At 41.0% G+C, this 144179-nt stretch overlaps 4 protein-coding genes across 7 annotated transcripts in view; all 4 read left to right on the forward strand.

Annotated features, from left to right (window-relative positions):
• The first annotated feature begins 11233 nt into the window (after positions 1-11233).
• On the forward strand, positions 11234-76315 carry LOC117455114 (tenascin-like). 2 transcript variants are annotated; one of them, XM_034094484.1, is made up of 20 exons: positions 11234-11265; positions 15645-15976; positions 16930-16987; positions 17129-17347; positions 23342-24523; positions 27441-27556; positions 45594-45747; positions 47053-47322; positions 48344-51439; positions 53827-53949; positions 55318-55461; positions 56246-56365; positions 60782-60931; positions 61055-61197; positions 67134-67266; positions 67992-68143; positions 71070-71166; positions 72210-72365; positions 73032-73195; positions 74132-76315. In XM_034094484.1, the coding sequence occupies exons 2-20, from the start codon at positions 15833-15835 to the stop codon at positions 74228-74230; spliced, it is 6720 nt and encodes a 2239-aa protein (XP_033950375.1). In that variant the 5' UTR covers positions 11234-11265; positions 15645-15832; the 3' UTR covers positions 74231-76315. The 2 variants fall into 2 exon arrangements, with proteins under 2 accessions (XP_033950375.1, XP_033950376.1); XM_034094485.1 differs by lacking the exon at positions 48344-51439.
• A 6803-nt stretch (positions 76316-83118) lies between these two features.
• Positions 83119-89509, forward strand: LOC117455451 (LIM/homeobox protein Awh-like). The gene is made up of 6 exons (XM_034094971.1): positions 83119-83241; positions 84305-84483; positions 85432-85540; positions 85759-85897; positions 88200-88414; positions 89120-89509. The coding sequence occupies exons 1-6, from the start codon at positions 83119-83121 to the stop codon at positions 89507-89509; spliced, it is 1155 nt and encodes a 384-aa protein (XP_033950862.1).
• A 37207-nt stretch (positions 89510-126716) lies between these two features.
• qrfp (pyroglutamylated RFamide peptide) lies at positions 126717-127262 on the forward strand. Its single transcript, XM_034094972.1, has one exon. The coding sequence runs from the start codon at positions 126717-126719 to the stop codon at positions 127260-127262; it is 546 nt and encodes a 181-aa protein (XP_033950863.1).
• An 11914-nt stretch (positions 127263-139176) lies between these two features.
• LOC117454944 (H-2 class I histocompatibility antigen, Q10 alpha chain-like) overlaps positions 139177-144179 on the forward strand; it is a 10996-nt gene continuing 5993 nt past the window's right edge. For 2 of the 3 annotated variants that reach the window (XM_071204781.1, XM_034094242.2), the window contains exons 1-4: positions 139177-139375; positions 141719-141991; positions 142711-142995; positions 143506-143790. In XM_071204781.1, the coding sequence (XP_071060882.1) occupies positions 139321-139375; positions 141719-141991; positions 142711-142995; positions 143506-143790 (898 nt within the window). In that variant the 5' untranslated portion in view covers positions 139177-139320. The remainder of the gene's footprint in view (positions 139376-141718; positions 141992-142710; positions 142996-143505; positions 143791-144179) is intronic. The other variant, XM_034094241.2, reaches the window with a different exon arrangement.

Here is a 144179-nt window from a genome sequence, read left to right on the forward strand (position 1 = left end):
GGCACAATTCAAACGGGATCAAAAGATAACTTTTCTCTCTCCATTGACTTCAATGTATAATTTTACGCTTCCGGGGTCCCATGGAGACTCCCGGAAAGGGAGGGACTTCGCCTCTCTATAGCTGGCCCTCTGTGAAAGTAGAGAGGGACCAACAAGCTCTCCCGTCTTCACATAACTCGCAGAGACGGCATTTAACCCTTCACATTCCAACAGAAACTGAACAGGCAGATTCGAAGGATTTATTTCTTTGGAAATATTATTTTAAATACAATTAAATCAAGTTATTTTGGTAAAACTAATAAAAAATGTAACAACAAAAACATATAAAAAAAACATTTAAAAAATGTTTAATGTTTTCAAATATAATTTTTTAGAATATCTTAGGCCCTCTGAGGGCCTAGAGGGCCCTGACGGCTCGCCACTGCTCAAAGTAAACATTTTAGTAAATGTGTTTTTGGTTAGATGACTGAAATAAAGTCTGTCATAAAGACATTTTAACATTTTGTTCTATGATATTAAATATGTCAGCAAATTCCCCACTTACAAATGTCCGAAGCTGTAATGTGTCTTAAAAACAGTAGTTTCTAATAAAAGACTAAATGAGACTACAAAATGTCATCACGCCAAATATTAGCCACCTTTAGCTTAGCAGTTGTGATGCATAGCGATGGTGTAGTTTGTTAAGATTTTTATTTATTTTGTAACCTCTTTTCCTTTCTCTTTCTTGATCCTCCTTAGCAACGGTCTTTACAGTCCTTGACAGCGGTCTGTACTACTGGATTAACAACATGTCACATGTTCTGAATTGACCAATCAGAACTTTATTTAGCCTCCGTATTGTTTATGGTTGAATGTGGGCTGCAAAACTTTGTGTTATTCTTAAGTGGGCCCTTAGTTGAAAAAGGTTGGGAACCGCTGGCATAGAAGTATCATGGCTGTTAGCTTCTGGCTGATAGCATTGTGCGAATGATCTTAGCTACAGAAAAGTTTGAGTCACTAAATGTTTTGAGGATTTATAAATATATATTTTAACTAAATACTGATTTATTTACACTTTGTGGTACTTTCTTCTCTTTCCATTTAGTTTCAGTCAATTACAAACACAATGGAGGGTGGCCTGTGCAGTTTCTGTGAGAGTAAAGGAGCTTGACACATGCTAGAGCCTTCCATGTGCATACTGCATTCAGAATGACAAATCATGTGATAGTCAATTTGTATGACCCGTAGGACAAAGAAAGGAGCTGTTTATTATGTGTGTGTGTGAAGGGCACACGGACTTGATTGCTACATTTGTCTGACTGCTCTCACTCACACAGCATTTATTAAAAGCAGAGAGGTCTGGGGCCTCATTTATGAACGGTGCGTCTCTCAAAAGATGGCGTACGCCAGTTTCTAAGCAATGTTTGCGATTTATAAAAAACAAACTTGACTGGAAAACGTGCGGTCCTCCACGCAAACTCTGACCTATGCGTACGCACAAAGCACAAAAACGGGAGAGACGAGAAACTGCGACACCGCGTTGGCAGAAGGAAGAATGGAGAGAAATATGTGGAAATAATACCATAAACAAAATGTTACCTCTCATTTGTCATATATGAAGAATTCATTTTCAAACATTGATTAAAGCCAATCTTAAAATGATTAAACAAACGCCTGCTTGAGACTCCTCAGTGCACACAACAACATAACTAGGGGAAATAAATAAATACGGATATGTTATTAAAAACTACCTCGATATGTTGTGTATGTTTATGACATGTTTTCTCATAAATGATGCGGTAAGCAGGAGGACAGAATTACGTCGTTTTGCTTTTCTATAGGTTGTAGATACGAGCATGGTTTTATATCCTATCATGTTTAATCGTGTTTTATGCCGTTTGCTAAGTCGCTCGTAAAACACAGGAGGTAAGGAAACTAAGAACACCATATGTGGTAGATTTGGCAGCTGATATAACTCAACACATTAGTTTTATTTCATTTAACTGGTGGATATAGAGTTGCTGCGGGGGGGTTGAGAAGCACAGGCAGAGATTTTCCGATTCATAAAACACTGCGTACCTACGCCGGCACGCAGTGTTTTATGAATCGGTAAAATGTCTGTGCGTATTTATTTGCTTTGTCCTACGTAAGCATCCTTCCCACGTGAATCCTACGCCAGGCTTTATAAATGAGGCCCCTGGGCTTTTGGCTCAAAATGAAACGAGTCTAACTGATTTTTTCCTTCCTCTTCGTCTTCATCTTGTTGCTCCCTGACAAAGGCAGGATGGGGATCGGGTCTGGGGTTTGAACAAGCTGCAGAAAAAGAAAAGCACATAATAATTTATTGATGAAGACGAGAAAGGAAAAAATATTATTATTATTTTCCCAAAAATACTTAACCCACAGGTTAAACATCTGTGTGTTGGACAGGAAGCAAAATACAGTCTAGGGAATGTCATGATTAAATATGAAATATGAGAGATAGATAATTGGCTTTGAGTTTGAAATGTTTCACATGCGATACAAATGTCATGTCATTGTTTCTCTGCTTTGAACCTGTTTGTAAGACATTGACTTGCCAATTATGTTAGGGTGGTGACGTAACCTCAAATATTTTAAAATGCAGAATAAACTCTACAATATGTCTAGATTTCCAGAAGTAAAAGTCCTGTTTTTGAACGACAATGTGTGGTATACTCCTAGCTTGGATTAGATTAAACTGTTTCGTCATAACACAGAGTACTGGAACGAAAGAAAAATGCAGTTTATCATCCATCTAACCAGAAGTGCAAACATCAGTAAAATCAACAGATAATACACAGAGTAATATAGAAAATAGCACAATGTAAAATAAGCTGTAAGGAATAGATGTTTAATGCTACGATTCTACAGTTGTAATTATTAAGTAAAATGATAACTAGGCTAACACAAACAAGGTTGCATGACTTTGAAGTCACCGCCACGTAACTAAAAGCATACGTTTGGGCAAGTAAAGCCACTTGTTGACTTTTTGAAGACACATACAAGCTTTAAAATGAGCAAGTGGGGTATTTAAATGTTGGGTCAAAAATAATGCATACAATAGCACAGATGCCTTCACCACGAATGGCTACACAAAGATCTCATATCCCAAGCTTATCAACGAGCTGATGTTGCAGCTGAAATGTTCTCCAGGTCACAAAGTCACCTCACATGATGATGATGTGATCCAGTTTTCAAGCACAGTAGATATTCTCTTCCCAGAGTATATGATGGGACCAACGTGATGTTTAGTACATGGTTTTAATAATACTTTTGCTTTTCAATGTTTGCCATTTCAAACCATGAGCTGGATCAAATAATATGTGCCTTGATTTACAAATTATGTTCTCATTTGTTTTATCAGTAGCTTTGAAGCTGTTGTGCTTTTCTTTGCCACAGTCCACTTTGGAGTGTATGAGATATTTCAGGATTGCACTTTTAAGTCACTTGAAATGTTCTCACTTGCTTGGTTTCAGAACATAACAAAGGCCATCATCTGTTCATTGGGACCATCAATGCCTCTATTGCTCATGTAAACCTGCTACTGCTGCCCCCCTGTAACCTCAGAGGCACCCTGAGTCATGTTGTTCTGGAGCCGGGCCTGCACACGGCCACATACTAAACACACTACAGAGCCCATTCCGTGTCCTGTCAGTGTTCACTTCCTGTCTGCCTTCTTCTGGTGATTTATCTGACGTCCAGCGCTCCGTCTTTTAACCTCTTTTCCTTTCTCTTTCTTGTAGAGATAAGTAATATGTAATATATTACATTTTGGAAGTAACTTGCCCAACACTGTGCAGGATACAGTATATTTACGTAGCTGATCTAAGACAAGGGTTTATTTAAAAAAGGAGTTGGTACTGTAAACTCATATTTTTAGGCTGTGGAAATGGAAAGGTAAAGCGTAGTTATGACAACTCAATTTGCTTTCTTCAACCTCTTTATCAGGGGGTTTTAGAGGAGAACATAGTCAAGGTTTTTGACTGTGAATAGTAGTGAATAGATCTTCAGCCACAACTTGATTATCTTTGCATTATTATCTGTGCTTACAACATACACAGATCAGGTAGATGTCATTTATTGTAACGATAGATATAAACAATTATTATTTCACAGACTCACCTTGGCTCTGTTCAAAACACATATGGTGCAATTAGCCTCCGCTCCGTGTTGCATGTGGTCCTGGTTTCTGAGGCATTTCAGTCACCTCAGGGTTCCCAGAGGTCATACAAGTCCTGTTGATGGAGCTCAGTGGGGGGGGGGGCTGAAGGCTTTGGAGCCTGGTGGGTAAAGTGAGCAAGATAGGGCTCTGTTCTGAAGGGAGAAAACATGAAGGCAAGGCAAGTTTATTTATATAGCACCTTTCAACACAAGGCAATTCAAAGTGCTTTACAAAAATGAAAGACATTAAAGGGGACCTATCATGCAAAATGCACGTTTTGATGTCTTTTATACATAAATATGTCCCCGATGGATCCCTTTTTTGGACGGACACTATAATTTACAGCGGCAAAAAGAAAAGTCTTGAGCCTGGATTTAAAAGTAGTAAGAGTTGCATCGGACCTGCAGGATTCTGGGAGTTTGTAACAAAGTGAGGCCTTGGAAGATCATGATGCTCAACCGGTGTTCCGTACAGGCGTCCAACAGTAATCCACACAGAGCTCATAACATGATTCCAACGGCAAAGAATGAACTATTTCAAATGGTAAATAATCCATTTTTGTGATGAATGTTTACTTTTTTGACCCTTTATTTGACTGCTTAAACATCATCTTTGTAGAATTACGTGCAAACAGCATCTGTGTTTACGTCCTGCTGCTGCAGCCAAGAGTGGCGTCAAGTGGTAATAGCCTGGCATAATTAAAAAAGCTTTAGGGTACATATTTAATAACTTAATAACACCATAATCTTATGAAGACATCTCTTTAGAAAATCCTCAAACGCCTCAATAGTAAAGGGAATCTACTTCACATCTTCAGATTATGTCCATTGTGTTTTTCTGTTTGCTAAAATAAAGTTGTGTGTTGTCTTTAACTTCCTATGCTTATGTTAATAGCTTTATTTGTATTTTATCTTCCCTCATTTCTTGTGTTTTTCTAAATATTTGTATTGATTTTTCTTTAACTTTTTGTTTTGTTTTCATTCTAAAATGGAGTTACCGTCACAAAACTCCAGGTGTTTCAGGTGTAAAAGCAGCAACCACAATAAGATTGAAACACAGCTTAGCACAGAAACAGATATATGTATTTTGGTAGCGGACTGACCCAGCAAGAGATCTCGTAATTTATGTGAATATAAATCTTTCTCCTCTGGCTGACCCCTCCTGTCCTGCCTATCCCATGTGTTCTCTTTGAAGGAGCAATATATTCTTCACTCCTAAACTATGCTTTCAATCAACACACAACTTGACTTCCCTTTGACATCCATCCATCCATCTTCTCCCGCTTATCCGTGGTCGGGTCGCGGGGGTAGCAGCTCCAGCAGAGAGCCCCAAACTTCCTTTTCCCTGGCGACATCAACCAGCTCTGACTGGGGGGTCCCAAGGCGCTCCCAGGCCAGCGAAGAGATATAATCCCTCCACCTGGTCCTAGGTCTACCCCTTGGTCTCTTCCCAGCTGGACGTGCCTGGAACACCTCCCTAGGGAGGCGTCCAGGTGGCATCCTAACTAGGTGCCCGAACCACCTCAACTGGCTCCTTTCGACGCGAAGGAGGAGCGGCTCAACTCCGAGTCCCTCCCTGATGACTGAACCTCTCACCTTATCTCTAAGGGAGACACCAGCCACCCGGCGGAGGAAACCCATCTCGGCCGCTTGTATCCGCGATCTCGTTCTTTCGGTCATGACCCATCCTTCATGACCATAGGTGAGGGTAGGAACGAACATGGCCCGGTATGATCCCCCGTCATACTCCAGCTCTGCCTCTAACATAGAGGGCGGAGTTGTCGGGTTCAGGAGTTCCTCAAAGTGTTCCTTCCAACGCCCTAACACTCCATCAGTTGAGGTCAACAACGTCCCATCCTTACTGTACACAGCTTGGATGGTTCCCTGCTTCCCCCTCCTGAGGTGTCGGACAGTTTTCCAGAACAACTTTGGTGCCGCCCGAAAGTCCTTCTCCATGTCTTCTCTGAACTTCTCCCACACCCGCTGCTTTGCCTCGGCCACGGATGAGGCTGCTGCCCTTCGGGCCTGTCGGTACCTTGCAACTGCCTCGGGAGTCCCCCGGGATAACAAATCCCTGAAGGCCTCCTTCTTCAGTCGGACGGCTTCCCTGACCACCGGTGTCCACCAGGAGGTTCGAGGGTTACCGCCCCTTGAGGCACCTAGGACCTTGAGACCACAGCTCCCCGCCGCGGCTTCGGCAATAGAGGCTTTGAACACCGACCACTCTGGTTCAATGTCCCCAACCTCCAGAGGAATGCCCGAAAAGCTCCGCCGGAGGTGTGAGTTGAAGGCCTCCTGAACTTGGGCCTCCTCCAGACGTTCCCAGTTCACCCGAACTACACGTTTGGGCTTACCAGGTCTATCCAGAGGCTTCCCCCGCCACTCGACCCAACTCACCACCAGATGGTGATCAGTTGACAACTCCGCCCCTCTCTTTACCCGAGTGTCCAAAACATACAGCCTCAGGTCCGATGATACGATAACGAAATCGATCATGGACCTTCTGCCTAGGGTGCTCTGGTACCACGTACACTTATGAGCATCCTTATGTTCGAACATGGTGTTTGTTATGGCCAATCCATGACTAGCACAGAAGTCCAGTAACAAACCACCACTCCGGTTCAGATCAGGGGGGCCGTTCCTCCCAATCACGCCCCTCCAAGTGTCTCCATCATTGCCCACATGTGCGTTGAAGTCTCCCAGCAAGACTAAGGAGTCCCCTTCAGAAGCCCCATACAGGACTCTTTCCAGGGTCTCCAAGAAGGCCGTATACTCTGAACTGCTGTTGGGTGCATAAGCACACACAACAGTCAGAGTTTTCCCCCCCATAACCCGCAGGCGTAGGCAGGCGACCCTCTCGTCCACTGGGGTAAACTCCAACACCGAAGCACCCAACCGGGGACTTGTGAGTATCCCCACACCCGCCCCGCGCCTCACACCTTGAGCAACTCCGGAGAAGAATAGAGTCCAACCCCTATCCAGAAGTAAGGTTCCAGAGCCGACGCTGTGCGTAGAGGTGAGCCCAACCAGATCCAACTGGTACCGTTCCACCTCCCGCACAAGCTCCGGCTCCTTCCCCCCCAGAGAGGTGACGTTCCACGTCCCCAAAGCCAGCTTCTGTCGCCCGGGTCTGGTCCGTCGAGACCCTCCGCTTTCACTGCCACCCTTCTGGCAGCGCACCAGACCCCATCGCTGTTTCCCGTAGGTGGTGGGCCCGCGGGACGGAGAAGCGGAGGTGTTGCCCACGTTGCCTTTTCGGGCTGGCCTCCGTGGCAAACCCGGCCACCAGACGCTCGCCGACGAGTGCTCCTTCTGGGCCTGGTTCCAGAAGGGGACCCCGGGCTTCCTCCGGGCTGGGTATCCTCACTTCTTGTGTCGTCTTTCATGAGGTCTTTTGAACCCCTTGCCTGAGACCAATTTGCCATGGGAGACCCTACCAGGAACACAAGGTTCCAGACAACAGCCCCCAGGTTCATCAGGGCACACAAACCTCTCTACCACGGTAAGGTGCTGGTTCTTCAGAGAGGCTCCCTTTGACAAAACATATAAAAATACTTTAACTGCTGAAGAGAAGTAAGAGTAATGTACAGTCATCCATCAACACAAATTATATATATGTCAATATTTGTTATGTTTTACTGTATCTTAAATCTGTAAACCTACCAAGTAATGACAATCAGATTCATGGCCAAGTAGTTATTTACTCCTTTACGCAAAATGGTCACAATATAAACAGTAAAAGATCAAAAGGTCAAAAGTAATTAACTAGACATTTTTTAACTAAAACCACAAACTCTATTCAACATATTCATTTGAAATGAAAAAGAGCTCAAGTGTTCAAAACAAAGAGAATGCAATGTGAAGAATCTCGAGCCAAAGCACCATTTGGCATTTCCTTTCTCTGGCAGTGTCGGAAGCCGTCCACTGCACAATTGTGAACATGTATCTGTAGACCTGGAAACGACTACATCAACAAGGTGCTGTGAGATCACTGTTTGTGTCTTTCTTCATTACAGAGACTGAAATGATAGAATGCATGTTTGGTGTTTGAGCACACGTAACATCGTCCTCCAACTTCACTCTCTGGTGCCAGAGGAACCCCCCCCCCCCACACACACACACACACACACCAGTGAACATACAGGGAGCGGACCACCACACACACAGACATAAATACAAAACTTTGTGCAATACACACTCGTGCAAAATAAACTCATGTGCAATTTATGTATTATTCTTTCTTTTAATTTATTTCCAATTTCCAACATTACCAGATGCTTTTTAAAAAAATAAAAAAAAATAAAAAAATACTGCCACTTAGTTTGTTACCATGGTGTACTTATCTTATTTGATTTGACTTATTGTGTATTTATTATAAATAACATGTGCCTACTTTTTTTTATATAATATGTAAGTTACTATTTTTACTTCAATCTGCACTGTACTTTGCTGGTATGATGCCGTACGAACAAGGGCCTGGCTCTCTGAAATCCGTGCAATTCAATCTTGCTTTCTGAGTTTAATAGCAACATGAGCACAGCTAAAAAGTAGTCCACCATTGTTGTTATTATAAGAGAAATTCTTTCTGTCGTGACGTAAACGGTGACGTCCTGACTTGGCTCCTACAAGGCCTGGTCAGTGGGAAAGCAAACTGGTTCTTAAGTGGTTCCTAAGTTGAACCAACTGCAAACCAAACAACTCAGGACGCAAAATTGGCAGTGACTATGGATTAAATATCTATGTTGAACCTGGGCATGATGGGCATTGTGTACATCAAGCAGTTCATGCCAAAATATGAATGATATTTTATATTTGAAATGTATAAAAGAAAATCTTGGTGAGCCAGTACCTTGGGCCTGATGTAACTGATGACTTATTCTCAGACAGACAGATGCAGCAGACTGCACTGCTACACTGGCTACCCGTGGAACTGAAGAACGAATTCAAGGTCTCCGTCCTCACCCACCAGTGTGTCCATGGAACTGCCCCTCCCTACCTCAAGGAACTCCTCACCCCCCATACCTCCTTGCGGACCACCCGTTCCAGCAACTCCAACTACCTCAAACCCCCCAGGACTAAGCTCCGTACTATGGGAGACCGGGCCTTCTGCTCGGCTGCCCCCAGTCTGTGGAACGCTCTCCCCGACCAAATGAGACACCACAGACCGTGGAGGCTTTTAAAAAAGGCCTCAAAACCCATCTCTTCAAAAGAGCCTTTGCCTAGACCTTTTTATCACCCTTTTATTTTTTTTTATTGCTTTTTTATTAATTCTACCGTGTTGTCTAATGTTTACTTATACTGTTCATGCTCACTACTTGTAGCACTTCGGGATTTGAAATCAAATATGAAGTGCTTTATAAATGGAACCCATTATTATTATTATTATTACTACTACTGTTCTGAGGGATGGGGTAATGCAGTGGGGTGTCAGCCATGACAGAACATGGTTTATGTGGCTCATGGGTCAGGTAGGAGGGCCCCTTACCAGATATTTGGGCCCCAGGGAGGTCAAGGCGAGCCCTGTGCACAACGCACCTTCAGCATCTGTTTGAGATGCACCAGGGAGCGGAAGTTCATAAATAGTGAGAAACACAGAAGCTCATGTTGTCTGTGAGAGGATGGTGGAGGGGTCGCATCTTCAGAGTGTTACCCCCCCCCCCCCACAGGGCGGTGATCTTTGTGACAGGTGGGACGGGACAGAGGCGTCTGAACCCCACTTCTCCTCCTGCTGGTGTTTCTGACTCCTCCTGAGGTTGTGTGTATGAAGAAGGTCCATGGCTTGTGAGTGTTCATGTGCCCCGTACTGCTGACAGCAGTGTTCTGCTTGATGCGATCACATGACTACATGTCACCATAGCTGCTTTACAGCTGATATACTGCAAATGGTTTTTAGGATGTGAAATCGATTTTTATATTTTCGTCTTTTTAACAACTTCACTTTTCCTTTAAGGTCTTTATGTACCATGATACACCAAATCACTTCAGGAAAGTAATACAATTACTTTTGTCAATTAAAACAATGTCATAGAAATCAAATCCATGTAGAACAGAGTTACAGTCAAAGGGTTTGTAAATGGCCCAATAAAGGAACACATCTGATGTTGCAGCTTTATGCTAAAATTGTTTAAATGTATTATGTATTATCTTAACTCAATATCCAATCAAATCAAATCAAGTTTTATTTATATAGCACATTTATAAACGATTTTTGTTTGAGCCACAGTGCTGTACATAAAATAAAAATAGCCTACAGTATATCCAATCACTAAAGTATAACAAATATATTTAAATATTTTTTTAATATCTTTAACATAAATAAACGTGTTAAATTATCTGTAAATCACTTATGTTAGGGAAACCTTGTATCTTTGCAAACTTTATTTTTCGTTAATTCGAATAATAATAAGGGCTACACATTTATTAAACATCCCCTTCTGAACAAGCAATATTTCAGCCGTGTGTGTGTGTGTGTGTGCGTGTGTGTGTGTGTGTGTGTGTGTGTGTGTGTGTGTGTGTGTGTGTGTGTGTGTGTGCGCGTGTGTGTGCGTGTGTGTGTGCGCACGTGTGTGTGTATGTGTGTGTGTGTGTGTGTGTGTGTGTGCGTGCGTGCGTGCGTGCGTGCGTGCGTGCGCGTGCGTGTGTGTGCGTGCGTGCGTGCGTGTGTGTGTGTGTGTGTGTGTGATGCCAGGTCCTGAGCTGCTCCACTGACAGGGAATGGAGAGCAGGTTTCTCCCAGCATCACGATGTGTCCGATGAAACAACAACAGGAACACAGTCTATCGCCATGGAGAGTCCAGCAGGGGAGACGCACGCTACAAAACACATCAGAGATCGCCGGGCCCCAACGTTCCCTTAAGAGCATTCAAAGATTCAGATGTTTTCCATCGCAAATCTTCCGCCCAACAGGGACTTGTAAAGCACATAGAATTACATCAGAGAGAAAGAGAGGAGGAGGAGGAGAGGGAGGAGAGAGAGGAAAATTCTTCAAGTATGAGAAAGCTTTACAGCTCTCCTCCCCCCCGCTCTCTCCTCTGTCCATCCCCCGCCCCTCCTCTGCTGCTGGTCAGTCCGTCACACTCAGAGGAAGTCTGCAGACCACAGCAGGTAAGATGCTGCTCCACTCTCAGGGTGAAAGATACGCTTATTTGATTCATAATCAATCAGGACATTTTGCAATAGGTTGATTTATATTATAGATATTGTATTATATGCAGAATTACAAGGCAATAGGCATTATTAAAACTCACTCTCAGGTGGTCTTATGTGATACTTTGGAAACAAAACTGTATGACTCACTTTAGAGAATCAGTCATCACAAAAATAATGATAATATGCAGCCACATTCTGAATATTCTTATTCTAATCTATTCTACTCTGTTTCCTTTTATTTTATTTGTATTTGTTTTATTGTTTTATGTCCGATATAACCATGTTGCATTGTTGGAGGAGCTTGGGACTTAAGATGTGCGTTGCCATGTCGACACTGGAGCTACTGTGCATATGACAATAAAGACTTTCAATCTTGAATAATCAGAAAACATTTGGTTTTCATTCTTTCGGCACACCAGCTGTTGAACAATAGAAACTTCTGTGGCACTCAAAAAGTGCATTTTCTTATGCAAGGAAATACATTTTCTGAGTATCTCTTATTTCCAGTCTGCAATCAGGATGATATTATGTCACCCTGGTTCATGTTAATTACAAAACAGAGATAAGACAGATGTTCGTCCGGAGCATTTGAAAGATTGCCTTAAACAAGTGAATCCATGTTGGAAACAAGTGGAATCGCCATGTTTGCATAGTGGTTGATCCAGATGTGAAGTGCACTTCACTAACATCAAGGCATTATGGGGGATCCACTCCATCTTAAAGCTCCTGCATGCATGCAGGCAATAGTTGAAATGTGCTGCAGTGTCATCGAGGTGGCAGATGAAAATGGAAGCACATTAATGTGAAAATTACAAACCTTGAGAGTGAAGTGGTTTTGTTTTGTTGTGCACACGTGACATCATCCTGTCTGACTGTTCAGACTTTAGGGAGTTCACTTGACTGAGATTTGGGAAAGAAGGCTTGTACCGTAATGGCTGTCCATCATTACATCACCACCAACAACAAATCAAAACACGCCATTGACCTGCAAAAAGTCCACAAACTATTGTTCACATCTGTTACATGTCGTTAGCCTTTACTGAGTTAAACATGTACAGGGGGGCAGTGTTCCACATGATGGGTTGTTTAGGAGTTCTGCTGTCCATGTTTTAAAAGCTGTCTGCAAAAGGGGTGTTGTGTATCCAGAGGAAGCTGCAAGGAGACTGATACATGTCCCCAAGTGATGTCACCGGAGTCAGTGTTGCTTGAGTTGACCCATTGGAGAAGGAACAAAAGAGGGGGGGGGGGTTTGAAAGCAATGATGTCACACCCCTCTGCCGCAGGTTGGAGGCTCCAGGCTTCATTAGCACCAAACTAGCTAAACACACCTGGCTCTCACACCCAGCTGTCTGTGATTAAGTTGAATTATGGGTAATGTAGGCGCCAGTTTTTAAGGAAGGTGGAAGAATTTGTGGAATAAAACAGACTAAATCTCTGGTTCTGCTGCATAGAAAAATCTGAGTACTAATTTGACCAAGTTATCAAAAGCAGAACGTCTTTCCTGATTTGGAGGTACAGGATGAGTTTAACAAGTTGCAGTTTTCTATAGTATTTGATCAGAGGGGACGTTTTAATTTTCCAAAGTTTTAATTTCCAAAGATTGGTCTGTTTTTGGTTTACGTATATGTTGAACAGAAATAAAGTTCTGAAATGAGAATAGAGGTACAGTAGCAGGTTATAAATTAATTGTATTGTTAAGCTGCTATCACATGTATTCACCTTCATCCACCTCGCATCCGAACGCCTCCAGGTATCTCGTGTACACGTCATTAAACACAGCCACGTTTGGATATCAAGTTATGGAGCAGTGTTCTTTTTGGCTTCAGAGGCTCGGTGTGTGAACAGGAGGAATCAAATCAGCAGCAGTGCGAGAAGGTAAAGGTGAAGAGCAAGTGTGCAGTCTTTATGGTGCGTTCAGGGACTTTCTATTGCCCTGTCTTTCCGAGGAGGTGCAACCGGAGCAGCTGCAGCAGCTGTCAGCGGCAGGTATTTACAAGCTAACTGTTCCCATTGAGGCTGACGGCGGGGTGCAGACTGACTGCAGATGCTGAACTCTCTGAGTCAAGTCAATTTAGCACCAGGGAGAACATGTGGGTTCCCATATGAAATGCATCAGGTTGAGACTTCTGATTCCATTTGCCTCCTGCATGTTGTAATGAGACATGCCATTCTAACGAGGGGAAAAGAGCACCGCGTGTTTTTAGGTCTTACATAATGCCTGGAGGGGATCACATAGCTTTGACAAGTGGACCACCAGGGGAACATATACATGTATGTTCTGTAGCAAACCTATGATTCGGTGTCTCTGCTGGAGAAGAGAGTGTAGTATGTTCAGGTCATAATCCTTTGGCTTTTGTTGTTATTTTATATTTATCTAAATCTTGATATTTAAATGTTTTAATTGCCTTTTTTTTGCTATCCTTTTTTTAGAATTGTCCGATTGTCTCTCACAAACATCTCAAAATATACTGAATGTATTATTGGCACAGAATAGTGCAGACATCAGTAGTTCCCAGAATCATGGGACATTTCCTCACCATCTTAGAGTTCATATTTCCCTCTATGTTTTGTATGGAATGTCATTAGAGACGGTCGATTGTCAAAACTTGACTACATCTTTGACTTTTATTATAGCCATCAGTCCAACATTTCAATGTGTCCAAATACCCACCACACTAAGGACACTCAACCACAGCCTTTCAGTGTGTGGTGCAATCATGCTAAAACATTAAACATGTTAGTTAAAGAGCAACTGGCAGGTAAGAGACCCCAGTGAATAAATGTGTAGGGAAATGATGTATACAGTATACACTAGATTTAAAAAAAACAAAACATAAATATACACTTCAGTGACATCTGGCGTCGTTTTTGTAAGACATTTTTACTTCTGCATAAAAAGGTATGAATACATATGGTTCACAATGCTAGTTTTGACACAGAAGAGGTTGAAAATGTATAGTCGAATGCATATGACGGACCACAAATCATATAATGATGAGCCTGCTAGGCGTCCAAGAGACCAGGAGCAGCCAAGGATTAGAATGAACGGCCATCGGAGAGAAATGGAGCTGTGGTGTGAGGAGAACCATGGGAGAACAGGGCTGTCTTGGTGAGTGACCGGCGTTAGCTACAGTTAATGTTAGCTAACGTCAGTCACATCACAACATTGTAAAGTTAGCAATCATATATCAGGCTATAACTAAAGTAGTATTGATAATATAGTAACCAACTACTGCCGTGAATTGGGCAGAGAAGGAGTCCGAGAAAGTTGCTCCCCTAACAGTTTTTAGTAGCAGAGCTCAAACGGCTACTTTCCCCTCTGAAATCCTGCCCTTATGTCTCGTAAAACATATGAATTCCTGCATTTACTTTTTTAATTGTAATTTTCAGGCAAGTTTAAGCATAAATGTAATAAAACAAAAAAGCCTGCAAATTGCTCTTTAAGTGTTTAACTCGTACCAACTCTGTATTTAATTGCCTTACAAATGTTGGTCGACTCTCTTTCTACTTATTTTATGTCCATATTTGATTGGGATGATAGTGCAAAGGTTGATCAACGCAGTCATCCCATAAGAAAGGAAAAAGGTTGATAAATGTAGGGGAAACCCATCTTTATCTTTCCCTCCATTGGGGATCTCCCACTGCCTCAAGTGGTCATTTGAGGGACTGCAGTTGTTGGCAATCCCCTGTTTGCTTAATTTGTTTGCACCTGTTAGCTGCTTTGGTTTTTCTGAAATATTCTTATGTTTTACAATGGAATAACTTTTCAAAAAGTTAAAAAAATAATAAACAGATGTTTGTATTAACATTGCATTGAACAGTATTAGTGTGGGTAAGGATTAGGGTTAAGGTTAGAGTAACATGAGCAGTACACCTGGTGTAATAAATTAAGCCTTTTTATATAAAATAGCTCCATTATTTCTTAGTGACCTCAAAGTTTTGACAATAAAAGATTAACAAATGTTGACTATAAGGGAATTAAGATGTATTAATGAATTTATTTTAACTATTTGAGATTCAGAAATCACAGTCAACAAGTAAACTAAAAACAGTGAGACATTAGCATCCATTTCGTGGAAATACTTAATCCATTAAATAAATTAACATATAACAGTTTGACTAATAGTCTGCTGCGTGATCCATCAGCAACTGGCTGCATTCTAACAGATTACTCATTCAGAACAAGTTACTTTTTCCGTTGTGGTTTTACTGGCCGACACGCGACAGTGACAGTGAAGCCTGTGAACAGCTAATGGCCCCATTTGTGCTAATGGTGACCAAAAGGGATTGGAAATGTACGGTGGATTAAATGTGTGTTTCTGTCTTTGTTCCAGAGGGAGAGAGTCCCTGCCGTACAGAGGGAAAGTGTCCGCTGAATGTCCTCAGCTCTCTGGATCTGACTGAAGTGACAGCAGCTGACAGAGATCTCTTTCACCTCCACTCCAAGAGCTACAAACTGCTTCAGAACAGTCCGGAACCTTTCCTCTAATTCACCCTTAGGGAGGGTTTCCTGACCCCAGCCATGTTTTCCTTCATCCCCTCCCTCCTCCTCCTCCTCCTCCTCCTCTCCCCGGCTGCTGCCGCCCTCCTGACCCCATCGCCCCCCCGTGAGCTAGAGGTCAGAGGTCAATGGATTCCGAGGGACAACAAGCAGGACTCCTTCAAGGTCAGTTGATTGACAAGTTTTTGGATTGATTGACACATTCAAGAGATAATATCCATCTTTATGTTGTGACCGTTTATATCCACATTAGTCCAGGCTTTACAGAACCTGCTTCTCATGCATTTAGAGAAGTGTCCTGAACTTCAATTATATCATCATCCAAAGACATATTCAGATCTTTGACATCAAAATATATATTATGTTGAAATGTGCTTTCACTTTTTGTGTTCATACATGTATTTTTATTTCATTTAATTTGATCGGTTTGGGAATTTATCTTCTTCTGTTTATTTAAATGTATAATCTAACATATTATCTTTTCTCTTTTTATTGCTTGTGATTTGATTTCTTAATTGGAACTAAAAATGAATTCCCTTGACATAAATTATTCTGATTCTCAATCAGGTTTCAGGACTCTATGTCGTGCTTTAACACTTCGGATCACATACAACATATTTATTAGTGATGGTAAACACTTTGAAACTCTGACATGTAGCCCCACGGGCCCTTTGGCCTCCTGGGCATGTCCCTGATTTTTGGTATATAATCCATGGAAAAATATACCTGAGTTTACAGAACGAGGATGGTTGGTTGTGTCACAACTTTATCCAGTTCCTATAATTCTCTGGTCATCCTCATGCATACTCTAACTAACGACATTGACCTCACTTCATAATTAAATACATTGCCAAATATTGGTCCGTTTGTAGTCAATGGGAAATGGACTGCATTTATATAGCATTTTTCCAGTCTTTCACCCAGTCACACACATACACAGAGGGCTGCCAATCCTGCCATTTAAGGTGTACTCAGGGAGACTAACATTCTTGCCCAAGGAAACATTGAAAAGTTGACTGCTGGAGCTGGGCCTTTGATATTTCATTTAGCCCCATAAGTAGGATGTTGCAAACCTAACACAAAGAAACAGCTGATCGTTCATGTAATCTTTGTTACAGGTGGTGATCTCCGAGGGCTGCGTCACTCAGGGAGATTCATCTGATGCCAGCGAGGGAGGTAAAACCCTGCAGAGCAGTACTGTTTATCTAATGAAAAATATCCTCAACCAATGTCGCTTTCTTCCGACTTCATCATTGCTAATCTCAAAGTTCAGTTTCAACCTTCTCCCAGTTTTAATCCAACCTGTTCCTCTCTCAGGTAAAGAAATAGACCTGACTGCTGGTTCCTCTCTGGTTCTGACCCATAAGATCAAACTGGTTCCGTCAGGTTTTGGGTCGGGATCAGGGTCTTGTGGTTGTGAGGCGGACTTTGCTGCCCTGCGAGAGCGTCTGGAGAGGCTGGAGAGGGAGGTGTCGTCCCTCAGGGAGAAGTGTGGAGGACCTGAGGGGGGCTGCTGCACCTCCAAAGAGAGCAAAGGTATTTGTTTATGGCCTGACGTTACCTTTTTGATTCTGGCGATTGCATTTACGCTTCAAAATCATAAATCAGTGTTAATATGTGGATATTATCCTGCTGAACAAAACGTTTAAGCATGAACTTGTGTTTTTCCCGAAATCCAATCCAAGTACTGATACATGGAAGATCAGTATTTATTTTTACTTCTTGGTTGGCCAACAAAAAATACGTTGTATCATATGTATATATGTATATTCATGACTTAATAAGCAACACAAATGGCTATAATCAGTTTAAAAACAAAAGGCCTCATTCACCATTAGCTCCCTAAGTTTGTTCTTAATTATATTTGATGAAAAAGCACCAACGAAAACTCCGTCAGATGCTTTACGGTTCCTAACCTGCAGGGTTGTTTCAACCAGTGTTCCTATAATGTATCTGTTCTTCGACGCACGAAATTCTTTAATTTTATTCCGCCCGTTATTTTGCCGGTCTTCTCCTCCCGCATTGAACATCGCAGAAACTCCGTTCAAACATCAAAACGTTCAGCTCGGTCGGGAATCGAGTGCTATTACTTTTATCATTCATAACTTTCATAATGCCAGAGATACATCCCATAATACATCACATTTTTAACCATTGAAGTCAATGGAGAAAATCTTCAGACTTGAACAATCTTCATGCGACTTCAACTGCTAACTGTTCATTCATACCTTCACTCAGAAACCTCATTCCAACTTTAAAATGTTACACATCTTTCTGATATCATTCGTGTAACATAATTTTTAAATCTGATTCTTACTTTTAGAGATATTAAACATTGTTCAGACCTTGGTAAAGAGGCTTTCTTCAGATTTTAACATTAACTAGAGAGCGTGATGTCACAGCTAGAGTGTAGGAAATCTTTTTTTTTTTAAACTGCCATAATTCCCAAACCCTACATTCCTGACATATCCTTTTTCATGACACACGTAGGAAAACCTCTCGTAGCTTGAAAAATGACAAATAATTAAGCAAAAAATAATTAAACAAAATGCCTCTTGAGGGCATGAAGTGACAAACACTTTCAACATGTCTCCATTAAAGCCCATTGTAATTTCAGGCTTTCACCCGAAAGTACACAAAAAGTACACTTCAGATACTCAAGTTCCTTGACATGCTTCACGCTTTGAAATTTCACCGATATCTGTTACGGTTCTTCAACAAAACGTTCACACGTAACAGGTTTATCTCTCATTCAGAACAATGGAAACCTTTGATCTCTGGACACCTCGTTAGCTCAAATATAAACACCTGTGTCATGGAACACGATGATTTCATAACTCCAACTGACACGCTCAGAGCAGCAGAATTCAGATACTGGTTAATGGTCCTGCCCTCAACAGCTCTACGCAAATTATGGGGTGTCATCATATGCCGTTTCCATGGAAACGCACCCCTCGGATGCGTTTCCATGGAAGATCAAGAGGGTGATCAAGAGAAGAGAGAGACGGTGGTCAAGAGGAAAGAGAGAGGGCGATCAAGAGAAGAGAGAGAGGGCGATCAAGAGAAGTGAAAGAGGGTGATCAAGAGGAGAGAGAGAGAGGGTGATCAAGAGAAGAGAGAGAGGGTGATCGAAGAGTGAGAGGGTGATCAAGAGAAGAGAGAGGGCGATCAAGAGAAGAAAGAGAGGGTGATAGAAGAGTGAGAGGGTGATCAAGAGAAGAGAGAGGGTGATAAAGAGAAGAGAGAGAGGGCGATCAAGAGAAGAGAGAAAGGGTGATCAAGAGTGAGAGGGTGATCAAGAGAAGAGAGAGAGGGCGATCAAGAGAAGAGAGAGAGGGCGATCAAGAGAAGAGAGAGAGGGCGAGCAAGAGAAGAGAGAGAGGGCGATCAAGAGAGAGGGCGATAGAAGATTGAGAGGGTGATCAAGAGAAGAGAGAGAGTAATGTAACGCTAGGGAAGGCTAAGCCTTCCCAAATATTTTTGTCACTGCATCCTGGTAAAATAAAAATGTAATGTATAATGTTTGTGTCTTTGACATTAGCGCTGCTATGCAGCCACCTGTGCCCTGTTCTACGAAGCCAGTTCAACAGACCCTGAATATGTTTGAGTTATCTTAACTAACCCTAACAAACGAGATCTCGCTAAGCGGTCCTACGACGCTGGTTATCAACTCGGTAAATCAAGCCAGGGTTCTCTCTCCAGCTGAGAGCACGTTCACGTGAAAGGGGCGGGGTTAGCAACATTTGACCAATCACAAACAGGGACAAGTGTACTGTATTTCCTTTATCCTGTAATATGTAAAACAAATTATTTAGCCTTCCCAAACCTGAGCCTCACGCGCCGCCTATGCTCCTAATGTAATGTATAACTCTTCACATGTGTGCTAACAGTCCAGCCGTGAAGACATCTACGGGACAGTTTTGAGATGTCTTCAAATGTCGTTGCCATGGCAACCAGTGTTGTGCTAGTTACTGAAAACCAGTAACTAGTTACCATTATTAGTTACTTCATTTCAAAAGTAACTCAGTTACTTTACTGATTACTTACACCAAAAAGTAATGCGTTACTGTGAAAAGTAACTTTTTAGTTACTTAAAAAAAGGGCTCCCATTATATTAATGCCCTTAGAGCCTTCATTTCAGTGCTGTTATTGCATTGGAGAATAATACAATCTATTGATAAACTTGACATGCATTATATGCAATCTGGATAGCATCGATATTAGCTGGCTTTCCATTTTTGTATATTCTTTCTCCAGGTAGTCCCATATGCCGTGTGCCGCCCGGACATGCTATCATGCTAACTAGCTCCCTGAAAGCGGGTGACTCCACTGTAGCAATAGCCTGCATGTGTTCTACAACATACCGTGCAATGGCTTTATCGACTTTCCCCTGGCTAGCAGTCCCTTGGTTAAAATCCAGCCGCTGTTGCTTAGGTGCAGGTGGAGGTGGAGTGGCGTCGGCTGAGTCTCTGTGGTCTTAGCTACTAGCTTCGTCCCAGCATGTTGTTTTTGCAGATGTGTTAAGAGATTTGAATGACTGGTTTGGGCAGTAGATAGGCTCTTTGACCCGCCAGGACACAACTTACATTTAACTAAAACTTTCTTTTCTTTGTGCTCGACAAAAGTGAAATAGTGAGAATATCTCCAGGTGGAGAAACTAGACTTGAGCTCCGCCGCCGCCATGATAGTCTTGTTAGTAAACAACACAAACACGCCCACAGCCCGTCTCCGCATGTGACACAGGAAGTATCTAAGTACATTTACTCAAGTACTGTACTTAAGTACAGTTATCATCTCTGTTCACCTGGCTGTTGACTATATAAAAAAACTAACGCAGTAACGGAGTAACGCACCATGTAGTAACGGTAACTGAGTTACTGAATTTAAAAAGTAATGCGTTAGAGTACTAGTTACTGTAAAAATTACGGCGTTACAGTAACGCCGTTATTTTGTAACGCGTTAGTCCCAACACTGATGGCAACACAATGCTCACCAAACGGCCCAAAAACTTCACAGGTTTGGTAACGATGCAGCCATCAACGCATCTAAGCGTATTATGGGGTGTCATCAAATGCCGTTGGCATGGCGACAGATCATTCGCCATCAAGTTAGTTCAAAAGTTTGCAGTTCAAATATTCTGCTGCTTTTCCAAGCCTTTTTACTTTCTTTTCTTCTCTTATCACACATTCAAGCCCCCTGTGTTCATGTATCATTTCAATCTAAATTCTTCACTTTCTTCTTACACATTACATTTCAGCAGAGCAATTCAGCATCAGCTTTACAGCATAAATCATTCCCACTAGCAATTTCTTCAGGAATTGCTTTCTCTAGTAATTCATATCATTGTCTTTGTTAATTAGAAGTGCATTCCAAGAAGAGTTGGTCAGTTTAGACTTCATAAAGATATTCTGCTACATTTGATTTATTTTGTGCAAGTTACAAGTTTGGCCTTAAGGTGGCGCTAAAATAAAAGTGAAATGTTACAAAACCATATCAAGTAGCAGGTAATGTGATGAAATGCACTACGGAGTTGTATACAGGAAGGTTATTAATGAAATGAACAAAAAGTTCAATGATTCTGGACTGCCCCTTTCAAATGTATTGTATCATTATACTTTAAAGTGTTTCCTCAGAATAACAACTGTCAAACCATAAATCAGCAGATGTAGGGTATGACTCATACTGAACATATAAAAGTCTGACTCAGAGTTCACAGTCTATATATTTCCCAGCTTTCATCTCTCCCTGCTCCAAGTCCTTGTCACATTCAGTCACAAGTTGCCCTGCACGTGTCTTTGTTTCGGATGAGTTCATATTACTTCACTGTTTCTGCCTGTAGCTGCTCCTCCTGTTCCACTGACTCGTTATGCAACACATACTCACACACAACCCTTCTGCAGCCGACGGTTGACAATTTATCATGCATTAAAATAGTTTTAAAGATTTTAACTTTTCTGAGCATGTAGTTACACATTCATACCGTTTGTTCCATCTTTTTCTTTATTTTAGGGTGAGCACAAACCTTACCAGAATAGGTTAACACGTAAAAAACAGCTTCCGTCATGACGTGACGTGTGACCCAATGATTCCTGTTCATACCAGAATAATTCATTAATAATGAGTTGAACTCAACTCAACCCTACTTGTACGAAATAAATTGAAACCATCATTGAATCCAACAACAAAATATTCAATGATCAACTAAAAGATCTAATAAATATCCCTTCTCAAATGTTGACAAAGTTTAACCATTTGTGTATCCGCCCTGTAATGCTCTCAAAAGGTAAGAGGTTCTGCCTTGGCCCGCTCTTCCAACAGGTTTCATGAAAATCAATAAACACAAACATACTGTAACTTCCTTGTAGGTAAATATGAAAAACAGCTACAGTGGGATCAATATCATCAAATGTCAAAATAACTCATTTCTAACATTTGTGGGGTGGAAATATAAAGTACCTTTACCTCTATATTTAGTGACAGCAAGAACAGCACTTGAGTCTTTGTACTGATTAGATCCGTCACAGTTGAACCATCTTTGACCATTTTATATTCCGTTCGTCACCAAGTTCCTTGGTGAAGTGGAGCTGACCTCAAGACTGAGCCCATTAGAAACTGGCACAGCTCAAAGCATGAGCTAATTGTGTGTGTGCCGGTGTTTGTGTGTGTCGGTGTGTGTGTGTGTGTCCTCTGCTCTCTGCCCAGTGTGATCTCAGTCTCCATCTCCTCCCAGTCCAGCGCAGCTCCCCTCCTCTAATTAGTCAAAGCCAGGCCACGTTACGCTCTAATGACGGAGGATTAGGCCTTCACCTCCCACCATCGAATACTGAGAAGGAAGAGGACTCTGTTCTGTATAATTCAAGACATGTTTGACAGTGTGTTGCAGATGTAATAGATATGTTATTTAATGCAAAAAACACACCAAAAAAAGACTTGCACAATGGAAGGAGTCTCAACATATATGAGAAGTGGACACACATGCACAGTATAGGTCTCCTGATTAGACAATACTCTTGGCCACAAATGACAACATTTCACACACAAAAAAACTAACATATTTGGCGTTTACTCTTCCGTCTACATCTGACTGAACAATACACAGCCACATCTTTTTGCTGCTGAAACAAAAGACGAGTGCCTATGGCGGTAAAATGTTAAACTGTGGCTTTAGTGTTATAAGACATCATGTTTTTTTACATTATAATAGGACTTACTTACTTTTTGCACCTCTGCCTGGGAAAGACTTATCTCATTATAACTTAAAACAGTTTTTGTCATAACAAGAAAACCTTCTGAAAATCAATACACTTTTAACGTTATACCAAGATTCTGATGCATTTTTGTTTTTCTTATGTAGCAGCAGTACACTTTCATAAAAGTATGTGGGTAGTATATACAGAGTAAAGCAGGACAATGTCAAAAGAGTTTTGCCAAAACTAAGAAGGCTAGCATTTAAAAATCCTTTTAGTAGTTGGAGGCATCTGTATGTGATTTCCGTTGTTTATTTAATTTGTATGTCCCTCTCTGCTTCAGGTGCAGGCTGCTCCATTAAAACGGAGACGGACAAGTGTCCCAATGAGTGCAGTGATCAGGGTCGCTGTGTGGACGGGAAGTGTGTCTGCTTCCCTAGCTTCAGCGGACCGGACTGCAGCGAGTCCGACTGTCCCGGAAACTGCAACGACAAAGGCCGGTGCATCAACGGACAGTGTGTGTGCGACCCTGGCTTCACCGGCCCCGACTGCTCTGACAACGCCTGTCCGGGCAACTGCAACAACCAGGGCCAGTGTGTGAACGGCAAGTGTGTGTGCAGTGAAGGCTTCTCCGGTCCCAGCTGCTCGGACCAATCCTGTCCCGGAAACTGCAACAACAAGGGCCGCTGCGTCAACGGACAGTGTCTGTGCAACCCTGGGTCTACCGGCCCGGACTGCTCCCAGAGGGCTTGTCCGGACAACTGCAGTGACCGAGGTCGGTGTGTGAACGGTAAATGTGTGTGTGACAGCGGGTTCACCGGTGCGGACTGCTCTGAGAACTCATGCCCAGGAAACTGCAACAACAAGGGGCGCTGCATGAACGGACAGTGTGTGTGTAACCCCGGGTTCACCGGACCAGATTGTTCCAAAAGATCATGTCCTGATAACTGCAACAACCGCGGGAGGTGTGTGAACGGTCAATGTGAGTGCGAAAGCGGATTCACCGGTCCCAGCTGCTCGGACGAGTCCTGTCCTGGAAACTGCAACAATAGGGGGCGCTGTGTCAACGGAGAGTGCGTCTGCGATGAAGGATTTGGCGGCCCGGACTGCCTCGAAATAACTTGCCCGAACGACTGCACCGATCGCGGCAAGTGCGTGGACGGAAAGTGTGAGTGCGAAAGCGGTTTCACCGGAGAAGACTGCTCGCAGGTGTCCTGCCCAGGAAACTGCAACAGTAGGGGGCGCTGCGTTAACGGACAGTGCGTCTGCGATGACGGTTTCACCGGATCGGACTGCTCTGAAAAAGCTTGTCCCAATAACTGCAGCAACCGCGGGAAGTGCGTCAACGGGAAGTGTGTCTGCGAGGTGGGCTTCGCCGGGCAGGACTGCGGCGCCAAAGGTTGCCCTGGTAACTGCAACAGCAAGGGGCGTTGCGTCAAAGGGACGTGTGTCTGCCGCCGAGGGTTCAAAGGGCCGGACTGCAGCCAGTGTGAAGACGGCATGACTGGACCCAACTGTGATACCGGTGAGTCACAGCCAATGCATTTTAGAATCACTAATTGAGACTAAAGAACTGTGTCATTTACACCCCTTTTCCACTGGAGTGAGTTCCGTTGTACTTCTGGGCTGGTGCTAGTTTGCTTCGCAGCTGGCTTTCGCAGTTGGTTGGCAGGTTGAACCAACTGCGAAACCAGTTTGCAGTGCATTACATCATTTACTTTTGAACAATGGCAGACTGCGTAGGAGCTGTGCTCATGTTTTTCTTAAACTTAAGAAACCAGATTAAATTGATGAAAGAGTCCAACTTAAACCTCTTATCCGGATCCGAGTGCGTGGCTCTGGGTTCCAGCCATACTTGCCAACCTTGAGATCGGGAGCATTTCCAAAACCAGGGGGGGGGGGGGTGCTAGTGGATTGCCAGAGCTGTATTAGATTAACACTAACATGCTTACTGTAGTTGTAAGTGCACTGCCTTGCTGCCTGTAGCACCATCCTTGATGGAGCGTATGTGGGCTGGAAAGGAGTGAGCAGAGGGTCGAGTTGCCGTCGACTCTTGTTCTGTTTTCTGTGACTATCTTCCTCACCCTCTCAGACTTTCAGTTGCGCGCGCTACTAAAGAGATGCGCTACCATGGAAACCAAACAATGGTGTAGCTGTATTAAAGTCCGAGTGGAAACACTGATTTGTCAGAAATCGGGAGAAATGCGGGAGAAGTATGACCCGGGGAGGAAACCGGGAGAGGGCAATGAAATCGGGAGTGTTGGCAAGTATGGTTCCAGCCCAGCAGATTTCTGCTTCCAAATGGGAGAACAACATGTGAGGCAGAGAGCTGGTGCCACCTCAGTAGAAACACAGAACAACTGTTTCTGACCCACCCTGGCACCGCTTCGATGGACAAGGGGTATTAGAGGGAGTCTCCATTTACACCTGGAATTAATGTGTTGTTTGTATAACCATTTTTTCCCCGCATTTGGATCAAATATTAATATGCATTTTACTGTTCAAGCCCTCTTTTTACACCTTAAATATTGTAAATGCATCTAGTATCAAGACTGTATTTACATGTAGCTATGATTTGAACTGCTTACTTTAACACCTGTCTACACACACACACACACACACACACGCGCACACACGCACACACACACACACACACGCATGCAAGTGGCAAGGAAATGAATCCATATTGGGCCTGTCTGTCATGAGCAACATTCTGGCAATAGAATGCTTTAAATCATTTGTTTTATAATCAGGGGAATATGGCGCTATTTTGATAGATGTTCTCTGGAAACAATTAGTCTTCAATCCAAAGTTAATGATTAAATCTAAAGGCAGAAGAGACATGTGGTTATTCCTGAGAGGATGATGTAGTGCGGCAGTTCCCAACCCTGTTGTTTGACCCTAACCCCAGACGTCATGCATCCGTATTAAATAGGCCATGATGCTTCCTGTAGTGTGTTCTGTCGGTGTGATACATGTGACTTACATATAACCTGTACTTTGCTGAGTATTCCCACTCTAAACTTCTACACTTCTACACTTCTACTGCATAGGAGATGTTTATATTGTACTTGTTAGTACACTACATTTGTCTGGCAGCTTTACTTACAGTTCAAATTACACTTTGAAATCTCTCAATGTGTTTTGTTTATTAGAATTTAGAATCTTTAAAGGATAAAGTGTTCCTTTGTTTGTTAAAATGATCCTACTTCTCAAGCTAAATGAACATTTCAACAAGCCTCTGGAATCAGTTCACAAACGACATTGCAAAGCTCCAAACAAATGATTGTATTGAATATGATGCATTGCTCTAAATATACCCAACAATACATAAAGGAGTTAAAATAAGCATCTACAGCAGTACAATGCAACATCAACTTTGATGCAGCAGTAATGCAAATCCAAATACATCTTATTTTGTCATCTTATATAATATTAAAACACTGGCAGTGACATGTTGCTGATGAAACTTGCATTTACAGTTTTTCTACTGATACTTTTAAAGTAAACGATCTCAGTCCTTCTTCCACTGCTGCTTAAAAGTATAGATAGGTAGGAAGTGATGCAACAGTACTTTTACTACACGATAAATACTTTAACTTGCGTTCATTTTGCTGATAATATTGGGATACTTTACTTAGATTTTGATGCAGTACTTTTACTTGTAGTCTTTCCACAATGTGCTTGCACTGAAGTAAATAATATGATTGCCCCCCACACACACTCAGCCCCTCCCATTGCTGTGCACTTTTTTTTACTGTCGAGCATCCACAGGTAGTTTGAACACAGGATATGACCTCAGCAAGACCAAATGCTAAACACATACTTGTTCAGGTGCGGCAATGAAATGCCCCGACAGGATTCAGCATCTCCAAATCTTCATAAAAGTAGTTGAAGTAAAAAAACTTGTGTTTAGAAACTTTGCAGCAATGTAATGCAAAGAAGATGCAATGAAACGCATGTGTGAATGTGGTCGGCGGCCTCGTGCCTCTGTATATGAAGCGCATGTTGGGTCTGGGTAACTGGTTACAGGAAACATGACGTCAGGCTCTCGCTGAGCGGTGCATCTTTCAGCACCAACTTTATGAGAAACTGGTGCAGTAAAGCAAACCTGTGAATGATTACTGTGTGAAGTCATGCATCAGCTGCACATGTTCCCGTCTGGGCCTTGTGTTCTGAAGCATGACAATCCATAGAGCATAACATTCTATCAATCTATAATAATACATCATCATTAATGTATTTGCCTTTTCCCCATCCAATGACAGAGCTGGGATGTATCAGCTATAGCCAATGAAAGACAAGGGGTTACTGTGAGACTGACAGGGTAACTGCATTGAAAGTATTGAACCAAACTGGTCACAAGTACTTGATTGAACACAGATATGAAGTGGAGTATTTGCCTGCTGTACTAACATTATATTTGTATTTATGTTCTGCAGCCATGTCGGGGGTCTCTCAGCTGAGCACCAGGGACATCTCAGAGACAGATGTCACTCTGTTCTGGAACCCCCCCCGCGTCCAGTATGACACCTACCACCTGACCTTCAGCAGCCAGGTACACACACGTGATCCAATCGCACTCTGCCTCAGTCACTGCGCCTATTTATTTGCATTATGACTTTGTTTGCCGTCATTCCATCACATGTCACTTGTTGGACGCTTTTATCCAAAGCGACTCACGTACTCAATACTGTGGGCAATCCCCCCAGGAGCACTGTGGGGTGTCTCAGGGACACAACGACATGCTGGCTGCAGTGGGGTTTGAACCTGTGACCCCCTGACCCCAACGCACTAGTCCACTGCGCCACATCCTCCCCATACACATTCCTTCTAAAACGGTTCTCTGTACTCTAATATACTACACTACAATACCATATCATAATATACTGTAAACTAACGATACTATACTACAATGCTACACTACACTCAACAACTGCAAGACTAAACTGCACTACTACTACCAATACAATACTTTACTATACTATTTTATACTCTACGAGACTATACTATAAAACATTATACTATACTATATGTTACTACCCTATACAACGCTCTACTATACAATACTTTACTACACTCAACTATACTATACTCTACTGTACTGTGATGATATACTATACTATACTAAACTACACTTAACTTTACAATACTAAATGATACTCTACTATATGATACTACAGTACACTACACTATAATTCACTCTACTCTACTATACTGTACCATACATACCATACTATACTTCACTAGACTACACTACACTCATTTCTATTCTACTCTACTCTACTATAGCCTACTAAACTATACTTAACATTACTAAACCATACTATATTAAAGTACACTGTACAGTATCCTGAAGTTTGACCCATACATTTTAGAACAGGGGTCTACAACACGTCGATCGCGAGCTGCCGGTAGCTCGCGGGCAGCTTTTCAGTAGCTCGTCGCTCGATTATCGATTATAGCGTAGTAATGTTGCTTCTTGATTTTTCGTAATGTCAGGTTTTTGGTGGATTCAATCAAGTCTTGGATTGCAGAGGATGAATGTCCTCTTCCTATTTTCAGTTGATAAATACGCGTGTAAAGTTCGTGAAGGCAGGAGGAAAGCTTCCGCGATCACCGTCTCCTCTCCGTTCCTCCAAGCCCCGCCCCCTCCTCTAATGGCTGACAGTGACTCGATAGAAACTTTAATATTCACTTAACCACTGATTGAGATGATGAAGCTAACTTAATCTCATACATTCATGGGATTTATGTAACAGTAAGACAGAGAATGTAAGTGTGCACCCACATGCACTATTTTTGTTTTTATAATACTTTTGTAAATACTCCTGTTGTCTGCTGTGTTCAGACTTAAGTCATGTGTGTGATGCCTCATTCAAGACATTCAGTGTCCTTTTTTTAACAGAAGACCGTTGCTAGAAGCTGCAGCTGGACTGCAGAAGCATTTGTTTTTTGTTTTTGAGGATGGAAAAATGTCACACACAGATATAGGGAGGCTAGACCTATACAATTGATTTATTATGGTTTATAATGTCATGTCAACACGAAGAAGAAGAAAAGATGGCTGCACTGTTCAGTGTCAATCCTGTGGAGATGGAGATGGAGGTTATAAATCTCCAAAATCATGTTCAGCTGAAGTCTCAGCAAAACTCACAACATTTCTGGAGCCTTGTACGCCCAGAAAACTATAAGAACATCACCAAGCAGCACTGAACCTGTCTGCTTTATGTGGCTCTAATTGCCTTTGTGAAGCAGCCTTTTCTGGCATGAATGAAATCTAAATACAGAACAAGACCGACTGATGAACATGTAAATGACTCTATTAGAGTGAACCTAAGTGGGTCCAGCAGACACCTCTATGGTGGACTCCATGCAGCGCCAGTCATCTCACTGACTGTAAAAAAGAGTGAATGCACTTATTTTACAGACGTGCCATAAGATGCTTGCAAGGTGGTGATTAAGGTGATGTATTTACTATGTGGGCCATAAGAAGAAGTGAAAACATTGTATTTTTCTCTTGGACATTTATGTGAATCTTCAGTGAAGTACTTACTATGTTGTCCATATTAATACGTGAGAAATTGACGTTTTCTTGGACCTTGATGTGAAGTTAAGATTTTAGATAAGCTTTAGGTATTGATTTCGCACAAAAGTAGCTTAATTCAACTAATGAGTGCTATGTGAATAAATGTAATCGATGCGATGCAAGTAGCTCTTGGCCACTTTCATTTTTTCAAAGTAGCTCTCAGGTGGAGAAAGGTTGGAGACCCCTGATCTAGAACATGCAGCTAGTTTTTCCTCCACCATGGCAGGATTCTTGTGCCCTCACAATCTGTGGTTTGATTGTCTCCATCTGGCACTCAGGAACACCACATTAGTTCTCCATGGGTTTCTTCTCTCCTCTAATCCGGTGTGATCGGTTCAAACAAAGTGCATTCTGGGAAATCAAGTGTGGACCTCCTTGGAAGGACTAGCATTAAGTGTATTCATTCAATAAAGCAGGGACAATGGCACACTTGAATAACACATGTTCCCGTCGTTGGGATTGGCAGAAGCTATCGAGTGCTTTGAAGTCAAACCACTTGAGTCCAAGTGTTGTCACAACTCATTGGTTTCCAGTAGTGAGTAAGTCTAAATACTGTTTATGCTCAAAATCTGTCAATCGAGACGTAGAAACACACACACACACACACACACACACACACACACACACCCTTCACACACACATAATTCAGACAGCAGATGTTTGCCGGATGTCCCAAGAGCTGCGCAACATGTTCATACAGCCGCTTGTTTTGAGGACAAAACTTTGGCGGAACTTTACACAAGATCCTTAGGGAGCTCTAAAACACGAGGGTGAGGTCGTGGACAGAACTTTAAAACTCGAAAGCATCACCTCAAACTGCTGTCTGACAACATACATAACCATAACACATGATTATATACAGTACCGGCAGCCAATAGGACCACAGCTCTGTCTCTGAAGCATTTGTTTTTGTAAATGTGATGCCAGGTTAGATGTCATACATTTTGTGTGCAGGCTGGGATAATGAAGTTGTGTAATCATGTAGCATTTCCATGACAACAGGGATAACCACATTCCCCCAAAACTCTGAAAAAGACAACAAACATGTTAATCCTGCTACACTGGGTAATAGTTGAAGAGAAAAGTGACTTCACATTTTACAGTGACTTAAGACTTCAGGCAAGGTTTCAAAAACACTCAATTTAACCATTCAAGACAAAAAGAACAAATATTAATCAGTACATCTGTATTTTTTGGGATATTTTGAGCTACTTTATCCGTCATATACTAAAATAAATCAGCACAACTGCTCTTTTAAAACCATTTTAAAACATTATAAATGTCATCAGTAGATACAAAACCAAACCCGGGATCTGATCCATGCCAGGATGTCCAGAGGTTCTGTTCACACGGTAGTAAACTCAAAGTAATGCTCAGGAAGCCGGCGAATATGCTTCTTCCTCTAAATGAATTGACTCTTTCTGGTGGTTTGGTTCAAAGTGCCAAGTGTATCTACTACTGTTCCATCCTTGTCTCAGCACTCGGGGGTTTCCTCTCACATGTTTGTGAAAAACACTTGAGATATTGTCCTGATTACTAAACACATTCTCAGGTCACAGTTTGGAGATGAATGGACACTAAACCTCTGCTTCAGGCAAAGCACTGACAGTGTAAATACCTTACAGCAGTGTTTCTCAAACTTTTTCATACCAAGGACCACTTAACCAATAAAAAAACACTCGCGGACCACCTAACTCCAAAATCACATCGTTTTTCTAGAACAGATTACAAATCGCATGAAAATGGTACAAACAAGTGGTAACATGTTTGATGAAGGTGATGCGCTGGGCTATATCATACAATCGAAAGTGAAACTTAAGCTCGCTCCACTGCGGAGATATTCCCGCGAGAGTGCGTACAACTTTAATTTATTAATTTATTTAAAATGTGAAATTGTACCAATATACTCACGGACCAATAGGGGGCGCTCACGGACCACCAGCGGGGCGCTCACGGACCACCAGTGGTCCGCGGACCACACTTTGAGAAGCACTGCCTTACAGGATGAAAACTCCCACTCCCTAATTCAAACCAATTCAAATGTATGTCCAAGTTTCCAAGTATACAATACATATTTTTAAAGGTTGAACAATAATCATTTAAAAGGCAAGATTTAAATCTAGACTGATGTTTTCTCAAACGTGGACAAAAAGTCTGTGAAAAAAGAAAATAATACTGATAGATTTCACTATTTTAATTTACACTATTTTAGCAGCAAAAAGCTTAACGTTACAGCTCGAACGTCAGTAAAATACACATGAATATAAAACAGTGACTCTTATATTACTAGTGCCCTGCCTTATTCTATAGTTGATGACCTTCCTGCAGACATTTGAAGGCAACATGACACACATTCAAACGATACCAGAATGCTACAATATTACCCTAAAAGAACTCTTTCATACTATGCTCTATGAGAAATGCATTCTGTCAGTTTATGTGGCTCTTTGCCTTTTTCCCCTGCTAATGTTTTATTGCTTACATTAATAACGGCCCCAAAATGTCTGCAACACACTGATTATAATATTATTTGTCCATTGTGAAATACATAATAATACAAACAATTAGCCATCTTATATGAATGCCATGATGTACTACCATGATGTACTACCATGTACTACCATGATGTACTACCATGTACTACCATGATGTACTACCATGTACTACCATGATGTACTACCTGCCCGCAGGTATGATGTACTACCTGATGTACTACCATGATGTACTACCATGTACTACCATGATGTACTACCTGCCCGCAGGCTTCTCTGTGTTGACAATGAGCTCTTCCAACAGCCTGATAACGGTTCCTTCGGCGACTTCTAATGAGCATGTGTTGGATCGCCGCACCCTGCCATTTAAATTCCTCTGGACGCAGTTCAGCAATTAGCACCAACATGACTCAAAACAGGAGTCCTCATGCTCTCCCCAATTCAATACGTTCCTCAAAGTACCATTGTGTAAAACAAACATAAGTTTAGACAAACATTCAAAGGTAAAATATATATTCATTAACATTAAATAGGTAGAGGTTAAGCACACCACATAAAAGGAAGTTCAGGTTAGAGTTGACAACTATAATCCCTAACAGAAATGTTTTAAATAAAGTTGGTCGACTTTTGACTGATTGTCCATCTGATTTAGAGGCTATGAATAACCTATGTTTATATCCATGACGTGTATTTGTATTGTTATATGGATGGTGATAATATTTCATGTTAGTTTAGCGACTGTTTGTGCTAACAGGTGCAACAGCTGCAAACAGCCCGGTCAGGAGACAGTTTACATGAGACATTCGGGGGGGACGGAGCTGGATCCATGTTACGATGAGATGCATTTAGAGCCTACACAATGTGTAGTGTGCTGCTCTCTGAATCCTTCCTTCTGACTCCACAGCAAGCAGCGGTTAGGATGATTGTAACTCGACAATTGAATATAGTTGAAGCATGACAGATGTGAGGTTTTATTAGAATTTAAAACGGTTCCGTCTCACTGGGATGAACTCAGCAGTCACATGGAGGACATAAACACCTCATCTCCTTTCTTTCATTTCCTACATCGCTTCACTCGGACCAGATTTGATATGTATTTCCGTTCCTCCTCCAGGAGCCTGAGCAGATAATTGAACAGCAGGAGTGGGTGTGTTATTAGTGACAGCGTTAGCATCACACCAACACTCTCACTGTGTGTGGGACAAACACACGGTCGCTAGGCAACACTGTCTCTTTAAGGCAAGGCAAGGCAAGTTTATTTATCTAGCACTTTTCAACACAAGGCAATTCAAAGTGCTTTACAAAAACCGAAACACATTAAGAAAATGGCATTTAAAATCAGTCATTAAAAATAAAAGCTAATAAAATAAACATAAAAAGAAAAATTACATGGATAAAAGTTAAAGTGCAGTCTAAGATATGAATAGTTCAATTAAAAGCAGTGACAAAAAGAAAAGTCTTCAGCCTGGATTTAAGAGCAGACCCCTCACCCACTCACTCACTCACTGTTGGAGGAAGTATTTACATCCTTTACATAAGTACAAGTATTAACACTGTAGTTAATATTGTAACTCTGTTTTGGCTTCTATCTTATGAGGTGAGGAAGCTCCACCTAACCTCATGTGGTTAAGAAAAGTTAAATTTGCTTCCAAAATGGAGCGACTGTAGATTCAACAAGTACCCGTATCCATAAAGCACACTTTAGTTCAGTTTAGCCCCGAGCCTGTTTTTCAGGCCTCAGGATCAAAAATGACATTCCCAGAACAAATGACTATAACTTCACTTCTAAAAGGAATACATTAATAATCTTTTTTCTCAAAGCAATGATAAACCTGTGAGTTGGATGTAGAACATTCAGAATCAATATAGATTTTTTTTATTTTAAAAATAAATTCAGATTGAACATAACAAAAAAAATTAAATTATAGTGTCCGTCCAAAAGAAATAAACTTTACTTATAGTGAAAACCACCCTTGAGTGATGGGATGGTAGACTAAATGCTTTAGGAATCCAAACTATAGCATATAATAAGTATCAAGATTGATGCAATACAAGTGATATTTGACCTTTTTAGAGAGATTTAGCAAAAGGAAACACTTCTGGGGTCATTTGGGTGGATTTGTCATATCTCTGGCCCCCTCTGTCGATTTTGATGATTGACATCCCTTTTTAACCGTTAGAGCCAGTGGCGAGCCGTCAGGGCCCTCTAGGCCCTCTGTTTACCAACATAACTTTATTTTATTTTATTTAAAATAATATTTCCAAAGAAATAAATCCTTCGAATCTGCCTGTTCAGTTTCTGTTGGAATGTGAAGGGTTAAATGCCGTCTCTGCGAGTTCTGTGAAGACGGGAGAGCTTGTTGGTCCCTCTCTCCATTCACAGAGGGCCCGCTATAGTAACTCAACGAGAGAGTAATGTCAAGTGACAGTACAATTGACCAATCATATCTTCCCTCTAAATGGGCAGGCTTTCTTTTCGCGGACTTTATGACAAGTTCCGCCTGGTGTGAGGTCTATGCAAGTGGTGCAGTGACGCGTCCTAAAACCCGGAAGTAAGCTGCGCTCGGATTCCCTCGACAGAAAGCAACGGGTTTTCTCCATAGAATTTTGGAAAATAGCTCGAAATAAGGTCTGTGGAAAACAAACCTGTTAGATAAATGCACGTTTTGTTCAGCCGGATAATATCCACATGTCTACCCTACTTTTATTATTTTCGAATCATAAATCTAAACGATAGATTTATGATCGATAGATTTATAATTAGCATAAGTTCGTTCATGATGGCTCACTTCAGTGATAGTGAGGACATCGTTGCGAAATTATTAACCGAGTCATGAACTATGACTAGTCAAGCTACCTCTTTCCAGTAGAGTTATTTTTGTTTTGTTACTGCACTATCTGCACTCAATTTGTTTACATGGTTATTTTGTGGTGGACTACTGATACGCTTTATTTTGTTTTGATCCAATGCTGCACAACTGAACTGATCCAATGCTGCTGTGAACAAAAGAAGCTATATCCATGTTAGATAGAATGGATAGTTGGGTACTGTCATTTAAATAAAAAAATAACCTTAAGGGACAACTTGAATGCTTTTTTCCTTTTTTTTCCCTCTTAATGCATTGCATAAAGATCGGATCGGGAAAAATCGGTATCGGCAGATTGTCAAAATCAAATGATCGGAATCGGATCGGGAGCAAAAAAAGGTGATCGGGACATCCCTAATTCTAGTATACCTCAACAATGGAAATATGATCAGTAGAAATTGCCATGACATGGGACCTTTAAGGCTAATCAAAATGACAAGGCTTAAGGCCCGGACACACCAGGCCGATTATCGGCGTCGGTGGGCGCCAGGCCGACGATGAGTGTCGACACGCCCTACTCAGATTGGTGTGTCGCAGTGCATGAGAAGCGAAACGGAAGTGAGGGACCCAAACAAACTATTAAGAAGCCAAATCTGAGATTTCATTTAACTCCAGCTCTCGACACAGGTTCGGGAAAGCCCCATGAGCTTCTCGTTGTAGAGGGAAAATGGAACGAACACGCTATTTGTTGTTTGTTTATATCACGCAGTCTGTTCTTCTTCTCTCGGTTATCGCGCAGTCTGTCTTCCGGTTGTTGCTTCTTTTGAATGACGAATACACACTACCGCCGCCTGCTGGTAAGGAGAGTTATTGCCACTCACGTATGCGCAGTTCGTACGTGCTTCTTGACTATCGGCTGAAGTCTTTGCGGTGTGTTCCAGTGCGACACGTGGCCAAAACGCAGAGACGCGGGGCGACGCAACAGTCGGGGTCCATCTGTGTCAGTTCTTTGTTGTCAGATTGGTGTGTCTGGGCCTTAAGGCTGTAATGCTAACTAACGTGCTAGCTACTAGCTAGGTAGCTAACTTGATCCAGCCACTCCTGGTCCTTTCATCAGACGGGAAGCGAAAGAACGAGCAAGACCCATTGTTGCTATGATTACAACCTGGTACAAAGCACACAGGCATCTTGGTAAAGTTATCTTATTTTGGCTATCTCTAGTGGAGGAAAACAAGTATGACATCAGTAAACAGCAAAAGGTAAGACATTTCTCCCGTGTTTTCTCCGTAAAGCTACGTTGTGTGATGTCTGAGTTTGCTTCCCTTGTCGCGACTTTTGATCGCTCATGATGATACTTATATGTCTAGAATCTGTGGAATCTCAGCTTGCTAGCTGATATCTTGTTTGTGCAGATCCGATAAGTAATAAGAGTATTGTACCGTGAGTTCTGTGCTAAGTGCGTTAGCATTTTTCCGCTCAGGGCTAAAAGAAGCTTGGTATTACCAGGGTTTCCCACACATAGACTATACTTGGGCGGGCCGCCCAGGTATATTAACGGCCGCCCAAGTATATTTCGCGACCCATTTAGGTTTTTTTTTTTTTTATTCGTCCGTGACCACGACGCCATCTGCGATCGATTAACTTGTGGACAATGATCCCTCGCTCTCTTGCTCTGATCTCGCCTCCTTCTGGCCTGTTAAGTGGCCTGCCTCACACAGGGTGACTGGCTGTCCACATGATGTGGCCTGCCGACATGGCCACTGTCATACAGATCATAAATCAAAGCCCTTGATTGGTCTCTGTGTGTCATTCAAGCTCGGGATAACCTCAGCTCAGGTGAGGTAAAGGACTCTCTGAGTGTTTAGAAAGTTAACTTAGTCTAAGTTCTCAGTGGGTCTCAAACGGTGTGGTCACCATTTATGTAAACACATATTTCCATTTGAGAGGGTAGTGATTGGTCTAATGCAGTGGTTCCCAACCTGTAAGGCAATACATGATTGTCACTAAAGCCTTGTCTCTACATTACAATAAAATATAAAAAATAATTGATTAATTAATTTTAATAAAAATTGAAGTTAGTATTAAAGGCATAAAAAGAAAGAAATGTATAATTTTTATTTGGGGGGGCTCTTGGGAAAAAAGGTTGGGAACCCCTGGTCTAATGGATAGTGAGGTGGGCTGAAGATCGGAAGGCTGTGAGTTCAAATCCCGCCAGGAACACCACCACTAGTGTGTCCTTGAGTAAGGCACTTAGCCCTTAGTTACTCCAGGGAGAATGTCCCTGTAATCGGTCATTATAAGTCGCTTTGGATAAAAGCGTCAGCTAAATGAATGATGTGATTAGTAAAATATGCATGAATAAATAAATAAAAAGTTAACTAGGTGAAAAAAGGTAAGATACACTTTTAAAACTTGTTGAGAGAAAACTAGTCTTTGCTGCTACCTCAAAGAGGAGCAGGGGGAGAGGAGGGAGACAGGAGAGGCTGATTCAGGAGCACAGACACACTCACAACTATAAATGAACCAAAAATAAATTAACAAGTTTCAGTGTTTTTTTTATATTGGAAAAGGTATGTTATTGGTTATGGCCATGATTTTATGATTATTGAAATGTATACAGTTCTGTTTAATATAGGTGTTTCCATAGATCTAGTCTCTTTATTTTCCACTCAAAATGCACCAGATTGATGCATTTAACTTAAAGGTCACCTATTATGCAATATACTCTTTTTCACATCTTTTACACATAAATATATCTCTGTGTAAAGAGACTATAAAGTTATATCCATCTGTATAAAAACCTTTCTGAAAATGAGCTGATCAGATGTTGGCCACTTTGTGATGTCACAATGTTTTGGGTTTTGTAACCATTAGCCAATAATCAATGACTGCCGCACTTCCTGGGAGCTTGGTGCACCAATCCGTGTTGCAAATATTTGTAGTGGTGTTACGTTCCCTTGTAGAGCTAGGGGTACCAAGGGAAGTAGCGACACACCAGACAGCCGGACGAGAGAAAAAGGAGAGGAAACGGAATGCCGAAGGAGTATAAGTGAGGTTTTAATGCGTCAATAAGTAAGGCGGCTCACCAGCCAAAGTACAACACAAACGTACAACAAACAACACAACTATGCTGGGTCTCACACAGAGACAGGCTGCACACATGCAGCCAGACGAGAAGGAGAGAAAGAAGCGCCTCACTGCCGTCCTCCTCCGGTCCTATATGGAAGTCCTGATTGTTAATTCGGATCACCTGGGGGGAGGCTGCACCTGGGGACAATCAGAGGGAGAGAGAGGAAAACACACACACACGACCACACACACACACTACGGCACGTAACACTTCCCCCCATAAAACACACCTTATACTGCTCACCAGCAGCCAACACCGGAGCAACACATGGAACACACACAACACACACACCACTCACTGAACACAGATCCACATCGCTCTGAGCTAGGTCCACACCAACCGCTTCAGAGACGGAAACACCCACACCACTGTCACAGACGGATGCAGAACTCAACTGCAACTCACCACTCTGTCGCATCGCAACCGGGTGCCGGTCTTTTGGCTTTTCCAGAGCCGCTGCCACCTGCTCCTTCCGAGCTACACACTCTGCCTCTAGATGACCAGGATCAAGACAAAAGAAACACTCTTTTTCTTGGGTCCTGGAAGAGAGACAGAATGAGCCTGTGTGGCACGCCTGTTACGAGCTTTCCGGAAACCAACACGATGAGGAGAATCGCTCTGAGCCAAAACACCACTGTGTGATAGCTCAAGCCCTTCCTCATCCGCCATAGTGGTGGGTTGCTTTCACTTCCAAGCTGCACAGTCTGCTATCATGTGACCTGGGTCAAGACAAAAATAACACGCTCTGTCTATCCTGGGACCTAACAATGGAACACTGGCACAGGGAACATCATTATCAGGAGCTCTCCGATAAGTGTCCCGCTGAGGAGGGTCCCGCTGAGGAGGGTCCTGCTGAAACAAAACGCTCCTGTGTATCAGCGCACTCTCATCTGCCAGAGTGGCAGCCTGCTGAAGGGTAGTCACTCTCTGCTCATTCAAGTAGACTACCGTACGCTCCGGTACACAGTTTTTGAACTCCTCCAACAGCATCAGCTCACATACTGAAGCTATGTCATCCGCTGTACATGCTCTACACCATCTGTCAAAGAGGACTTTCTTCTCCCTCGCGAAGTCCACGTATGTTTGGCCAGAAGCTTTCTTCATGCCGCGGAAACGCTGCCTGTAGGCCTCAGGCACCAGCTCATATGCCCTGAGAATAGCACCTTTCACCTTGTCATACTCCAAACTATCCTCAACAGAAAGAGAAGAGCAAGCCTCCTGAGCCTTGCCGACTAGCTTGCACTGTACAAGTATGGCCCACACGTCTTCTGGCCAGCGCAGGGCAGCAGCAATGCGCTCAAATGCACCAAAGAACATCTCCACTTCCGACTCCAGAAAGACAGGGACCAGCTGAATGTTGCTACCAGCATCAAAAGCAGCAGCAGAACCTGAAGGTGTAACGGCAGAATCACCCACCACAGCTGCTTGGAGCTCTAGCTTACGCATCCGGACAGCAGTGTCTGCCTCCAACTTCCTGATCTCCAGCTCCCTCCTGAGCTGAAACTCTCGCTCACGCTCACGCTCCTCCCTCTCACACTGGAGACGAGCCATACGCACTTTTACCCTGGCATCTAATTTAGACCCCATAGCAACGGCTACTTACAAATATTATTATTTATTTACAAACTTCCCCAGATCCTGCCTACCAAACTTTACCTACCTATCTTCTGGAGCGTGCCGGGCTCGAGGCGACTTTAAAGGCAACCATCAGCGGCCGAAACCCTGAATCGACTGCCCCCAACAGGGAATGAATCCCCACCCAGGATTACCCCGAAAATAAAAAATGAGTGCCTGAAGGAAGGACTGATTCAGTCCAGCTAGACACTCCCCTGTCTAAACTGAGGAAGCTGTTCAACAGTAAATCATTTCACAGCCAATTCTACACCTATATACACTACTGCTCACCACCACACACAATATCAACACTAACCAACAACCAAATACTCACTCTTTGTCTCAAAGATTGGACGAGCCCCCATGTTACGTTCCCTTGTAGAGCTAGGGGTACCAAGGGAAGTAGCGACACACCAGACAGCCGGACGAGAGAAAAAGGAGAGGAAACGGAATGCCGAAGGAGTTTAAGTGAGGTTTTAATGCGTCAATAAGTAAGGCGGCTCACCAGCCAAAGTACAACACAAACGTACAACAAACAACACAACTATGCTGGGTCTCACACAGAGACAGGCTGCACACATGCAGCCAGACGAGAAGGAGAGAAAGAAGGCCCTCACTGCCGTCCTCCTCCGGTCCTATATGGAAGTCCTGATTGTTAATTCGGATCACCTGGGGGGAGGCTGCACCTGGGGACAATCAGAGGGAGAGAGAGGAAAACACACACACACGACCACACACACACTACGGCACGTAACAGTGGCCAAACGGTGGAACTACAACTACCATGTTAGTAAAGTGGAGTCATTGAAGTCGATTGCATGCTGTAATTGCCACGTGAGGCTGACCATGATCATCAATTATGCTTTTAAATACAGACTCCTGCATTTTCTTTGCATGCATTTTGTGCATTAACCATCATGTATACTTTAGCCCCATATAAACCTCTGCTTCACATGTCCATTGGTCTTTCCTCAAACATGTGTGTGATCAATCAGCAGTTTTTAAAGTCGAAAATGACTAATTGCGTCAGCATTTGTGAGAGTCGTGTTAAGGAGAGAGAATGGCCCGGCGAACACAGAAAACACTCAACTTCACTTTCTAAATCACTCCGAATAAAACTGTCCCTGACATGAAGAGAAACCAAATCACTGCTTTAGATGACCACACACACACACACACACACACACGCACACACACACACACACACAAACAAACCCATGTACACGCTTGGAAGAATTGCTTCACCGCACATGTCCTGGCTTTTTCTCAAACAAACTCACTCAGACGCAGCTACGCACGCACGCACGCACGCACGCACGCACGCACACACACACACACACACACACACACACACAGTTACATCGATAGCCTCAACAATACAGACCAGTGATCTCCCCGTGGTGACATAATCGAGGGATTAAGCCTTAGTAATGACTCTGACAGGTTTGGACCAGGCTAACAACACCAGGAATTATCCAGAGCCGCCCGCAGTTAGAGAGACAAGACATGATGGATGGAGGTGGGAGGTGATGGAGAGATTCCTGAGGAGCTCTGCAACAGGGAATACAAAAACGATTTCCTTAACAAACCCGTAGAGAGGGGGGATAATCCACACTGCATTCCAGGGGGGGGGGGGCTGAGAAGGAAGTGACAAAGGAAATAATAGTGCTGTAACTGAATACATTGTAAATTGTACTCGGGCATTGCACAGGAATTAAAAGTAGTCATATTGACATACCAACAGCAGAAAGATCAATAGAGTATCGAGAGTAAAAGGTAAGGGAAAGTCAAAGAAAAGTCCCGTAAAGTTGGGTAAAGAAAAGAGAAGCTAAAGAAACTGTGAAACTGGGAGCTCTCTGTGAAGTTAGTGAACTTGTTTCCCGACTGGCTGGACGAGGACAGAAGACAAGAGAACAAAGAGGAGAGACAGATGAAAGTCAGACGGTTGAAAGTGATCAGAATGAAAGCAGAAGAGCAGTCAGTGAATGAAAGGAGCACTGGGAGGCGTAGAGGAAAATATGCAGATGTGGGATGCTTGTTGCTACGGAAACCTGTAAACACTGTCAAAAACATGGCGACTGCCAGGGGGATGACATCAGCAGTGGCCCACAGCTGTGACACAGAGAGATTGGGGGTGGGCAAGGATGTATACCAGACGAGCAGATAAACAGCAGCATGTCACAACAACAACACAGATTAGTCTTTATGATTATGGTGGAAATCACGTTTTATGTTCAAGTGGTTTATGAATCACGTTTAATCAGATGCATAATCGTTGTTTTCAGTCCAGATGATTCCTAACAATGGATGTTCACTTCTCAATCTGCAGACGTACACCAGTCACAGGCTCAGTATTTCAGGAGCTGCAAACAATTATTATGTATTGTTTATTTTTGAGGATAATGCCTTAATCGTTTGCACTTAAAATGTTCAGAAATGTTTCCAACAGAGGTTTCCAGAGCCAATGCTGGCATCTTAAAATGACTGGTTTGTTTATAATTCAGATTCATTTAGTTTGTGATCTTGTTAAACAAAAAAGATGGAGAGCATTTTGCTTTAAACGATCATTTATCACTATCCAAATATGCTGAATCATGTTGGTCGACAAATCATTCATCTTTTCTTTATTCTGTTATTCTAATCATCTAACTATATCATTTAACAATTACTTTGAATTATTTCAGTAAAATGTCAGGATTATAGTACAATGTTCTTTTTATTATATTTATTTACAACTGTTACACAATAAAAGCAAAAGGAACAGTGGGTACTGTAATTTAATAAAGAAACTACAACATAAATATAACTCGGTCAATCATCAATAATTAAAGGGGCACATCACCTCTTTTCACCCTCTGTCTGAAACCATGGCCGGAACACATGGATTTTAGCCTTTACAGGCCATTTACATGCACTAAAACCTATAGAACACACTACAGGAGAGGGACAACTCCAAAAAGCATAATAGGGCCTCTTGAAGCTTCTATCCTCTATGCCAGGGGTTCCCAAACTTTGCCATGCCATATAGCATTATCCTCTGGCGGGACCCCCCTGTTGCAATTTTTTAGTCTAACCCTTTTTAAATGATGTGTACAAGTGCCTCGCGATGGAGCATGCAGTGCGTTGCCACTACATTTGGGGCCTTCTCCCTGAGCAAAGCTGTCACTCCGCTTCCTTTGCCTGTCATAGCCCCACTGCCCCATCTGAGCACACACCCACACAACGAGACCAGTCAAGTCCATTTGAGATGATGTACTCATCTAAAACTTGGAACATGTCTCTTCATGTGGTCCTACCTTCCAGTGCTTTGCAAAATAATATTTCCTCAACAAAGTTGTCTTCTGAAATAAATCTGATGTATGCAAGCAATTCTGCGACATTTGCTACATCCGTGCTCTCATCCAGCTGCAGAGCGAAACATTCACTAGCTCTCACTTACTCCAAAAGCTGAGCAGATACTCAGTTTCACTCTCAGTAGCGGCAGCTCGATTCTGATTGGCTTGAATCGTGTGATTCAAAAACAAAAAATATTAAAAGATTGGCATCAAAGGACACATAGATTGATAGATATACAGTTATTAATAACATCTAAAAAAATAATAATATGTAACTTTAAAAAAATAAAAAAAATCCCGTTTCCCTCAAACTTTGCGTGAACCCCCTGGCGCCCCCTGGCGGCCCCCGGGGGGTCGGGGCCCCCACTTTGAAAAACACTGCTCTATGCTACTCCAGTTAGACCTCATTGTGTCCAGAATGACCTTTTATGATGTCACCCTCATTCATATGGACAGGGATGACAGCTGATCCGGCACGACCTCTGAGGCTCCATAGCAACCAGCTGTGGTGCGTTTACTGTACAACACGGTATCCATTCATTAAAAAACACCAGCGCCGTCCTCACAGTTTATAAACTGGTGAGTAAGCTTTTAAATGATGGGAAGTTTCCGGCTTTCAAACAAATAAAGGGAATAATAAAAAGAACGTTGTGCACCATGAACGGGAATGACAAATTGGGAATAAATGAAAACACCGAACACAGTCACGATAGAGTCTGTAATGACAGACTGGCAAGAATTATTTATAATTTCTCTGTCATGTATTTAGTTTTCTAATCAGATTTTTAAGAACTAATATGTTTGAAAGTCTTTGAATAATAATAATATATATTTGCATAATAATCTCCCCTTAGCATTTTTGCAAAAATACTTATTTGTTTCCTTGCAGAGTTACCTTAGCTATGATGATACCGGACGCTACATACAGCAGCTGGTTAGCTTAGATTAGCTTAGCATCATCAGGAAACAGGATAAAACTGCTACCCCTGCTCTAAGCGAAATAGAAGTCAATCAACCAATTCTTCCAAAACTCAATTCATTACATGGATATGTGTGTCGAAAGCAGAGATATTTGGAATATCTGGCATCGACGGATGAAAAATAGTGTTTTGGTAACACGGAGTGTTTTGGTAACACTTTAAAGACTTTGTTATGGAAGCAAAGCAGGGGAGGGGGTGTGTACAGCCTCCTGAGGGTCCGATTGTGGATGTCATGCGAGCAAAATATGGTGAAGAAAGTCTGTCTAAATTAAATCATATTTTAGACTGCACTGTAACTTTTATCCATGTATTTTTCCTTAATGTTTATTTTATTAGCACTGTAACTTTTATCCATGTACTTTTTCTTGTAATGTTTAATTGAACTATTCATATTTTAGACTGCACTGTAACTTTTATCCATGTATTTTTCCTTAATGTTTATTTTATTAGCTTTTCTTTTTTAATGCTTAATGTCTTTCATTTCTTTTTTGTAAAGCACTTTGAATTACCCTGCGTCGAAAAGTGCTATATAAATAAACTTGCCTTGCCTTGCCTTGCCTTGCCTTGCCTTGCCTTGCCTTGCCTTGTTGTAATCTGCACGAAGAAAGTGTAACGACAAGTAAAAAAAACATTCTACAAACAAGCTCAATGAAATAGCTGGAGTCAGCTGCTACACTGCAAAAAAGGAATTTTAAGAAAGAAAAAAAACTTGTTTTCGTCTAAAAAGTCAAATGATCTTGTTAAGAATTATTTGCTTAAGAAAAGTATTCTTACTTTGAGAAAATACATCTTACTTTTTCTTATTACAAAAAAAATGCTATCTTATATTGAGCTAGACCATTAACAAGTTACAGCATTGGTTTGCATGGAACAGATTTATTTTTTCTTATTTTAAGAAATAAACCATCAAGCAACTTCTCAATTTAAGAATCTGATGAAATGACACCAATTTTACATTTCATATATATCTATTCATTGCCGAGAGCTGTCTATTCACTTCTCACATTGCCATTGAGACCACTGCGGTGTGGTACAACACACACACACCAAAAATACAAGTAGAAGTATTGCACGGCACTCATTGATCAACATTGAAAACAGTTTAAAATGACCACGCAATGTTGTTAAATGTGTTCATGTTTGAATGAAAAAAAGTCTAAATATAAGAATGTTTCTGATGTCTTAATTGAAGACAAATGCAATTATATAGAGGTGTGTGGCGCAGTGGACTAGTGCGTTGGTTCAAACCCCACTGCAGTCAGCATGTCGTTGTGTCCCTGAGACACTTCACCCCAAAGTGCTCCTGTGGAGATTGCCCACAGTATTGAGTATGTGAGTCGCTTTGGATAAAAGCGTCTAACAAGTGACATGTAATGGCTATAGAATCTGAGCTCTGTCGGCAGAGTTAGCAACGTTAGCACAGATATCTGCTCTGTCACCTCCATGTCTGCTCCTCACATCAGAGGTCAGAGCCCTGTACAGGCATCCCTGCCCTGATTCCATGAAAGAATAAAAGAATGACGAGTATTTGATCCTGCTTTGTCTTGTGCTGGACCACCACATGTCAGTCTTACCAGTAGTCAGTGGACCTCAAAGGATGATCCATGCAGATTTAAACCGGCTGTGTTTTGTTTCTTTTGTCTTACAGAAGGAGAGTGAGCAGCAGATCAGTGTGCAGGTGGGGGGCAGCCTGACCTCCTTCACCCAGACGGGCCTGGCAGCCGGTCAGGAGTACACCGTCAGCATGAGCGGAGTGATGGAGGGCAGGAGGGGGGCCGAAAGCACGGCGCAGTTCATGACCCGTGAGCTTTCTACACTTATTCGTCCTTTATTACTATATATCAAAATCCCATTACTTTTCAACACAAAGCAAAGCTGTGGATATCCAAATAACAGGGCTTGGAATGGAAGTCCTGTTTGCACATAGCAATAAGCAATACGTTGTATCTTGTAGTCCATTGAATAATGTCTTGAAATGATCCTGTCATTTTACTTAATTGGCTGATCTGCATAAATAATTGTGAGCATTAAAGTAGTGTAGCATGACTTAAAGATACTCTTCTTCATCTCAAGGAAATTAGAAGACATTATTCTAAATACATGATATTGATAAGCAGTTCAAGATGAAGGCTTCAGCCTCAATACAAAACAAATTGGTTTCAGTATGTGTTGTGATTTTACATTCATCAAATATGGCAGATGCTGGAATCATGAATGTATTGCAGTTGACAGTGATGCTTTAAAATGTAAAACCAGACAGTTTAGTCACGTTTCTGGTAAAGAAAAACAAAAAGAGATGCTTACAAAAAGATTGGTCTCATGAGTGGCTCATATTGCCAAACTGGCAGAGAGAGTTTAAACATTTCCCTCTCACTGCCCTTCCTGGGAAAGGTGTCATCTGTGGCAGCTCTCGAGGTGTTAGTGTTAGTTTAGGAAAGTTAAGAGCAGGAAATGTTCTGATCCAAGTCTGCTGGGTAAATTAAATAGTGCACAGGTGGATGTGTGTGTGCCTGCTTTTCTATATGGATTCACTTAAAGGCAATAGGCGCATTCACACTGCGGTACTTTCCCCACAAAGGTTCATGCGAACTTAGTTCATGATCGCGTTCACACCAAAAAGAGCCGGTACTAAAATGAGTTCATGCGAACCTTTTTACCCCCTCGAAAGTCCCTGCTAGAGAGCAGGGACTTTCGAGCGGCTCTTTTGTGAGAAAAGATCTATATTCCTGATTGGCTGGGCGGATTGCAAACCACGCCCCGTAAAACTCCCAAAAAGTTTTGTGAAGCCGCCATTTTATTATCCTCGCATTAGCATTATTAGCATTAGCATTAGCCCAGCGCAGAAACGCAGAGAGACTAACTTATGGCAACACAAAATAAAACATGGGAGCGGTGGAGATGAGGAGGTGTCGGCGTTCTGGCGATTTACTCGGAAGGCTTCAGTAGAAGCTGCTGGGACTCCCAGCAGCTTCTACTGAAGCCTTCTCCAACTCCGGGGACTTCCGGCCGGGGACTTTGTGGGAAAAGTACCGCAGTGTGAATGCGCCTAATATGATGAAATGAGGCTCAAGATGTGTCTTTCTATTCTTACTTGTCTTCATCTTCAGTCATCTCCGGTCCTACTAATCTCAGAGTCGTCAAGACAACCTCCACTACTGCAGTGGTCCAATGGGAGCATTCGCAGGGTGAGATTGACAGGTACCGTTTGACCGTCACGCCCAGCGACGGAGAAGGAAGGAGTGAAGAGTTGACCATCCCACCTGGTCAAGACTCTGCCCACATTGAGCAGCTGGAGGCGGGGCGTTTGTATGACATCATACTCGAAGCTGAGAAGGGCACGAGTCGGAGCAAACCAGCAACCACTCAGGTCACCCCGGGTGAGTACCAAAAAAAAAATAGATCTGAACGCTTTGGTTTAAAGTTTGATTTAAGACAGCTTAGGTCCTCTTTCCAGAAAGAGGTTTATTTTAATGCTCCAAGGATAACGTATTTCAGATCGCTGAAACCTTGTACTCACTAGGGAAACAAAAGTGGATTGTAACACTGTTGGATATAGCCAAAAGTAAAGCACACTTTTCTCTTATTGTTTTAAGAAAAGCCATGGTAGCACTTTTAGAAAACTATTGCGCTGTTTTGAAAATCTATATTTGTGTTTTTAAAGATTAGCGTGAGGAACTTAAGGGCTAAAGCCACATACAGGAAGTTTAAAGTGTAATGTTCTTTTTTTGGCTTTCTTATGTGAGGAAAAATATGAATAATGTCAAAAAACACCAGACATATATTTAAAGTGTTAAACTTGGTCTTGATGTCTTTTTAAGATCCCCAAAACCGGCTACTTTCCTGTGTACTTCGACCTTGCTTGAACTCATTGTGAGCAAGTCAACTGTTTCTCTTCCAGATGTGAACAGGTGAAAACAGACGTGGTTCAGCTTATTTAAACTTTATGTGTCCAGACACCTCGTTATTCAACATAACACATAATTGAAAGCACACTCTGGAGGAGCGACAGTAAAAGTTAATGAAGCAGGTGCAGCCTCAACTCTCCACCGCTAAGATAATGAGTTTCAGAAGAACACTATCTGTAAAATGCTCCTTTTTTCTGATTTCTTCCAGGATATGTCCCTCTCTCCAGTGGCACAGGCACCACGTCGAATACATCTGTCCAAATTAACATTATTTATATTTCAATGTTTTCCTTGCAGGTTCTACATGGATCGCACTGCCCTGAAATGTTTGCATAATAACTGACAATGACTTGCAATAAGGATTTCCATAAAATCATCGTAATGCATATTAAAACTACTTTTCTTCCTTTATTAGACTTCTGGAATATTAATAACAGCAGCATAGGATGTCTCTAACACTGAATCCAGATGCTAACTCCCTTTACATCCGTAGGGAAGACATTACTAAGGGTTTCCATGGCAGCTTTGACCATGCGAGTTACACAAGCACCTGGACAAGATGTTGGAGACGGTCACCATGAGGTCAACCCTTTGCCTGAGGTTAAAGCCTTTGACCAACAGAAGAGCAGAGAGGATGGAAGTGAGGCTGGCTCTTTACTAGACAGAGCTTTCGATGGGTCTAACAGCGACCATCCAACCTCTGTGACTGCAAGAACTAAACCTCTGCTCAACAGGAAGAAGGCAATAAATGGCACCAGACCATTATTGTACAGAAGGCCAAATGTCTCAGGCCCTTTCCGTTTCAACACAACCAGAGTTGTGCCTGGATGGAGAAAGGATCCTTTGAAAAAAAACCTTGTTGGTCGGAAGATGAAAGCACCAATAGTACCCACAAAACCTAAACCAGATGTCCCCACTATAGGAGAAAGGACAGAGGCAGAGCTGAGTGTAGAGAAATCAAGCACTGAGAGGAAGGATGACAAGTATGCAGCTATGATGTCTGGGAGTCATTCACATACAAACAGACAAAGTAGCTCCGAGGAACCAACTGCTGCCGTCGGCTCCGAAGAGCAACCAGATGTTGGCATGGCTGGCAAAGGAACTGACACTGCGTTAGTGTCTCCAGAGCCAACTGGGATTGTTCAAAGCCAAGAGAAGAAATGTCTGAACAAAGTCAAGGTGACACACGTTAGATTACCCCATCAGGGCAGAGGCAGCCGGTTTAGAGAGGACGGAACAATGCTGGAAGGAAAGACAGCGGTTTCAGATCAAAGTTCCCTTGAAACAGACAGAAGGTCTGCAGAGACAAGCATTGCTTATTCACAAGATCCTTTAAGTAAACTTCTGACTGACACTTTTGATAGTTTGAATATCACAACGTTTTCTGTTCACCTGTCCAAATCAGCAGACCGCTGTGCTCATGCACAATCAGTGAGGAAGCGGATTATAAGTGGACTGAAGCCATTGTTGTCATCATCACATTTACATTCTTTGACCTCTAAATCATTATCACGATCTTCATCATCATCATCATCATCATCAGATAAATCGTCATCATCACCATCATCCCGATCCTCTTTAGCTCCATCTTCCTCAACAGCAGCACCATCATCATCATCATCACTAACATTGTTAATCTCATCGTCACCCTCTTCCTTACCTTTACCATCTCCATCACAACCATCATTATCGCTTCCTCCTTCATCGTCCTCCCTTTCCAGCTCCGGTACAGGTTCAGTTGGAAGCAAAGCACGACATGTTGATGACAGAAGAATTGTTGCTGACGTTACATCCCCTGAAGACAGAAAACCATCACCTTCAGGAAAAGGTGTCGTACGTCGCCGACTCCCAAAGTTTGGATTGCTCCAGAACAAAACCCGCCCAATTATGAGAGTTCCTCCCCGTTCCCTTCCTCATTTGAACGTCATACCTAGGAGAGAGTCAGAAACCAGACATGAATCAACAAGTGAAATATCATCGTCACTTTCTTCATCTCCTTCAGGGGAACCGTCCTCATTTGAGGAAACTGCACCAGCGAGGGATACCAGTGGAGACAAAAATGGATCAAATACACATGCATCCTACAGAGACGAACACAACCAGAAAAAGGTGCCAACAGAAAGAGAACAAATCCCACTTCGCCGTATTCCTCCAAAGGGGGGATACATGCGACGTCCACACTTTGGATCTCTACAGAACCGGACTCGTCCGAATTTGAGGCGGCTGCCTCCCCCCTCTCGACCTTTAACGTCTGCACCAGAAACCAGGAGAGAGCAGGTGTCCTCCACTAAATTCCCAGCCACCCCATCACCTCTTGTTTCCAAAGAATCATATCCAGCTGAAGGTACAGGGCCAGTTGAAGAGGACATTGAACAAAAAGGTCTGACAATTATTTCCCATGAGTTCAATCAGACCCTCAGAAGAAGTGGACTGCCTTCCTCCCATCGCCAACCCACCAAAATTGGTCACTTACGTCAGCCACAACTGAATGGTGGACGTTTCCAAAACATAACCCGCACAAACCTGAGACCACTCCAACATCCACATAGAGGTTCCATGTCTAAGCCTTTCCCAACCAGGAAGATAAATGGACGCGTAACTGTTGGAGGTCGAATTAGACCATTAGGAGAAAAAGATACTGAAGGGTCAAATCAAGGTACACACATTGATGGCCATGACACAACCGTCAGAACACAGATCAAGACATTAAAAGGGGGTGAAAATGCTCCAATCCAAACAACCATATTTAGGGAAGAAGAAACAAGCCCCCCAGATTCAAATTCTGACACTGGTGCAAAGAAAGAGAGAGTCAATACTGGCATACATATTAGCGATACAAGTGGAGGAAAACCAGCAATCACACAAGCTTCCTCCGATTCACGACATGCAGCCCCAGAACCAGGCGCACTGCCAAAGGGACAGCCACCAACACGGAGAGTGACAGCACCGCATCACACCCCGATAAGACACTACAACAGTGGAAGCATAAGGAAAGACGACAAAATAAATAATTCTGGGAAAATGTTGTTCAACGGTCAACCTGACCAGACACGAAGTGTTGATCCTAGACAATCCATGAGATCAGATGCTTCTTCTTCTGGAGCTGTGAGGGAACCTCTGGACTATGTGGGAGTGACGAACCAGACTTCAAGTGGATTTTCGCTCATATGGGACTCCCCAGAAGAGAAGTACAAACACTTTGTTGTGACAAGTAAAGATGTTGGTAAGGATGAAGCACCAAAGCCGGAGAGCACTAACAAGGATTCGGAAGACGACTCGGAGAAAGAGTTTGACAATAAAGAGGAAGAAGCAAAGTATGAACAAACTAATATATCAGAATCAGAAAATGGAAGAAGTAAAGATGGAAATAGAGTACCTGAAAGTGATTCTACCCCAGATCCACAGAACAGAAGCCGCACAGGACCCAAGCCTGTTACAGGAAGTATCACCTCCTTCAAAAAGGTTCTTCCTGGTTCATCTCGCTTCTTCCAGTTTGAGGATCTGCCTCCTCAGACCGAGTACACAGTGACCTTGCTTGGAAAGGGTCCCGGCCTTCTGTCCAGACTGCACAAGCTTGTCATCAGCACAGGTACAAGCTATTGTGACAGTAGAGCAACTTTGTTTATTACTGCACAATAATACAACACTACCGTCAATGTTCAAGTCCTCTGCAGACAACTCTTTTCTTCACCTTCAAACTCAAGACTCTTCGCTCACCCATCCTAAATCTTTACTGTGCCAAACATCTTGGGCTGATTCAAACACAAATGTATTTGTCAACTCCTTGTCCCTTGTGTCAAGTATGCCTGGACATGTTGTGCTTCCTCCATGTTGGTTTCAAGAGCTCATTCCTGTGGTGCTCTTGAAAACTGTAAGCTTGGGTTGTTCGGTTTCATGGCACGTATTTGTTCCTAAAGGAATGTTCCCCCCTGTATATGGTGATTTGCATATCAATTATTTATCCTGTGTTCGTGCCCACTGTTAACAATAATCCAAAACTCTTAACAAATGTAAGTAAAAGCTAATGCAAGAGGAGGCGTCACGATGAGTCATTGATATCCAAATGATCGCTTTGGGGGTGAAATATTGCTTTATATTCACTGGTTTGGTCTTGATGTTACCTGTTGTGTGTGTTCAGTGTTCATGTTGTGTTTGTGCACACATTCATCCGCTTCATGAATATATGCAGACATACATTATAATACCTCAGATATGCACTGACAGTGTGTCACAATGTCAGCTTACACAACATGTGTTCATTGTAGCTCGCTTGGGAATGATCAGTTCTATAACTGGATCTCTCGTAACACTTTTGCTGAAAATAAATTAATCCTACATTTAGTTTCCATCCACACATTGATCAGATTGGATGCAAATATCAAGCAATTTACTAGTTGTACTTCTACATAACAATACATCAAAGCAAGAAGCAAACTGGACCCTGTTTTTAGCGCGTCTAAACTTCACAAAACCTTAATATACTCAGTTCTGGAATGCAATAGAAACCTGTACTACAAGTTGTAGGTCCTTTACTTTAGGATGTGCTTCCGGTTCCACTACTCCACTACAGTTCAGAGATAAATATTGTAATGTTTACTTAAGTGATAGTGAGCATACTTAACAATTTGAAACATATTGAAAATAAGATGTCAAATAAGTAAAGCTGAAATATTCAATTTTTTGGAGAAACGATGAATTGTATACTGCTAAATTCAGTTATCTTTGACTTAACTTTTCATGCAAAAGCTTTAGAAATGTGTATTTTTGCTGCTTTTTCTTTTTAAATATATCTTTTTTTAATTTGAAAGGTTTTTTACTTTTCCTGCATTCAATACTAGTTTGAATACTTTAGTACATTTTTCTGATTATAATTACATTACACTACTTCTAACATGTGTTATTTTGACAGTGTGGTAAAGTAAACGATATGAAGACTTTCAGACCGACTCTACTTTTTTGCAACTCACCCATAGTGTACAACTAATCAGTTAAAGAATTGTTGGCAAAAAACACAAAAATGGCAGAACACTGAGAACAAAAGGTGTTTTTTAAACTGAGTCGACATCAAATGAGAGTTGAACAGTAACACCATAACGCTTCATTCACTGCTGCTCTGGTTTTCTCTTATTCAGGGTAAGCTAACAGCCATCTTCTCTGACACCATCACCTCTCACCAGGGTAAGACCGGCTGGTCTCTACGTGGGCTCTGTCTTTCATCCCAGTGCTAATCCCATCAGCTACAATAATTGAAAGAACATATCAAATGTGGATATAGAAAGACCGTAGGATTCACATTTACCTTTACCTGATCAGACGGTATTATGAAGACGAGTTTAGAATGTATTTGTATTAAAGGTTGCACAATAAATGAAGGGATTCTAGGACGCATGAAAAACTGTGTTCGGTTTTTCAGAGTTTCTACTGAAAAAATCCTTCACTCTCTTGTGAGGTTGAGAATCCATCCCAAAACGTTTAAATCTTCTCACTGTGTCGAATTAATATCTAAATGTATTGTTTTCCTTCATCCTATAGAGCTTTACTTCCTTTGTTTTGACATCCTTCACTCCTACAATGCTTTTATTTTCAGGTTTGAGCGGCCAGCTAACTATTTATATCATTCTTTCCTTCGCTGCTGTCCAGGATCCATCCCCTGCCTTTGTATTATTAATGACTGTTTGTCGGTATATGATCTGTATACTGTATATATGTTTGCACTGTACATATATACACAGGAACTCATCAGCACTAATAGCAAATGGGTGGATGAGAAATAATACTGTACACTGTCTTGTGTCATCATGTCTGTCACTATCTGTCCAAAGTATTGTTTTTACCTTCTTCACTACTTTGCTTTTATTTTACCTTCTTTTTATCCTATTTCGTCACTTTGTTCTTTTACTTTTTCCTCTGCTTCACTTCAATCTTCCCTCCCGAGCTTTCCTCCACCTCTCTCATGGTTTCTTTGACACCGTTCAGGCCCGGAGCCTCCGAAAGACCTCGTCTTCAGTGAGGTGACAGATAACTCTCTGACGGTGTCCTGGACCAAACCCAAGAGTCCCATCAGTGGATTCAAGGTCACCTACACCAGCCTAAAGGACGGTGAGAACTGACATCCATGATTTATTAACCCTTAGATGCCCTTAGAGGGACTGGACCCCACACTCTTCCATACGTGGGTCAAAAAGGACCCGTATGTGTTTTTATGCCATTTCTGTAATTTTGGTTAAGAAAAATCACTTGTATTATATTTTGGTTCACACTAGAAATATTTTATATTTAATTTTTCACTATTTATAATTTTAGACATTGTTTTTACATTTTGAAAAAAAAACGAAATTCCATAGGAAATGCATGCGGGTCATTTTTGACCCACTTATGGAAGCTTGGGGTAGTAATACAAAAACTACAATTTCTTAAAATGTATACAATTTAAATTTAATATTTGAATGGCATGATACCCAAAACATATTTTTTGAGGAATAGCTGGAATATGAAATGATAGATTTTTTTAATTACAAAGATACTTCAAGAATACCACCTCACCGGGTCAACAAAGACCCACTTACTGAGGGTTAAAGAGGCTCTATTGGCGTGTCCCTCTCCTGTAGTGTTCTGCAGGTTGTAGTGCATGTAGATGGTCTGCTAAGTCTAAAATCCCTGTGTTCCCTCCAGAGAGAGTTTCCTTCCCACACACTTCCCCCCTGCCTGAAACGCCCCCCTTTGTTTACTTCCGTAACATAGTGACATCACAATGTAACACTCGGCCAGCTAACCAATCAGAGCAGACTGGGCTCTGGTTTCAGACAGAGGGTGAAAAGAGGTGCTGCAGCACAGGCAGTGTGAGAAAAATAAAGAGAAACATATACAAATATGATCCTGAAAATTAGCATCATTTCTATCTCAATGTCTTGATATCGGATTTCGTTTGTCAATTACTTTCTGCAAAGTTTACTATAACCTACTTGTTCTGCTTACTAAAGTATCAAAGCGTTTATTACAGTACCGATTTTTGTTTTTGATCCTGCTTTAAATAGTTGTTCAACAACTCCCAACTTGTTTTGGTACTTTTTACTTTTTAGTTGATTTCTGTGACAAGATATTTTTTAGAAGTAACAGAAATGTCAGTCCTGTTATTGTAATAATATTTAAGATCAACTGTTTTAATCAGGCAACCCTCTAAATTCTACAAACTATGCAATTAGATTCTGCATTGTAATGTGTGGGGGTGAATATGAGTATTATAATATTTGTCAAGCCTTTGCTATTTGCCGTTTAATAGAAATCCAAAATGTTAACATACTTAGCTCTCATTGGTTCAACCACAATTGTTATGAGTAATAATTGATGACAGGGAGGCAAAGCATATTTCTGATTTCAACATTAGTGATTACTGATTCAGACTTGCAGATTATTGTCAGTATGCAGCTTAACACACACGTTTCTGCTCTCCTTTGTGTGTCTCTGCAGGTGAGCCGATGTCAGTGTCCATCGACAGAGGCAACTCCACCCTCGGCCTATCACAGCTCTCCCCTGGTTCTTCTTACGAGGTCAGCGTGGTCTCCATCCTCGGGCTGGACGAGAGCGACCCCATCACAGACTTTTTCATGACATGTAAGTCCTTCAGATTTCAGGGGAGCTGGTGCTGAATGCAATAAGGATAACCTGGAAGTGAGTTAGCATGTTAGGCAACCTCAGGGACCCCCGGTGGTGAGATGCCTGAAATAAGATCTGTGGTTGGCACACATTTAAGACATTATCGCTCTTTCTCTATGACATCAATGTGTCAGTGATACCCTTCCTAAGCTTCTATCTGTCGTACAAAAAAGGAGCCCTTTGTTTAAGCAAATATGTTGTCAATGCACCGCTCTGATGGAATAGAATGAATATTGAGCAGTCTGTGTTTATTTTAATCAAATAACTAATCTTCGGAAATATCCCTATACGATTCATTCCAGACCCTATTTCTTTAAAACAGGAATTTTAAGTTGTTGTTTTTTTTTTTTACGCAAAAGATTCCTGCTTTTCTTTTGAATAAACGTTTACCTCGAGAAAAAATAAAGACCAAAAAGCTAAACACAATGGCTCCTCTTGTTCCTCTACATGTCTGCAGCAGGTGCAGGGTCTGGAAACCATCGGGGCATTCCTCCCTCAGAGGAGGGTCCTGGATGTGTTCACAGCTCTGTTATGTCAAAGCACTGATGTGGAACTGTTGACAAACCAAAGTCCATCTGTCTCGCAGTGTAAATCCTCCTTCTGCTCTCTTTAGGATTTGCTCTATCGTCATTTAGATGTTTCTTTTTTATATGTTGTTCCCTTTGAAGTGTTCCGTTTTTAGCATTTTGGTGCAATTAAAGATCAAATATAATAAATGATCACACCTTTATCTCTCTCTCAGTGCCTGACCCGCCTACAGACCTCCGGGCCGTGAACGTCACCGACACCAAGGCCTTGTTGCTGTGGCAACCAGCGTTGGCTGCTGTGGATAAATACACCATTGTTTACGGCTCTGGGACAGGTGAGCGGTGTCCTCAGAAGAACCCCAACTTCATGTTTCTGGGCTAAATGAAACCTTCATTAAGTAGAAAAGCATTATAATAATAATAATAATAATAATAATAATACACTTTATTTGTATAGCACCTTTCATGCACAAAGCAGTGCTTTACAGGAAACATAACAACAATATTAAAGTAATATTAAAATGAATGCAGAACAAGATGAAACATCTACAGTGATAATATGTTAAAATAACAATTAAAAAAACTAAATACATTTTTTAAAATAAAAGCTAAACAGAAACAAAATGCAGTCAAACATGGACAATGGTAGGGTACTAGTGACAAATGAAAGTGAACCCAAATTAAAAGCCATATTAAAAAGATTAAACATTTCAAGGGGGTCTGCTGTTCTAAGATGCACAGGGAGGCTGTCCCATCGTTCAGGGCCGTACAAACAGAGCACAGCCTCCCCAGATCTCTTCTGTGATACTCTTGGAATTTCTAAAAGCAGGGCACTGGAGGATCTAAGGGCTCTTGTTGGATACTAAAAAACATAAAAAGAAAGGCAGTCGCTGAGGTAAGACGGTGCTAGGTGATGTAAAGCTGTGTAGGTTAATAAAAGGACTTTAGCATCGATTCAGGTAACCAGTGGAGTGATGCCAGCAGAGGAAATGTGTTCTCTTTTTGTGGAGCTAGTTACATTTTGGACTAGTTGTAGTTTCCGTAAGGGTTTTTTAGGCAGGTCAGTAAAAAGAGAATTACAGTAATCCAAGCGACTTGTGATAAAAGCATTAACATCCTAATCTTGCAGATACATGCTATATGCAGATGATTCTTCATTTCAGAATATTGTCTCTCATGTTTTATTATTAATATATTTAAGTGTATTACTTTAGCTCATGACCGAAAGAACGAGATCGCGGATACAAGCGGCCGAGATGGGTTTCCTCCGCCGGGTGGCTGGTGTCTCCCTTAGAGATAAGGTGAGAAGTTCGGTCATCAGGGAGGGACTCGGAGTTGAGCCGCTCCTCCTTCGCGTCGAAAGAAGCCAGTTGAGGTGGTTCGGGCACCTAGTTAGGATGCCACCTGGGCGCCTCCCTAGGGAGGTGTTCCAGGCACGTCCAGCTGGGAAGAGACCAAGGGGTAGACCTAGGACCAGGTGGAGGGATTATATCTCTTCGCTGGCCTGGGAGCGCCTTGGGATCCCCCAGTCAGAGCTGGTTGATGTCGCCAGGGAAAAGAAAGTTTGGGGCTCTCTGCTGGAACTGCTACCCCCGCGACCCGACCACGGATAAGCGGGAGAAGATGGACTTTAGCTCAAACATCGGGCTTATTTTTTATTTATTTACATACCTTATATAATACTTTAGAAACATCAAACAGAAAAAAAGTTTTATTTATATTATACTTTGGAAATATTAAGTAGAAATAAAATACAGTAATACAACATGATAATACTAACAAATCAATAAATATTTACAATGCATCTTTTTCTTTTTTTAAATGGCCGAAATTCGTAACAATATATTCTCTTTGATATGCAATATGGAGTTTTACAATAGGGAGAATATACAAAATATTCAATATACAGATATATTCAGAAACATTCAGATGCGAGGACATTAATAAAAAACAAGACAAAATAGTTTGGTACACATGGTACGTGTGCCGGAGACGATAGGTTGGGACGTGGTACGTGTGCCGGAGACGATAGGTTGGGACGTGGTACGTGTGCCGGAGACGATAGGTTGGGACGTGGTACGTGTGCCGGAGACAATAGGTTGGGACGTGGTACGTGTGCCGGAGACGATAGGTTGGGACGTGGTACGTGTGCCGGAGACAATAGGTTGGGACGTGGTACGTGTGCCGGAGACAATAGGTTGGGACGTGGTACGTGTGCCGGAGACAATAGGTTGGGACGTGGTACGTGTGCCGGAGACAGTAGGTTGGGACGTGGTACGTGTGCCGGAGACAATAGGTTGGGACGTGGTACGTGTGCCGGAGACAATAGGTTGGGACGTGGTACGTGTGCCGGAGACAATAGGTTGGGACGTGGTACGTGTGCCGGAGACAGTAGGTTGGGACGTGGTACGTGTGCCGGAGACGATAGGTTGGGACGTGGTACGTGTGCCGGAGACAATAGGTTGGGACGTGGTACGTGTGCCGGAGACAGTAGGTTGGGACGTGGTACGTGTGCCGGAGACGATAGGTTGGGACGTGGTACGTGTGCCGGAGACAGTAGGTTGGGACGTGGTACGTGTGCCGGAGACGATAGGTTGGGACGTGGTACGTGTGCCGGAGACGATAGGTTGGGACGTGGTACGTGTGCCGGAGACAATAGGTTGGGACGTGGTACGTGTGCCGGAGACAGTAGGTTGGGACGTGGTACGTGTGCCGGAGACGATAGGTTGGGACGTGGTACGTGTGCCGGAGACGATAGGTTGGGACGTGGTACGTGTGCCGGAGACGATAGGTTGGGACGTGGTACGTGTGCCGGAGACGATAGGTTGGAACGTGGTACGTGTGCCGAAGACGATAGGTTGGGACGTGGTACGTGTGCCGAAGACGATAGGTTGGGACGTGGTACGTGTGCCGGAGACGATAGGTTGGAACGTGGTACGTGTGCCGAAGACGATAGGTTGGGACGTGGTACGTGTGCCGAAGACGATAGGTTGGGACGTGGTACGTGTGCCGGAGACGGTAGGTTGGGACGTGGTACGTGTGCCGGAGACGATAGGTTGGGACGTGGTACGTGTGCCGAAGACGATAGGTTGGGACGTGGTACGTGTGCCGAAGACGATAGGTTGGGACGTGGTACGTGTGCCGGAGACAGTAGGTTGGGACGTGGTACGTGTGCCGGAGACGATAGGTTGGGACGTGGTACGTGTGCCGAAGACGATAGGTTGGGACGTGGTACGTGTGCCGAAGACGATAGGTTGGGACGTGGTACGTGTGCCGGAGACGATAGGTTGGGACGTGGTACGTGTGCCGGAGACGATAGGTTGGAACGTGGTACGTGTGCCGAAGACGATAGGTTGGGACGTGGTACGTGTGCCGAAGACGATAGGTTGGGACGTGGTACGTGTGCCGGAGACAGTAGGTTGGGACGTGGTACGTGTGCCGGAGACGATAGGTTGGGACGTGGTACGTGTGCCGGAGACAGTAGGTTGGGACGTGGTACGTGTGCCGGAGACGATAGGTTGGGACGTGGTACGTGTGCCGGAGACGATAGGTTGGGACGTGGTACGTGTGCCGGAGACGATAGGTTGGGACGTGGTACGTGTGCCGGAGACGATAGGTTGGGACGTGGTACGTGTGCCGGAGACGATAGGTTGGGACGTGGTACGTGTGCCGGAGACGATAGGTTGGGACGTGGTACGTGTGCCGAAGACGATAGGTTGGGACGTGGTACGTGTGCCGGAGACGATAGGTTGGGACGTGGTACGTGTGCCGGAGACGATAGGTTGGGACGTGGTACGTGTGCCGGAGACGATAGGTTGGGACGTGGTACGTGTGCCGGAGACGATAGGTTGGGACGTGGTACGTGTGCCGGAGACGATAGGTTGGGACGTGGTACGTGTGCCGGAGACGATAGGTTGGGACGTGGTACGTGTGCCGGATGTCACCAATGACGTAATAAGAGCCAAAATTCTGGATCTGCTCGTTTGCTCGTGTGTCAGGGACACATATTTATGTATAAAATACATCAAAAAGTGCATTTCGCATAATAGGTCCCCTTTAAGTACATTGAGGCGTGTGGCGCAGTGGCTGGGCGTTGGTGTTCGGATCAGAGGGTCACAGGTTCAAACCCCACTGCAGTCAGCATGTCGTTGTGTCCCTGAGACACTTCACCCCAAATTGCTCCTGTGGGGATTGTCCACAGTATTGAGTATGTAAGTCGCTTTAGATAAAAGCGTCTAACAAGTGACATGTAATGGAATGGAATGTAATGAATACAATGTCTTATAAAACTGAAAAAACGTGAAAAATGTGGGAATTGTTAACTAAAAGTTCCTAAAATAAATAAATAATGAAGCTGGGAAATCGTTCTTCGGTCCCTGCTACCCAAGGACCCCAACTCAGGGTTTAAGAACAGTCCTTGGTTAAAAATACATAGTTACCGGCACCTTTGGTACTTAGTATTTATTATACATATTTACTTAAATACAGCTTCTTATTTATTTATTGTTTTCTACCAGGATGCACTTATTTGTTTTTGCCTATTTCTTTATATTTGTATTTAGTATATAAGTCTACTGTTTTTTCTCTTGCCTTTTATCTGTACTGTTCCTTTGCTGCTGTAATTCTGTAAATGTCCCCACTGGCGACAAATAAAGGATTTCTGGTTACTTTACATCACTGAGACTCCTAAAGTAAAAAGATCTATATTATCATGTTAAAGTACCTATGAGTGATTGTTGGTGTGTGTTCAGACTCAGAGCTGAGGGTCACGGTGTCTGGGAACGCAGCGGAGCAGCAGCTCAGCGGCCTGCAGGGCTCCACCACCTACACCGTCACCATCAGCAGCCAGCTGGGCAGCAAGGAGAGCTCAGAGACCTCCACCAGCTTCACCACCACCTCAGGTCACACACACACACACACACACACACACACACACACACACACACACACACACACACACACACACACACACACACACACACACACAAGTTGAAATAATACAAATGTCTCTACTCTCTCTCCAGGCTCTGGAGGTGATGGAGACTGGTTTGGCGATCTCCAGTCCAAAGACGTGACCCCTCGCACTGCACGGTTGTCATGGAAACCACATACAAAGCCTGCAAGCAGCTATCGACTGACTTATCAGACTGAGGGTCAAGAAGTGAAGGTGAGAAAAGTAATACAATACGATGCGGTATGATATGGAACGATTCGTTATTGTCCGATACGGTACGCTACAGTACGATACCAAATACATTCAAAGATAAGACAATACTCATAACCAAAAAAAGCTAAAAAAAGTTTATGAATAAAAATCTCAGTCTAAAGTAGAAATAATCTGAAAAAATTAAAAATATTATACAATAATTACAGGGCATTTAGCTTTAAAACGTTTAGATAAAAGCACTTTTAAATTAGTCTAGATTTAAAAATACAAAAACTTTTTTTCAACTGGTTAACACTAGAACCACCAACGGGCAGGGTGCGAACTGGAGGGGAGCAGGGGGAGCTATAGCTCCCCTATGCCCCTTTCACACCAGCGCCTTTTCAGCTCCGGCTCGGAGCTAGAGCCTGAAAAGCGCCGGGTTTTCCAGTTCACACCGGAGCGGCGCCGGCTCTTAGCTCCGGAATCCGCTTCATTTCCAGCTCCAAAAAATTGTCGGTCCAGAGGCAAGAGCTTTGGAGCTAAGAGGTGACGTCGCTTACGTCTCTCTTACGTCGAGGCGTGCAGGAAACTAAACCCACCTCCCATGGGTCGACTGTTATGCCTGCATACAAGCAGTAGTGCCTATAAACACACTTTATAAAGTCAGGCAGCACTAACCAGGCTTCGTGTGATTCTGTTTATTTGTGCCTTACTTTGACCATCCGTTCACTGTTATCGATCATTGTGGAGAGAGGCAGACGTGTTGTTTTGTATTATTGCAGCTATCGGATGCAAGTAGTCAGTTTAGCTTCGGTTGCTATGCCAACATCACCCGTTTTATACCAGAGAAACTTTCATAACAGCGTTGTGATACCAAACGGTGTCAATTCAGACTGACACACATTCACTTAGGCTAAGGGGAACTGGGGATATGCATCAGCTGCTTGTGTGAGTCGGACAGTGAATACTTTAGAGCGGCCGCTGCAGTGTGAGCTAACCGGGAGCTAACGGGAGAATAAACTCCTGTGGAAGAGCAGCACTGCAGCGGTCGGTAAATGCTGCAGAAACACATTAATAAACAATGAACCACGGCACTCTGGAGAAAAGTATAAGGTTGGAGAAGTCGTTATTCAATTTATTCTGGCTTCGTGATTAAAAGCAACACGATCATCGACCCGACGCAGTTGTTGTTGTTGTGAGCTGCCGTTGGGGGGGCAAATCAGCGATGTAAACGGTGACGTCATGACGCAGCAAGGGCAGCTCTGGGGCGCCAGTGGGCGGTGTGCACAGAGCGGGAGCTGAAAAGGGAAACCGGAGCTGAACCAGAAAAGCTCCCGCTCGGAGCTAGAAACTGAAAAGCGCTGGTGTGAAAGCCGCACTAGTGGTGACATGAGCTCCCCTGGGAACATGGTTTGTGAAATTTGGGGGGAGCTCTCTAAAATACTGATATGATGACCAAATAAATTCCATTTTGGGCATGTTTTTTTTTCAAAGGTGTAAAATAAGTGAAATAAAATTATATTTAGAGTTTATGATTCATGAAAAAAGTGTCGCCTGCTTGCACGCTGCCTGCAGCTCCACCCACTACCCACTCACTCACAAGCTCGTTTAGTTAGCACTGCATGTTTACCAGGCATTGTTGCTGCTGCTGACATGTCGAAAAGAAAAAAACAACTTCTTTAAAAAGACGGCCAAACAACCTGATCAAGAAGACCAACCGAATGTAGCTGGTGGTAGCACATCGTACGTTGTGACTGCTGCTACAACAGAACCGAGAGAGGAGGGAGCTAACGTCAGTGCTAGTGCTAACTTGACAGCTAACGTTAACTTGGGGGCTGAAGAGACACAAGAAGACGAGCCAAGAGAAGCTAACTTGATGACTACAACTACCATACAGTAGTAGAAATCGAAGGAGATGTGGAAGAAGATGATGATGCTGCTGATGACCACCCCACCTGTTCTTCCTCTTCCTCCTTGCCTGCTGCTTGAGATGGGGGGCGAAGTTGCTGCGGTGGTCCCGTGGCCGCCGGCTGGCTGGACCAGCCAACAGTGTAGTGAGTGGATCACATTTGAGTCATTTTAAGTTGATTAATTAATTAATTAAACAGTCAAACGTTACATTGGTGGTCCGTGGATTATTTATTATCAAGTTGATTGAAGTTTGCGTAGCCCATACATGCTCGGGAAATCTGTTGACATTTACATGATCCATCGGGACGTTTCATGTAAATGTAGACCTGTGGCACCACCCCGTGTTCAACAGATTTTCTCTTTATAATAGGCCTATGTCTGTGCTGTTGCTATTAATGCACGGATCAGCATTTACCCCCCCCCCCTCCGCAAAAAAAAAAAATCCCGGCTCCCCCGGAGACCGTGGTATAGTTCGCACACTGCCAACGGGTACATTTTACCCGCAGCTGTTTTTTGATTGTATGTAACTTTTTTTCCATAACATATTAAAGTCTCCCAGTCCATGGCTTTTCCTGAAAGTGTGTTATATAGCACCCTCTGTTGTTAAAAATGCACAATAGGAAGTCAGATTGAAAAAAGCAGGGTAATATTTATCTCATAGAAAATGCAGCGTAAACATGACGTGTTGCTATAGCAACGCCTTTTGTCTACTGCGGTTCCTTATAGATAGATAGATAGATAGATAGATAGATAGATAGATAGATAGATAGATAGATAGATAGATAGATGGATAGATGGATAGATGGATAGATGGATATATTGATAGATGGATAGAGAGATAGACAGATAGATAGTTATATATCGTGTAACATTATAGATGGATTGATAGATAGTTCTAGATAGATAGAGAGAGAGATAGAGAGATTTGTACCTAAACAAAACACAAGTCTAACACCAAGCATTTAAATCAGCACTGGTAGCGATATGTTATACTTCATGTTATCTGCACAAACTATATCATATGAAAAGCTGAGAGTCCACAGATTCTATTGGTATAAGTTTCATCCCTGTGCGATCAAAACTCACTGTTCTGTATGATAAATAAAATAACATTGTACCTTGCAAATCAATAGCGGGTACATTTTACCCGTTGGTGGTTTTAGGTATACAGCGACCTCTGGTGGTGGGTCTTGTCAGATGGAGGGAGTAAATACAGCAGCAAGCTTTGGGACGGCCTCCCCTCTCTCCGGCAGAAACAGGAAATGCCGTAACTGTATGTAACAACGGTTTCCAATCAGCATCTCTTAGACTACAAATTTAAATTAATAACTAACATAAAATTCCAAAACATCTTTAATTTTGTTTCAAAGCTCTTTTAGCTTCTTAGTTTTTGCAACAGTCTGTAAATATACACAACTTTATAATAAAATGTGCACATTTACCTTTTTCCAGTGGCGGTTCTAGAACATTTTACATGGGGGGGCAAAGGGGAGGCAAGAGGTCCTGCCAGGGTGGCATAGGAGGGCGGACAGTACGTGGTATTTTATACTGTATATAACCTATTTATTGTTAATTCATGCCCTAACACAAGTGTTCTTAATGCACAAGAGAAACAAAGTGTTCAGACAAACAATCGGGTGCCCTTTGAGTCCCCCAAGCTTACCTCAACTATTTTAAATGAAAGGAAACTACAAAATGTATTTTAAAGCAATGTAAAATTAAAAATATATATTTTGAAAAATATATAATATAAAAAAATGGGTTGTCTTAGACAGACATATTTGCATGTCCTCACTAAGCATTATTACATATTAATTTAATATTAAACAAATCAAAATGGCCAATTATCCCAAAATGTTGCTGCTAATATAATATATAATATAATATGCTTGTCAACTTTAACTGATCAAAAATCAATTCTGAAAAAATACTTGAATTATCTATGAAATTGCAATATTGTCCCTCAGTTTGTTTCAACCCTGTCACGCCATACCAGTTACCCTCCTATTAAAATAATGGATCAGTCCATCTGTGATCTGCATTGAGGGAATTACATCACAAAAGTGTCAGTTTCTTCTCTTACCCTATATTTCAGTTTTTGTATTTTCAGATTAAGATTGAAAAGCTCAACATTTCAACTGTGTATGAATTATTAATAGTAAATAATTGTTTATTACAAAAATAAACAATAGTTTTGCAAAATATTACAATTTTGTAATGTCCTTGACTTCCATGTGGTGCCATATCTTAGCTAAACAAGGTCTCAGGCCTACTTTGTGTCCAAAACTTCAACCCTGTTAAATTTGTTCAAGGAAATTCCTAGTAATTATTTATATGTTGTGCCTGAGGTGGGAAAATTAGTCCACTACCAGATGTTATGACCAAACATTTTGGTTTCATTTTTCAAAGACCAAAAAGGCACCCGATTCAGAGAATACTCAGAATTCTGCATACAAATGACATCACCCATCTCTTCAGAGAGCTACAGGTGACCTGTGCAGCAACACATTTCAATCAATATTTGTCAATACTAAGAGCTGCTAGATTGTGCTGCTGTAATGGAATATGTAAGGAGAATAAGAACATACCATGTGGTCCAGCTGGAGTTTCATCTGCCTCCTGATCCCAGCCTCTGGCCCTCTTTCTGATACTTCATCTTTATTCCAATCCTCACATATAGTTCTTCTTCTTCACTAATGTCTTCATCTCCTCCTCTTCCTCCTGCTCTGACCCTCCTGGTCTCTTCATCTCCTCTTCTTCCTCCTGCTCTGACCCTCCTGGTCTCTTCATCTCTCTTTTCCTTTTCCTCTTTCTGTTCGTCCTGATCACTTCTCATTATGTCTTTTTGCTGTTGTTGAATCACTCCTATACTCTGGCCTGCAAGAGTCTACTTGTGAAAAGCACTGGTACAAATGGTTGTATAACTTTACACGTTAGGGCCATGTAGCCTAGCTAATATGTAGCATATCATATAATAAATATAACATCAGAAAGTATTGATCAAGCGCACACAGGCAGCTGTGTTTGGATCCAGTTTTTACGGTAAAGGATGTATCCTGGTTTCATTGATCTGGCCTCATGGCTGTGAAGTGTAGTTTACGTGGATTTAATAGGAGGCTACCGCGTAGTTTAGCAAAGTGATCGATCTCCCAGCTAACACTGTATGCGTAGTATTTTGTAACGTAACGCCCCAAACAGCGCCCGTCTGTTAAACGCTATCAATTCAAACGGCAGCGTTTTATTAATATTTAGTTTCAAGCATTCGTCCTTAGTAAAAACAAAACTAGTGGAAAGGGACATGCTCCCAGGTGAAGCTGATCCATAGGTGCTGGGACAGCTCGCTCCCTCTCTGCAGCGGTGTGAGCCGCGGTCTGTGTGAATGCCGCTCCGCAGTTTAATGCAGGGCCGTAGCTGCGTTTTTAACGGGCCTAAAATGATATTTAAAATGATTCAATTTTAACTAATGTAATGCTTGTTTTGTTGCTTGAAAGGCTTGTGGAAATAGTGTAGGTTTGTTTTAGTACAGTTTTAGGAAACACAAATTAGGGGGGCAGCTGGGGGGGCAAGGCTCTACAGTGGGGGGGCAGCTGCCCCCCCTTTCCCCCCCCCCCCCCCCGTAGATCCACCCCTGCCTTTTTCTAGACTAAACACAGGTATGATCCTAAGTTAAAACGTTTTTATAAAAGCATGAGGTTATCATGAGGTTGTTAACATCGCAGTTTATCAGTGGATGTTTGCTGGAACTACTTGTTAACAGCGTGTTTCCTGACGGACACACACAGCGTTGAGTCCGGTCAGGTAGGGCAGCACATGGTGCAGCAGGTGAAGTCAGCACCGATGCAGACTCGCTGTTTGAGGGCTTGATAACCCACTCCCCCTCCACACTCGTTAGTTTGGAACAGCACTTAATGTGGTGGATCCTCTGCGCGAACGCGCAAAACGGAGGGGTAGTGTGTAGGGGTAGGGTGTAGGCAGGGGGTGGTTTGGAATGTAGCCTCACTCAGTGTACAACCATCTGCTGACTTCCTGCTTCCTCCTTTTCACAGGAAGTGGTCGTGGACGGCTCTGTGACAGAGTTCAACCTGAGCAGACTCCACCCCTCGTCCAGATACACGGTGCAGCTCCAGGCGGAGAGCGGAGGGCGGAACACCGCCCCCCTCTCCACCCACTTCACCACCGGTAAGGACTTGCATCGTACCGCAGTAAACGTACTAATCAATATACTATAAGGAATATTTACCTAAAGTATGAACAGTAAAAGTAGTCAATGTGCAGCAACATGTTTTACCCTGATATTTGATGTTTTTAGATGAATATTACTGCTGTATTTGTATTGCATTTGTGTTGCTCCTTTTAAGATTAAAATAAATAAAGATAAATACAAAAATAATACAAATATGTATATAAACATACAAGAATGTTCAATGAAAAGATAAACTAAATCAAAGTAAAGTTAAAAACATAAGACTAAGATTAAAAGATAAGATAAAATGGAATAGAATAGAAATTCATATACACATTAAGTAAGATAAACAAATAAAAATTCAAAATGTGACATTACATTCGACAATATATATATTTAGTGGTGTATTAGTTGTATTACTTTAAAAGTAGTATAATTTCTGAATTCTGATCACGTAAAGAAACACCTCATACTTCAGTTTCAATCAACACATCTGGTTGTTTTTTGCAGGACAAGAAGGAAGATAAAACATTTTAATATTTTAAGATGTAGAGATGTAGTGGAGTAGAATTGTGAATTGTCATGAAATGGAAAGTAAAATACACAGTTTTTTGTGTACAGCTAAGGTCATTTTAATGTCACCACTGTTATAAACTGATAGAGATAAAGTCTAAATTCCTGTGTTGTTCCTCCTCCTCCTCCTCCTCCTCCTCCTCCCCAGGCACCCTGAGGTTCCCCTTCCCCACAGACTGCTCTCAGGAGCTGCTGAACGGCATCCTGACGTCAGGAGAGGTGGATATCTTCCCTCAGGGGAGATCTGGGCCCACAGTGATGGTGTACTGTGACATGGAGACGGACGGAGGCGGCTGGACGGTGCGGGGCCCTCACTGACACACTGTTCTTTAATAACACACTCCATAATCACAAATACTCTTGAGGGCCAGAGATTAAACGTTGGCGTTCTCTTAGAAATAATTATTTCTACTGTAACGTTAGCTGGATAGTAGGGGTGTAACGGTCCACGTGTGTACCGAAGTGTACCGAACGAATATAACGTTAACGTAAAAAATTGAGAATGTGAACAACTTCTTGGAAGTAATCTCAGGTGCTGCGTCACAGCATTCAGAGTAATTTGCTCACATTGGGTTCAACGCGTCATAGAGTGAGCAAGTCATTTCATTGGACGAGAGGCATACTATGAGAGCTGGTCAGAGGGATGCGTCCAAATGTAGTCAGTAATTTGAGGAACTGTCGAAATGGCGAACGCAGATAAAGTTGAGCTTGAAAATCCTCCAGCATCATTGAAGTCTCCGGTTTGGGAACATTTTGGTTTCGCAGTTACGTACAAGGATGACGGACAAAGACAGGTGGACCGAACCAAAGCTGTTTGTCGGCATTGTTCAACTAACATCGGTTACGCGGCTGGCAACACATCAAACTTGCACACTCATTTAAAAAAGGCATCACCCGAACGTGAATATCACCGGTACCAAAAGACTGAAGTGCAAACCCAACTCCCGCTAGCATGTAAGCCTCCACCACTCGCAACAAGTTCAGACCGAGCCCAAGCTATTACAAACGCCAAATATCCTTGTGTTGCCATGTTAGCAAAGCACTACCTGGCTGTATCTGCTACCTCTGTCCCTAGAGAGGGTGTTCTCCACAGCAGGAGACATTGCTAGTGCCAGCTGATCTGCCCTTTCGGCAAGCAATGTGGACAAGTTCATCTTTCTTTAAACAACATGAAAATACAATGACAAGCAAGTCATAATGTCAAACTGGCTGCTTAGGTGCTAGTACAGTAAAGTTCAAATACAGATTATTTCAGTTCATCGAAATGCTGCACCTTAATGTTTATTTTATTATATTTTGTATTTATTTGAGTGAATACATTATTCACAGGTTAATAATAATAAAAAAAACACAATTTTTTTTTAATGTTTTGTGATCATTTTTTCTGCTGTACCGAAAACGTACCGAACCGAACCGTGACCTAAAAACCGAGGTACGTACCGAACCGAAATGTTTGTGAACCGTTACACCCTTACTGGATAGTAAATAGCACTTTGCGTGAGAGAGAAAATATGTATTATCAAGTGGAATGATTTATACACTGGAATTACTAACGACTCACTTTTAAATTTGAGGTATTAATACTTTACTTTTATTCAGTGTTAAAACCATGTTATAGTACTGATCCACTACATCTCAGATACAAATATTGTACCTTACATTTTACGTAATTTCAATACTCAACAATAATTGTCTGGCAGCTTCAGTTACTTGTCAAAATGAGCAGAAAAGTTTTGTTATCCATTAATTATATAAGTATAATTGAAAATATTTGTTAAATAAATAAATTAGATTGAGAGGAAATTAATTGGCACTTTGTTTGGTCATATAATCATTTTTAGTTATATATGTATAACATTTCCTAATTCCATTTTCATAAATATGAGGATATGCTGCTTTATGTATTAATGAAATGTTATTACTTAATAGTTCAAAATTATCTACTACACCAGTGGTAGATAATTGTACTGTGATGATTGGCCTTCCGGTAACTGCTAGAATCCACTTCAAGACACTGGTACTTGCGTACCATGCTGCGAATGGATCTGGCCCTTCCTACATCCAGGACATGGTTAAACTGTACACCCCAGCACGTGTGCACTCCGCTCTGCATCAACCAAACAGCTCGAACAGCTCGGACCCAAGTTCCCATCAGCAAAAACACGTGGGTTTGCTATCCTGTCTCCAAGATGGTGGAATGAGCTCCCCATTGACATCAGGACAGCAGAAAGCTTACACACCTTCCGGCGCAGACTGAAACTCATCTCTTTCGACTCCACTTCGAGAGATAGAATTACTAACAAAGCACTTATATACTAATAAAGGACTGGCTTATCATTGCTTCTCAAAGTGTGGTCCGCGGACCACTTGTGGCCCGTGAGCGCCCCCTAGTGGTCCGTGAGTATATTGGTACAATTTCACATTTGAAATAAATAAATAAATTAAAGTTTTCCGCACTCTCGCGGGAATATCTCCACAATGGAGCGAGCTTAAGTTTCAAAGTTTGATTGCATGATATAGCCCAGCGCAACACCTTCATCAATCATGTTGCCACTTCTTTATACCCTTTTCAGGCGATTTGTAATCTGTTCTAGAAAAACGATTTTAAAAAACCGATAAAAGCGTCAGCTAAATGCAATGTAATGTAATGTAATATTTTCTTGTGTTAAACCCTTTGTAACCGTTTTCAACCCTACTGCTCCTTAAAGGAAATGCACTTGTATAACTCACCCTTATTACAAATGTATTTAAACCTGGCAGTTACACTTATAGAGAGTAAAACAACTAATAATATTAAGACTCACTTCTAGCCGTTTCTACATATTTTCTTTAGACTAGAGCTTCTAATGAGACACTTGAGCTTGCTCGTCTTTCATAAGCTTTGATGGTTCTGGGGGCGGGACACCAGGATTTTGAACATTGATATAAAAATGTAGTTAGTTTTAGTTTTGATAAGTTTTGATATAAATTGCGATCCCTAATATTTCTCTGTGTGTGTGTGTGTGTGTGTGTGTGTGTGTGTGTGTGTGTGTGTGTGTGTGTGTGTGTGTGTGTGTGTGTGTGTGTGTGTGTGTGTGTGTGTGTGTGTGTGTGTGTGTGTGTGTGTGTGTGTGTGTGTGTGTGTGTGTGTGTGTGTGTGTGTGTGTGTGTGTGTGTGTGTGTGTGTGTGTGTGTGTGTGTGTGTGTGTGTGTGTGTGTGTGTGTGTGTGTGTGTGTGTGTGTGCAGGTGTTCCAGAGGAGGAAGGATGGCTCTGTGGATTTCTTCAGAGGATGGAAGGAGTACATTAAAGGCTTTGGGAGTCTGAGTGGAGAGTTTTGGCTGGGTGAGAAAGAGACACTCCATTCAACTGAAAATATTGAGAATACACAAAACAGAGAGATTTTGAATGTAATAGTTTTAAAGTTTACATTGCAAATACTGCAAACAGAATGTTAGCAACATAGGACCAGTGTGTGTTTCTGTCAGATTCTCTAAACTCTTTTTCTTGAATTTTTCTTCTGTCAGAAGACTTTCTCATCTTTTGTTTTGTTGCAATTTTTCACTCAGTTTCGAATATTTTGATGCTCACATAAATAAGTCTTTCCATCAGTAAGTGCCGCACTTCTTTCCATGGACTTTGTATGCAAATAACATCTGTAGGTCCTCAAGAAGTCATGCAATCTCTTAATTCAATGTTTACAAATAGGAATCATCCATTTTGAATTGTTGCACGTGTCAGAATAATTTTGAAACCCAAAATATTTCCCAAATCTTTGCCATCTGTTGACTGAAAACTTCCTGCATGATTCATCCAAACACAGGTCTGAGGGTTCTGAATATTTGATCTTTACAAGGACATGTTCTCCTCAAAACTAAAATCTGAAGTAATTTTTTTAAACATTAAAATTCCGAACAGGAATAATCTAAAATGAAAGCTGGAGAAACATCCCATTAATGTGGAAAATTAGGAAAAACTCTTAAACAAACCTGAGGTGCTCCATTTGTTCCTCTGCCACTGAGTCAAACTTTAATATGCTCAGTTCATCTGAACAGAACATCCCAAATACTGGTGTTGACTCTGTGACAAAAGAACAAGTCTCTATCAGAAAGAGAAAGACGTCATCCTGATGCAAGACTGTGAACGACAAGAGACAAACACGAAGTGAGGAATATTGGGATTTGAGTCCAAAGCATTGACAGTGAAGCTGCAAACATTTGAGACTATAACAAATGTTGTGAATTTTAGTGTATTTTTTTCTTTATACATACAAAACTATTATAAAGTCAGTTAAGCTTGCATGCTTTGTTCACATACAAACAAAAATGAATCCAGACAGGAAGTCATGTTTACTCGAGACTTAACAGATCTATCTCCTGCTGCTTTAGGACTGGACAACCTCTACAACCTGACCTCGATGACCAAGATGACCCTGAGAGTCGACCTGCAAGACGAAGACGAGGCCGTGTTCGCCAAATACTCCACCTTCGAGCTGGTGAAGAGGAACTACAAACTCATCGTGGACGGATACAGCGGCACTGCAGGTTGGACTGGCTAAATCTAAAGTACTGAATACAAAAAATAAATAAATAATATATAGTACATTTTTTTCACATTCACTGAGTTATATTTTTGACGAATATCAGTCCAGATCATAACTACTAAAACGTCATTCTTTTTTTGTATGTTTAAATGCCAGTTTGTTGACATCAATTCATGCCAAGTTGTTGTGAAAAAAAACCACAAAAATATTATTAGTTGCGGACTTTCTTTGGACCGAAATATGTTGAGTATTAGCAACAGCATTTATTTTTGATGGATTTTCTTTTTGTGCAGGAAAGCAGAATAAGCGCATAGTATTTGCCTAATGCAAACAAAAATTGCCCATCTGTCAGAAAATATTTAAAAGTACAATCTATAAGCCAGGCTCTTGATGTAAAGCCTGTTATAGAGAAATATAATGCATAATAAGTTTTAATTTGGTTTGAATGGGGGAATTTCTGTTCTTTGGGCTCTCTGTATTTTAACTGCACACTTTATAGGCTTATTGAAGGAGCTGACACTGAACTTCTAAAACACAACCTGGTGAAATAGCAGGGTTCAATTAAGAAATGAGCTTGACAATTAGCATCCGAAGAAAGAATCAGAGACTTCCATGTGTTTTGTTTCCCCTTTAATCCCCCTTGTCTCTCTCCTGTTCACGGTCTCAGGGGACTCTCTCAGTTATCACAGCCAGCGGATCTTCTCCACCAAAGACCGGGATCTGTCGCCCTTCATCACCCGCTGTGCCATGTCCTACCGAGGAGGCTGGTGGTACAAGAACTGCCACAAGGCCAACCTCAACGGGGTCTACGGCAAGGACATCAATCACCAGGTACCCTTTTACTGGCTATAATATAAAAAGTGTTGGTTACGCAAAGTTAAGAAAATGATACGTGGCCAGCATTTACTGGGTCCGTATAATTCCCTCTGTTAGGTTCGGATACATTGATGTTAAATCTTTAAATCAATTTCTGTTGGGACCAAATAGCCAAATGAAATCTGCCTGAAAAGGAGGATCTTGATTCTATTTCATCTTTGGCACAGCTCATCGATGATTCAAACGTATACAAGTGTAATCACATTCACACATGTGTTGTCTCTGTAAATGTAGTCTCTGTATTTAATCCTGCATCAGGTTATTATCAGCTATTATACAGTGCCGGGGCAGCAGTTTGCGGGGCTGGTGCCTTGCTCAAGGGCTTGGCAGTGCCCATAAGGTAACTGGTACCAGTCCATACTCTGCACTTGATTCGTTTGGGGATTTGAACCTGCGACACTTGGGTCCCTACAGACAGAGCTAAGCTATGGTGTAACTAACAGTTCTTTTCTAGATTAATCGATTCATTTTTGGTTTATAAAATGTAGAAAACAGTACCAAATTACCATCCCTATGGTTTAATATGGTATTAAACAGAGAATAGCGGGACAATCTATCTTTCTACCAATGGATTGATTGATTCGTTGACTAATTATTGAAGCCCTACTTAAAGCAAAATTAACCAATCACAGAATTTATGATTTCAGTGCCAATTTTCCATCTGCTGATCGTGAATTGTTCAATATTTTGGTTTGGTAGAAAGTATAAAAAAAGGCCATATCAATTCATTCATTTATTTAACCCAATCATTCACCTTGAATGTTCCTGGGGGCTTGTTTCGGACAAAGCTAATGCAAGGTTCAGTCGTTTCTTGTCACACACACTTTTGACACCAGAGCATATCAATAAAAACATCAGTCACTAACATTTGATTTCTTGTGTGTGTCTCAGGGTGTGATCTGGACCACCTGGAAAGGAGAAGAGTTTTCCATCGCGTTTGCTGAGATGAAGATGAGGCCAGCGGCCTTCAGTCCTCCAAGCAGAGGCTGAGGACGAGAACCATCCTAATGAAATAATGAGCTGCTTACCATGATGCCTGATGGACAGCAGTGTGTACATACATGTGCAAACACACGTGTGTTCAAACACTCTCGATTTAGCCTCGCTCTGGCCTCAGAGGAGACAAAGACGTATTTTTTCATTTGTATAGAGGTCATTTATCAGTATGTTGTATCTTTTCAAAGCAGGGCTTCTCTAACTGTCTCTACATGTACATTTAAAGTGTCAGTTTACCCAAAATACCACGACACATATGTTACCGTTCAAAAGTTTGAATCTCCTACCAAAAACACATGATTTGGTCCAGTCATATCGGAGAAGATATGTACGCTGTCCAATAGTTCAAGCAGACAATGAAAATGGGGATCAGAAAAGACGGGGGTATTTGGAGTGCCTTTAATCTCATACACTGCGATATAAGACACCCCAGTCCGTGTTGGGGGGCTACGGTCAGATCACATGGGATAAGCCATTCAGATTTGTTCCCTTTCCATGTTGCATGCAGGCCTATTAGACTATAACAATGTGTTGTATGCACATTAAAGCTGCAGTTGCCAACGTACTTTTCGCATCTTTTGCCAAAGATGTTATAATACCCTCTCAGCATATTGTGACTCAAGTGGTCTGAGAGAAAACTTGACTCCTGCACCTCCTCATCGCTCTGTTTTTTAGGATTCAGAAAATCTTGCCTGAGACTTAAGCTAACCAAAGGCTATTTTATTGAGGCAAGCAGAGTTTCTGCTGGCTCTTCTACATATACATAATGTCTGTCCACATCCCTTAGTGAAAGGCTATGCGGCTAGTGATGGAGAGAACATGACTGCTGTCGTGACTCGTGAGCTAACGTTAACGTCAAGGCTAAGTTACAGATGCTACGGGTTAGCATCAGGTTAAACTTTAAGCAACATTTGTTCTTCATCTCAGTATGTCATCTTTAAAGGGCTCTTCAGGCCCACACGTGTTCAAAGAACACACACATCTGGATCACATCAGCATGTGACGGTGGTGTTTGAAATGAATGATAAGTAAGCACGGAGACGTATGGTTGAGCACGAATGAGTTCGCATTATACCAGATGCAGTTCCTTTTTCTTGAAGTCAACAGTTTTTATGTTTTTGGTTCGATGCTTGCAATAAGGTCAGCGGTTAACACAAGCTTTACATTTTGTAAACAAACATTAGCCGCCTTTAGCTTAGCGGTGGTAACGTGAAATCATGTGACGTAGTTTAGTTTATTACATAATACTAGCTTTTTACTCCTGCCAATTGCACTGGAGTTTATTCTGTTGAAAAAAATGTTTACGGTATCATAAACGTGTGTTTGCCAAAGATGTTGTTATCTACAAAATTCAAAACTCCAGTGGAAAAATCCCGTTGCTTTTTGTCGAGGGAGCCCTTGTGTAATTAACTTCCGGTGTGGCCTACAAAGAAACGCCATCGCTGTACCACTCTATCGTAACTGGAACAGGGACTATCAGCTCTTCTATGTAACCACTGAGCAGCCTGCATGTAGCCTGAACAATGATAACTATATTTAGAACCCAATTGCACCGTTGTGCTTCAATAATAATCGAGGGTCACTTTAGCTTGGAACAATTTCCTTTTATATCATATGGGGCCGAAATTGTTTCAAATACAAAAATGACATTTGGCGTGTGAGTTATATTGATTGTATCTACATTTAAAAGGCCCAATATGAAAAAAAAAATCTGATTATCCACTTTTTTGAACGGTTATATATTTTCAAGCCAATGGGGTAGTGTTGGTTTTGTGTGCTGACCTTTTGAGACATTTGAAACTTCACATTTAATGCAGGATCACTTTTTCATGTGATATACTATCTGGTGTTTTCAGCACTTTAACCACATTTAGTTTTTTAGAATTATGTACCAAAACTACAACTTCTCAGTGTTTTTGTATGTGTTTTGTAAATAAATATCAGCCAGTTTTCAAAGAGTTATACATGCAGTAAAATACAGAATCATTATTATATCTTGTTGCTGGCCGCTGGTAGTGCAAAATCCTTTTCTCTGCAAAATGTTTACTATTCAGGAAATAAATAATTGTTTTGAGCTCATGGTATGTTTGACTTCATTCTGTGGCTTAAAAGAAAAAACATTTACATTGCGTGTTTACCTCACAAGTTCTGCAAATGTGTTATAGGCATTTTTGATCAAATCCACCTGAAATGAAACCAAACAAGAGGAACTGGTTTGAGTTTTGAAGCCTCGAAACTCTTCATGATATAAAGCTCAACAGCGCCCCCTGCTGCTTTTTGTAACATATGGCAGATGCACTCTGTGGCCCTTTAGTGAAATAGCCTAGTGCAGTACAACCCAGACTACAAGCAGGTAAGTGATGGAGAGTTGAGTCTGTACGGCTTCGTTGTCTTTAGGTAAATATCTCCATGTCTTACTATCATGTAGTGTTGCAAAGCCTTCAAATAAATACATTATTAAAGTTGAAAGCTGCATGGGCTAATAACTTTTTTGTAAAATACTAATTAGGCAACATAGTGAGGGGAACAATTATATATGAGGACCTTTTTGTATTATTATTCTTACAAATTGTATTATTATTTCTGTAACTTTTCTAATAGGCATACCATGAATAAGTGCTTAGAATTAAAAGTGCTGCATTCAAATGTTGAAGTAAAAGCATAAAAGTATCATTTAACAAATCCAACGTAAACAATTATGCAGAAAGGCATATTCAATACACATGTATACGTTTTAATGTTGTAAATTACCTGGTAAATGAGGAGCTCATTTTGATGAGTTAATAAAATAAGAATATGTGTCTCTGTTATCTCAAATTAAATAAGCTAACGTTAAACTAGTTTAGCTGCTAGCTTTGGCTTATTTAGTTTGATATATTTTCAATCATATTAAGCTGAAAAGTTGAATAAACTCCACCACCAATATGTTAATAAAATCTTAATGTGTTAGGAAAGACTAATATAATGAGTTACTATAGCTTCATAGAGTATGTTTATTGTGATATTTAATGTGTCGTATTTAAATGTTATGCTAACGTTAAAATTAGCTAGCCAAGGGGCTAAAGTTAACTTGAAGTGCTAGCATGCAGCTTCACATGTTAACGGCATTGGTGGAAGATATTAGCAATAGTAGCAAATTACATTCTAAAAATACTCAGTAACATATGTCAAATCGTAAATGTTTATCTCATCATATTAAGTCATGAGTATCATTAGCTAAATACAACCCAACATGACTTAAAGGTGGATACAAAATACTACTCGTTCTGAGCTACTATTACTTTTAAAGTTACTTTTAAAGAAATAGCGTACTTAAAAGTAACTAAAATCTCTCGTGCAAAAATGTCCCTTGTTGTAAACGTAAGGTTATTATTTGCAGGTTTGCAGGTTATTGTTGCATTACTGAGTTGTGTACAGTACCCTATTATTAGTTGATTGTAGTTTCCCAAACCAAAGTTACCAGTCAGTAGAGTTGTATAACAATTGTACTGGAGCAAGAACACTAAAGTACAAGTCATTACATCAAATTGTGCTTAAGTATTATATTTATCTACTGCAAGCCAATATTCAGTATTATTATTGCAATATAAATCACATAGTGTCTTCCAGTTTGCAGCCAGACCTTCCCTCCTCTTTACCTTTGTGTCCAAGACAATGACTCACAATTCTACAGTCAGCTGGTGGAAGGGCACCATCCCAAAATGTCAGCCCCCAAAACCGGCTCCGGGGATCCGTGGTTCACAGCCCTGGTGCCAAAGACCGAGCTTTGATTTGAGTGAGGCTTTATTAATGGTTATAATTCAATGCTTTCATCAGAAATGAATATGAGCAGAAGTTTTAGAAACATTCCAGACTGCTAAAGTGTAGCATCCACACATTCAAAGACATGTATACTACCTTACATCACATTGGTAAAACAATATTTTCCCTCTGGCTGATTATTGTCTATGTTAGAACCAGCAGTTATGCTTCGTACACACAAGTTATCAGCTGTTATGCTGTCTTCAAGGATGAGAAGGTTCATCTCGGGGAAAAAGTCAAAATGGAGATCCAGAAAAAGATAGAAGAGCACTAAATCATCTGCTCAGAAGGTTCCTCCCTGTCATCTCTTGTTCGTTAATGCTGCTATACTCATGTATATGCTAAAAAGCACATCATGTCGTATATCTAAATACTTCAGACAGAATGATAATGTTTTTTTTGCCAGCAGCGCCTCAACTCTTGTACATCGTTGAAACGTTTTTTAATTCAACATATTTAGATCTAATGCTTTTAGTTTAGACAGGTTCCAAATTAGTTTGATTTCAGGCTCTTAACATTTTATGAAAATCACTTTTACTATGGCACTGTACAGTGTTATGATTGTTGTTACGTTAATCTCCTGTTTCCCTTTCTAATGGGGTTCAAGTCAATTTATATTGTGAACAAACGAGATGATTTCCTTTATTCCTTCCTTTATTCCTTTAAGTCTTCATTTTGCACAAAGGCAAATTAAATCAAATGTTCGCCTCTATGGTTGATATCTACCTCTGTGACCTCATCCATACCCAGACATCTACCCGCTCTCTCCGCTCCAGCTCCTCTTCTCTACATCCCCCGCACACGTCTCCGAACAATGGGAGACCGAGCCTTCTGCTCATTCGCCCCGCGCCTCTGGAACTCCCTCCCAGATCAGCTGAGATCTGCCCCTTCCACCGAGGTCTTCAAAACCGGCCTTAAGACCCTCTTCTTTCGGCAGGCCTTCCAATACACTTTGAGCATGGTACACCTGGAGTACTGCCATTTGTATCGCTATCTCCGACTTTTATTTTTGTACTCTATTTTATATTTTATTTTTTATTTTTTTATTTCTTATTATTATTACAATTATTTGTTTAATCTCTCAAAGTGTATCAGTATCCCTTGTTGTGAAGCACTTCGAGATTTGTCTTGGCAGATGAGAAGCGCTATATAAATTAAATATATTATTATTATTATTATTATATCAAACGGGAGAAACATTTGAAATGGAGAAACCTGTTAGATCCAACACAGCCGAGGGACCGGGGGAAAGCTCTTGTCCTTGTCTTTTCATGCTCGAGTGCAAATCCCAGACGTCCTTTTAAACACCCTTTGTTTTTTTTAATTGGTCCCTAGGGTGCACCGCCCCCCCTCAAACCATCTGGCGGCCAATCAGATCATTCTCTACCGGCCCTCTGAGCCACCTGCGCCTCTTGTTTACAGGTGTATGCCGGGGGGTCATCTGGGACTGGCAGTGGGGTGGGGTCAGTGCAGGTGCTCGGGCTGTGATTGGTGGAGGATGATGTGGAGCAGATCTCAGGTCAGCTCTCACAGGAAAGAGTGGAAACTGATCCCAAAACCACAAGATTAAGACAATACAGAAGACATTAGGGAGGGCAACAAAAAGTTTGATTCTCACACAGTCTGTGCACACTCTAACGGAAAGGTGAGATCTTCTGGTGTCCTTTGAAGGGTTCACACGGAGCTCCGTCAGTGGAGACCAACAAGAGACAAGGTAAGAACTTTTTGATCTCCTCCTTCCTCGCTCTACCTTGGTGAAAAAAGCGAAGGATGCAATTATTTTGTATCTTATTTACCTACAAAAAAAGGGTGAAAACTGCCAATTGCAGTTTTTAAATGTCTGGTTTTGTTCGACCCACTGTCAACAGTAAATCTGTATCTTTTATATTCTTATTTCCACCCTATTTCTTATCGTTTTTCTTTATAGCTAAATATGTAGCTATTCATTCCAGTATAGGCTCAGTAGTGTGAACAAATACACCTTTGATTCTTTCATCTCAATATTTAGATCCTCTTTGATTTGATTGAAAAAGGATGACACGTTTATGTCAGTGGAAAAATAAAAGTAGCAGCTAAGGACTGAGTACATCTATTTTTATCACATAACTTTTGCATTTTGAATTTTTTCGGATTTGTCAGAAGTGTTTAGTTTGTTGATGAACACAGATCATAGTGACTGTCTTGCTGTTACTGAATATCTCCACAGATCTTTACCACTAATGAATTCAAGATTGGTGAAATATAAATAATCTTTATATTAGCAGTCATACCCCGATGGAATGATCCGAATATGTTGACCCCATCCTAATATTCATTTATACCTCCTTTTTTGTTTCTATGTTAAAGGTCCCATGTCATGCTTTTCCGGTTATCACCCGTCCCCTTGTGTGTTATGAAGGTTTTTATGCATGTAAACGGTCTGCAGAGTCAAAACCCTCAAAGTGCACCCTGTAGCGAGTAAAACTCTAACACACCTCCCCAAAACGCCTCGTTGGAGATACGTCATTCTCCATTTGATTCTTCCGGGTATGCGTGATGTCAACCGTACCCGGAACGAAATGGACCAATCGGTGGAGCCGTTACGTTACGTCCGCGGAGCCGTTTGTTAAGCCCCCGCTGATGGGTCCAAATTGACCAATCCACGGACTTCCTCACACACACACGCAGCTCAGCTGATCTCTCCTCCCTGGCTGCAGGCTGATAACAGACAGTTGGGATCGCGGCGACATTCTCTCTGCAGACCCATTCTCACAGCGTGTATCAACCTTTCTCTAACTCAATATCAAGCCACACTTATTGTTTTTACTTCGGCTGTGACTTTGTGTGTGCTCAGGGTGAGTTTGGCTGTGTTTCGCTGTGTATCGCTAAACAAGGAAATCACACCTCCACGGAGCTCAGCGCGATTCACAACGTCCCGACCAATCAGAGCACACTGTGCTCACAGGGAGGGGGGGCTGGAGCTACAACGAGCCGTTAAAGGCAGAGAGACATTCAGTGAATACACGTAGTTTACAGAGATGCTGTGAGAAACCAATGTGAGTTTGGAAAATTGCACAATATAAATCTATTCTAGTAGACCTCAACAATGGAATTATGATCAGTGGAAATGCCATGACATGGGACCTTTAATGTAAACTTCTTAAAAAGCAACAGCTTTCCGATCTGTACATTGAGGTTTAAAATTAAAGATCAGTATAAACATTATTTGCACAACATATCATTTAAGAAATCAAGATTTAAAAGTATTTTTATTCCAGGAATGTTCAGAAACTAGTTTCCCCAACTGTTGATGCAGTCAAACCATTATAGAGACTCTAAACCAGGAGTGCCCACACTCTTTTGGCTGGTGAGCTACTTTTGAAATGACCAGCTCACCGAGGTCAACCAACCAAAAATAAAACCCCAAATGGCAAGGGGCTGAATAACATGTTTTATTTATACATGGGATAACTATGTGAACACTCCGATAATGCCTCTCCACGTTACCTTTCTTTGGCAGAGCCACGCTTGCTTTACACATAATAACCTTTGAATGTGACATCACAACAAAATATTCTTCCTCCCATTCTGGGTGGAAGTGGTATGTCTGTAGCTTCTTGCTCGGTCCCGCACTCATTTTGTTGTGTGTCTCTTGTTTGTCTCTTTAACTTAATTTGAGTTTTCCCGGCACTTGACTGATTTTGTATCGCTTTGCATTCTGGGTTAACAGACTGGAAAGCGATAGGTCGCTTTTTCTGTCAATCAAGTAAACTCCTGAATTAAGTGGCAGGGAGGCCAAGGGAGGAGGGATCAAAACCTGTTTTGTCTATTTTAACGGAGCTGGATTTTTTTATTTTATGAATGACTCGCGATTAGAGATGGCAAATCCGGATCCTTTTACGGACTCAGGGTCTTCTGAGTCAGTCATTGAAGAGATCCGGATCATACAAGTCATTTAAGTCATATGAGTCATATGAGTCAGCATCACCAAGAGTATAGAAATCCTACCGGTGAAACCGAAAACTTGTTGCATTTCACGAGCATATTAAACTGACGTTATATTAACCTCCGCTAAACAGTGTATTTTGCTTTAATAAAAAAATGTGATCACCAAAAAAAGGATCATTTTGCGATTTTGCGAATCTCAGTCTGCTGTTGACTCGTGCATGACGACGAGTCTGCTGGATCTCTGGATCTGCTGCTATGGTTACGGCTCTGAGTCCGCACGAGTCTGCTGTGTTTTGCACAGTGAGTCAGGATTTGAGAATCTCTGAGTCTGCTGTTGACTCGTGCTGAGGACGAGTCAACTGAGTCCCCACGAGTCTGCAGGAAGTTTCAGTGATCCGCGTCCCTTCCCCTGAGCCAGACGATAACTTCTGGAAGCTATCCTACTCGCTAAAGGGTAGGCAGATGGTCTGGGGTACGTTGTACTGTGATTTTACATGTTATAAGGAGAGTAGCGAGTGACGCAATTTATAGTTTTAATTTGTACGTCACCAGGTGTAGGACTCAAAGGACTCGGGTTAATGGAGAGGGGAGACTCGTCACGACCAGCTCATTTCTAGGATCCGGGTTAATGATCCGGATGAATCAGGACTCGCCCATCTCTACTCGCGATCTACCAGCATTGCCGGTCGACCGCGGTCGACGTACTGGGCACCTCTGCTCTAAACGATTTAGTCTTCAAACTAGTAATACATTGAAAATGAAGATTGAGTGAGCTCGTGTAATAATGTAAAGATGTGTGGAATGTGTTTAATTTAAATTCAATGTTGCCAAATGGTGAGTCTTTACATTTCCAAATGGTTGCCAGTCTGGTGGTTGTGAACATCTCCAGTTCGTATAGTATGCAACTGTAAAGCTTTCTTAGTATAATGTATATCACCACCACATGTTTAAAAAGAAAAACGAAACATAAGTAAACACATTTCACAGAAAGAGAACAGCCTTGTCACACTAGTTTCAGTTGGGTCTGGATGTTGTTGTTGTTGTTGTTGTTTATTAATAGGGACATTAAGTGTGTGTGTTATTAGTTCTCTAATGACGGCTGTGATTACCAAGTGGACCGATTATTTCCCCTCTTCCTCCTCAGGACAATCATGATGTCTGCAGACGACCGGGCCCTGGAGGAGCTGCTGTACGGCAGTGACCTTGGTGACCGTGCGGATATAGCGGAGCTGAGTGGGGGCCAGACGGGAACGAAGGAGAGCGCTGCTGCAGACAACGTGAGTATGTTCACGTCCTCTACTGCAGTAAAAGTACAATTTACACAATGTCAAAATACTCCCACGACAAGTACAAGCCTGTCAGTGTTTTACTACGATATGTTTAATGGATAAGTAAAGCTACTACATTAATGTGCTATCTGCATTTTACAGCTGTAAATGTTACGGTTGTACTAAATCCCCAATATGTTGACGTTTCTTGCTTTGCTCTGTTTCATATTACTTTAAAGTGAGTTTGTGGTTTTAACAAAACATTGAATTGAATTGGCTTTGACAAACTGTAGAAAAGTTAACAGTTTTCTGTCATTGTCTAGGCCCAACCATAAATGGTCAATTATCAGCAGATGAGTCAAATAATAATTCAAATAATTAAATAAAATAATGAAACTAATCAGTTGAAGCCAACATTTCAGGGGGTTTGATATAAGAAAACTGAGATTTTAAAACGATAGTAAAACGAATCGCTAGGCGCCATGCTAATTTTAACTACATAATATTCTGTTAGGTAGTTTAATCTATGTAAATGAATTACTACAGTATGTTAGATCATCCTATGTGTGTAGCTTTTCGCTGCCTGTGGAAACCACGTATCTCAACCTGGTGTTAATTGTGGGTAGTATACTTCATTTTCAAGTGCATTAATTAACATAACACAATATAAGGAAATACATTAATAAAGTAAAGAATAAACACAGAACAAAACACTCAGAGAAGCCCAGAGAACAATCTACTATCATAAAGACAGGCTATAAGCAAAAAACATTCTTTAGATAAATATTGTTTTTAAATAATTAAAGGTGGAGCTGTAACCTGCTGTTTTTAACCTTTAAAATACAAGATGTTATATAATATGTTATATATTACATATGATATAATATTGTTGAAGATTGACCCTTGTCTGACAGTTTATAGAAGAAACAATGAACCTAAAAAATAAGAATAGAAATGCGTTGCAGCCATCATTTCAATACCAATTGTCCACCATCTTAGTTGTAGGTAAGAAGCCTCATCTCCAGCAATGTAACTAACCAAACATCCTTCTCAGACAACTGTGTCCCTCCAGGAGCCGCTGACGTGTGCCGGCTGCAGCGAGCAGGTGTGTGACCGCTTCTTCCTGTTGGCTGCAGGAAGTGTGTGGCACGACGTGTGCCTGCGCTGCAGCCGGTGTCACTGCGAGCTGCAGACACACCCCTCGCTGTACTGCAGGGACGGGAACATCTACTGCCACCAGGACTACTGCAGGTGAGCAGAAACCGCTGCCTCCATCAAATCAGTCAAAATGTGTTTATCAAAAATTACACTTTTTTTCTCCGGGGGCTTCACACTGTGACCCTCTCGGTCTTTAGCTGTGCTATATCAGCATAACAAGGGGCTGCTTTAAGGCAGGCCCGAGCCGGTCCTCACGATAAGCTTCGTCAGATTGATGTTTGCAACCAGGGTCTGCCTCTTTAGGGCCCGCACCAAACCCATAGTGGGCCGTTCAAGTAGTTTAAACCCTTCTAGTCTATGCCGGTCCCGACTTAACCAGCTGTACTAATGTACCTCCTGGTTAAGTACAAAATAGTACATGTACTAATAGCTCTGTGCAAACTTTTACTAATAAACTCAACACAAAATAAGATATACATTTAATATTGTCATACAGATATTAACAATTTAGAAGATTTTGAACTTACAATCAAGTCTAGAAACGGTGCCAGTGTTCAGCATGATTGTAAAGCTTTGTAGATTTACAGGGACTGGGTAAAAAGCCAAGCCGCTCATAAACATTACATTTAATAATGAAAAGAGTGATCTTCTACATGTGTAATCTATAGGGATATTACTATTTTAGGGTAGGATACATCCAAAAAAGTGTTGCAACTTGTATCGTATTATGTTGTGAATTGTAAGCTGCTGTTGTTGCAATAGAACATTTATGATAAAAGACAAATTATTAAAAAGAGTGGTTAAAAAAAAAGAAACAACACTAAAGAGTTATTATATGTTATACTTATTGTTGTTATGTGATTTGAATCTATGGTTGAGAACAACACGAACCCTTCCTGTTTCTGCCGCAGAGCTTGCTGCTGTATTCACACAATCCCCCTCAGAGGAAGGAGCTTCATTGACTGAGAGCCAGACTACAGAAGGACACTGTGATGGGGTCTGTTGGTATCTCCTGACCTTTGACCTTTGATTCCTCCTCAGGATGTTTGGAGGCGGGCAGTGCGCTCGCTGCTTCCAGCCAATCCCGGCCTCCGATCTGGTCATGAGGTCAGGGGATCTGACCTTCCATCCCCACTGCTTCTCCTGCCAGGTACTTTAATAAGAGACATTTACAGAAACACTATGACACATTTGGATGAATTGAATGTTATTATTAAAATGTAAAATGTGTTTGTGGATTGTAATCCTAACAACTTTCTGCAATAAGATGTGCAACAGTTTACCCTAAAGATGAATAAGATTCAGTGTTATATATATTTATTTCTCATTAGTTCTTTAAGATATATTAATGATGAACATGTTTTTCAGGAGTGTGATGTGACATTAATACCCGGGAACCTGTACTGCATGCAGGGCCACAACCTCTACTGTCAGTCCCATTACCATGACGACGGCAGGAGTGTGCCGCCATTACACGATCTGCAGCCCAAACCAAATCTGAAAGAAGGTGAGAGGTGTGTGTGTGTGTGTGTGTGTGTGTGTGTGTGTGTGTGTGTGTGTGTGTGTGTGTGTGTGTGTGTGTGTGTGTGTGTGTGTGTGTGTGTGTGTGTGTGTGTGTGTGTGTGTGTGTGTGTGTGTGTGTGTGTGTGTGTGTGTGTGTGTGTGTGTGTGTGTGTGTGTGTGTGTGACCCTTATCTCTAATTCACTGCAGAATGGCGGACACCAACAAATGAAGACAGAAACAAATGCTGAAATATATATATATATTTCAGCATTTGTTTCTGTAATATACTATTACAAATAAATCCATAAAACTTGAATAAAAACAAAAATTATAAATAAATGAATACAGAAGTTTATCGAATAAAGTTAAAATAAATTAAATAATTATACCTTACATTTATTATAGCGCTTTTTCAATGACTCAAAGCGCTTTACATATACACACATTACACATATATCATACATGCAATGGTCACCATTGTGGACAATACCCACAGGAGCAAGTTCAGGTGAAGGGTCTTGCCCAAGGACACAGCAGCGGCGGGTTTCACCCCTTGATCATTGCACAGCGCACTGCGCCACACCGTCCATCTTCACGCCTCGAGGTCATCGAGGCGCTTTTACAAGTACACATTGGTATTATACATGTACTGTGGACAATACCCACAGGAGCAAATCCGGGTGAAGTGTCTTGCCCAAGGACACAACGCAGCAGTGGCGGCAGGAGCGGGTTTCGAACTGGAGTTCCCCAGCACCCCCCTTGATCTGATGATCAGATGCACAGACCACTGCGCCACCCGTCCCAATTATCAAACAAGCTGAAATTACTACTGTTGATTGATACGGTTTTTACCCAGTCTGGGCATAACAGGTGTGTCCTCACACACACCACTAGGTGTGTGTGAGGATATATTATATATTCTATATAAACTCCCTTCTTTCTATACTACCTCCATTCATCAATTGACATGACTTGTGTAAACTTCCCTGTTAGTTATCCCTTTAGATTGTCACAGACCTGTTCATGAACACACCTCTGAAACCTTTGGGATGTAATACCCGTGAAGCACTGCTGCCATATTTCAGACCAAACGATCCTGGCGACCTCCACTATGACTCACTATAATTCTGCAACAGAGTTGACCAGGTGCGACTTACCAGCTGTTATCTCTGGGAGACTGCAGTGTTCAGTCAGGGGTTGACCCTCAAGCAAGGACACAGGCCACTGGAATCAAACTGGACTCAGGACTCAAACTTTGTGGGGACGGGCTACATTTCCGCTGATGTGTTACTTGTTCAGTAATAATCAGAGGCCTATGCGGATCTTTAGTTTCCTTTCACAAGTGTGAACAGGCTGTTTTATTTATACGCTTTACAAGTTATATCACACCACACAAAATAATAGATATACGTTTTGTTCGGATATATTTCTATATCAAACCTAATTGGCTTAAGCCAGGTTGTCAGTCTTTTTCAAGAAGAACTCTCGTTCCAATGTTCTTCAGTCTTCTTATATCCCCTTTTGTCACGTGGTTTGTCACATCCTTTGCGTGCAAGCTCGTGCGTTCTTCTTCGTTGCTTTGTGGTTAAATGTTCACTCCTTAAAAGGGAGTGAACGTAGATAGAATGTTCATCTCCTCGCAAGAGGAGGTGCATACTTGCTACATAGGCCTTTAAAAGCACCCATATAAGGATTTGTATGTTATACATACTGTTATAGCTATTGCACACATTTATTTGACTATGACATATTTATGTTTTACACACTTTGTAAAGCTTTCGAGTATATTTTATGAGTGATATAAAAATGACATTGTTCCATTGTTCACCCTTCTCAACACTCCACAACGAATTAAATGCATTAAAAACAAATAACTAAATGAATATGGCAATCAAAAAGCATAAATAACATTGTGCAACACAGCGTTTCTTTGTATTTCTGTGCTTTTATGATATCCTCTTGTCTTTTTTATTTACTTATTTTTGCTCCTCTTTTATATCGTATTGTGACGCTTTTCGGTTTTGTTTTGTAGGGGGATGGTTACTATGCCATGTTTGTTGTAAAAAAAAATTAAATCGGGTGATCTTATGTCAACAGTTTGTATGTTTAAGATTGATGGCCCAATAAAAATACTTGTGAAAAAAAAAAAAGCATAAATAAAAGTTCATCGTTAATTAATCGTTTTTTTAACGATCATGTCTTGCGCCCCTTAGATAATAGATTTGCACAGAATTGAAGCACAACATAATGGGTGTGTGTGTGTGTTTTGTGTGTGTGTGTGAAAAAGCTCAAAATCAGGTCTCAGGTGAAGGGGAGGAGTCTGTCAGCAGTCCTGAGCCACCATTGGATGATCAGGTGGCATGTGGGCGGACCCGCAGGCGGAACAAGCGAATCAGGACGTGTTTCCGCAGCGAGCAGCTCAGAGCGCTGGAGTCGTACTTTGCACACAAACACAACCCTGACGGAAAAGACTGGAACTTCCTTGCTCAGAAGACCGGCCTGCCCAAGAGGGTCCTGCAGGTAGGAAATATGTACTTTAAATATTTCAGAGTTTCAACTTTAATGCGAAGCTGCTTCCAAGACTGTTTTCATTGTACATTTCCAGTACGCTAACAATTTCCCCCTGAGATCCTTTATTGGAACTAAAAAAGTATGAGAACAAAAATAGAATAGATAAGAGCATTCTAAAAAATTATTTCCCTTGTTGTGCATCAATTGCAGGAAAGTCTGGGTCATGACAACCTATTACTAAATACAAATACTTGTATACGTTTATAGAGCAACTTCTTGGTTCTAGCAGAGAAACGGAAAACTGGAAAAAGTGCAAACAGAACACAATATTAACAAGAAGAATGCAAAACCCAAATACCTAGTGCACAAAATGTAAACAGGCAAGTATCATGAATATAAACTGTTTAACGACAAATAGAAATTCTAAAAATAAACATGGTAAAAAGTAATGTAATCAAATAACACAAAAAATTGAATACAACTAAAAAATGGCAATAAAATAAAAGAATATATATAAAATTAAATGTTATTTGCAAACAGTAACATAGATGCATGTTTTTATAATCAAAATGTGTTTTTGCGTAAAATGACGACATGTTAGTTAAGATAAACAGTATAAACGCTGATTTGTTATACTTCATTTAAGCTTACTTAACAAAGATGTGTTCTTCTTTCACACGTTGTTTACCTGTAAACACAAACACTGTCTCTTAGGTGTGGTTTCAGAATGCTCGAGCCAAACTGAGGCGCTCCCTCACTGCAGACGACTCTCAGGTGAGCTCGCCCTCGGCCCCCCCGAGGGGCCTCAGCATGTCGAGCGGCTCCTCGCCCGGGGCCTGCTCCCCTCCTGACCAATCACAGCCCTTCTCCTCCACCAGCACCATCGACCAGCTGCAGCTGTCTCTGCTCACCGCCCCGCTCAACGAGCCGCCGCTCAGCCCTGCCGCCAGCCAGCTGCAAAACCCCGCCTTCTTCCTGGACTACGATTCCCAGAGTGCACCAGGGTGTGTCTCGTCACTGGAGGCTTACGAGGACTTTGGAGAGGCAGAAAGAGCAGAGGCAGAGGTGGACTCAGATAGTTCTTTTAGACCATATTTCTGCTAGACTTTACAAGACCTCCACACTGTGAGTAACGTCAAGGAACTCCTCAAGATTTCATCTTTTCCTTCTTCTGATGTGAAGCAACAGGTCATCAGCAGAACATGTTGGGTTTATATCAGCAGTAACTAAGTCCGTAGGAGAGGAAACATTGGGGCAGATATTGTTCCCAGTAAATGACACACATGTGGGACAACAAGGCATTGTAGTCTCCATCGCTAACAATACAACTAGTGTGGGAGATAATTACATAACAGAATTGAAAAGCTACTCTAAACAGGGATCGTACGGTCATTGAAAACCTGGAAAAGTCATGGAAATTCAAAACGCAAATTCCAGGCCCTGGAAAAGTTATGGAAAACAATATTTTTCCCAAAGTTTTGGAGAAGTCATGGAAATGTAACTAAAGTTGCGTCAAATATAATTTACATTTGATCTAATCACCGAAATAATCTGCAGTCGCGAGCTGTTATGTGCCATCATGACGCGCATGGTGTTATTTTTAAATATATGAAGCGCGAGCTGTGTGCTCGAGTCTTCCTGCCTGTCGGCTGAACTCTGCTGCTCCGGGATGTCAGCTACATTAGCTACGGTGCGTTAGTTAACTGTGCGGAGTCACTGTGGCACAGACTGAGCCGCTGGTGAACAGCTGTTAGAACGGGCCGTTCAGGTGTTCAGGGCAGAGCGGCAGAGCGTGATGTGAACTGAAACGTTTTTCTGTCGCAATATTATTTAAGGAATCGTTGAGCTAGCTAGCTAGCATACATTGTCACTATCTGCTAACGTTAGCTTTAGCCTTCGTTTTCTAATAGTTTTTTTCATAGGCTATAAACAGGTGGTATAAGTATAGATATTGTGCTAGAGTATAAGTACTCAGGTATTGTACTTGAGTAAAAGTAGAAGTACCAGAGGAACACTATCACAGTAGAATTCCTGCATTCAAAATGTTCCTCAAGTAAAAGTAGAAAATATTCTCATCAAAATATAGTGAAAGTAGCAACAGTACAAGTAGTCATTGTGCAGATTGGTCCATTTCAGAATAATATGCATAAGGTGCAGCTAGTTTGAATGACTTTGTAGACTGCAGGGTAGCTTGTGGATTTACTCCAGGTGGAACTAAAGTCTGATTTAACACTTGATTATATTTCACATCATTCATCCACATCTGTAAAGTAACTAAAGGTATTAAATACATGTAGTGGAGGAAAAATACACCATGTACCTCTGAACTGTAGAGGAGAAGAAGAACAAAGTAGCAAAACTTTGAAATACTTAAATAAACTACAAGTATCTCAAAATTGTACCAACGTACAGGCTGACCAGGGGCCTACGGAGATTGGGGGCCTATCATGAACCAATAAAAAAAAAGTCTTGGCTTTCAGAATATGAAACTTTTATTTCCAAAATCACACGATAAATACATTTTTGAAGCTTGTAAAGGGAAGAAGACAGCTCTCCCTCGCCACTCTGCTGTTCTGCTGTCCCCCTCCCTCCGGCTGACATTATGAATGTAAGCGTATAGTAATCATAGATAACACGGCAGGGTCCGTTACAGTTTGTTTTCATCTGGTTTCAATTAAACAAAGTCTTGGCTTTCAGAATATTAAACTTGTTTCGGCAAATTCAGATGATAAATACAACGTTGAAGCTTCGGCATAATTACAAGCGGAGAACGGAGTAACTTGACGTCACAGCAGGCAGAACAACAGCCGGTGTTTCTCGTGAGTCTTTTCCCCGGGAAACAAACACAATACACACAAATGCAAAAATACACAAACACACACACTCGCGAGCTTCCCCCAGACCAGTAATCCAAACGAAAATATCTTCCCTCCGTAGTATTTTGATCATTTGCTCCGCTAATAATCAGATCGATGGATTCCAGAGATGACTCCGAAACAGTCAGTGGGCACCACTTAACAGCCAATCAGAATGAGAATATGCTTCACATGTGACTTATTCAAATTGCGAGTGAGTGAGTGACAGATGAAGGTTGTTTAGGAGAAAAAGTCGGAGAAGAGAAAGAGAGAGAGTGGCGCTCGGAAAAGGAAATTGTTGAGGGAAAAGGAGTTTGGAGACAAGCAGCTAATACAAAGCATGCCGAAGCTTACAGGTTATTTTAAACCTGTAGGCCAGGATGAGGAGGAAGGACATGAGTTATGTACCGTGCGGCAGCGGTGCCGGCCACGGGGCCTCGGAGCCAAGTAGGCCGTCTGGTTCTGATAGCGATGGAGTAGCGGGAGAGGAAGAACAGACAGGAGGGACATTATCTGTTGGAGGAGATGGAGAGGACGACGAGGACTTGCTACGTGGAGCGGAGCCAACGGCAACCGGACAAATACATGAGGGAGACCCGATACTTCACTCATCTGAAGGAGAGGACCAGGCGCGCGCAGAGCAGAGTGGAGAAGTGCGATCACAGAGCCTGCCGAGGCTATACATGACTTTGATTTGTTATTTAAATAGGGGGCCTACAAAACCTATCAGCCCCAGGGCCTGATGGCAGGCTAAGGTGGGCTTGCGTATAGTACTTGTTGAGTTTATGAACTTAGTTACTTTACACCAGTGGCTATAAAGATAGAAAGACTACGCCTTGAACAGAGGCATGACAATACATTTTCAAAATGCTCAACAGTGCTGCCAAAATTATAAACTGACTGCTCCACAATTAAATAAATGCTTTTATATATTTCTATTAGATTTGACTCTTTGGCGTTTCTGTTATTATTACCTGCTGCTTTAGTTGTTCTGACTGCTAACATCATCTGTTATTCCTCATATTAAAACCGATATTCCGTTGGGTGCGGGGGGGGGGGGGGGGGGGGGGCTCGGATGCCCGTCACCTTTTTCATACCTGATGAGTTTGCATCCCTGACTACAGTTGCTTCAGCGTAGAAGCTATAAGCCTACTATTTGATTTGAGAAGTCATGGAAAAGTCATTGAAAATCCTTGGTGAAAAAGTGTATGAACCCTGACTAAAGAAATTGAAATGGTGACTTTAATTCAATGTATTAGGTCATCAGATTAAACAATTGTAATAGTTGAAAGCAATAATATGTAGTTGAACCTATTACCTTTTTATTTTAACTTAGTATTATGCTTTCATCCAACCTAATACAATTATGTAAAGTCTGTTCACATAATACCTTAAATTAAAGTCAACGTTGAAATGTTTTCAGTGTATTTCCTGCAACGTAATCTAACATTTAAGTACATTTACTCAGCGGTACCTGACTTCATTTGTACTCTACTTGAATACTTCCTTTCCTAACTACTTAATACTTCTCGATTAAATTACAGAGGAACATATTGAACTTTTCTCTGCAAGCTTATTTGACAATTAAGATTTTAGTTTCCTTTTAAATAAATGTACTTGCGTGAGGCAGATACTACTTATATACCCAGTAATAACAGTATCTAAGATTGGCGCAATTGATAAACTTATATTAATTAATATAAATATAAATTAAGTAGTAATTGTGAAAAGTTAAACGTGCTTATTCCACCACTGGTAATTGCAAAAAAAGCAGACTATAAATAATGGTAACATTTAACATAAATGTTTTAAGGATTACAACTTTAAATACTAAATTCTCTACTTCTTTTTCTTCTTCTAAGCTCAATGTAGTAAAAACTAAAAAGAAGGCTGTTTTTCTCAAAACTCGTAAAAAGTTGACAAAGCCACCAACACAGACATACAGAAACTTCATGTATTAAAGTACACAAACTGCACTTCGTTTTGCAGTACATTTCACCGAAAATACTTCCATACTTTTACCTCAATGCATATTTTTTACTGGTATGGAATGGTTTTAGTGTACTATTAGTACTTAAGTAAAGGATCTGAATAATACTGCACTTCTGCAAGGTTCACATGATGACCCTGATGAAACAAATGTAAACTTTCATGTAGACCTTGAAAGCTCTTTTTGTCAAACTGTTCTAAACATCAATATGGACTAAGTATTTCTTAATTTTTGTACTCTTGTTTTGAAGGTGTGTTTTTTCCCCAACAACAAACACTTAGTACATGTATTTAAATCAGATGTGTCTGTTTTAGGATTCTTCTCTGCTTCCTGTATGAAAAAAGTATCTGTACTCTGTGAATAAATCAAGAAGATTTTTCCCACATTTCCTAAGTCTTCTCTTTGTGCGCCACATGCTTGGGCTAATCCATTACATATTGAGTTGATTAACTATATAATAGTTGAACCCTGACCTCCAATTTTACATTTCATTCTTGCGTTGGTGAGTGTCATTTTGTATACGGGACTTGTACTTTCAAGGAGTATCTTTTATAACATGGTTATGCTACTTTTACGTATAGGGGCACCATTCTGCTGATGTTCAGGTGTATATCAGTATGTATGTCTCTACTTTAAAGAGTCCTCTCCTGCTGATGTTCAGGTGTATATCAGTATGTACAGTATGTCTCTACTTTAAAGAGTCCTCTCCTGCTGATGTTCAGGTGTATATCAGTATGTATGTCTCTACTTTAAAGAGTCCTCTCCTGCTGATGTTCAGGTGTATATCAGTATGTAGTGTATCTACTTTAAAGAGTCCTCTCCTGCTGATGTTCAGGTGTATATCAGTATGTATGTCTCTACTTTAAAGAGTCCTCTCCTGCTGATGTTCAGGTGTAAATCAGTGTCTCTACTTTAAAGAGTCCTCTCCTGCTGATGTTCAGGTGTATATCAGTATGTAGTGTATCTACTTTAAAGAGTCCTCTCCTGCTGATGTTCAGGTGTATATCAGTGTCTCTACTTTAAAGAGTCCTCTCCTGCTGATGTTCAGTTGTATATCAGTATGTAGTGTATCTACTTTAAAGAGTCCTCTCCTGCTGATGTTCAGGTGTATATCAGTATGTAGTGTTTCTACTTTAAAGAGTCCTCCTGCTGATGTTCAGGTGTATATCAGTATGTAGAGTCTCTACTTTAAAGAGTCCTCTCCTGCTGATGTTCAGGACAGGTGTATATCAGTATGTAGTGTCTCTACTTTAAAGAGTCCTCTCCTGCTGATGTTCAGGTGTATATCAGTATGTAGTGTCTCTACTTTAAAGAGTCCTCTCCTGCTGATGTTCAGGTGTATATCAGTATGTAGTGTCTCTACTTTAAAGAGTCCTCTCCTGCTGATGTTCAGGTGTATATCAGTATGTAGTGTCTCTATTTTAAAGAGTCCTCTCCTGCTGATGATCAGGTGTATATCAGTATGTAGTGTCTCTACTTTAAAGACTCCTCTCCTGCTGATGTTCAGGTGTATATCAGTATGTAGTGTCTCTACTTTAAAGAGTCCTCTCCTGCTGATGATCAGGTGTATATCAGTATGTAGTGTCTCTACTTTAAAGAGTCCTCTCCTGCTGATGTTCAGGTGTATATCAGTATGTAGTGTCTCTACTTTAAAGAGTCCTCTCTTGCTGATGTGCAGGTGTATATCAGTATGTAGTGTCTCTACTTTAAAGAGTCCTCTCCTGCTGATGATCAGGTGTATATCAGTGTGTAGTGTCTCTACTTTAAAGAGTCCTCTCCTGCTGATGATCAGGTGTATATCAGTATGTAGTGTCTCTACTTTAAAGAGTCCTCTCTTGCTGATGTGCAGGTGTATATCAGTATGTAGTGTCTCTACTTTAAAGAGTCCTCTCCTGCTGATGATCAGGTGTATATCAGTGTGTAGTGTCTCTACTTTAAAGAGTCCTCTCCTGCTGATGATCAGGTGTATATCAGTATGTAGTGTCTCTACTTTAAAGAGTCCTCTCTTGCTGATGTGCAGGTGTATATCAGTATGTAGTGTCTCTACTTTAAAGAGTCCTCTCCTGCTGATGATCAGGTGTATATCAGTATGTAGAGTCTCTACTTTAAAGAGTCCTCTCCTGCTGATGTTCAGGTGTATATCAGTATGTAGTGTCTCTACTTTAAAGAGTCCTCTCCTGCTGATGTTCAGGTGTATATCAGTATGTAGTGTCTCTACTTTAAAGAGTCCTCTCCTGCTGATGTTCAGGAGTATATCAGTATGTAGTGTCTCTACTTTAAAGAGTCCTCTCCTGCTGATGTTCAGGTGTATATCAGTATGTAGTGTCTCTACTTTAAAGAGTCCTCTCCTGCTGATGTTCAGGTGTATATCAGTATGTAGTGTCTCTACTTTAAAGAGTCCTCTCCTGCTGATGTTCAGGAGTATATCAGTATGTAGTGTCTCTACTTTAAAGAGTCCTCTCCTGCTGATGTTCAGGTGTATATCAGTATGTAGTGTCTCTACTTTAAAGAGTCCTCTCCTGCTGATGTTCAGGTGTATATCAGTATGTAGTGTCTCTACATGTCTCCATGCTTTAATGTTCAAACAGCTCTTTATTTTTCTCATACTGCCTGAGCTGCAGCACCTCTTTCCACCCTCTGTCTGAAACCAGAACCCAGTCTGCTCTGATTGGTTAGCTGGCCGGCTCTGTTGTGATTGGTCAACCACTTAGAAATGTTCTGCCCCTTAGCCTATCAATTACAATGTGTTTGAGAGCTAGCCAATAGGAGCACACGTGTTACAAAGTGATGTCACTATGTTAAAGAAGTAAAAAAGGTAGAAAGCGTTGGGATGTTAGCCTTACAGTAGCAGACCATTCACATGCACACAAACGTATAGAACACACGACAGGACAGGGAAACCAATACAGCACAATAGGGCGTCTTTAAGGAAAATATTTGAGCCTTCTTCCACCACTGAACTTTGTAGCAAAAAGCACCTATCCTGAAATAGTCTAAATGAAATAGAAATTGTTTAAGAAATCGCCACTCTTCAGATCCTTTGTCGAGTAATTGGAGACAAACGACATCACAGAACATCGTTGTTTGATTTGAGGATGCGACTGACTGATGTTGGTCTTAAATGATTGAATGACATTCTTTCAGGTGTGTTAGTGTCTGCCCAGCGAGACGGCCTTCACGACGACCACGCTGACAAAATAAGTCACACACTGCCCTTGTCTCCCTCTCCCGGAGACTCCCTCTCCTCACAAGCATCTTAATTAATTGGCTACTTCCTTCTTTGTGAATTGGTCCCCAATCAAGCGGCTATAATTACAGCAACACTCAGCCTCGTCGCTGAAGTGAACCAACGTTTCTCAGGCGAAAGAATGAAGGTTATGACTGTTGGCACCTACTTTGTGTGCGTCAAAGGGGGGGACCAATGGGGCGTCAGCAGCCTGTGACCCGGGGGAGGGAGCAGGGCTGGCAGTTTTTAAAAAGGTCAGAGGCGACCAGGAGATAGAACACGTTAGACCGCAACACAAGGTAAGAAATGCTACTAACCTGAATTTAGTTTTCTCCTTCTGTTTCTTCTTGATGCTAACAGATATTCGTTTTATGCAGGTTTCTTTCAATTCTTACGTTTATTTTCGAAAGTTGCCTCAGCATATTTGTGCAAGAAGTTTCTCAGTGATGCGAGATTGCAGGCGTCGTCTCGCATCATCCACATGAGGCTTGGCTAATATGCTGCATTTTATTGTAATGCTTCTCCAAACATTATTTATTTTTCTTATATCATCAACATACTTGTTTGACCTGAGGCCTGTACTACCAATCCAGTTCCAGTTGGATATGTTTGAGTTATCTGGCTAACTAACCCTTAAAACAAACGCGGTCTCGCCAAGCGGTCCTACGACGCTGGTTATCAACTCGGTAACTCAAGCCAGGGTTTCTCTGTCCGGCTGAGTGCGCGTTCACATGAAAGGGGCGGGGTTAGCAACATTTGACCAATCACAAACATGGGCAAGCGTACTGACAGCGCAGCATGATACTAATCATCTGTTCTTATTGTGTTTTGGTGCTTTTATGGCTTCTTAACTCGTGGCTTTGTGTGGTCATTATCATTGTACGATTCCTATGATGTTTAATTGTTTTGTCAAGCACTTTGTGACTTTGTCTGTGAAAAGCGCTTTATAAATAATCTTTACTTGTACTTAGTTCCTGAATGAAAAGAATTAATAATATTAGACAAATATAAAGAAGTTACACTTTAAACATCCATGACTTAAACACTTTATCCAGGATCAAAGCCACAGAGCTGCACCTGCAAGGTGAATACAGCTGGGAACAGAACAAGTGTTTGAATGCGTACGTTAACAGGTTTTTGATATCACTGCCCGTCTAAAACACGAGTGGATCTGACTTTAATTAGGGTGAGTTGCCCTAATGTGGGACACGTAAGCTCCAGACGGTGTAGGTCTTCCTCAGACAAATGAGAGTCAAAGGTTACTTATGTTGTGGCAGATATTTAAGTAAGCTTTCTTAACGCTAATAGTCAGATTGCTCTGAAGATGGAGGTGATATTCTATTCATGTTCACGTTCACACAGTCGGTGATTTTTGCCGGCCGTCTTTCCTGCAACGGCAGCTTTTCTGTATTTCCTTTCTTCTGTAATATGACTTGATCGCTTTAAACTCCGCACACTGAGCTCTGATTGGTCAGCAGGCAGTGCTTTCACTGAGTTGAGCTCTTATCCTGGTACCGAACCTGCTCCGGAGCAGAGGCCTATACTACGAATCTAGTTCAACCTATCCTGGATATGTTTTGAGTTATCCGGTTGACTTAATCCAAAACAAAGCCGCTCTCGCTAAACTGTCCTACGACGCTGGCTATCAACTCGATCACTCAAGCCAGCCGTGTCCTATCTAGTTAGGTGGGCGTTCAATCAATCAATGTTTATTTATATAGCCCAATATCACAAATGTTACATTTGTCTCAGTGGTCTTCACAGTTTGTACAGAATATCAGTATGACAATACGACACCCTCTGTCCTTAGACCCTCACATCGTACAAGGAAACACTTCCAGAGAAACCCCACAGTTTAAGGGGAACATGGGAGAAACCTCAGGGAGAGCAACAGAGGAGGGATCCCTCTCCCAGGACGGACAGACTGCAATAGATGAATGCGTACATTAACAGGTTTACGATATCACTGCCACGAGACACGAGTGGATCTGACTTTCATTATATTTGACTCGAGTGTTTCGTCAACTTAATGTGTTGCTTAAAATAATACGTCTGCATACAGTCTGTGACACGGTGAGTGTTGCACGGCCAGATACGGCTCAGCTGACTCAGATAAGGAAATATATGATACATTATGATGTGATATGAATGATAATGGGACATATCGACGTCTGCACTCACAGTGCCGCGGACTGTAGGCTACGTAATGTTACTCTGATCCGGTTACTTATGTTGTGGCAGATATTTAATTAAGCTTTCTTAACATAATAGTATAAATGTTATAATAGTCAGATTGCTCTGAAGATGGGAGGTGATGTTCTATTCATTTTCACGTTCACACAGTCAGTGATTTTGGCCGGCCGTCTTTCCTGCAACGGCAGTTTAAACTGTATTTCCTCCGCACACTGAGCTCTGATTGGTCAGCAGGCGGTGAACTGAAATAATCTGTATTTGAACGTTACTGTACTAGTACTCACAAAACATAAACTATTAGTTTTGGGTTTTTAATTATTATTAAACTATGAATATTCACTCAAATAAATATAAAATATAATAAAATAAACATTAAGGTGCAGCTTTTCGATGAACTGAAATAATCTGTATTTGAACTGTACTGTACTAGTACCTAAGCAGCCAGTTTGACATTATGACTTGCTTGTCATTGTATTTTCATGTTTTTTTTAAAGAAAAATGTACTTGTTGTCCACATTGCTTGCCGAAAGGGCAGATCAGCTGGCACTAGCAATGTCTCCTGCTGTGGAGAACACCCTCTCGCTAGGGACAGAGGTAGTAGCAGATACAGCCAGGTAGCGCTTTGCTAACATGGCAACATAAGGATATTTGCCGTTTGTAATAGCTTTGGCTCGGTCTGAAGTTTTAGCGAGTGGTGGAGGCTTAAATGCTAGTGGCAGTTGGGTTTGCACTTCAGTCTTTTGGTACCGGTGATATTCACGTTCGGGTGATGCCTTTTCAAATGAGTGTGCAAGTTTGATGTGTTGCCAGCCGCGTAACCAATGTTAGTTGAACAATGCCGACAAACAGCTTTGGTGCGGTCCACCTGTCTTTGTCCGTCATCCTTGTACGTAACTGCGAAACCAAAATGTTCCCAAACCGGAGACTTCAATGATGCTGGTGGATTTTCGAGCTCAACTTTATCTGCGTTGGCCATTTCGACAGTTTCTCAAATTACTGACTACATATGAACGCATCCCTCTGACCAGCTCGTCCAATGAAATGACTTGCTCGCTATATGACGCGTTGATCACAGTGGGTGCAAATTACTCTGAATGCTGCGACGCAGCACCTGAGATTACTTCCAAGAAGTTGTTCACGTTCTCAATTTTTTACGTTTAACGTTATATGCGTTCGGTACACACGTGTACCGAACCGAAGTGCCCGTACGGAATAATTTCGGTACGGGTACGTGTACCGTTACACCCCTAGTATCCATCCATCTGAACATTTGAATGGGCTGGCTCTCAATTATCTTTCATTTTTGCAAAAAGTCTGGTGACAAAATAATCATTCAAACCCCCTTCCATTTTGTTCTGTGTGTTTGGGAACACATAGCCTACAGTATATCTGTCCTGAATGTTGAAAAGACAGAAACCTGTCGTAATGTGAAGGCAGGGTAGTAGTGTTTCATTTTTTCATTGAATCGTTTATTTGAATAGGGAAAATGCACATTAATGAATACTTAAGACCAGTGGCGGCGCCAGAGTATTTTTGCTGGGTAATCTATGGTAGGGCTAACCCATACAGTGGTGGTGCTGAAGTCAGTATTTGCAATGTAATTACATACACGCTATGTATGAGATTTAGATTATTTCCCTGTCTCAATCAAAATGGAACTGTATGAAATAAAACGGCACATTTGTCTTGTAGTAAATAAAAAGGGATCACTGTGAACGTGACGTACACGTTGAAGATCCAATGGGGATACTGAATGGCGGTTTCGATTGATCTCAATCAGTAAGGCATGACGCAGACCCAACGTTTCGTTGCTCTGATTGGCTGTAGGTCTATTCAAATTGCATTCGGAGGCATTTTGATCCGACCGCGGCCGCGCTGATATTATAACGCCAGAGAATTTCCACACCTTTAGTGAATAAAACTCCCCCACTACTTAGACTATTCCTTGCACCTCTTCTAGCATAAGCCCGAATGGTCTCAACCATATTGCATCAGTAACGTGCACTTGTTGTTACAGCAGGATCAGTTTGTGTGTTGTGGACACGACCCGTATATTTTCGCAATCAGTGTTCTCAACATTTAGCATTTTGCTTATTATTTAATTTAAAGTGCCAGTGAAGTGCATGTTTTTGCGCCAAAATGAAATGGCAGTTTCATTCCTTACATATCATTGTGCCTGTTCATGGCTAAAATAATTTTAATTATTGATTAATTAATTATGAAAAATTAAAAAATATTTTTTAATAATAGAGAGGCGAAAGTCACGCCCATCTACTTCCGGCCCATGGGACCCCGGAAGCGAAAAATTAACATTGAATTCAATGGAGAGAGAACACGTATCTTTTGATCCCGTTTGAATTGTGCCACGAACTACACATATGATGTTTCTCAATCTTAAACAATAAGTTCCATGTCAAAAAAGTCACATTTTGTCGTAAAACTGTTGAAATATAAGACTATGAAAAATACGCGACTACAAAGACTACAAATCCCAAATCCCATTCTGGCTCGCGTAAGTGATGTCACAGGCGATAATTCTCCAAGTGGTTGCGACTCGTAATTAAAGCGAAGAAGAAGATCTCATAACCGATGTATTCCCTCCAATAAATAAGAGATTGCTAAAAATAAATGCACTTTTACAAGATGCATGTGTGCTTTGTACCAGGTTGTAATCACATAAGTGATCAAACCACTTGCTCGTTCTATCGATTGCCGTCTGATGAAAGGACCAGGAGTCGCCGGATTCAGACATATCAGGTAATACACATGTTGTGCATGGAACATATAGTCAAGTTAGCTACCTAGCTAGTAGCGACGAGTAGCGAGCACGTTAGTTAGCATTACATTACTTAGCCTTGTCATTTTTAGTAGCCTTACCATGAAGTTATTATTTTATTACATGAAGTAAGAGTAAGAGTAGATGGTAAGTATTTCGTGAAACATTTGAAGAGTAGCCTACTGCGCCATCCACCGGATGCTATGGAAGCAGTCAGGGAGAGTCGAAGGCAGGCAGGGAGCTTTGCATGACAGATTCTTCTGGACGTGTTTCATTGTGATGACAGTAAGGGTGAGTCAATCTGTTTGTTGGAAAGACGGTAGTTGAGTGATTACTGAGAGAAAATGATTAGAAGAGATAATTATTCAAAGTGTTGTTACTTTAAAGTGTTGTTACTGACCTTTTTCTCTTTTATTTCCTTTCCCTCACCTGTAACTGCTGAGACCCTGAGGAACATGCACACTGACCTGCCCTGGCAACCTGATTTCCACTGTACGTAATAGTATTTGGTTATGGTATATTATTTATATACATCAAAGGCACAATGCACCCCCCAGAGACACACATGTATTGAGTGTGATATTTTGCATAGGTCAAGTGAAATCATCTTTACACACTTGAAAACTGTAGGAGCGGCAACTTGTTTTGAAATTGAATTTTTAATATCCGATAATGAAGTTGATCTGTTTTCTTTATTCTTCTCTCTTCCCAGCTCCATCCATCACCGTGCTCTGTTCCTGCAGGTCCTGCTTGCTAATCATTATGCTCATATGTTTTCACACAATTACAAATAAAGTCAATGTATTGTATGACATGAAGTTGTGCTTCATTCGGAGTCAATAATACATTCATTCTGCCTTCAACTGCACAATGACTGTGGACTGCACCGACATCCATGTAGCTGCCCCCCAGTAAGATGAACCAAGCAAAGAGGGTCAACATCATGCCTAAGGACATCCAGCCGCATCCGCGAGAGAGGGCTTAGACTGACCTGAGACCAGCACACCCAAACACAACGGCTCTTTTAAGAGCCACCTACAGTTTCAAAGAGTTGCAATCCTACGTTATTATAATGATTAAACTGGTTCATGTATCACTTAGTTTACTGAACCGTGATGAATGAAAGAAATGAGTGAGGTAGTGGTTTAAAGAAGTTACAAAGACATTAATATATGAGTGACAGGTCAGTGTAAACACAAGCTTCTGTCAATTATGGATCATTCAAACTATATACAAATAATATGTAATAAAGTTCTAAAACAAGTATTCGGTATATTCCTTGATAGCTTTTGGAGAAGGTTGTTTTTAAGTTTACTAAAATCTATCGTTTCAACTGTTTCACTTTATAAAAAGGAACAGGTGAGTAGAGCATCATTGAGTTTCTTATTCTGTCAGTAAATTATCCAGATGAAATGTTTATCATTATTTTAGTCAACCCTAAACAAATTGATTGTACCTTTTTAATAATGACCTTACATGGTCGGCAAAGTTAAATTAACTTCAATCAAATCTGTTCTGAGAAAAAACTAATAAATGTTTAAAGATAGGAACTTGCCATCCCACTGAAGAACAGTCCGTAGAGATTTAAAGGCGTAGTTGTAGTTCAGTCCAACGTTTCATTTGGATTCATTTCTCCAACAGTCAACTATTTTCATAAAGATATATTTTTCAAAGTCAACTTTATTGTCAATCTTACTCAGTTTGTGTTTATAGACAGAGAGATCAAAAAGACGTTTCCAACAATCCCAAATACGAAAAATTAAATTATACAATTTACAGATATGTAATGTATACAAATATATATATCCTATATACACCATCATGTATAATGATGGTGTATGATGTAGAAGGAAGTGTGGTAGATAACAAGTAAATATAGAGTTACATACAGATCCTTGTTACAGCAAAAGATGGAATAACTAAGAAGCACGCAGTATAATAATAATTACATGCAACAATGAAATAACTGCTCAGCGTCTCCACCACAATCCCAATCTGCTGTGTCCTGTTTTCCTCCCCTCTGCATAACACCCCATCACACATACGGAACACAACGCAGAGTCTGAGGGTGTTAAGAGTATGTTTATTTAAATGTCCTCCTCTCTACTGGCCAACACAGGGAGCATATGCTGGGTGTAGAATTGTTCCAGGAGGAGGAGATTTCCATGCCATGCAGGGTCTTTGGGGATGAGGATGATGATCGCCTCCTTCGTGGTCCACACAACAAAGTAGCAGACTCCGGTCTGTGATGTGCAGCTGCCCTTGGACCTGGTGCCAGTATGGGTGATATATGACCCACCCTCCTCACGGAGACAGAAGGATGGTAACTGGACTGCCTCCGCGATGTTCATGTTCATGTCACCAAAATCCTTGAATCTACACACAGCAAATAAACTCAAATGACACAACGAGATGTAAAAGGAGATCACACATACAGTATAGACTATATAAAACTGTCCGCTTCAATCTGAAGAGCAACTAAAACAAAACACGGGAGTGTACCTTGTTCTTGTGAACACTAATGTTATCCACAGCACACACAGAGACCACGAAGTTCTAAAGGAGAAAACTAGTTACTGAAACAAAACACGTTAGTGTACCTTGTTAGCTAATGTTAGCTAGCTGACATTAACGTTACACAATGCACTCATATTACTCACCGAAACCTTGTAAAGCCGGTCCCGCTGCTCTTACAGAACCGACTAACTCCCCTTTCGTGTATGTACAGCTCTCTACGTGTCCAGACTTGTAGTCACCTCGTTTTATACTTTTATTCTCATTCTGAAAGAAACAGGTGAAACGTGCTAACGTGACGCGTATTGTGCGAGACGAGAGACCTGTAGTTCACTCAGCGGTTTCACACAAAAAAATGTGTAACTTCACAGTTTTACGACACATTTTAATTTGTTTGACTTGCAAAATATTCTTTTAAATTGACAAACATCATATGTGTCATTCGTGGCACAATTCAAACGGGATCAAAAGATAACCTTTCTCTCTCCATTGACTTCAATGTATAATTTTACGCTTCCGGGGTCCCATGGAGACTCCCGGAAAGGGAGGGACTTCGCCTCTCTATAACGGCCGTCTGAGCCTACCGGAAGTTGCAGACGATAGCGGCGGTGACGTCACAAGATGGGCCCAGTTGTGATTGTAAACATGGCGGAGACTTTGGAAAGTGATACAAGTGTGAGAGAAATGATTGATTTTGACAGTTTTTCGGACAGGATAGATGAGGAAAGTGGCACAGAAGATGGAAGTAACGATGAGGAAGCGCAGGACATCATTGAACCCTACAGATTTGAATGTGTAATGTACATAATGAGTGTGCACACTGTTGGAGTTTACCGGACCAGGTCCGTCCTCCGCGCAGATCGTTTGGATATGGCCAGAGCGGGGTCGCCGTCCGGATCTGCCGATGACCTTTCTTAGTTCTGAGGGAAAAGGAATTGTGTCCTAGACACTATTCTCTGTTAGCTGTACAAAAACTAGACTTTGCACTCCAATGAATTGTTTCTACAAATAAGCACTTTATTACACAGTTCAACAAAAATATATCAATCCGTACTATACCACAAAGCGCTTTGGACTCCTTCTTGAGTTCCCACCGTGACAGGCTCGTCAGTGTGAGGTCCCAGTTGAAGTGAGTCCCGAACTCTGAATATATCTTTTTCTTTATAGTGTTTGCTGTGAAGCCCCCACCTTTGGTGCTCTCTGTGCTGCAGTCTGCCTTTTCTGCCCAGCAACACACAGTTTTAGCTAAGGTCAGGCCAGGGCCATACTCCCTTTTTCTAATTACCTGTTTTAACTGGTTTTCTCACAAGACAGTTGCGTCTGGTGAGGATCAGGGCCCCACATCTCGTCCTTGAAGATAACAGGATGTAGCCGGCCAGCAGTAAACTTTAACAGCAGTAAACTTAAACAGCAGTAAACTTTAACAGCAGTAAACTTTAACAGGTTATTTTTCCACTCAGACAGCTCAAGGTTTCCTATAACAGGATTTCCTATAACTTATATTCACAGTTACTTTTTCCTTATCTTCATCCTTCAATCCCCCTTTTGCCCCATTCTAATGATTGGGGCAACCAAACAACACTATTGTTTATGTACATTTATGTCAGCTGTTTTAGGCTTCTGTCTCTCTTTCCCACATTCTGCCATACGGTGGTACTGATGGTGCTGTCGGGAAAGTGTCCATTGCTGCTGCTTCTTCTTCGCCTTCCTCAATGTCTGGGTTGTTTTCTAAGGATAGCAAGGCGAGTTGTTGGCCCAGGGGAGTAGAAGGTGCTATGGCGGTACTAATTATTTTGTCCACCATTGAGCGGATACATGGGATGCAGCAGCACCCGCACAAGGTCAAAATTGCTGCAAACACGGCCATTGATATCTTGTGTAGTTTCATTTTGTGGGGAATTTGGATTATTACTTTGGTCAATGATTTGTCTCCCCCTTTCACCCACTATGATAAGGATTATTCCAACAATGATGAAAAAACAAAGTGTTAAGGCCAAGCAATAGAGGTGTTGGTTAGGTCCTGAGTTCTTCTTCATCTTCGTTTTTCTTGTAAAAGTTTCTTTGGTGTATCAGTGTAGGTGAGTGTCTCTTGTGTGGTGTGTGTATGTGATGCGTGTGGTGTACCGCCTACTTTGGGGGAGCGGTCCCTTGTTGTGCCTCCTCGCCGGCTGTTATCTCCTGGGCTGCCGTTGGTTCTCCGGTTGTCTCCTCCTCCTCTGAAGTTGAGTCGATGTCCACACTTGGGGGTTGGGGGGCTTCGGTTGTTTGCCTGATGTTCAGTCGGCCTAGGTCCTGGATGGTGTCAGCAACCTGTGTGGAGAAATCTGATACAAATCCCTCAAGCCTACGCTCCGGGCTCTGGGGCCCTCGGCTGTTTGACCCACCAGTGCGTGGCAACTTGGAGCCTGTTGGTGGGGTGTCTTAAAACAACAGACGTCTGTGCACAGGTTTTCTAAATTAATTGTGCAGCTTCAGAATCTTAATACTTGGACTGTGCCCACTAAATAAGAACCCCAACATCTTTAGGTAAACTAAATAACATATTTCAATAGCTCTGAATTTCTGACAAGCATCTGTATTTATTTTTAAATGAAATCCCTGAGATCCCATTAAAAATCTGAATATGATTTGAACTGCTAATGTTTCTGGTAAAGAAACACACTAATCTTATGGATTCAAAAACAACCAAAATCACAATACTAACAAAGTGAATGGCTTCCTGGTGATACTGCTTCTACCCGTCAGTGCTTAGATATTATCCCGCTGAAAAAATGAATACAGAATTCCAACAAACTGTCCTCAAATGTCTTTCTATTATGTATTTAGATTAAATGTATATCCCCATAATGACCTCAACAATAAAGTCTATGGCTTTTACTTCTTTACCAGGCTAGTTACATGATGTTGTCCAAATTACATTCTATCTCATTACATTACTATGTTTTAACTTTAACTGTAAATATGTTCTTTCTACATTTCAAACCTTAGTTACTTTAATACCTGTTGACACATTAGTTGACACATTACTCACAGGTCAGCTTCTTAAGTCCATCTCTCTGGTAGCCCCTTGGCCACTGATTCTCTATCTGTGTTACCTGCTATAACTCAATCAATATTAGAGACATGTCAACATTCATCAAACAGTGTGTTATCCGCAAATATGGAGCAGGTCAATTCTAAAACTGTCAATCAATGATCAGATTGAACAATGGAGTTGGGCCAGCAGGTTCCTTTCAGTCCCTAAATGAAAAATGTACATTGTAAAGTTTACACTCCCCCTTTTTTACACATTATCTCATGTGTAAACAAAAACCTGTATGGGAAGAAAACCTTCAGGTCATAATGGATTATAAGACAATACCAAACATTTTCCCAAATGTACATCCATCATTTCCCACAGTAAACACTCCAGTAAGTGTCTCTCTCCATCTTTCAGTCCTAAAAGAAACAGAATATTCAAATGTCATAGTTTGAGTTTCACATTCTGCAAACCGCCACCTCCTGTGGGAGTGAAATATCAAGTAGGTTAGAAACGGTTTCCCCTTTTGTGCAATGTTAGGAAACCTCTCATTTCACACAGAAATAATGTGTTAGTCCAAAACATGCTTGATTAGTCATCGTTTCAAATCATGCAGTTGCACTGATCAGGTGCAGACATACACTCACTCACACTCACACTGTCAGGTTGTAAAGTCAAGTTTGGTCAGGTACACCTCAGAGTCAGTCATTGACAGTGCCTTCCCAAGTTACCCTGTCTGTCAGGGTCAAAGGTCAGTTGGTCTCAGTCTTTTTGGCCATGTGTCATGCCCTGCAGAGATGTTCCAGCACAGGCCAGCATCCTCCGTCTATAGAAATCTGTATATATGGAGCGCCATCATTTATTAATTCACAATTACAACTATAATGTTCAAGATATCTCTGTTTTCCCAAATTCCCTGAAAAGTGTTGGCCAAAAAATGTCACTTCCTTATTGTACTACTACTGCAGTTCATTAACACCTAATCAATATCAACACGTCTAATAGATGTAATTCAGAAACTTGTGTACATCACTATTATCTTGTGTCAAAACATTATCAGGATCTGTAAAGCTCTGCTATGTATTCCATAACTCATTCTATTAATTTATCTTCAATTCTGGTGCACTTAAAGAACAATGTTACCCTCTTTAACAGTGCGTGGAACCCTGGGTGTCCTGAACATGTAACAATCACTCCTTCCCTTATCAAGGACCTAAAAACAGAAGTAATTTCATCAATGGTTTGTAGCTGAACTTAGGAATCATCCCTCATGGTAGGTATGTTTTTACTTTTTAACATCTCTAAATGTCGGTTAATTACTAACTAAATGAATGTCCATTAGGAGGTGGTGCCTCTAGTCCTCTAAACTCATAATCTGGTGCTGTGCGCTTCCTGTGAAGCTGCAAGTAAGATTTTAAAACCCACTGCAGGGTGGGTCGAGTGACCCCTCCTCCCTATTGGTCGTCAATAATATGCACCCTTCTAATGGGTGATTGAAGGCCCCACATTATTTCCCATTTCAGCATCAGCCCTCTTTACTCTAAAATTACTTTTTAAATAGGAATATGTAGAAATGGAACAAATATTCAATCTTCAGAAAAGTTCTTAACCAATGTCTATCTGGTGACTAGCCAACATATTTTAAAATGTCAGATATATAAAAATAAGCCTAAATACTCCCTTACCCTCAAAGTCCAAATCTAGACACAAGGTGAACAGTTTTGGTAACGGACAATTTAATCTAAACACAAAACAAAATTGGACTTGTGTCCTTGTTATTTGTTCTTCAAAATACATTAGCAAATACCCTGCGAAGTATTCGCAACCTAACTAACCCTCCCTAGGATATGAAATCCATTAATCCCTTTACTCATAGTTAGTTTATATGTCTAAATTATTATGTGTGACCTAATAATCAGATGTCTTGTTTGTCAACCAAGAATATTAAACTTTAATCTTTTCAGCATTCCAGACCATCGTTTAAACAATCAGCCTCCCCTCTCAAACACTAATGTTATTGTTGTACACCACCCTCTGGAAAACTCTTGCACAGTTATGCTGTCAAATCATCGCATATTTTCCTCAGAGTCTGAACCGCCTGAGACCAGCCTGTCTCAAGATCTTGTCACATTGTGAACAGTCAGTAATGCGTTGTCCTCTGCAGCTGTAGCCAATAGGATCAATGAAACTCTTGCACTGGGATGTCCTGAGGGGGAAGGCACCTCTGGATCAATGTGCTACAGTCAGCAGACACACTTGTCCTCCGCACAGCAGGAATCCCCCAAAACTGCTGTTTCTCTTCCCACCACTGTTGCCTTGACAACGAGGTACACGCAAAATGTCAAACCCTCCTCAGATGCGTTCTTTGCACAGTTCTTCTGTTTCTGTAGTGAGCAACTCTTCACCAACACACTGATTCAGAGTACAACCCAAAGGTGGCGCACAACTTTCCAGTGCCGCTGTAATCACAATAAAACCAGCAACTGGAGATAAACTCAATTTAAATCTCTCCCCCAAAGGGTTACGAAATAAAACGGCTGAGTGTCTATATGGTCAGGAATGCTGAAACATGTGAATGTTAAAACAAATCAATGGCAGTAGTCTACCCGGATTCTTTACTCCATTAACAGTAGTAAAACCACATTGTAAAATCTCTTTTGTCTAGTTGAAGTCCTGCTTACTTCATCTTTAAAATCTTCTTTAATTTGAAACCAAAAAAGGTCTTTAATGGTATCAATTGTGGACTTCCTTAATATGAATTGTAAATGCAACATATGTTCTCTGTAGAACACAGATATGACAGTAGCTGCTGAAACTGGTTAATAGCAGTTTTCTGTCAACCTAGTTAAGCATGTTGTTGTTATATCTAGTAAATATATTTTTATTTCATGTTTACTCACAAAACAATATGACATTATTTAGAAACAAGTTGTACTCTCTCTGAACTCTTCAAAACATCTACTTGTCTTTCTCTTTCCTCCCTGTGCCCTGCAGCTGCCGGCTCAAGTTTCCTCTCATCAATCACCGGTGTGTTTGTGCAACACCTCTGTCATGCGTAACCCTTTAACAGATTCATTCTGACTGACAAACTCATAACAACCTCCCGTTTACTTTCTACTCTTTCTTCATAAACTTACAAACACAATTAATGTCTACTAATGATATTATAAAAACACTAGGTGGAATAATCCACTATTATGTTCAATTTGAATCAAACTTTAACCTGCTTCATATACTCAGCAAACAGTATTATTACTTTCCCTCAACGTTACTGTATGCAATAAATGCCTTCGAAATATAAGTAAACTTCTCAGTAAATGACAAATACCACGAAATTCACAATGCAATGTAATGGTACCAATCAGTTCTCAAAACCCCTCATAAAACCACAAAGTGACGTAACTGTATCCTACAAAAACTATGCTAAAAACAGCAAATTATAGTTTCTTATTTATTTCAATATCTACTACTTGAGCTCCCACATTGATCTATTCATTTTCAATGTTATTCACTCCTTGTTTTAAATTCAATGCTCTTTCTTCATGCATTTAAGAAGAGAGAGAGAAAAAAGAAGGAGGGGGGTGTGGGTACTCTCACAGACACCCCGGCTTGAACAGGCATTCCATGAGGGGGGGGGGGGGCTTCCTTGAAACAAGAATGACTTCGTATCTATTTATCTGACTAGGTTAATATGTGTTCACTTGTATTTATTAATACACTGGACAATTCTTGTCGTTACTCTTAATGTCCTTATTCTTATTTATTTGAATGTCCGTGGAGCAACACAGAATATTGAAGAACAGAGAGCAGCTGACCACAAATGAGCTTCCCCTGTTATATAAACATTAATATATTCCTTCTGACTGACAAGCGTTCAAAAACCCTCCTGTTTATCACTTAGGCTACTACTTTTTGTTTTATTCATAACCTAAAAATACAATTGTGATGAATAGCTTGCTCTTTTTCTGATTGAAACAAAGAGTACTCTTCTACAGAATCCGAAAGTGGGGGGAGATTCTTTCACAGACAAATACTGACACCCCGGCTCCGGCTGGAGCTCTCAGCCTTTTCAAGAGAAGGGGGGCTTCTTTCAACAACTAACAACAAACTATTGGTATACCAAAACATTTACCAACATAAAACAAGGTCTTTACGAATCAACAATGACAACCAACAGACAGAACAATCAACAAACAGCAAACATTGTACACAGATATATTAGCTACTGATACGGCGACCAGTTTGACACCTTACTGTTGGCTACTTGTTTTGACAAGTTTGACACCTTACTGTTGGCTACTTGTTTTGACAAGTTTGACACCTTACTGTTGGCTACTTGTTTTGACAAGTTTGACACCTTACTGTTGGCTACTTGTTTGACAAGTTTGACACCTTCCCGTTGGACCGCGGCGGATCCTCATAAATTACGGGTTCCACCCGCTTCTCATCACAGATTTGTTTATACCCTTGTTGATCTATTCAGTGCACACAATTTTATTTACGTTTTATCTTTACTTTTTAGCTGAGACAATTATTTCTGCCATTTTCACACAATCCTAAAATGTAGTGGTATTTCAAACACATCTATTTGTTGTAACAGGCAGATGCTTACCTTGATTCTAAATGACCCGGGTTTTTGATTGTGTGAGATGGTTTCTTGTAAAAGCCGTAAACTCAATGTTTTTTGGTGTCCTCTCAGAAGGTCATCGGTGTCCGGACTTCCCGCTCTAGACCATCACGTCACAGGGTCACCAAGCTGTTGGAGTTTACCGGACCAGGTCCGTCCTCCGCGCAGATCGTTTGGATATGGCCAGAGCGGGGTCGCCGTCCGGATCTGCCGATGACCTTTCTTAGTTCTGAGGGAAAAGGAATTGTGTCCTAGACACTATTCTCTGTTAGCTGTACAAAAACTAGACTTTGCACTCCAATGAATTGTTTCTACAAATAAGCACTTTATTACACAGTTCAACAAAAATATATCAATCCGTACTATACCACAAAGCGCTTTGGACTCCTTCTTGAGTTCCCACCGTGACAGGCTCGTCAGTGTGAGGTCCCAGTTGAAGTGAGTCCCGAACTCTGAATATATCTTTTTCTTTATAGTGTTTGCTGTGAAGCCCCCACCTTTGGTGCTCTCTGTGCTGCAGTCTGCCTTTTCTGCCCAGCAACACACAGTTTTAGCTAAGGTCAGGCCAGGGCCATACTCCCTTTTTCTAATTACCTGTTTTAACTGGTTTTCTCACAAGACAGTTGCGTCTGGTGAGGATCAGGGCCCCACATCTCGTCCTTGAAGATAACAGGATGTAGCCGGCCAGCAGTAAACTTTAACAGCAGTAAACTTTAACAGGTTATTTTTCCACTCAGACAGCTCAAGGTTTCCTATAACAGGATTTCCTATAACTTATATTCACAGTTACTTTTTCCTTATCTTCATCCTTCAACACTTATCTAGTATCCTATCCATGTGAACCTGTTTTATTTGTGATGATCTCACACCCTCACCCGGGAAGATGTTTTTCTTTAAATTGAAGTTAAAGGAATCAATCTGGTGCACTTTGAGGGCAACATTAAGAGATTTATGGATACAGCTCTCAACACTCATATGAAACATATATTTCAATAATCAAAAAACATTGGAAGGATTTCTTAACCTATTTTATACAACTAACATAGATGGAAATATTTGTTTAAATAGATGACCAAACCAACTGAGATAATTTAGGCTACAGTTTACAATCTAATCACTCAGAGTCCTTTACCTCCCTGAGCTGACATTATCTCTCTCAGTCCAACAGGAGAGGACTCTCCCTCTTGAAACAGCTAATCTCCGTTAGCTCCGAGCTAGCACTAGATGCTAACAACAACCCTGTAACTTTCTCAGTCTCTCTTTCTCTCTCTCGAATCGACCAGTGGCCTTTATTTGTCATGAACAATCAACGAATCTACGAAACAATGACACCAGCCAGACTCACCTTCATCTTTTGGGAACAGAAACATCGCCACTTCGGCAGACTTGACATTACTACAGTCAGCGGCAATGCATCGCTTCCCGCGTGTTTTTCCTCCCTTTTTCTTCACTGTCGCCTCCATTGTCAGGTTTTCTCGATTGGCAATCACTTCCAGTCGACTCCGACACACTTTCCAGTAAAATACTCGCTCAAAAACTTTGATAAATTCGACTTTGAAAAAGAGAAACAATACACTGTGATGAATGTAAACACTTCGGAGGCGACCATCTTGTGACGTCACGCAGTAGCTCGCAAGCCACGCCCACGAAGGCGGAGGTCAACTGCGGATATCACGGCGGCAAATTCAAAACTCATCAAATTAGTTGCTATTCCAACATCTTTTGATATGGGTTTCAATGGACAATGTTGGTCATTACTATATTTATTAGCATAACAGATCATGCACAGGCGCACACTTCACGGGGTCTTTAATTTGCTTACTTTAACATCATTTTTCATGGTGGGGCTAAGCCATTTCTTGGCATGGCTGTAGCCTACCCCAGCCATACCCTGGCGCCGCCACTGCTTAAGGCAAATAATGCTTCAAGTGTAAATATGCTGGATTTTAGCTTTCAGGTCATTTTCATCCGTAGTCCCTGACATACAACATAAGAACATGACATTTATAAACATAGCAACAAATTAATACATGATGCAAAAAGAGCAAGAGCAGCATACTACGGAGCCCCCTAGGGGACATGGAGAAGAAAAAATTGTTTGCGAGATCTCGCAATACTTTTTATGAGTATATATTTTCGGCGTTGCAATTTGTAGACGGTCCCCTAAGCACTCCTCTCTCCTCCAGCTGCAGATTGTGACCAATTCTTGATGTTTAGCTCGGATGACGGCGCGTATCGAACTGTTCTGATAAAAACGACTCTGTAGCTCGTTGTCTACCTTGCTATGATTGTAAAGTCATGTTGTTTGCATTTTTACAAAGTTATGTTCATCAGTTATTGATCCGTGAAATTCGAATCTGTCAATAACTCTGCTTTGCGACTTGCGACGTGCATGTCCCCTCGTTCTGAGTGTTCTCTTGAGGTGTCTTTCACTTATGTGAAACCCGTGCCTATTGCCAAGCCCTGATGTTATATCTTTATATTTAAGGCCAAGCTCAAAGTAAAATCGATGAACGGCTCCATTGTTGTGGTTTCTGTGTTGCCGAACTGACCAGGAAGTACATTGAGCTAAATGAAAAGTGTTGCGAGATTTTTAATTGTTTTCTTCTTCTCCATGTCCCCTAAGGCAGGGGTTCCCACACTTTGCCATGCCAAGGAGCCCCATAACATTATCCTCTGGCGGGGACCCCCCTGTTGCAATTATTTTTAAATTATGAGTATATATATATATATATATATATATATTTGTATTAATAATTAATAATCAGTTATTCTTCTAAAAAATGTTTGTATTTATCTTTTGTTTGTCATTCATTACATTCATTGTGTGTTCTGTTATAAACATTCTTAACACAATATGAAACAGTAATATCAACAGTAAACATATTTTTAAAGCATTTTTAAAGTGATTTCTGTCTTTATAATATTATATAATTTTGAACAGTAATATGAACAATTAACATATATTTTTAGCATTTTTTAAAGCTATTTAATTTATGCCTTAATAATATTATATATATAATATTCAAAAGTTATATTAACAATAAACATATTTATATTCATATATATAAACATCAATATTTTCTACATCCGTGCTCTCATCCAGCTGCAGAGCGAAATATTCACTAGCTCTCAGTTGCTCCAAAAGCTGAGCACTCTCAGTAGCAGCAGCTCGATTCTGATTGGCTTGAAGGGCGGTCGTGTGATTTAAAAACAAAAATAAATAATAAATAAATAAAAAGATTGCCATCAAAGGACACAGATTGATAGATATGCAGTTATTAATAACATCTAAAAAAAAAAAAAAAAAAAAAATGTAAGTTTAAAAAAAGAAAAAAAATTCCCCTTTCCCTCAAACTTTGCGTGACCCCCCTGGCGCCCTCTGGCAGTCCCCCGGGGGGTCGGGGCCCCCACTTTTAAAAAAACACTGCCCTAAGGGGCTCCGTAGCTAGGGTTGGGTATAGTTTGAATTTCCACGATTCTGATTCCGATTCCGATTCTACTTTTCGATTCCGGTTCTTAACGGTTCTCAATTCTGATTCTTTGAGGGGCAGGGTAAAAACATGATACATGCTTCTTCCACCAAAAAAATTACATTTATTCGAGAAACTTTTACACAGTAATATTCACATTAATCGGTCTGTTTATATTCACTACTATGTAACTGTAACCTGAGAACCACTAAAGCTACAACAGTCTAACTTTTAAAGTTTAAAACAGTTCTTGTTGAGAAAAACAAGCATATCTGCCTTCTCAGACATCCCGGGAAGAAATGTTTGAACATTTTAAAGTAAAATGCTTCAATCTGATGCACTTTAAGCAGAATGACTAGAGACTATATCTAGGGTACAACTCTAAACACCCATATGAAAAAGATCGGTTTACATTTTAATAATTAAATAAGTATGTGAGCATAACCAATAACCTACCATAGCCAATAACAAATACATTAACGTGTTTTATTTTTGTTGTTCATTCATATCTTATTTTACTATTTTATTTATACATCTTTTTTTATCTCCAGTTTAAAACGATATGTCTGGTTTACTGTCCTATAGTATACATTGGAATGATTTCAAACCTGTTTTATCCCAATAATTATAAAGGAGTGCCTTGGAAATATGTTTACATAAATTGTGATCAAAACGTTTGAGACCCACTGAGATAACTTAGACTAAAGTGAACTATCTAAACACTGATAGTCCTTTACCTCACTGAGCTGTAGTTATCAGCCTCAGTCTGACTGGAGAGGACTCTCCCTCCACATCATTGTAGAAACATCTTCTTCTAATATCCGTTAGAGCAGCTAGCACCAGATGCTAATAACAACAGCGCGTACCGGTGCACCGTACTTTCTCCCTCGCTCGCCCCCACGCTCACTCGCACTTTGGCTGTGAGCTGCGGGTGCCAGATAAGCCAACATCCCCCTTTTTCATCACTTACAGCGACCATCGTACCGGGCAAATGAAAAGTGTAACCGGGATGAAAAGGGTGTTACATTTACTTAATTATGAATGTTGTTACATCACGGCCGAAAATTAGGATGAGCACCAACGGTCAAAACATTTTTGTTTCCCTCCCAGAGCTGTCAGCGCAGCGCCTCCACAGATCTGGCGCCCTAGGTGAACATCTATAACACCAGTGCGACGGGCTGGCCCTGGTCCCAGGTTACGCTGTAGGAAGTGTAGGTACTGTCACTACCCGATCCGTCACCCTGCCCGATCGGTTCTGCGCATGTGCGAGAGGGTCCGCCATGTTGGACAACTCCGGACGGCAACACCAGATGGACACTTGACACAGTGGCTTTTAGCAAAGCTCAAAAAGAAAACTCGAGAGAGATGAGTTATAGTTATTACAACGTGACTTCACTATTATTTAACAACTCTTTTTATTGAGTTCTTTTATTTGGGGTTAAGTACATTGTCAGAATAAGTGAAGAATGAATTTAACTTCTGTTAGACAGCCATATGCCATACATTTTTGCATACATTCACAGTAAATATTTATTCAGTATGATAGCTGTCTAACAGAAGTTAAATCTATTTCTCACTTATTCTGACAATGTACTTAACCCCAAATAAAAGAACCCAATAAAAAGAGTTGTTAAATAATAGTGAAGTCACGTTGTAATAACAATAACTCATCTCTCTCTGTTTTTCTTTTTGAGCTTTGCTAAAAGCCACTGTGTCAAGTGTCCATCTGGTGTTGCCGTCCGGAGTTGTCCAACATGGCGGACCCTCTCGCACATGCGCAGAACCGATCGGGCAGGGTGACGGATCGGGTAGTGACCATAGACTGTAGAGGCTTCTCAATACTCAAATTTCCCCTCCTCGACTCCCCTCCTCGACTCCCCTCTTCGATACTTAGACCCGCCCACAGGAGATGCGAGCGGAGGACCGAGGAGGGGAACCGAGGAGAGAGGAGGGGAAGCAGCAGACGTTTAAAGAAATGAGAACTCCTCTCCTCTGAGCGGTCATATTAAAGCGACGTCCGTTCATTATTACGTGACAACAGCTGCATCAGCTGTCGAGTGTTTCGTCATATTTTATAATCTCTGTTAGATCAACTGCACATTGTTCCCCCACATATTTACTTTGAGTTCATTGAGAGTGCGGTATAATGAGGCAATACCAGGCATTTGATTAACTTTTGGTTCACATTTCAATAAATTGTATTTGCATTCCTTTCAATAAATTTGCATTCCTTTTGTCCATTATTCTTACTGAAAATGTTAGATTACACATTCCCATCTGACTGAAGATTGGCCCCATTTATTTGTGACGTTGCAAACTCTGCGGTACAAGGCACAAGTGATGTGAAGCTCATAAAGTGAGGCGAATAGAAATAATCAGCGGATGGAGTGTAGATGTGGAAATAGCTGACTGTTTTTACAATAAAAGTAGTTTCTTAGTGAATGTCCTGTACTGGTCTTAAAATCTCATAATATCAGCTTTTAATGTTCCTCTTGGATGTTCTTCTTGACCCTCAGAGAAGGAGAAAATGTTGTGTCTTTCAGGCATGTCCTTTCCTAACAAAAATGACAGGAAACATAAAACATATTATTGCAGAACAAGTGTGTTATTCATGAAAGCGGTGTGTTTGTGTGTTTAGGGGCTGTAGATATAATTATTTTGTAATTGTAATGTTTTTATTTTATTTTAACAGTGAGCAATCAGATTATGAATGAACAGTATGAAGTTCATCAACATTTAAATATATGTTATTATCAAAATAATATTTAATTGTTACAAAACGTAGTGCAACTGTAGAAGCTTGCTCTGTTGTCTCACTGAAAGAATAACTTTTACCACGTTTTACAGACAATATTGAGAGATAAATAGTAGCAGTTCTCACTATGTGTTAAATATCTTTGCCTTCAATACATTAAATTAGAGAGCTGACAAAGTCATATTGCTAAATATCTAAATGTAACTTTTTGCATGGAATAAACCCTCAACTTAACTGATGTGTAGGTGATCTAGTATTTAGTATTGTTTATTGGAATGTATATCAGTGTATTAAAGTCAATACTTCATTCATTTAAACCAATATATTTCTTGATTTTTGTACAGTATGAAAAAAGAGTCTTTGTACCTGAGCTGAAGTTCACTGCTGTGAGGAGTCCAGTTCTGTCTCTCACTCTCTGGTCCAGCCTGTCTGCATCACCTGGACACCTTAAACAAACATATATATATATGTAAAGTACCATGTGTACAAACAATATAACTGATTCTCTGCTGTTGAACATGTTGGATTGTGTATTGTCCGAGTCAGGGTCCTTTTTATTTTACTGTAACTTTGGAAGTTGTGTTACCAATGCTTACTGTTTATTTGATACCCATTTGGTAATGCAATTAATAAAAACAACAAGGTTTGGGTTCGTTCTTCAGATGACTGTGACGTTAACGTGTAAGCTCAATAATGAACTCCAGCTCAATCAACCATATTGTAATATCTAAGTAATCATCTTGAAATATGACATTAATAATTGTAATATACACACATCTTATTGTGAGGTTGATTTCACATACACTACTTCGACATTAGCTTGTCTACATACTTGAGCATAGCCAATTTAAATTAACCTTATATGCATCCAGTTCTACCTACATAATAAAATATCTCTAAGTTACAAGGATGTAACCTTATTTTATCAACCTCAAACAGAAGCCGTTTGTTCAACAGTATTATCCCACTTAACACTTGTCTATTTCGTTTTAACCTTTATATATACAGTCTATGATTTTAACTTGGAGGCTACGATTAGCATCGTTAGCACCGATGTAGCTACCACTAGCTTACATGCTAACCCAAGCCTTACTATTCATTACGTAGCTGATTAAAATCATTAACACATAAATAAAGCACTCGAATTTTACTTACCGCATTCATGCACCGTCTGTTTTAACCGCAGATCGAGTCACAATAGTCCGATATATAAGCATGAAGAACAGACAACCACGGCCGGCTACAAGTTGTGTTTCCTGGATGAGCTGAGCAGGCAGAGTCCCTGTAGCTAGCTTCACGGAGCAGCTAGCAGAGAGACAAGAAGCTAACAGCGGCAGGCACTTGACAGAGCCGTCACTCAATGTGACCACGCCCTAATTGATGCACACACTTTAAGACCTAATATAAATAAAAGGGTCGCGTTAGAAAACAATTCACTCACAGATCCATAATCATGAAGGTGGAATCTAACTATATCGATAATAAAATGTATGGAGCCAGGGAGAGAAACATGTTTTTTTCTGCTGTAAAGTTGGGCATTTTAACATGGGGGTCTATGGAAATTGCTCCTTTCTGCAGCCATCGCCTATCGGCCAATATATGAACTGCAGTGTGTGGCACTTCCGTATTGGCTTCCCGGCTCTGCCCCAGAGTTTGCCGCTTGGTTGGGTACCGCAAGCGGCAAACTCTGGGGCAGAGCCGGAAAGCCAATACGGAAGTGCGGTTAAAACAGACGGTGCATGAATGCGGTGAAGTAAAATTCGAGTGCTTTATTTATGTGTTAATGATTTTAATCAGCTACGTAATGAATAGTAAGGCTTGGGTTAGCATGTAAGCTAGTGGTAGCTACATCGGTGCTAACGATGCTAATCCTAGCCTCCAAGTTAAAATCATAGACTGTATATATAAAGGTTAAAACGAAATAGACAAGTGTTAAGTGGGATAATACTGTTGAACAAACGACTTCTGTTTGAGGTTGATAAAATAAGGTTACATCCTTGTAACTTAGAGATATTTTATTATGTAGGTAGAACTGGATGCATATAAGGTTAATTTAAATTGGCTATGCTCAAGTATGTAGACAAGCTAATGTCGAAGTAGTGTATGTGAAATCAACCTCACAATAAGATGTGTGTATATTACAATTATTAATGTCATATTTCAAGATGATTACTTAGATATTACAATATGGTTGATTGAGCTGGAGTTCATTATTGAGCTTACACGTTAACGTCACAGTCATCTGAAGAACGAACCCAAACCTTGTTGTTTTTATTAATTGCATTACCAAATGGGTATCAAATAAACAGTAAGCATTGGTAACACAACTTCCAAAGTTACAGTAAAATAAAAAGGACCCTGACTCGGACAATACACAATCCAACATGTTCAACAGCAGAGAATCAGTTATATTGTTTGTACACATGGTACTTTACATATATATATATATATATATATATATCTGTTTGTTTAAGCTGTCCAGGTGATGCAGACAGACTGGACCAGAGAGTGAGAGACAGAACTGGACTCCTCACAGCAGTGAACTTCAGCTCAGGTACAAAGACTCTTTTTTCATACTGTACAAAAATCAAGAAATATATTGGTTTAAATGAATGAAGTATTGACTTGAATACACTGATATACATTCCAATAAACAATACTAAATACTAGATCACCTACACATCAGTTAAGTTGAGGGTTTATTCCATGCAAAAAGTTACATTTAGATATTTAGCAATATGACTTTGTCAGCTCTCTAATTTAATGTATTGAAGGCAAAGATATTTAACACATAGTGAGAACTGCTACTATTTATCTCTCAATATTGTCTGTAAAACGTGGTAAAAGTTATTCTTTCAGTGAGACAACAGAGCAAGCTTCTACAGTTGCACTACGTTTTGTAACAATTAAATATTATTTTGATAATAACATATATTTAAATGTTGATGAACTTCATACTGTTCATTCATAATCTGATTGCTCACTGTTAAAATAAAATAAAAACATTACAATTACAAAATAATTATATCTACAGCCCCTAAACACACAAACACACCGCTTTCATAAATAACACACTTGTTCTGCAATAATATGTTTTATGTTTCCTGTCATTTTTGTTAGGAAAGGACATGCCTGAAAGACACGACATTTTCTCCTTCTCTGAGGGTCAAGAAGAACATCCAAGAGGATCATTAAAAGCTGATATTATGAGATTTTAAGACCAGTACAGGACATTCACTAAGAAACTACTTTTATTGTAAAAACAGTCAGCTATTTCCACATCTACACTCCATCCGCTGATTATTTCTATTCGCCTCACTTTATGAGCTTCACATCACTTGTGCCTTGTACCGCAGAGTTTGCAACGTCACAAATAAATGGGGCCAATCTTCAGTCAGATGGGAATGTGTAATCTAACATTTTCAGTAAGAATAATGGACAAAAGGAATGCAAATACAAATACAATTTATTGAAATGTGAACCAAAAGTTAATCAAATGTTTTAAATAAAAAGCACATATGGACAGAAGGTGTAAGCCTATCAAATGTATAAGTAAACACATTAAGTAAAATAACGTGACAGACTAGGCCTGTGCAGTTGGTATCAGCTTTGCCCAGCATGGGCTCCTCCATCAGGCCTGGTCCTCCTCGCTGAGGAAAGACCCTCAGTCCTCTCCAAACCAACAGACTGGACGTCCATCACACGGAGGTTTCTCCCTGAAGTCTCTGCTGCTCTCTGGACACCAGGCTGTCTCAATCCGTCCACACTGAATATGAGAGGGGGAAAATGAAAATAATAAATGCTTAGACAATAAGAAACATAAAGTTGACTGTTGAGTTGCTCAGTTTTTTTAGATTGTTAATACTATTACTGTATAACTAATATCTCAGGTTAAGAGGCACATTCAAATAAAGATTGGTCTTTAAATACATTTTGTCTTTTGAATTGTTTGTCTAAAGTCAAGGATCTAGAACTGGTACTTAGTTTGAATAATACAGTCTGGTTATTATGCTGTTTGGAGGAGGCCTCACAGGTAAGAGCACTAACTAGCTACCATCACATGTACCTTAGCTTGACTTAAATGTATTAAACGTATAGTTAAGTGATATCAAAATATAAATAACTAATGTCATGCAAACATTAATATTTGCTTGATTCCAGTGTTGAATTTAGCACAATTGCATACAAACGTTAAGGGGTTTTAAGATTCTGAAGTATTATGCTAAAAACTTAGATTATAATTTATAGTTTTGCTGAATAGTTTCAAGGCCGCTTACCTTAGAAACGTAAAATGCGACGGCAGCGTGCAGATGGGGAGCATGTTAGCTTAGCTTGGTAGCTTCAGCTAGCTCTGGAACTTCCAGCTGGGTGGCAGCAGGTCCCGCCTCGGCTCCGCCTCTTTGCCCTTATTTGGAGCAGGCTGGAGAAGGCGGGAGTTGAACTCTGACGTAACTGTTGAGCCGTTAGTGGCCGACTCCGCCTACTAAGGGCTTCACGGCAACTCTGCAGAATCCTATGGGTGACGTCACGGACCCTACGTCCATTTATATATACAGTCTATGTACCCAACCCTATCGAAGCATACACAAGTATTTACCACATGGCCAACCCAGTCTCACGGCATTTCGTGTTCACCAACACGATTTTTAATCTATTGATTCGTGTTCACCAACACGATTTGCCCCTTTTTTCGTGTTGCACAGCACGATTTTAAAAGCAATGTATTTCTACTGGTAATGTGTTTCGTGCCTGCAGGCTGCAGCACCTCTTTTTCTCCGGTCGGGTCGTGGAAGACCGGAAGCTGTGTGGTTCATAAAAACATGTTCTTACTCAATATCAAGCCACAATTATTGCTTTTATTTTAAATCGTATAATTTCGGACTTGTGTTGCCGTCTGTGAGGAAAATAAATGGTGCTCAGAGCCTCAGGATACTGAAATCTGTATTTTTAAAATATTTTTTTCCTTCTAATTCGTTATTCTTTTCAAAATAACACACTGTTATTTACTCACCAATAACACACAATTATCCTTGCTTTTATTTATTGGTTTCATTCCATAATCTCGGGCTTTTTTGGTGTCCGTCAGGAACTGAATTTCAAAATAAAAATAACCGGAAACAGACGTAGGCCTATAAGGGACATTTCGAGCATCATTGCGATTGTCAACATTTCTGAGTTTAGGATGGCCGAAGACACTACACTACCCATAATCCCCAGCTATCGTTTAGGACTACAGTTCCCGTAAAGTTACGCAGAGCGTCAAACAGCTGTGTGAAATGTAACGAAACCACTCCAGACTATCCAAAACTGGAATCGAACACCCCCCCAGAACTACACATGCTGGCTATTGTGTTTCGCAACATGTTCTCTATGGGACGTCTCTACTGAACGTTTTCGTTTTTCCCATAATTAGAAGTTGCCATTATTAAACACATTGGTGTTATCAAATGTAAAACATATAATTAATAAATGGGTGAAAATCACTTGTGTCCATAATGCGCAGCATTATATTAATGCCGTATACCCACATGACAGCTCATTGCTACTTTGTAATTCTACCCCACTACAATTCAGAGGTTAACCTGTTATTTTTACTCCACTGCATTTATTTGAGTTACTTTGCAGATTCTGATTAATTATGTGAAATATAAACAACCCTTAAATCAGACTTTAGTTACACCTGAGTAAAATTCAGGTAAGGTGATTGTTAAGTGCCAACAATCAGGAGAGATATTTGATAGTTGGTACTTGAGAAGACTAAACATGTATCTGCAATTGACATGAATGGAAACAAGTAATAAAGTATATTCATTACTCGTTATTCTCTACTAATAGTTAATTAAAGACTGTATATTATGGCTATTTTGCACATCCCTTTCAAGATTTTCAAAGGTTTATTGACATATCATACACAACTACGGTGTAGTTATGCAATGAATGAGAAACTTGGGTCACAGGTTCCTCAACAGTGCATTACAAGACATCTATCAATATGTGTGTACCTCCACCATTAAACTGTCATATTCTTCACATTTCTTATTCTATCTACATACATAAGAGTATAATTAATGTGTATAATATCAGTTAAAATAAGTGCTTCAACATAGTTAACATTGCAGGAAAGCAATATATTAGACGTTAATTACTTTGTCAGGCTTAATATTTAATGTTTAAATAAAGGTTAATCCGTTTTTCTGTTTTGCACCTCCTCCTAATTAATATCTGTGTACATCCTGCACTAAACTGTTTTATTGTAGAGATCACTTATAGTATCTTCTTGATTTTGTATATTCTATATTTCTATATTTATACTTTCCCCCTATGAAAGTATGTACTCTTAATATTTTTTTAATCAAATATAACACATAAAAACAATAATTCAATAACGTGCTTTAACCACTAGGAGGTGCACACAAGGTGCACACAGCCATAATAACTTTGTATTATTAGTGTGTATGTACAACATCTGAAGATGTGTAGTTTTATTCATGCTTTCACATCATTTTACAGCATATTGCTATACTATTTCAGACTCAGTATTTACATTCTTACATTCAAAGAAAATCAGTAATATCTTTGAAAACTACAGTCCTTTTCTATCAGCTGTGCACCGTTATGGTGTACATATAACCTATCTATGAATTAGATCAAATGTAAAAGTCAGCCGAATTAGTGTTGATACTGCAAGGAGACGTATTGTGTGAAGAGAAATTGAAGATGTTGTTTAATTGTTGATATATTTATGATCCACGTCAAGTATTCAGTTTCGGCGCCATTTCTTCCAGTTTTTCCAAAGGTCTTCTCATCAGGGCTCTATAAATACAGAACTACGGCAGATCTGTAATATGTAATGCAGCCGAACCGTGTATTACAATGCCGTTATGTGATGACTTTCAAAGAGAAAAGCAAGAGCACTCGGAATTAAGTATTATTTTATACTTTTAAAATGTTTTCCGGATTTCATATAATATAAACACCAAATCCCAGCATACATTGCGGCTAACACATCCAATCAGTGAGCTTAAAACCATAGCTGAGGATCTTGGGTAATCGCTCGAAATGCCCACGTCTGTTTCCGGTTATATTTATTTTGAAATTCAGTTCCTGACGGACGCCAAAAAAAGCCAGAGATTATGGAATTAAACCAATAAATAAAAGCAAGGATAATTGTGTGTTATTGGTGAGTAAATAACAGTGTGTTATTTTGAAAAGAATAACAAATTAGAAGGAAAAAAAGATTTAAAAAAATACAGATTTCAGTATCCTGAGGCTCTGAGCCCCATTTATTTTCCTCACAGACGACAACAAAAGTCCGAAATTATACGATTTAAAATAAAAGCAATAACTGTGGCTTGATATTGAGTAAGAACATGTTTTTATGAACCACACAGCTTCCGGTCTTCCACGACCCGACCGGAGAAAAAGAGGTGCTGCAGCCTGCAGGCACGAAACACATTACCAGTAGAAATACATTGCTTTTAAAATCGTGCTGTGCAACACGAAAAAAGGGGCAAATCGTGTTGGTGAACACGAATCAATAGATTAAAAATCGTGTTGGTGAACACGAAATGCCATGAGACTGGGTTGACATGGCCGTACAATATAGCAGCAACGACATATAAAGTGCAAGAGATGATACAAGAGCTACATAGAGTGCAAGAGGAGATACCCCTGTATTAAAGTGCATTTAGCGGTGATTGCACGTCTGTTTGTTTATCAACCATTCTTTGAGTTGACCTTTTAAAACTATTGAGAGTGGGACAATCCCGTATCTCAGTTGGGAGGCTGTTCCACAACGAGCTGCCTTTAATGGAGAGGACATTTTGTCCAAAAGTGGTCCGTCTGCGGTGGACCTCACAGTCTCCTCTGGTTTCTGACCTAGTGCAGCGTCCAGTGTGTTTTCTGTGGATGGGGGGGGGGGGGGCAGTCCATGTAAACATTTATAAAAAAGCACATAGGCATACTTTTAAAAGACTTAAAATGGTCAAAACTCAAGTAATGGTGTTTCTCCAGGATGGTACAGTGGTGGTATGAATGTGGCTTTCTGTCAAACACCTTGATAGCTCTCTTGTACAGCTATTCTCTGGGTTTCAGGATTGTGGCTCAAGCAAACGGCCAGTTTGTCAGGCAGTATTCAATGTGGGATAGAATCATACAGTGGAGGTCTGACTTTGCAGCACTGACAGTTAAGAAAGGTCTGATTTGTTTAACATGTTGCAAGTTGAATTTAATAGTATTGGATACATTCTTGATATGTTTCTTAAAAGTGAAGTTCGAGTCCAATATGACTCCAAAATACTTGAAGTGGGGGACTAGTTCTATTTCTGCTCCGTTTAAAAATACGTTGGATCCTTCGATTTTGACTGGTCGTTTACTGAACATCATGCATACTGTTTTTTTACGTTTAACTCTGTATATGCAATGACAATCTTAAGTCCCAGGCTCCTTCAATGCAACATATATATATATATATATATATATATTAGAGCAAGAGGAAACAGAGTAGAAATAAAATAGTGCAGAATAACGTTGCAAGACCAATGTACCAATAATTGTTACATTGGTAATAACGTTGATTACAGAAATACATTTTATATATAAAATATTTGCTTGTTTTGGAGCAGCATTTAACAGCATTTAGGCAACCCATGTAGAGCATAGATAAGTATACACATAGTGATTATAATATGATAACTTATTTTAATTAACCAATTTAATGATATTTGTAAATCTAGTTTGTTTATTTATGAAGACTATGAGTCCTACTCAGACAATATTTAATTTCTTTAAATGTATTTTTTGCTATAACAATGTTCTCATGGTTCACTTCAAGTTATTTTTCACCCAAAAATGTTAAAAATACAAATGTTATCTTATTTCCAGATGAAACCTTCTCTCCATCTCGGGCCGTCACAGCTCACCCTGCTCTTCCTCGCCCTCCTCTGCCCTGTCCCACCCACAGTCACATCCTACCCCCACCTCCCCCCCGCCCTGCAGCCCACGGGGGATGGAGCTCAGCTGGAGTCCAACCTGCTGCACCTCCAGGCTGCTCTGGATGACCCGAGGGCCGAGTGGCTCTTCCGGCCTGAGACCTGGGCAGAGTGGCCTCAAGACTCCAGGGAAGCTCTGCTGAAGCGCAGGGAGGAGGGGGAGGGGAAGGAGTGGGGGGAGGGCCGCTCCTGGGAGGAAGAAGCACTGCGGAGGGCCCAGAGAGCAGACCTGTTAGACCGGCTGCTGTCACCCTTCCCCCGGGGCCACTCTCTGGAGAGCAGGAACTATCAGGAGGGAGGTGAAGCGGAGGATGGAGGCAAGAGGAACGACGCTCTGACCTCCATCGCTGGAGGTCTGCAGGCCGTGAGCCGCGAGAAAGGAGGATTTGGATTCCGCTTTGGGAGGAAAAGATGGACTGACAGGGGATGGATGGATTAGGGGAGGGGAGAATACGTGGAACTGATGAGGGAAGGAAAGGGCAGCTCATTCAGTAAAGGGACTTCTGGTGATACACTGCAACAAAGATGGCCTCCAGCAACATGAGTCCAAAGTGTATTTACATTTGTCATGGCTCCAAATTGTTGATGGAAAGGATGCCCAGTGGGTCACTGCCTTAAAAAATAAACGAGTTGCAGGTTGCACTTAAGTTAAAGAAATATTCAAGACATGGATTTGTATTATCGCCTCCATAATCACCCTTAAAACACAAAATATAAATGCATGAATATACTGTATATGGTTGTATATGTATTCAACAAAATGGCCTCTACAAAATTGGAATATGGCAATGTAAAATGTTCTCCAGGAGTTTTCTTCTTCTTTGTTTGCCATAAAGGAGGCCGTGAGAGACTTCTTCTATCGTGACCGGATGTACAGAAAGACAGCACGTGATAAAACTTACCTGCAAAAGTGAATGTAATTGTATTTCTGTCAAACCAAAGTCTTAACAGTATAACAATACTTGTACATAGATATATCTATATCGGACAAGAAGGATGCCTTGTGTGTTAATTTGACGGCAATGAAGAAAGAGTTAAATGTAAAAAAGCAATGGGATTTTTCCATTGATTTTGGTTTAATGCAGAGAATACGATTTTTGTCAAACTAACGTTTATGATACGTACACGTTTTGTTCAGCAGGATAATCTTCACATAATAATATCACTTAATGATTTTTTTATCGGCTGAAGTAAAAAGCTAACATTAGGCTATAAACAAATGAAACCACTTTCACATGGCCGTGCGTCACCACCGCTATACAGCTCTTAGAACACATGCTGTACGCTTCATTCGACAGTGGGTATTAACTGATGCTTTTTATGTCCTAGACTAAATCTGCAAATATCTTGAGCTTCTGTTAACCGCAGCTCTTATTTCAGCCTTCTAAGCTAACGAATGTGTCAGAACCTGTTGACTTCAAGAAGAGGGAACAAACGGATTCCTGCACCACATCATTTTTGACATCCTTTACTACAGGTACTGCATCTGATCTCGATTGGCATGGTTTCCATGATGTTGGCATTGGAACAGGATTGCAGCGATATTTTTCATCTAATGTACCGCTGTGGAGAGAGAAAACGTATCTTTCGATCCCGTTTGAATTGTGCCATGAATTACACATATGATGTATGTCAATCTTAAAAAATCATTTCCATGTAAAAAAAAAGTCACAGTTTGTCGTAAAACTGTTGAACTATAAGACTATGAAAAATATGCAACTAGAAAGACTACAAATCCCAGAGTCGCGTAAGTGATGTCACAATTGTTTTCCTCTACTAAGAGATAGCTAAGATCAGCGCCATATAGGTATAATCTATCTATATGGCGCTGGTTAAGATAAGATAAGTTTAACAAGATGCCTGTGTGCTTAGTACCAGGTTGTTATCATACCAGCAATGGGTCTTGCTCGTTCTTTCGCTTCCCGCCTGATGAAAGGACCAGGAGTGGCTGATCAAGTTAGCTACCTAGCTAGTAGCTAGCACGTTAGTTGGCATTACAGCCTTGTCATTTTTATTAGCCTTAATATGAAGTAACATTAAGTAACCCCAAATGTTAAACAGTAAGAGTAGTAGTCATATTTCGTGAACCCTTTGAAGAGTACTGTCACCGGTGTGATCATTCTATAATACACAATTTAAGAAATGCTAACGCTAGCATCGGCGATCGCCGATCTTTTCTACTTCATACTATCTGAACAAATGGTTGACATTAAACATTAAAAAGACCAGGCAGTTCAGAGAGAATCAAAGGAAGGCAGGCAGGCAGCTTTGCATGAAATTCTTCTGGACGTGTTTCATTGTGGTGATAGTGAGGGTAGTCAATCGTTTTGTTGACAAGACAGTAGTGACGGCCATCTTGGTGATGTGTGTTGTTCTGCGAGACCAGAGATGAAGTTAATTGAGCGTTTCACACAAACAAAAGTGTTACTTCACAGTTTTACGACACATTTTATTTTTTTGACTTGCAAAATTATCTTTTAAATTGACAAACATCATATGTAATTCGTGGCACAATTCAAACGGGATCGGAAGATAATCTTTCTCTCTCTATTGACGTCAATACATAATCAAAATAAGGTCCCATGGAGGTCCACCGGAAGGGGAGGGACTTCACCACTCTATTGGGACGTCCTTCAAAATGGCGTGTATTGATCGATTTCTGGGTCAAGTCCCGGAGGAGGGGAAGAGAGGAGTCGAGGAGGGGTATTGGGATGAGGCTCAAGTACTTTGCCGTACTTACTCCGGTGTGAACGCGGCTAATATAACAAACTGTGGTTTGGTGCGCACCAGAGAAGCAGACTATTAGGCGTGTGAATGAACCCTTACATTGTTTCATTTTTCAGAAGGTTCGGTTTGCGTTCACACGGGCAAAACTCAAACGGACTATAAACTTAAACACAAGTCATGTGAACGGAAATGCTGTTCAACAATTGGTCAGACATTAAGGGGGTAAAAACGCAAATCCCGGCTATTTCTAAAGGAGCCTCCGCCATGGAGCATCGGCAGGTTATTTTCATAATGCTGTTAATCTGGGGAGCATATCATCAACAGACTCTAGTGGCCCGCACACAGGGGCGGACTGGGACTACAAATCAGCCCGGGACTCTCGACCGGCCCACTTCGGACGGGGGGGGGGGGGTGCTAGTGACTTACTGCAGAGGTAGACATTAAGGGTAAAAATGTATTGTCACTGGCCCCACCATTGTAACCACTGGCCCGGAGCATTCGTCCAAAAAAAATCGACTAATAATGAAGAAAATGAACACATTTGTTGCAATATTAATGTATGCACCAACTACATTAATACTTGTACTACAACATTTGAATCATCAGTTCTTCCTCATGTTCCTCAATTGTTCATATTTTGTTTATTAAAATAATGATATTGTGGTCATTGTTAAAAAATGTCTGCTATTATGAGTATTATTATTTGTATAATACACTTTCTGCCTTCCTGTCATTAGGAGTTAGACATGTAATGGCTATGTAATTGATTTGATTAGAACCTTCATTATCCTAAACTGCTGGGACATTTCCCTAAAGCCAATACCTTTTTGTCTACTCTTCACTTACTTGTCAGCGTAGGTCGGCATTGATGTACAGAGCCGACAGAAGACCTTGTTTATATTGGCATCATGATATTGAGAGGTGCAGCCAGTGACGCGTCCTAAAACCAGGAAGTAAGCTGCTGGTTCCCTCGACAAAAAGCAATGGGATTTCTCCACAGGGTTTTGGAAAATAGCTGGAAATAAGGTCTGTGGAAAACAAACCTGTTGAACGTTTTGTTCAGCCGGATAATCTCCACATGTCGATCCTACTTTTATAATTTTCGAATCATAAATCTAATCGATAGATTATAAAAGGGTTTTAGGACGCATCACTGCACCACTAGATGCCAACTCCATCGATCAAGCTGGCTGAAACTTTCTCTCCCTCTTCTTCTCATGCTCCCTGTCACTCTCCTTTAACTCCTCCGGTGACTTTTTTATTTGAAGATTGTTTTTTTCAACGGCGCTTGGCCGGTTACCGCTGGTATTAAAAACATTTTTGACGAATGGTTAGGTGACGCGATAGTCTGTAGTGAAGGAGCGCGCTCCCACTCACGGGAGCCTGCTCGCGCTGCGCTCCGCAGCAAACAGCTGTTTGCTTTTCACCCAACAACGACAACCGACTCACGGAACGCTATGTTGTAGCGTTAATAAACGAAACAATTTAACAAAATTGCTAGTCAAAATAACAATACCACAGGACAATTTTTTTAAAGCAATATTTTTAGTGGCCCGAGCGGGCAAGTGGAAAGTACGTTATGCTGGCCCGGGGTGTCTAAATAGTGCTTCCGGGCCAGCGGGCCATTTAATGTCGAGCCCTGCCGGTTACCGGCCGGCCCACATCGTCCGACCAGCCCACTTCTGTACCGGCCCATCGGGATTCGTCCCGAAGGTCCCGATGGCCAGTCCGCCCCTGCCCGCACATATGATTATACAATCAGACGACATGCGTTAAAATACATTCTAAGTTATTATAACACATATAATGAGAGACGTTCTGCAGTAAGGAGGACGTTTCACCGACGACAGGTGGCTGTTACTTTTATGTATTGTCGGAGCATTTTTACTTTCATGTTAGCGTGTGTTAGCACACACGCTAACATGAATTAAGACTACAAGCTCACTTGGGGTTGAGGCTTTTTTTACACGTTGCTTGACTGCCTGCCCACATATCTGATCTAAACATAGTAACGTATATTGGGGAGGGAAAATAATTATTTAAAGTTATTTAATAATTGTAACATTTATCGTACTTTTTGATGGATGAATGATGCTCAAAGTGAGGGGGCAAAGACTACAACTGAGGGGGCAATGCCCCCTTTTTCCCCCTCGTGGCGCCGGGCCCGGTTCACACCAACCCAAACGAACCGCACCAAGTGGCTAAACGCACCAGGGTTCGATTCAGCCGGACTATACAAGGCTGGTGTGAATGTGACCAACAGTTATTAATGCATTAATGTGTTCATCAATTTATGTAAGACTTAAAGGTGGGGTAGGTCATTTTGGAGAAACCAGCTCGAGTGCGCTAGAATTTGAAAATACACAGCCGGAAAAAATCTGCCACTTCATTACAGAGCCCCTCCTCCAACACACACGAATGCGCACATGACCAATGAGGGCACGAGATAAGTTTGTGCACAGATGGAAGGCTGACAGGCAGGTAGGCCATCCAGTTACTTTAGCCGGGCCGGCTAAAATGATTGGTCGTGCTGTTTACAGTATACTACGGCTTCTACAGATTACATTTTGTTATGGATTTTTTGTCAAAGCACTTAAAGAGCAACTTGCAGGTTAGAGACACCAGTGAATAAATGTGTAGGAAAATGATGTATACACTAGATTTTCAAAAAAATATACATATACACTACAGTGACATCTGGCGTCGTTTTTGTAAGACATTTTTACTTCCGCATAAAAAAAGCCTCCCCACGTGACCTCCCGCGTGTGACGTAACTTGGGGGAGAGCGGCCGGTCTAACGTATGAATAAACATGGATCACAATGCTAGTTTTGACACAGAAGAGGTTGAAAATATATATTCAAATGCATATGATTATAATTATGAGCCTGCTAGGCGTCCAAGAGACCAGGAGCAGCCAAGGTTTAGAAGAAATAACGGCCATCGGAGAGAAATGGAGCTGTGGTGTGAGGAGAACCAGTGGAGAACAGGGCAGCTGTCTTGGTGAGTGACCGGCGTTAGCTACAGTTAATGTTAGCTAACGTCAGTCACAACATTGTAAAGTTACCAATCATATATCAGGCTATAACTAAAGTAGTATTGATAATATAGTAACGTTCAGGGACGTGCACAGACATTTGGAGGGGCTATTGCTCTAAACTGGAAAAAGGGCCTCCCCCTGAAAAAAACACAAGACCTTTTTGAAAATTGTAACTTGTTTTTAATGAAAAAGAAACCAAACGATTATTACTTCAACTAAATTGAACAGTAATTCACATCTCATAACAAAATAAGCTAAGGCGACTACTTGCATTCGGTGACTTGATTTGAAAAATTAAAACCAGGGGGAAAATATTTTTCGCGGCCCATATCTCATTAAAATATCTAATGTTAGTAACTATTAAAGACAAAATGGGGACAATTCTGTTCTAATGTAGTTTGACCATAGTAACTGCTGTGCAATCCAGACATAGGCTACTGATAAAATAGGGCCTCTAACTAATTACCTTAAATAAACTCACAAATTAATTAAACCAGTTCAATACGCATTATTCTTATTCTTATCATTCTTTATGAGCACAGTAACGGTATCTAATTTGTTATTTATTTAGGCTAGTATTCCATAACTTAGTAACAGAGATGGCCAAATTAAAGTGTTAGAGACATGGCAGAAATCCTACAATGAAGCGGGACAGTGAAGTATTCTCAAGAAAAGAGAGCGAGCGGCGTTGGGAGTTGGGAGTTTACAGATGAAAAGACACAGAAAGACAGATGCACAATAACAACAAGTAGGCCATATGTGGGTGTTTTTTTGTAAATAATGTGGAAATTGATGTGAGATATTGTACCGAAGAAGTGTGTTACATTTGAAATGGCAGAAAGTCTTGTTGCAATTTCCAGATATTAAAAGAGGTCCCTTTGAGTTTCTCTGGTAATTATCAATAGTAGCAGTTAAGTGAATACTGTTCAAACAATACCTGTGTTTGTGTTTTATAGTGATTTCTCTGTTTTATCCTTTCATAAATGTGAGGACTAAAATGGCGATAGACAAAGGGCTGTTAAGAGTAAACAGGGTTGTATTGCCCTGGGGGGGGAGGTGGAGATATGCAGGACAGGGTGCTTGGTGGGGGAAGAGTATATTCTGCTTAAGATCTATAGAATGTCATGTTTCAGGGAAGTCTACATATCTTGAATAGATTATGTGTGGGTTTATACATTCCTGTGTGATAATAGTTGAAGGAACAAAAAGTACATTTTTCCTCTACCATATAGAGAGGTTTTTTATAGATTCCTGAAACAATGTTCCCTTTTTCTTAAAAGTAGATTAGAGCAATAGTCTTTTTGTTTGACTTTTTACCTGTTTATCAAAAGAGTGTTTTAAGCTATTTGTGAAGAAGAAGATGCAGAATTAATGGTGATTTCTGTTTTGAGTGAAAAGATTATCCCAGAGTGTTTTTCTGGGTTAAACCATCGATAGGCTTTGCAAATTGGGAGGGACATTTTCCCTGATTTTAATGATGTGCATCCTGCAGGCCTTCTCAACACCTGTGGCTTTCAAAGCTGCCCGCGCTGATTCCCTGTGAGACAGCGTGTTGGTATCTCCCAAATGAAACTCCACCCCTTTCTGTTGGTTTTGGGACATGCAACTTGTTGCTTCGTCCTCTCTTCTCTCGCGGCCCGGACTGGGAGGTCGGGGCAGCCCGTGAACAAGGCCAGGAGTAGGCATACTCCTGACATTACTCATATGATATGGCTTTGTATGGTAATGTATTATATGGTATTGCATTATTACCTTTTATGATTAAAACTGATTTTTGTTTAACCCTCGTCCTGGTTGTTTTGAGTGCTTCTTCTTTTAAAGCAAGCTCATTAGGAACGGCGCGGAGAAAAGTAGTACCAACTCCTTCAATAACCGACGGTATCAAGAGGAAGTAAAGTCCCCTGGGTTGTCCCTTATACTCTAACTGCCATGAGACAACTCAAAATCAAGTTTCCAAAATCTGACACTGAGGTGGTCTTAACGCACCGGCAGATGACAGCGCTGACAAAGTGTGTTTCCCGCAGCGAGACGCTACAATACTAATTGTGGGCTTATCATGTTGATTCGGCCACAACAGAAAAAAGAAAAACAAACTCTCGCTTTCTCCAGAGGGGCAAGTCAGCCGAAAAGGCCAAACGTGCCATTTCCCGGGCAACATTAGCCTAACTAGAGAGCAATGGCGGTGTTGCAGTATAAGTTGAGTCATGACAACTGGCGACATTCTATTATTTTCGTCATAGGAGCGTGTACATTGAGGACCCATTGTTGACTTACCAGGAAATAAACATGTCGATCACCTCGTTTGTCGTTTACGTTCATCTTTTGCTATATCTGCCTTCCTAAGATCACTTTGATGCACATTCAGTACTCGTATGTGAGGTTGTGGGTGAGAGGTGGATATCGTATTCGTGACGCTTACAGGGAGGTATCGAACATTACAAAGTAGGTGTAGGAGCCAATTAACTGTGGGTATAAAGGTAGGAACTAGGGCTGCACGATATTGAAAAAAACTGACATCGCGATTTCCCCCCCCCCCTGCGGTATATATTGCCCCAAAGTCCCGGCGGACGTCCTTTAAACACTCAATTTATACTGCAACACTGGTTGTCCGGATTAACTGGTTCCCTCGTTAACTGGTTTCCCGATCAACTGGGGTCATTTTCGATCGCTTCTTCTGTCGTTTACAAACATATTTTGGTATATTTGGCTCGGTAGGAAGACTTTGATGCACATTCAGTACCAGTGTGTGAGGTTGTGGTTACGATGGAGATATCCGGACGCGAACAGCGGGGACTACAAAAAGAAAAACGAGTTGACTGGGGATGTCTGTTCAAAACATTGCGAGCTCCAATAAATCATTTAAACCAGCTATTGTTGCCAGACTTATGACTGAATATTGTTCTTAATGTGATACCAAGTCCATCTGAGACCTGTGTACACCTTCGGACAGCCTCCAAGTGAAGCACACGTTGTTTACTCACAGTTTGAAAGCAGCGTGGAGAAGTCTTCAGCTGTGGTAATCCGCTCGAATAAATCCTTAAAACCAGCTATTGTTAATAATAATAGATTTAATTTGTTAGCGCTTTTACAGGTGCTCAAAGACGCTTTACAGATATAGTGAAGATAAAATAAAATAAAGGAACAACAAATAAATATAAAGTTAAAGTTAAGTCAAATAATACAAAAACAATCACACATTAAAAGCCAGATTGAAGAGGTGAGTTTTTGTGAGTGTGTTGAAGGTGGTGAGGTCAGTGCAGTCTCTGATGGGTTGGGGGAGTGAGTTCCAGAGGGAGGGGGCAGCGACGGAGAAGGCTCTGTCCCCCCAGGTCCAGTGATTGATGCGGGTGGGGATGGATAGGAGGTTGGCTTCTGATAGCAGAGGCAGCGGGAAGGGGTGTGGTGGTGCAGCAGGTCTGTGAGGTAGGGGGGGGTGTGGTGGTGCAGCAGGTCTGTGAGGTAGGGGGTGGAGGTGTGGTGGTGCAGCAGGTCTGTGAGGTAGGGGGGGGGTGTGGTGTGCAGCGGGTCTGTGAGGTGGGGAAGGGGCGTGGTGGTGCAGCAGGTCTGTGAGGTAGGGGGGGGTGTGGTGGTGCAGCAGGTCTGTGAGGTAGGGGGTGGAGGTGTGGTGGTGCAGCAGGTCTGTGAGGTGGGGGGGGGGGTGTGGTGGTGCAGCGGGTCTGTGAGGTGGGGGGGGCCTGGTTGTTGAGGGCTTTGTGAGTAATCAGGAGGACTTTGAAGTTGATTATTTGACGGACGGGGAGCCAGTGGAGGTTCTGGAGGACGGGAGTGATGTGGTCTCGGGAGCGGGAGCGGGTGAGGAGGCGGGCAGCAGAGTTCTGGATATGTTGGAGTTTATTGAGGAGGTTGGATGGTATGCCGTAGAGGATGCTATCGCAGTAGTCGAGTCGTGATGTGATGAATGCATGAATCAGGTTTTCAGCAGCAGAGGAGGAGAGTGATGGGCGGAGACGGGCAATGTTTTTGAGGTGGAAAAAGGCGGTCCTGGTGATAAGGGTGTAAGATTGCTGTAAATGTTGCTGATTTTGGTTTGGAAAAACGAGAGGAAGGAGTTGCACTGTTCGGTGGAGAAGGACGAGGTGGCGTTGTCACAGGGTTTGAGAAGTTTGCTGATGGTGGAGAACAGACACTTGGGGTTGCTGGAGCCAGACTGAATGAGTTGTGAGTAGTAATTAGACCGGGCTGCTTTTTTTCCGTTACTGTACTGCTGGAGATAGTCTTTGCAGATTTGAAGATGGACTGTTAGTGTGGTTTTCTTGTGTTGGCGTTCAAGTTGACGTTTCCTTGATTTCATTTGGCGGAGTTCGGAGGTATACCAGGGGGCGGAGTGTATGAAAGAGAATTTTTTTGTTTTTGTGGGGGCCAGTTCATTGAGACAGAAGGAGAGGGTGCTGTTATAATAGTCCACAAGTTCAGATGGGTTTTCAGAAAGTGGGGGGGGGGGGGAGACAGACATCTTGCAGGTAATGGAGGCAGTGATTGCTGAAGGTGAGATGGATTTGAGATTTCTGTAGGTTATTGTGCGTTTTTGCTTTTGGGCGGGGATGGGGATGTTGATGTCCATGATGATGACCAGGTATGGGCATAGATATGTCTCATAATAATTTGTGTGAACATAAAAATAATTTGTGTGTAAATATGTGATATGTAAATGTAAAACACCATCCACAAATGTATTTAAAAGATTTGCAAACTCACAAATAAATGTGCAAATGTAAAACGGATCTGCAAATAAGCTAAATATTTTTTCACAAATAAAAAAAAGATCTGTGAATATCTCTTTAACATTTACAACTTTCGATCAGGCATTTGTGCATTGCTATCAGGATGTTAAGAGAATTCCATGGAATATAACAAAAAGTGTATCTCGAGCCGGTTTCTCAAACTTACCTACCCCACCATCCAGTAGCCAACTTTAGTAAATGTTCTAAGACCACATTTGCTTGAAGTAATGAATTAAAACTATTTTACTTAATGACATTTAGGTCTATCATATTTAACGAAAAAATTATATTTCACAGTGAGGTATTAGTAGGCCTAATAAGCGTACGTTTGGTTACTGTCTGACAAACATCACAACCTTACTAGTAACTTGTTTCGAATTATTTCATTGGATGATTCACGCAGAACACCACAGCACAGCAGTTCATGCGCACACATTGCCTTCCTCGCGGCAGTTGTTTTCCGCCTTTTGTACCTGAAAATCACTCGTTTTAAAACCATGATTCAACCAACGAAGTGGATATTTTTGCCATTTATGTGGCTCAGTTCACAGCCGGCTGGAGGTGGTAAATTCACTGTCGGTTGTATTTGTGAAATGAAGGTTAAATGCCTTGCATTTAACGTTTGTTACAACCATATAGACTGTAAATACAGATACCATATACGCAGACGTTATAGTCAATGGTTACAGCAGTTAGCTTTTTCTGGTTTAGCTTACTACATTCATAGCCTTATCTTTAACAATGTATATTAGAAGACAGAATGTAACTCCCTGACCTATTTTACAATAGGTGACTTCACTAATGTCCCATTGTTGTTACTGTTGTAGTAGAAACATGACATAGGCTATACTACATAAGTATTTGAAACAGTATACTTCAAGTATAAAATATAAAAGTACTCATTTGTAATACTGGCTACTTTACTATACAGTCTATTGTATTAACAGCAACTTTGTTGGTGTAATTATAACTAGGCATAGTACAATGCACTTATGGTTCAAATCAAGTTGCATAAATACTTGAGCTACGTTTTTATTATAATTACTGTGAAATGTATTATGTTTTCGTCATTATTACAACAAATACACACTTGCAACTGATAACACTGGCAATGATTTTTTATTTATTAGACTATTTAAAAAAAATCATGCTTCAAAAAAGTGGTGGCTCCACCCCGCGTCCAACGACCACTACAACACTGCTTATAGTTTACTCTGTGAAAATCACGTTTGTTTATCAAATCTTATAAGACTAACAAACTAAATAATGAATACGCTCTTAAATAAATGTAGTGCAGTAAAAAGCAAAGAACAAGTAGGCTACTTCCATTTTACTAAAGTAGCTTAAGTACATGTAGCACTTTGTTACTTTGATGCATTAAAGTGTTATCATCAAAACATGGTAAAGGTGCAGCTAGTTTTAATGACTTTGTATGCTGCAGGGCAGCTTGTGAATTTACTCCAGGTGTCTTGTGTATATTATATTTCACATCATTAATCAAAATCTGCAAAGTAAGTAAAGGTATTAAATAAATGTAGTGGAGTAAAAGTACATAATTTACCTCTGAATTGTAGTGGAGTAGAATTACACAATAGCATAAAATGGAATTACTCAAATACAAGTCCCTCAAAAAATGACCTAAGTACTTGAGTAAATCGACTTAGTTAATTTACACCACTGCTTATAAGTACCTATCAAAAATGATGTACTCCCGATTTTATATAAAAAATAGGCGGTTTATGGTTTCTATATTAGGAACTACAAGAACTATGAATGTCTGTAAATGTAGCGATACGTCATTTACCCGTGTAGCCTATACCAATGAAGTGTTTACGGACAGCCCATGAACGCACCAAGAGCAGAGTGCGACAGAAGAAGCAGGAAGCAGCAGCAGAGAGCGGGCAGTGAGCAGCAGTCTGCCTACGGGTCGTTTTACACTCGGATACAACTTGACTTTTAGAAACGAAGAGTGCCTAGTTCGACGCGAGCATGTATTTCCTCGCAGTATTTGTCCTTTTGGGAACAGGACTGACGGCAAACTGCGGTGAGTTAAGAGTTTTTTGAGACCTTTATGTAAGTCAGGTCGAAAGTGAAAGCAAAAAGAAACGAGGTTGTGACGTCGTTTGAAATTCGTTTTTGTGTTCATTTCTTTCGTTTAATTTGTTAAAATAGAAGTTTAGTGTCTTCATTGGTGATAATAAAAAATATTCTGTAGCTCTAGTACATAAATCTAACAAGAATTGTATTGAGTTTTTCATGATTGACAGCTGTTGTTTATTGAACCTGTGGGTATAACATGGCTTCGGTATCCTGTTAATCACGATAAGCCTTACGTTTCTGTGAATCAAATTCTTTAAACCTTAAAACATATAATAACGATTTTTTTTTCCCCCCCAATGTTTTTAAGTTGTTTTTAAAAGAGTAAACATTTTTAGGACGTCCCGAGTAAAACATGTAAACAGTTGGTTTAGTTAAGCAAGGGAACAAACCTAAACTAGGCCTATATGTTTACCTCACGTGACATCTTGATATCCCAATTATATCCATGAGAATGTTTGTACTCAAAAATCTATACGGATTGAAAGATTTAACCTAATGGGCATATTGTTGTAAACTAAATTATACATATGGTACAAGTAAAATAAGTATATTCAGGAAAAACAGCTGGTGTTGCAGCAGGTCTACCATTAGTATTAGTGAGATAAGAGGAATTATTATTCTCCTTTCTTAAATCATTGTAAATCTGTCGTATGATTGGATCTTTACGACTGATGTAATCTACAGTCATAATCAGAGACGGGTTGTTTATTGCTCTCTAGGGCCGTTGGTTTGATTTCTGAACACCACCCTTATGTTTGTCGTCACTGAGGTGAACAGACAGCATTGTTAAAATATCTCTTGACATGATGGGCGCAGCCTGATTTGGCTCATACAGAAGTTTGTCTGTGAAGGTTGGCATCTTTTCTGAGTTTGATTTCCTCGTTCTTTCTAGTAGAGCTTGAGGTCGGTTAAGATATTTGATACTTACGTTGTATCTAAGAAGAATATAACATAATGTATCTTTGGCATTTCTGTAATGCAATTCTTATTTAAAGACATTTATGGCAACACTGACCACTGTCAAAAGCTTTTTCTCAGTTTTTTTATGTGGTCGTTTGTTTCCCGGAAGTATCAAAGGAAACCATACAACTCAGTTCTATTTACTGCACTTGCCTTCACATTAAACAACACACATTTCACAATTTATAAAAAATAGTTGATACGTTTATGAACAGAATTGAATAATGGTGGAGGTCATTTTTCTCAAGCCAAAACACGTCAACCTCCTCATTTACAAGGAGTTGCTGTTTGTCTAACTACACTGTGTGCATAATTATAAGGAACATATCATATGAATTCTTATATGCTGAAATCCATTACGCATTCAAGTTTATACAACTTGGAGTGGAAAAATATGCATACAAAATACAAATGAGGATATGGTCAAAATACTCACTTGTAATTGGATGGATGAAGCCCATTCGAAACCTAAGAGTCACATCTACATATATCTGCATTGTCTAATACAGGGGTTCCCAAACGTTGCCATGCCAAGGACCCCATATAGCATTATCGTCTGGTGGGGACCCCCCTGTTGCAATTTTTTTTTAAATGATGAGTAGCCTACATTATGATGAAAAATATGACAAATTAATCATACAGCTTAATACATTTTCTTAATATATATTTGTATTAATAATCAGTTATTCTTCAAAAACATTTTTTATTTATCTTTTGTTTGTGATTCATTACATTGATTGTGTCTTCTGTCTAAACATTCTTAACACAATATTAAACAGTAATATCAACAGTAAACATATTTTAAAGCATTTTTAAAGTGATTTCTGTCTTTATAATATTATATAATTTTGAACAGTAACAATTAACAATTAACATATATTTTTAGCATTTTTGAAAGCTATTTATATATAATATTCAACAGTAATATTAACAATAAACATATGTATATTCATATATATAAACAACAATATTTGCTGCATCCGTGCTCTCATCCAGCTGCAGAGCGAAATATTCACGAGCTCTCACTTGCTCCAAAAGCTGAGCAGATACTCAGTTTCACTCTCAGTAGCGGCAGCTCGATTCTGATTGGCTTGAAGGGCGGTCGTGTGATTTGAAAACAAAAAAATAAAATATTAATAAATAAAAATTATTAAAAGATTGGCATAGATTGATAGATATGCAGTTATTAATAACATCTAAAAAAAAAAAATGTAACTTTAAAAAAAGAAAAAAATTCCCCTTTCCCTCAAACTTTGCGTCGGCCCCCACTTTGAAAAACACTGGTCTAATAAACATATGTCTGTCTTTCCCCCTGTGTGACCCTCAGCGATGCATTCCCTCACCTACATCTACACAGCCTTCTCCAAACCTGTGGAACTCCCGGGCCTCCATGAGTTCACCGCCATGGGGCTGCTGGACAACAAGATGATCGACTACTTTGACAGCGATAATCAGAACAAAGTTCCCAAACAGGACTTTATGAAGGAGAAGATGCCGGCAGAATACTGGGAGAAAGGCACGCAGTCCCGCCAGAGCAAGCAGCAGTGGTTCAAAGTCAACATCAACATCCTGATGAAACGAATGAGACAGAATGACACCGGTAAGATGCAGGAGCCAAAATGCTTATTTATAATAACATCTTCCATGCAAAGTGGGAGCTCGAAAAGTAACATCAACTTTCAGATTCCCCTTTCTATTGAAGGTACCATGGCACAAATGTACCATTTCCATCAAAGTGCACCTCCTTCCTAAACAGTGCTAGCTTTTTTAGCAATTGTTGCTTGGGCAATTAGCAAGTGAGACATTTGAAAAGAACATTTGTAGAATACAACCAATTACTTCTAGCCATTTAAACACATTTTTTTATTATCAAAGTGATTGCCAGTGTCTTGCTTGTCTCTTCCTGCTTTAAGTGAAGAGTTAGCAACAACAACATGCTAACTTAAGGTGGGTTGCCTATTTAAAGTGGACCAGTTGTTCTTATGTTAGTGACACGCTGCTTTGACTAGCAACTTGTCCTCCAACAACAGGAGGTGTATTTTAATTATAAAGAACATGTTTTTTTCAGAGCACAGTTGAGTTTTTAATTATTCCATTGTTAGTTGATATAGATCGCCATATGACATTGTCTCATATTGATAGCAGGAGCATGAATTGAATCCCATTAAAATAGTTTACTGGCAGACTGTTTGATCTTAGTAAATGCGTAAAAGTAAAGGAAATAGAGTTTTGTAGTAGACAGACTTATGTCTATATATTAAACCATATTCTTGTTATTAGGCTCTTGTCTCACTGTCCCGCCCCTCGCTCTCGTTACAGACGTCCACATTCTGCAGTGGATGCACGGCTGTAAGGGCGAAATGCAGCCTGACGGTACGCTTCAGTACCTCCATGGGACGGACATGTACAGCTACGACGGGACCGACTTCCTGTCCTTCGACGACAACGACTCCACCTGGGTGGCCCCAACCGCCGCGTCTCTGCAGACTAAGAGGAAGTGGGATGAAGTCAAGGTTCTGAAAGAATACACCAAAGGCTACCTGGAGACTGAGTGCATGGACTGGTTGAGCAAGTTTGTGGAGTTTGGAAAACAAATTGATGCCAGTATGTATGACCTCAAATTATTTTAATTTTTGTTCTAGATATTAGAAATAACTTTTGTAACGTACGGATCTCTATGCAAATTGTTAAACTGACTAGCCTTAAAAACAATGGGGTTTCCACAAATTCAGCTGAGGGTTGACTAATCCCGGAATAATACATATGCCTACTTTAAGCAACATTTGGCTGGCACTACACTATCATCAAATTGCCATCATTATAGATGAAAGCAAACCATCTATATTATAAACCTCTATTTAGGTCAAAACATTCGCCATCATTTGACTAGCGCTAAAAAACTATTCTGAAGTTTTAGCATCACATCAATAAATTAAGAATACTAGCATTTTGTAAGACAAACATTTTTACCAGATCCCATTTTCCAACCTAGAACTAAATACAATAGGCCTGCTATTGGAAAACTGTTTGGGAAAATACCTTAAATAATTATTTGGACTGGTTACAAATGAAAAGCCTGCAAATATGATCTGATGTTATGGTTTCTTTTTCCAGTTCCTCCAAAGATGCACGTGTTTTCAAAGAAGGCCAATTCAGAGAAGAACATCATCCTGTCGTGCATGGCCACCGGTTTCTACCCGAAAGACATCTCGCTGCAGATCAAACGGAACGGCCGTGTTCTAACCAAAGAGGACGGAGTGTCTTCAACAGGCACTCGACCAAACGGAGACGAGACCTACCAGAGAACAGACAGAGTGGAGATTCTGAGGACTGACGTGTCCACCTACACCTGTGAAGTGAAGCATGTTGCGTCAGGAATGCATGTTGAGAAGGAATGGGGTAGGAACGTTTTTCTTGCCTTTTTTTTTTAGCATTTCTTGCTGTTTACATGTTGATTGCAGAAGGTGGCAAGGGACACGGGATTGAAATTAGTGAGGCTATTCTCAACTAAAAAGACTAATAACTGTTGACTAATTGATTTGACGGATCTGATTATCTCGAGGAAGATCAAATGTAAAAGCACCACATCTTGTTTTTAATAGAGATGTGCTAAGAAGTTTCTTAGCTTAAAGTCATTCAGCAAGACAAAGCGTACAAAAATGATTCATTCTTAATCGACTACGACCGGAATAACCTTTGAGTCAAATGAGTGAGGGAGACATAGAAACACCTTACAAGCGAACGTTACTAACCACACCCGAATTGCCTTTATATAAGGAAGAGGAATG

Source organism: Pseudochaenichthys georgianus, chromosome 11, assembly GCF_902827115.2.
Source record: "Pseudochaenichthys georgianus chromosome 11, fPseGeo1.2, whole genome shotgun sequence".
In the NCBI taxonomy this organism is placed as follows: Eukaryota; Metazoa; Chordata; class Actinopteri; order Perciformes; family Channichthyidae; genus Pseudochaenichthys; species Pseudochaenichthys georgianus.

What these genes read in the sequence shown, in the direction of transcription:
- LOC117455114 (XM_034094484.1), top strand. Translation starts at nt 15,833, where the DNA reads ATGTTTTCCTTCATCCCCTCCCTCCTCCTCCTCCTCCTCCTCCTCTCC. An exon ending in ACAAGCAGGACTCCTTCAAG is followed by an intron (nt 15,977 to 16,929) that starts GTCAGTTGATTG and finishes TCTTTGTTACAG; the next exon opens with GTGGTGATCTCCGAGGGCTG. An exon ending in CAAGCTTGTCATCAGCACAG is followed by an intron (nt 51,440 to 53,826) that starts GTACAAGCTATT and finishes GACACCGTTCAG; the next exon opens with GCCCGGAGCCTCCGAAAGAC.
- LOC117455451 (XM_034094971.1), top strand. Translation starts at nt 83,119, where the DNA reads ATGTCTGCAGACGACCGGGCCCTGGAGGAGCTGCTGTACGGCAGTGAC. An exon ending in CCCACTGCTTCTCCTGCCAG is followed by an intron (nt 85,541 to 85,758) that starts GTACTTTAATAA and finishes CATGTTTTTCAG; the next exon opens with GAGTGTGATGTGACATTAAT. An exon ending in TGCCCAAGAGGGTCCTGCAG is followed by an intron (nt 88,415 to 89,119) that starts GTAGGAAATATG and finishes ACTGTCTCTTAG; the next exon opens with GTGTGGTTTCAGAATGCTCG.
- qrfp (XM_034094972.1), top strand. Translation starts at nt 126,717, where the DNA reads ATGAAACCTTCTCTCCATCTCGGGCCGTCACAGCTCACCCTGCTCTTC.